The sequence below is a fragment of the Sycon ciliatum genome, chromosome 1, assembly GCF_964019385.1.
Source record: "Sycon ciliatum chromosome 1, ocSycCili1.1, whole genome shotgun sequence".
Lineage (NCBI taxonomy): Eukaryota > Metazoa > Porifera > Calcarea > Leucosolenida > Sycettidae > Sycon > Sycon ciliatum.
The window spans coordinates 9895505-10038757 of NC_088643.1; the positions used below are offsets into that span (position 1 = coordinate 9895505).

The 143253-nt window shown below is 47.7% G+C and overlaps 9 protein-coding genes across 11 annotated transcripts in view; 4 read left to right on the plus strand and 5 right to left on the minus strand.

The window, feature by feature from the left end:
* Positions 1 to 10979: 10979 nt before the first annotated feature.
* On the minus strand, positions 10980 to 13362 carry LOC135809803 (uncharacterized). Its single transcript, XM_065323268.1, has 4 exons — positions 12794 to 13362; positions 12313 to 12548; positions 11516 to 12109; positions 10980 to 11008 (listed from the first exon to the last, which is right to left on the minus strand). The coding sequence occupies exons 1-4, from the start codon at positions 13360 to 13362 to the stop codon at positions 10980 to 10982; spliced, it is 1428 nt and encodes a 475-aa protein (XP_065179340.1).
* Positions 13363 to 21406: 8044 nt separating this feature from the next.
* LOC135809899 (uncharacterized) lies at positions 21407 to 23029 on the plus strand. Its single transcript, XM_065323381.1, has one exon. The coding sequence runs from the start codon at positions 21407 to 21409 to the stop codon at positions 23027 to 23029; it is 1623 nt and encodes a 540-aa protein (XP_065179453.1).
* A 7036-nt stretch (positions 23030 to 30065) lies between these two features.
* On the minus strand, positions 30066 to 31688 carry LOC135810001 (uncharacterized). Its single transcript, XM_065323495.1, has one exon. It carries the CDS (start codon positions 31686 to 31688, stop codon positions 30066 to 30068), a length of 1623 nt encoding a protein of 540 aa, XP_065179567.1.
* A 9012-nt stretch (positions 31689 to 40700) lies between these two features.
* LOC135812558 (uncharacterized) lies at positions 40701 to 44397 on the plus strand. Its single transcript, XM_065325888.1, has 2 exons — positions 40701 to 41287; positions 43329 to 44397. The coding sequence occupies exons 1-2, from the start codon at positions 41057 to 41059 to the stop codon at positions 43620 to 43622; spliced, it is 525 nt and encodes a 174-aa protein (XP_065181960.1). The 5' UTR covers positions 40701 to 41056; the 3' UTR covers positions 43623 to 44397.
* A 1508-nt stretch (positions 44398 to 45905) lies between these two features.
* On the plus strand, positions 45906 to 71811 carry LOC135812569 (protein kinase C iota type-like). The gene is made up of 20 exons (XM_065325899.1): positions 45906 to 46459; positions 48676 to 48797; positions 49537 to 49626; positions 50506 to 50556; positions 51874 to 51959; positions 56333 to 56383; positions 59775 to 59855; positions 60574 to 60667; positions 60973 to 61076; positions 62117 to 62188; positions 64179 to 64276; positions 64838 to 64924; positions 65185 to 65234; positions 65963 to 66048; positions 66428 to 66515; positions 67141 to 67266; positions 69900 to 69979; positions 70429 to 70518; positions 70716 to 70831; positions 71115 to 71811. Exons 1-20 carry the CDS (start codon positions 46416 to 46418, stop codon positions 71200 to 71202), a joined length of 1704 nt encoding a protein of 567 aa, XP_065181971.1. The 5' UTR covers positions 45906 to 46415; the 3' UTR covers positions 71203 to 71811.
* A 1467-nt stretch (positions 71812 to 73278) lies between these two features.
* On the minus strand, positions 73279 to 91058 carry LOC135812582 (small glutamine-rich tetratricopeptide repeat-containing protein alpha-like). Of its 2 annotated transcripts, none has more exons than XM_065325906.1 (11): positions 90181 to 91058; positions 89097 to 89314; positions 86595 to 86627; positions 86144 to 86195; positions 85720 to 85819; positions 84861 to 84965; positions 80319 to 80373; positions 79210 to 79299; positions 78709 to 78736; positions 74893 to 74939; positions 73279 to 74333 (listed from the first exon to the last, which is right to left on the minus strand). In XM_065325906.1, exons 1-11 carry the CDS (start codon positions 90596 to 90598, stop codon positions 74241 to 74243), a joined length of 1239 nt encoding a protein of 412 aa, XP_065181978.1. In that variant the 5' UTR covers positions 90599 to 91058; the 3' UTR covers positions 73279 to 74240. The 2 variants fall into 2 exon arrangements, with proteins under 2 accessions (XP_065181978.1, XP_065181982.1); XM_065325910.1 differs by having other exon boundaries at positions 78698 to 78736.
* Positions 91059 to 104870: 13812 nt separating this feature from the next.
* On the minus strand, positions 104871 to 116387 carry LOC135812602 (mucin-19-like). Its single transcript, XM_065325918.1, has 3 exons — positions 111639 to 116387; positions 110358 to 110755; positions 104871 to 105973 (listed from the first exon to the last, which is right to left on the minus strand). Exons 1-3 carry the CDS (start codon positions 115416 to 115418, stop codon positions 105367 to 105369), a joined length of 4785 nt encoding a protein of 1594 aa, XP_065181990.1. The 5' UTR covers positions 115419 to 116387; the 3' UTR covers positions 104871 to 105366.
* A 7465-nt stretch (positions 116388 to 123852) lies between these two features.
* LOC135812617 (PRKCA-binding protein-like) lies at positions 123853 to 136771 on the minus strand. The gene is made up of 14 exons (XM_065325922.1): positions 136342 to 136771; positions 134779 to 134845; positions 133695 to 133784; positions 133263 to 133316; positions 131359 to 131421; positions 130885 to 130972; positions 130198 to 130243; positions 128813 to 128845; positions 128351 to 128410; positions 128133 to 128183; positions 127663 to 127712; positions 126783 to 126877; positions 125886 to 125989; positions 123853 to 125458 (listed from the first exon to the last, which is right to left on the minus strand). The coding sequence occupies exons 1-14, from the start codon at positions 136567 to 136569 to the stop codon at positions 125180 to 125182; spliced, it is 1308 nt and encodes a 435-aa protein (XP_065181994.1). The 5' UTR covers positions 136570 to 136771; the 3' UTR covers positions 123853 to 125179.
* A 390-nt stretch (positions 136772 to 137161) lies between these two features.
* Positions 137162 to 143253, plus strand: part of LOC135812629 (protein SON-like) — a 12799-nt gene continuing 6707 nt past the window's right edge. For both annotated transcript variants that reach the window (XR_010552888.1, XM_065325931.1), the window contains exons 1-3: positions 137162 to 139290; positions 139983 to 140093; positions 141215 to 141340. Coding sequence is in view for 1 of the 2 variants with exons in the window: in XM_065325931.1 (XP_065182003.1) it covers positions 137230 to 139290; positions 139983 to 140093; positions 141215 to 141340 (2298 nt within the window). In the remaining variant the exon portion in view is untranslated. The remainder of the gene's footprint in view (positions 139291 to 139982; positions 140094 to 141214; positions 141341 to 143253) is intronic.

Sequence of the window (143253 nt, forward strand, 5' to 3'; positions counted from 1 at the left end):
CCACCATTGCCAGTCCATCCCTCTCAGTGCAGTTTGCTGACGATATTGCTCTCACGTTCAGCCACCCTGATTGCCATGAAGTATCGCGAGTTCTAACAACGGCTACAACCGAGATTGCTAACCACCTCCGGGAACGGAATCTAATCCTGAACACTAGCAAAGCCTTTCTCTATCATCATGGCATACATCCGCACTCAACTGTCTTTTGCACTGGTCAATGCCGCAGTCACAGCCCTGAGAGGTCATCGGCACAAAGCGTCAAGAATCAACGGCTGCCCTTCGATCACGTTAGCAGTGGCAGAATGCAGCATGTAATGGTCAATCCTTGACTTAATTTGGTAATCGTTTTAGTACCTCGAACCCTGTGTTGAGTTTGATACGGTTTCTGGTATCTTTGCCGTAGACTACTACGCATACTGCTTCTAGCGGTTTCTTTGGATTTTACTGATTGATTACTAGTACATGTATACTGTATTTATTTATCATGACAAGCACTGACATGATAGCAAAAGCCATGTCCTGCAAATTTCCGGCCAAGACATTACTGTTAAATGCCGTGGAAACCCGCTACCAGCAGTTCCCCATGCGAAGTACCTGGGCATCACGATAGACGAGCACGTTCGATTTGACGAACACGTTAACAATGCTGAGAAGAAGGCCTCGCTGAAGGTGGGAGCACTCTGGAGAGCCCGCCGTTGCCTTACAAGAAAGTCCAGAGAGCAGTACGTGAAATCCGTTGTGATGCCAGATTTGCTCTACGGGTCCGTGGCGTTCTCTGGGTGCCTTCGACAAGACCAGCGGTCCCGCCTTCAGGTCCAGCAAAACCGTGCGGTACGCGCCGTATTCGGCCTGCCACCTTGCACAAGTGCCCAACCTCTGCTTGCTCGTCTGCAGCTGTATGGCATCGAAGAGCTCCACAAGCAAAAGACCCTTATTATGATCTGGCGTTGCTCGAATGGTCCGGCAAGCAATGCACTGCAAGCCCTTCTGGAGCGTCCCAGTACTCGAACAACGCGCGCGCAACGCAGCTTGGGCCTTCGAGTGCCCAAATCTGCCTCCAAAGCCGGCCACGACCGTCCAACCGCTCGCGGGTCCATTTTATGGAACACCCTGCTGTGCGTGGTATTACCCAGTACCACCAGTTCAAACAAGCCTGCCTCCCGTTCTGTCTTGCTAGCAGTAGCACCCACTACTGAACACCACAGGAACCTTTGAACGATTGCGGTACTCCACAGTACCAGTCATATGCTGTTTACTGCCTCCCCGTTTTTTGTATTCTAACGTTAACGTTATTCATTGACTGAGCGTTCTTTGCTTTGTACTACACCCTGCTATCATGTAAGGCTATTTCCTACAATATTTTACTGTTTCCATTCGCTTCCATGTAATTGGGCGACACCGCCCGTTTGGGTCTGCGAATTCGAATAAAAATGTACCTACCTACTTACCTACCTACTGTGGGTACCAGCACGGCTGGAAAAACCGCTCTCAGGCAGTATTAAACATCCTTAGCAAAAGTACGATAACACTAACTTTTACGGTACTCACTTCCAGCCGTGACAAAAGACAATATCGGATAACGGAAAAACGTTACAGAGCTCATAATAACGGGCCGACGTTCCTTATGGTAATTCTGCAAAAATGCAAAAACTCGCATTGTTTTGTAACTGGCGGGAGATAAAAAAGCACGTGCAGATCGAGATGAGAGTCGAGATTGCTTCCTCTTGTGACTTTTAGCTTTTTTGGCGAGTTTTGCCTTTCAGTTGACAATGTCTGCGTCCTCCGCTTCGTGCCTTTCTCCCTCTATCCCATCTGGGAAACAAAGGACCAGTTCCACGGCACTCCTGAGGAAGGAATTCCTCGGCCTCTCCCAGACGTGCTGGAGCTGGAGAACCCTAACAGTCTTCGGTGCTGCGTTTAGGAAAGGTTTTCCAAGTACCTGGGAACAGCGAAAACTCATTTTCGCCGTGCTTTTGCTATTCCAGAGTAAAAGACCTCGCCAAGGTATTCTTTCGCAACGACAGCAAAATAATTCCTGGTTCAAAATTTTGAATTTGCCGCACCTGTTTCCACGAAAATTCATATCGCCATGGTTGTCACGACTACTTCGTCTCAACTATAACGTACATTGTGCTAAGGGAAAAGTCAGCTTGAAGGATCCGAAGTACGGAAAGGTTTGCGTTTACGTTAGCGTTTTTTTAGCTAAGGATATCTATTCTGATTCTCGCACGTTATTTCTGCATTGATAGTCATAGTGATTGATTTTCCGCGCCGAATTTCCGACGCTGCATGCATGTCCGATGCGCGTCAACAGTACTCCACACTTTCCTTTTCCTGCGTTTTCACCTCAGCTAAGCCAGTTTTGTATGTGGAAACCCCCTTTTTATAATAGCAGTTTTGTCTATATTTTTAATCATTCAACTTCTACCTCCACTGATGAGCTATGTGTATTAGCGAAACAGCTGTCTGGAGGAATAATCAACATCGTCTACGGAAGTGTCCTCGCAGTGGTGATGGTTGTGTGAAGGAGGTTCTAGTTGACTAAAGAGTGCAGTGTTATGTTGTAGGTGACTCGACATTTTCTTCAATGGCCGAGAGCTCTGTCGCACCGTGTAATAAAATAATAATAGTATTAATAATAATAAGCTCCGTGAAGCTCCTGTGGGAGTTCAATATCCCAATGGGTACGCAAGTGCGCCACAACCGTCCAGACCTGGTGTTGCGGTCCAGCACACAGGTGCTGCTGATGGATGTCAGCGTTCCCTTGGACCATAATGTGCCTACAAAATCGCCGAAAAAATAACAAAATACGCTCCCCTATGCCAAGAGCTGCGGCGCATCTGCCATGTGGATGATGTCCGCGTTTTGCCCCTGGTTGTTGGGGCGCTTGGTGGACTGACTGGTGCGTCCCTGTCACACTCTGTGTTGGCAGTGGCAGGCACTCTGCGCATTGAAAGGACTCAGCAATGTGCTTTCCTCGGCACGCTGAACATCAATAAGTCGGTTCTTGGCATTCGGCATTAGGCTCCTCATGTTACGGGTAGAGCTAGTCCGTATCAACCTCCAATACTAGTACCGCATTTGCTTTGACATCAATTAATGTGCAGTATGACGGACCTCACAACCTGATTTTTCTCTTGCCATTTGAGTATGCCCGGCTTTCAACTCTTCCTCTATTTCTACAGGTAGCCCTTGGCAGATTATGCCTGCATAATATTTGGCATAATTTTATTTATTTATTTATTTATTCAACATCTTATGGCTTCCGATGGCAGCCAAAACGGGAAGATGTGGGTGATAGCCAACCATGGTAAAAGAAGGAGAAGATTATATACATGAAAAGGAAACAGCCGAAAAGCTATATTAATCTTGGGATTTCGTCAAAATATTATGCTCCGGAATAATATACGGATTCCAACGTGTAAGGTCGGCATAATCTTTCGGTTTAGACAAAAACTATGCTTAGGGGCATAATGCAGCTTTGTCAGAAAGCCTGCAGATGTTTTTTTTGTTTATATACCCCAGTTACGACTCCTTGTCATAGCCCTTGGCGGATTATGCCGGCATAATCTTTGCCATAATCTTGGGATTTCGTCAAAAAATTATGCTCCGGCATAGTATACGGATTCTAACGTGTGAGGTCGGCATAATCTTTCGGTTTAGACAAAAATTATGCTTAGGGCATGGCCGTGTGCGTATGCGTGGTTTCTCAATCCTCTATGTACAGCGTGAATACATAGTGGAACTGAGCTTAATTCAGCATATTTGTTGGCATAATTGTGGTATAATCAAAAGCATAATTTGACAATTGGCCGAGCATAGTCCGCCAATGGCTATCTACAGGTCTATTCCTGTACTGGTATTCCATTTTTGTGATTACACGTTTTATATTCGAATACATCCTGGCCTCCTCCATCGTTCTGCTTATTTCTGTTCGTCTCTCAGTTTCTGCCTCGGCTTTCAATATTATTGCTTTGGTTTTCCCTGTTATGCGACGAGCATAATATGCTCTTTTTTATGCATATTTGGTCGAGGCCTACTCAGTAGCCTGTCAGTGTTGTGCCCTATTATCGCACTTTCTCACCGTGTATCATCTTGTTACAGTCGTGGATAGTTGCTGCATAACTCGTTCTCGTGTGTTTCTTCTCTTTTTTACATTTTGTTACTGGCTCAGTATCCGAGTTTAAATTTTGCGCACCTCATGAGCCGTCACTAACAACACGGCGAAACGTACGTCGTGTGGAACTACTTCGAAGTACTTTATTGTAGTCAACTCGTCCACAATAGAGTCATGCATGAGGAGTACCGTTAGAAATTGGCGTCCGGTTTTGTACAATTCGTTTTCGCAGAGCTTCCCCCTTTCTTTATCTCCGATATTGCTGACCCACCCAAGTTGGGTGGTGTGTTGCTTTGCTGCTTCGAATTGTAGTCGGACCACATTGTCATGTTTTTAACTGGTCTCGTCATCTTCCTGTAACAGACGGAATTCCCTGCTATGTGTTGCGACACTGCGCTCGGGTCCTGGCCCCGTCATTAGGGAGGTTTAGTCCCACGTAATCCGTGGGTACTTTACGTGTGTGTACCACGTGATACTCAGTGACCCACGTACAGACGTTTTCTGAATCACGACATACCGTGTATGGAGGCTCACCCACGTTCCGCTAGAACGTGGGTGAAAATCAGAATTGAGTGCATTTTGCAAGCTGTGAGGGTGCTCAGCTGAAGAAGTTTCCGAAGTACGAAATCAAAATACTGGATGAGCTTCTTAGGCCCGGGTAGCTTCGTCTTTGACCAGGTTTGGGCCTTTCGCTTCATGATTTTGTTTGTTCCGTGTGACTAAACACAACATTGCAACGTGGGTGCCCTTCATCCACTTTACGTGGATCACCCACGTACGCGTTTCCGTTACGTGGGAACTAAACCTCCCTACTGACTATCTTGATGAACGCGTCACTGGCCATGGGAAAGATTCCGATGATGCTGAAATGTGCCCATATTCGCCCATTTTCAAGGCAGGAGACCCCGAAACTGCTAAGAACTACCGCCCTATATCTTTGCTCCCGGTTGTTGCAAAAATCCTGGAAAGGATTGTGCATAAAAGGCTCTGTGTGCTCCTAACCGAACATGACCTCCTTCCTGCTGAGCAATTCGCTTACGGAGCCCACCACTCCACAGAGGACGCAGTCTTGTTGGCTGTGGATCAATTTTACGAAGCCGCAGACCAGCACCTGCATACCGGCGTGGTGCTCATGGATATGAGCAAAGCTTTCGACAAGATCCAACATCAGACCTTGCTCCAGGATCTCTTCGAACTTGGTGTCTCCTCTACGGCACTGGACTGGTTTGCGGCTAACCTAAAAGCACGACGCCAGTGTGTGGTAACTGCCAACGGTACACGCTCAGAGGAAACAGCTTGCAAGTGCGGTGTCCCCCAGGGAAGCGTGCTTGGTCCGATATCATTCGCGATCTACACGAGATGTGTCGCATCAGTAGCTGACCCGGTGCGTACACTAATGTTCGCGGACGACATCATGCTGTACCTGAGCCACGCTAGCGCTCACGCCATCGACATCACCCTTTCCGCACCAGTGTCGGCTGTCGCCCGGCTACTCGATGCCGAAGGGCTTATCATCAACAGCGGAAAGACGCAAGTGCTTGCAATCAAAGCTGGACGGCAGGCACACCTCGACCTCCACATTACTTGCACTGGCACGCCTCTTGCCCAGACCAGTACGGCTCGCTACCTCGGAGTCACTCTGGACGAAAATCTTCGCTGGTCACCGCAAGTTACCTCTATCGTCTGACGCACGGCTATGAAGCTGCGGATCCTCCGCCAGATCCGGCACTGCCTAACAGTGAGGCAGGCGATGCTGTATTACTCTGCCCTTGTCATACCGGATATTCTATATGCGTCGAATGCGTTTCTCCCAGGACTGTCCGCTGAGCAGCGGAACACAGTAGCCAAACTGGATAAACGTTGCATCCGTTACGTGGCCGATGAGCACCCATTGGCCCACACTCTTTCCCTGTACACCAGGCTGGGTGTCTGCCCAGTGCTGGAACGAGGAGAATGCAAGCTCCGACTCCTGACATTTAGAAACCGTTCTGGAATCGTCAGTTAGCTGTTGTCGTCCCGAATTGAATTGCAAGGCCCGCCGACATGCATGACCACTCGAGGTCAATTGGGACGCAACCTTCCACTCCCCTTGGCCCACAGTGCTTCTGGCGCATGCCGACCGCTTCTAGCCAGCTGCCGACTCTGGAATGGCCTGCCCGACTGTATGAAGTCTATAGTATCTGTCCGTGAATTCAAACGCATGCTACGCGTATTTTACTTTGGTTAAATGTAATGGCTTTCGTAACCTGCTGATGAGGCTCGATAGAATCATGCTACGATGACCCGACTTGTAAATTTCAGATCCATTTTTTCTGCTCGTCTTGACCCTGCCTCCCCTCATTGCTACTTCCATTTTCGTATTTTTATTTTCATTTATTTTTCTCTCCATTTCTGACTCTTCTTACTGGTTGTCATCGCTTCCATAATATTGGGCAGAACTGCCCGTTTGCCTTGCGATGTAAAATAAATAAACAACAACAACAACAACAACAACAACAACAACAACAACAACAGTCGGCATTCTTTGTTGCCGCGGGACTTAGCTTGTGCACATTTTCGCTGCGCTCACCTTCCCCTCTTCGGTCCTACGTAACCATGAACTTTTCCAAGTTGGAAGGCTGAACACAAAGTTCAGTGGTATTCCGATGATGTATTCTCTGTTTTGTCGCGTGGTAGGTCTTTCTTGCATCTTGCCGTGTTGGAAGCTTTGTACATACGTAAGTTAGACCCTGAGCTTTGTGTTCAGAAGGAGAATGTGTTGTCTTTGCAGTTGTTCGGCACTGTTCGTCGTGAAGGTGTGAAATAGATCCCATGATCTCTTGATATTCCCTAATTTTCTTGTCACTACGTTTTTGTCAATTATTGGATTTGCATGCTGTTTTCTTGACTCTTCACATCTATTTTTTTCGTGTCACTTCTACACATAATTGGAGTGATGTATCTATGAACTTCTTTTCTTTATAGTTGTAGTCTCTTAGCGTATTTCCATCATTCCCTGTAGTATTTTGAGAAGACGGGAACGAAAACGTTCAATACTGTAATAGGTAGCCGAGTGGTAGGCGCGGTGAAATCAACAATAATTACTTTTATTCTACTTTCAGGTACACACCTGAGATATAATCGTTCGTGAAAGAAGAAGCGGCAAAATAAATAACTTTCTCTCCGGTGCTCACCTAGAGGCTGAATCCTTATTCTTCGAGTTAGCTTTCATTGCTATCCAATCTAATCTAATCTTCATCAAAACAGAAATGCGCAGCCGCTTTTATGCAGCAGCTGCCGTACGCTTACATACGGAGATACACTAAATATACATCAGGCAAAGCTCCGTATTAGTTCCGTACTGCTTCCGTATTGCTCGGGCAGGGATACTACACCCTCCCTTCCTACAGATAATCTTGCCCTCGTGATTTTCCAAAAATTAGTGAGGAGTTACGAACACAGCGTCAACCGGAAGATGGCAAATTATATCGGAAATGATAACGTTTAGAGTAAACAGAAGAAATGAACTGATAACAAATCATAAAGTAGAAGCACACCAGGTTCACACGACCTCACGGGGTCAAAAGGGGAAAGAACTGTCCTCCAAATAGGACCTGAAGCCACAGCACTCTTGCTGCACAACGCTGGCACAACCCGCCAGGAACATCGCAGTTCAAAAACCGAACTGAATACACTATAACTATAAGGGGCGTTGTCACACACATTGTCCCACGTTAGCTGGGTAAGCCGTGGCTCACCATGATCAGACGCCTACCAAACTAAACTGGATTCACACACCCGCATAAAGGAAGACTGAAGAGAACAGGGAGACTGAAGGAAGACCAGGAAAGAAAATGCCATACCTGGAATCAGCGTTAGTAACCACGGCGGCAGCTGGAGCTATGGCGGAGGGCGAACCAGGTTTTATCCTCATCTTGGTGGAGCCGGTCACTCAGAGCGGCTAGCTCGCGTCAGACAAATGACCTTCCTCCTCGTCTTGAATCGTGGTCTTCACATTGTCGATAGCATCGCTTTGCGCGACGTAAAGAGTGATGGTCTAGCCAGGAAGAGTGTTGACGAAAATCTGCATCCCACCACAGAGGCGAAGTACCAAGTGGAGAGTGGGCTCCTGCTTCCGAATGCGTGCCGGCGAAAATCAAACGCTGCTGGTCTTGGGAAATACCCTTCTTGTCTTGAGGAGCAGCCTGCCTGTTGTCGTCCTCATCAGCTTCGCCATCACCACCGGTAGTATACATGTAGGTAGCGGGTCGCTTGGAATCGCCATCGGAGTCTCCAGTGTATGCCATGCGGAGGGAAGGGTGATCCACGCTAGCACCCTGACTGTGCTGCAAGCTAATAAGCAAAGCCAAGCCCAGGAAGGCAAGAAACATGATTCTCATCTTCATTCGTCGCAGGGAGCTGCAGCGGGTTGAGCCATGGGGGTCTGGGGTCGAAACACGTGGTTTTATTTAAAACTACACCGCTGCCACCAATGTAACGGTAGCCGAGTGGTAGGCGCGGTGCAATTGTAGTATCCCTGCCCGACCAATACGGAAGCAGTACGGAAGGTGTGTACCTGAAAGTAGAATAAAAGTAATTCTTGTTAATTGCACCGCGCCTACCATTCGGCTACCCACTACACAATTAACAAGAATTACTTTTATTCTACTTTCAGGTACACACCTGAGATATAATCGTTATTGCAAGAAGAAGCGGCCAAATAAGTAACTTTCTCTCCGGTGCTCACCTAGAGGCTGAATCCTTATTCTTCGAGTTAGCTTTCATTGCTATCCAATCTAATCTAATCTTCATCAAAACAGAAATGCGCAGCCGCTTTTATGCAGCAGCTGCCGTACGCTTACATACGGAGATACACTAAATATACATCAGGCAAAGCTCCGTATTAGTTCCGTACTGCTTCCGTATTGGTCGGGCAGGGATACTACAGTACTACAGTAAAACCTGTAACTAAAGACCAGCGTGACTAGCAACCAGCCTGGTACTACAGTAAAACCTGTAACTAAAGACCACCGTGACTAGCGACCAGCTTGGTGCTACAGTGAAACCTGTAACTAAAGACCAGCGTGACTAGAGACCAGCCTGGTACTACAGTAAAACCTGTAACTAAAGACCAGCGTGACTAGCAACCAGCCTGGTACTACAGTAAAACCTGTAACTAAAGACCAGCGTGACTAGCAACCAGCCTGGTACTACAGTAAAACCTGTAACTAAAAACCAGCGTGACTAGCAACCAGCCTGGTACTACAGTAAAACCTGTAACTAAAGACCAGCGTGACTAGCAACCAGCCTGGAACTACAGTAAAACCTGTAACTAAAGACCAGCGTGACTAGCAACCAGCCTGGTACTACAGTAAAACCTGTAACTAAAGACCAGCGTGACTAGCGACCAGCCTGGTACTACAGTAAAACCTGTAAGTAAAGACCAGCGTGACTAGCAACCAGCCTGGTACTACAGTAAAACCTGTAACTAAAGACCGGCGTGACTAGCAACCAGCCTGGTACTACAGTAAAACCTGTAACTAAAGACCAGCGTGACAAGCGACCAGCCTGGTACTACAGCAAAACCTGTAACTAAAGACCAGCGTGACTAGCAACCAGCCTGGTACTACAGTAAAACCTGTAACTAAAGACCAGCGTGACTAGCAACCAGCCTGGTACTACAGTAAAACCTGTAACTAAAGACCAGCATGACTAGCGACCAGCCTGGTACTACAGTAAAACCTGTAACTAAAGACCAGCGTGACTAGCAACCAGCCTGGTACTACAGTAAAACCTGTAACTAAAGACCAGCGTGACTAGCAACCAGCCTGGTACTACAGTAAAACCTGTAACTAAAGACCAGCGTGACTAGCAACCAGCCTGGTACTACAGTAAAACCTGTAACTAAAGACCAGCGTGACTAGCGACCAGCCTGGTACTACAGTAAAACCTGTAACTAAAGACCAGCGTGACTAGCAACCAGCCTGGTACTACAGTAAAACCTGTAACTAAAGACCAGCGTGACTAGCGACCAGCCTGGTACTACAGTAAAACCTGTAACTAAAGACCAGCGTGACTAGCAACCAGCCTGGTACTACAGTAAAACCTGTGTCGTGTCCGTGTGTTTCTATCTGTATTGTATTCCGTCTGCTCCTACATGTATCTTTGTAAAGTGTTTGCCGTGGCGTCGATGTGTCTCGTCCATGAATAGCGTTGGGAAACCTATCACTATTCATGCTTTGCTGGCTTGCTGCTCGCTCGCTTCGCTCCTTCAGCTTGCACGCTACTATAATTATAGCAGTATATACAGTCTGTTTCAAAAAGATTTACAATCAGGTTTGGGTCCTAAAAAGTATGAAGATAAGAGAAATTTGGACAACAAAGTACATAGAACGGCTTGTTAGGACACGGCAAATTGTTCTGTGAAGGTTTCGGAACAATTGGACCAGCCGTTAAGGAGTTAGAATTTCGGCCAGGTTTCCGGCCTTTTCCAATGGTTTCGACTTTGCCCAGGAAGCCAGTAGCGATTTTTATCAAAAACCCGCGATTTACGTATGTCTGTTTGGCCTCGTGGTTATGCATGCTGTCTGCTGACCATGAAGTTGTAGGTTCAAACCCCAGCCTATCTTCAACTCATAACCTTTTTTTCTATCGTTTTGCTGTCTGTGGACCATGAAGTTGTGGGTTCAAACCCCAGCCTATCTTCAATTTTATTTCTTTTTCTTTTTCCATTGATTTTGTGGCACTATAAAAGCACAGAGAAGTATTGCATTGAGATCCGAGATGTCTTGTTGTGACGCACAATACTATCATAGATATATCATAGATGTAATAAGACCAAAGACCAAAGTACAGTAGAGTGTGACTCAATATAATCTTTCTGTCATAGCCACCCACCCACAATCTTGCTTCCTTGTGCACGAACACGAAACACACGCAAAGACACATACACACGTCTGTGCTCGGTTTCCAGTTGTTTTTAATTTGTTGGAAAGTTAATGGTATAAGAGCATGCATACATTGATACCACAACAATGAGACCTGGCAATAGTAATAAGTTAATAACAATAATGAAATTTGAAATTGCAATAATGAAATGGGGTTGTCATAAAGATCAAAAGAAATCATCATATTGCAGGAAAGAAGTGTAATAAGATGTATGCTGTTTTACGGTATATTCCACTGTCCACACTGATATCCTTTGTAATAAGGGATTGACAGTGAGTAGAGAGAGCGTTCTTCCAGAAGATAGCGGTAATTGGAATGTTGATTAGGAAAATGGCGGGAGTTCCTCACGCAAGGGACCTCGAGACCGCCGGTTGAACTGTGGTGAAAACCCATCACCACTTGGGATGAATACCTGTAAAATCACAAAAACTCAAGCACAGAACAGGAAAAAGAACCACAAAACTTAATTACCTGCATCATCATTAGCATCATCATCATCATCATCGTCGTCATCTTCATGGACAAGGTCTTCGTCGTCATCTCCGTCGTCATCATCACTATCGTCACTATCGTCACTATCACCTAGTTCAATGATGATCTTATCTATCATCTCATCTTGCAAACCGTCATTAACCCATGATTGATCAACAAGTTCGTCACAATGTCGGCAACAATTTGGCCACAATTCAGGTTTCAGACTTGCAAACGCATTGTGAACATGCTCCTGTACGTCACCTATCTTGTACGTTTTGTTGATATTGGCTACATTCCCCTTAAGCCGAGCCCATACTAACTCAATAGGATTGAAAATGCAATGATAAGGAGGAAGGCGAAGGACATCAATCCCTTGCTTTTCAGCTTCCTCATCGCACACATATTTAGGACTAGGCTTATTCAACTTAACTAAATCAAGAAGCTCCTTCTTCACCATGTCCGGAGTCCAATGGATAGCACGCTGGCTCAACCACTCTTGGATCTCCGCTTTCCGCGACGATGTGGTGGGGCACTTGGATGCCTGCGTCTTCCGCGTATGGTACGGTGCATTGTCCATGACAATGACCGCACCTGCAGTAGAACAATGAAGATGGACAAAAAAACACTAATCAAACACCATCACCCTATTATAATATGAAAAGGTTCCAATTCTGAAACACAACCACTATTATGATCAATGGAAATTGCAATCGGCAGTTTTCACTAAAACAATTTGGAAATAAAACGCACATATGTAACAAACAGAACAAAAAAGAAGGGAACAGTTGGCTCACCTGCCGGTAGATGTTGTTGAATTGAAGGCAGTAGCTTCTGCGTCCACCACTCTTCGAAGTGCTTCGCGTTCATCTCATCATGGTAATCATGAGATTTGGTGTTTCCCACAAACACCAACTCACACCCTGGTAGAAAGCCACCTTTCCAACCAGCGTGCAAGATTATGAGACGCTTGCCCTTCCCAGACGGAGCTTCATGGGGTTGCTTGTCACCTCCTGCTGCATCTTTCAGATACCTACAGTAAAGTGTACAACACAAATGTTCTCTCAGTAACATTTTAATACATGTAACTTCTTACAGAACCAGAACAAATTGAGAAAATATCCAATAGTGAAAACATACATGCAACACCTATAAAACGAAACCATCTTCAATAGTTCTCATCACCACTTATATCCAAAGATACATACAGCAATAACAAATTTCACTGTTACGAACACTACATCAGTGCCATGAATTTATAAATTTGGGAAGACTCACCATTTCCTAGAAACAGTATGATGGGCATTGATCCAGGTTTCATCCAGGTAAACAATTGGTCTGCCTTCCCGACGAATTTGCCTGATCCGACGCAGGAAGCGATGACGCCAAGCAACAATATCAGTCCGCTCCATCATTATCTGAGTGTTCCCCTTCGTCTGCACATAGTGAAAGCGAATCGACTTCAGAACTCTCCAGAATGTCGTTCGTGACATTTTTGGAAAGTCTTTGTCTTCCTTGCACAGAGCAAACACTTTGTCCACAGTGGGGTGCTCACGCTTGGAGTAGAATCCATGGACTTTCCCCCGGATGACGCTCCTCGTGAACTCGTCCACAACAACTTTAGGGCGGCCACGAGCTTTACCCTGCTTCGTAGCTTTACCCTGCTTCGTACCAGATACTCGACGAAGATGGTTGACAGCCGCCGTTGTAATTTTGCACGCCATGGCTGTTCGGACGGCCAGCGATTTAGCAGCACCACGATCACGACGACCACCTGACTTCTCCAACTGAAAGAAGGCGTAAACATTGCGAACTATCGACTTCTCTCCCTCTCCAAGGCGAGGCATGGCAGAAGATAATCGACAATGTTTATCAAATAAATCAAACAAGAGAAAGTGCACAACGTGCCTTGCACGTTTTATGCAAACTCGCGTGGCGCGCGGATTTTTCGTACTTGCCGCGCAATATTTCTTCGATTTCAGAACGAGTTTTTCCTGGCAGCTCCTACGGTAAAACCGTAAACTCGGCGAGCGCTCCCCGGGATTGTATTTCTTTTTGAAACGGACTGTAGGTCGATGCTTTGCGTCGATGGGTTGTGGTTGTTCTTGTTGCTTCTCGGTTGCTTGGAACTTGGTCCTAGAGTGTAGCTTTGGTCTTCTTGTGTGGTGAGGGTGAGGAATGGGTATCTGGACTCCTGGTATATTTCCGTAAAGAACCTGGAATCGTAGAATCCTGAGATATGTCTGGCCCACTCCCCGGTCATGACACCTGTAAATTACAGTAAAACCTTTAATTAAAGACCAGCGTGACTAGCGTCCAGCCTGCAACCTGTAAGTAAAGACCAGCGTGACTAGCAACCAGCCTGGTACTACAGTAAAACCTGTAACTAAAGACGAGCGTGACTAGCAACCAGCCTGGTACAGTCGACCTACCCTTATAACGATATTTGCGTCAGACCAAGAAATATTGTTATAAGGGTAATATTGCTATAGGGGTAACTGGTTCGTTTCATACACATACGTCATAATGCATGGATTTTGTTCAATTTTTTTACAGTCTTCATAGCATAACAAACTGACATACATGCACATCATGTACACAGCAAGGTGCCCACTGGTGCCCCCATTGCATTTCGTCATGTCCCAGCGACTTATCAAGTGAAACTTGCCCTACCTGGATAGTGGGCTCTACATCTTCCCTGCTAGATATTGTTATAAAATGGAAAATGTTGATTGGTCAGCCCATTTTATATCGTTATAGGGGTAATATCGTTATAGCAATATTGTTATAAGGGTAGGGCATTGTATACAAAAGTCAATGGAGTGATTTGGTTTGGCAGAAAAATATCGTTATAAGGGTAATATCGTTATAGAGGTTATCGTTATAAGGGTAGGTCGACTGTACTACAGTAAAACCTGTAACTAAAAACCAGCGTGACTAGCAACCAACCTGGTACTACAGTAAAACCTGTACAGTAAAACCTGTAACTAAAGACCAGCGTGACTAGCAACCAGCCTGGTACTACAGTAAAACCTGTAACTAAAGACCAGCGTGACTAGCAACCAGCCTGGTACTACAGTAAAACCTGCAACTAAAGACCAGCGTGACTAGCAACCAGCCTGGTACTACAGTAAAACCTGTAACTAAAGACCAGCGTGACTAGCAACCAGCCTGGTACTACAGTAAAACCTGTAACTAAAGACCAGCGTGACTAGCAACCAGCCTGGTACTACAGTAAAACCTGTAACTAAAGACCAGCGTGACTAGCAACCAGCCTGGTACTACAGTAAAACCTGTAACTAAAGACCAGCGTGACTAGCAACCAGCCTGGTACTACAGTTAAACCTGTAACTAAAGACCAGCGTGACTAGCAACCAGCCTGGTACTACAGTAAAACCTGTAACTAAAGACCAGCGTGACTAGCAACTAGCCTGGTACTACAGTAAAACCTGTAACTAAAGACCAGCGTGACTAGCGACCAGCCTGGTACTACAGTAAAACCTGTAACTAAAGACCAGCGTGACTAGCAACCAGCCTGGTACTACAGTAAAACCTGTAACTAAAGACCAGCGTGACTAGCGACCAGCCTGGTACTACAGTAAAACCTGTAACTAAAGACCAGCGTGACTAGCAACCAGCCTGGTACTTCAGTAAAACCTGTAACTAAAGACCACCGTGACTAGCAACCAGCCTGGTACTGCAGTAAAACCTGTAACTAAAGACCAGCGTGACTAGCGACCAGCCTGGTACTACAGTAAAACCTGTAACTAAAGACCAGCGTGACTAGCAACCAGCCTGGTACTACAGTAAAACCTGTAACAAAAGACCAGCGTGACTAGCAACCAGCTTGGTACTACAGTAAAACCTGTAACTGAAGACCAGCGTGACTAGCAACCAGCCTGGTACTACAGTAAAACCTGTAACTAAAGACCAGCGTGACTAGCGACCAGCGTGGTACTACAGTAAAACCTGTAACTAAAGACCAGCGTGACTAGCAACCAGCCTGGTACTACAGTAAAACCTGTAACTAAAAACCAGCGTGACTAGCAACCAGCCTGGTACTTCAGTAAAACCTGTAACTAAAGACCACCGTGACTAGCAACCAGCCTGGTACTACAGTAAAACCTGTAACTAAAGACCAGCGTGACTAGCAACCAGCCTGGTACTACAGTAAAACCTGTAACTAAAGACCAGCGTGACTAGCAACCAGCCTGGTGCTACAGTAAAACCTGTAGCTAAAGACCAGCGTGACTAGCAACCAGCCTGGTACTACAGTAAAACCTGTAACTAAAGACCAGCGTGACTAGCAACCAGCCTGGTACTACAGTAAAACCTGTAACTAAAGACCAGCGTGACTAGCAACCAGCCTGGTACTACAGTAAAACCTGTAACTAAAGACCAGCGTGACTAGCAACCAGCCTGGTACTACAGTAAAACCTGTAACTAAAGACCAGCGTGACTAGCAACCAGCCTGGTACTACAGTAAAACCTGTAACTAAAGACCAGCGTGACTAGCAACCAGCCTGGTACTACAGTAAAACCTGTAACTAAAGACCAGCGTGACTAGCAACCAGCCTGGTACTACAGTAAAACCTGTAACTAAAGACCAGCGTGACTAGCAACCAGCCTGGTACTACAGTAAAACCTGTAACTAAAGACCAGCGTGACTAGCAACCAGCCTGGTACTACAGTAAAACCTGTAACTAAAGACCAGCGTGACTAGCAACCAGCCTGGTACTACAGTAAAACCTGTAACTAAAGACCAGCGTGACTAGCGACCAGCCTGGTACTACAGTAAAACCTGTAACTAAAGACCAGCGTGACTAGCAACCAGCCTGGTACTACAGTAAAACCTGTAACTAAAGACCAGCGTGACTAGCAACCAGCCTGGTACTTCAGTAAAACCTGTAACTAAAGACCAGCGTGACTAGCAACCAGCCTGGTACTACAGTAAAACCTGTAACTAAAGACCAGCGTGACTAGCAACCAGCCTGGTACTACAGTAAAACCTGTAACTAAAGACCAGCGTGACTAGCAACCAGCCTGGTACTACAGTAAAACCTGTAACTAAAGACCAGCGTGACTAGCAACCAGCCTGGTACTACAGTAAAACCTGTAACTGAAGACCAGCGTGACTAGCAACCAGCCTGGTACTACAGTAAAACCTGTAACTAAAGACCAGCGTGACTAGCAACCAGCCTGGTACTACAGTAAAACCTGTAACTAAAGACCAGCGTGACTAGCAACCAGCCTGGTACTACAGTAAAACCTGTAACTAAAGACCAGCGTGACTAGCAACCAGCCTGGTACTACAGTAAAACCTGTAACTAAAGACCAGCGTCACTAGCAACCAGCCTGGTACTACAAAAAAACCTGTAACTAAAGACCAGCGTGACTAGCAACCAGCCTGGTACTACAGTAAAACCTGTAACTAAAGACCAGCGTGACTAGCAACCAGCCTGGTACTACAGTAAAACCTGTAACTAAAGACCAGCGTGACTAGCAACCAGCCTGGTACTACAGTAAAACCTGTAACTAAAGACCAGCGTGACTAGCAACCAGCCTGGTACTACAGTAAAACCTGTAACTAAAGACCAGCGTGACTAGCGACCAGCCTGGTACTACAGTAAAACCTGTAACTAAAGACCAGCGTGACTAGCGACCGGCCTGGTACTACAGTAAAACCTGTAACTAAAGACCAGCGTGACTAGCAACCAGCCTGGTACTACAGTAAAACCTGTAACTAAAGACCAGCGTGACTAGCAACCAGCCTGGTACTACAGTAAAACCTGTAACTAAAGACCAGCGTGACTAGCAACCAGCCTGGTACTACAGTAAAACCTGTAACTAAAGACCAGCGTGACTAGCAACCAGCCTGGTACTACAGTAAAACCTGTAACTAAAGACCAGCGTGACTAGCAACCAGCCTGGTACTACAGTAAAACCTGTAACTAAAGACCAGCGTGACTAGAGACCAGCCTGGTACTACAGTAAAACCGGGTTTCGGCACCAAGCTGTTAGATAATCACGACCGCCCCAACTCACTCCCGGACACGCACTCACAACAACGTCCACAACGAGTTTTTTGGCGAACAGTGTTCATATAATTATTGGAGAAGAAGCAGAGAATGTGGGAGAGCGAAAAACACAAGTTTGTTCCACGGCCAACTCTAAAAACACTAACTGGAACTGATGTAGTTCTTCGTTGTACGCACTGTACGCATGAGAGCACGCCAGTTGCATGCCAGCGCGCAAGCGAGCAATGAACATGAAACGGACACCAGGAGTAAAAGGATCTGGCGGTGACACAAAGTCAAAGGGAATGTATTACATGTCGGGAGACCATCAATGAGCCACGGTAGCCGGCGGGTGCAACAAGGAATGTAAGATAGAAGTTAGAGCAACGAATACCATGCATACTCTCACAAGCGTGACTAGCAACCAGCCTGGTACTACAGTAAAACCTGTAACTAAAGACAAGCGTGACTAGAGACCAGCCTGGTACTACAGTAAAACCTGTAACCAAAGACCAGCGTGACTAGCAACCAGCCTGGTACTACAGTAAAACCTGTAACTAAAGACCAGCGTGACTAGCAACCAGCCTGGTACTACAGTAAAACCTGTAACTAAAGACCAGCGTGACTAGCAACCAGCCTGGTACTACAGTAAAACCTGTAACTAAAGACCAGCGTGACTAGCAACCAGCCTGGTACTACAGTAAAACCTGTAACTAAAGACCAGCGTGACTAGCAACCAGCCTGGTACTACAGTAAAACCTGTAACTAAAGACCAGCGTGACTAGCAACCAGCCTGGTACTACAGTAAAACCTGTAACTAAAGACCAGCGTGACTAGCAACCAGCCTGGTACTACAGTAAAACCTGTAACTAAAGACCAGCGTGACTAGCGACCAGCCTGGTACTACAGTAAAACCTGTAACTAAAGACCAGCGTGACTAGCAACCAGCCTGGTACTACAGTAAAACCTGTAACTAAAGACCAGCGTGACTAGCAACCAGCCTGGTACTACAGTAAAACCTGTAACTAAAGACCAGCGTGACTAGCAACCAGCCTGGTACTACAGTAAAACCTGTAACTAAAGACCAGCGTGACTAGCAACCAGCCTGGTACTACAGTAAAACCTGTAACTAAAGACCAGCGTGACTAGCAACCAGCCTGGTACTACAGTAAAACCTGTAACTAAAGACCAGCGTGACTAGCAACCAGCCTGGTACTACAGTAAAACCTGTAACTAAAGACCAGCGTGACTAGCAACCAGCCTGGTACTACAGTAAAACCTTTAACTAAAGACCAGCGTGACTAGCAACCAGCCTGGTACTACAGCAAAACCTGTAAATAAAGACCAGCGTGACTAGCAACCAGCCTGGTACTACAGTAAAACCTGTAACTAAAGACCAGCGTGACTAGCAACCAGCCTGGTACTACAGTAAAACCTGTAACTAAAGACCAGCGTGACTAGCAACCAGCCTGGTACTACAGTAAAACCTGTAACTAAAGAAGTAGTAGGGACCAAGCCGGTTCTGGCACAGATAAGTGGTTATGAATGGGTACTTGAACTTTGCGGTTGTTAATTAAGTGGCCACTTGACCTTTTAATTGGATAAGTGGTAATGAAGTGGCCACTTGAGATCTGAAGTGGTTTTGAAGTGGGCCAGGTGTCATATTTAATTGGATTAATGATTAAGTGGTGTTTGAAGTGCCTCTCGGCGTCATAATTGCTTTTAAAGTGGTGGGTGTGGTTGTTGATAAGAGTCACTGTCTGGGAATGTGTTCTGGAACCTTCTAGGTATTCCCAGGCTAATTAGAACTAGCTCTACGGATGTCATAGGGGGGGTATTTTAGGAGGTGTGACTCATTTATAAATTGATATATGATGCAGCGTTTACTGGAAAATGTGATCAGTTAGCATAATGGATATTGAAGAGCAATTTGAAATACTGCGTGCGTACAAGGAGCGTCAACGCGCCGTCGTTGAGCATGACGATGACCCTTGTCCTGATGCCCCTCCTCCTAGTCCAAACATTGACAAATGTTTTCATAATCATCAAGTTGTGAACGAGGGGCACTTTGTGTGTACTGTATGCGGACTTGTTCTTGATAGCGTGCTGTTGCCGGAGGTGAATTTTACGGAGAGATGCATTCTCCCACGGCTATATGCAGCTCGGGAGCGATTGACTGCCGTCGACAGACATCTGGTACGCTTCATGCAGAAGACTGGTGTCCTGCTGAACCTTCACGGTGTGCTGGAACCGTTGCAGTACATGAAGAAGGAGAGTGGCTACAAGAGCCTGAACTATGCCATAGCTCTGACATGCATCTGTGCTGAGCACGACGAGATTTGCCAGAAGCTTCAGCCATATCTTCCAAAGAGCCATGTGGCGTGGGCACGATCCAGCAAGCTAATGAGTTGCAAACCGCAGCAATTTTCGAAAGCCTGGCTCCGCCAACTTCTAATCCGTACAAAACCTCTTACCCCTTTTCAGCTGAAGAAGTTTAAGCAGAATATCCGAGAGTTTAATTCTGAGGAGAAGGAACTGATGCAAAGACTAATCCAATCTTACGGGTGCTGTGAACCTCGTGTGGAATTAATTCCTGCGGAGATGAAATGTGCGCTGTACCGTTTCTCAAGTGCCATGTGTAGGGCGAGGAAGATGATGATGAAGGGTACCGTTGCCGCTGTATAAAACCCCTGACCTCTTAATTTTCCATCATTTCGCAAAGCATCCTTGCCAAGTCACAAGTAATTGTTGTTGTTGTCTTCATCCTTGCTATTACTTTGGTGAAGAAGAAGAAGAAGAAGAAGAAGAAGAAGAAGAAGAAGAAGAAGAAGAAGAAGAAGAAGAAGAAGAAAAACAACAACAACAACAACAACAACAACAAGAAGAAGAAGATCATGAACATGTGGTCTATTTTGAAAGATCATGGTGAGGACGGCCATTGTCCAATGGGTGCGCTGATGCGTTGTGCTGCGCGGTTGGGAATCGCAACCTCGCTGACAAACCTGGTGGAACCTTTCAATGGAGACCATGGATATGACCAAGCAGTTGTTGAAAGTCACCCCATAACCAACTTGATCTGGATTGCTGCCAAGGACATGGCTTGCTGCGGGCGGAAAGAACTACTTGATGTAGTGAAGCTGCTGTTTCCAGTTGATCCAAGCCCTGATGGAAGTACGCCTAGTACTGCTACTGGCAAGTCGGACATTGCTCAACGCCACCTCATGAAGAACCTATCCTGCGTGTTCAAGAAGGTGAAGAGCACCCCTTCCAGTAACAACATTAGTATGATCATCGTGTTGGTTGCAATGCTCATTCTCTTGTGTGAAGAAGTGTCGCTGAGAGGATACGATCATGAGCTGCACTGCACTCTAGTTGAGTTCTTCGATCGAGAACTGCATGCTCTTGACGTGGTGCACTACAAGCGTTGTCAGCAAACTCAGTCAACATTCACGAATTGTGGAATTCCACAAATGCTCACATTGATTACTATTATGTCTATCCTTGCCTCCCTCACTTTGAGCTATATTATTTGACATGTGGACACACACACACACACACACACACACACACACACACACACACACACACTCAAATCATCATCATCATCATAATACATGACGTTATTCATTAAAAACATTTTATTATAATTTATCAATACACTTGGTAAAGAAAACGGAATGAATCATAAATGTTGTAGTTTCTGTACACACCTGTGATGGTATCGTCCATTCTCAGTACGGCTTGATTGGCATGGAGTGGGTTGGAAGTGAATGACAGCGTGCACTTGTTCTTCCTGGGTGTTTGACTGTGTGACATCCAGTAGCGTATCTCCTTTGTCCCGCGCTCTGCAGCATCTGCAGGGTATCCAACTAGAATGTATAACCCAAGCGGCACATGCAGCGACATGGGCGACTACCATGATCTCTACCTGAAGACCGATGTGCACCTTCTTGCAGATGTGTTTGAGAAATTTAGATGCACTGCAATGGCCACGTACGATTTGGACCCGACACACTACTACACCCTGCCTGGATTCGCGTGGGACGCCCTTCTGAAACATACAGGAATCTCGCTCACTCTGCTGGACGACGTGGACATGCATCTGTTCGTCGAGCGCGGTCTTCGTGGCGGTGTTACAATGGCGTCACACCGCCACGCCAGGGCGAACAACAAGTACATGAGCTCACACGACCCTGAGCAGGCGTCAACATATCTTCAATACCTCGACGCGAACAACCTGTACGGCTGGGCCATGTCGCAGCACTTGCCGACATCAAAATTCCAGTGGTGTGCCCCCAGTGACGAACTCCTGCAGAAGATCCTCACCCAGCCAGATGACGCAGACACTGGGTACATGGTGGAGTGTGATCTGTCAGTGCCCACAGAGTTCCACGATCGCCTGAACGACTACCCACCCGCACCGGAGCGTGTAACCATCACCGAGAGTATGATGTCGCCATACCAGCGCGACTTGATTGCAGCAGATCCTGTCTCCGGACTGAGTGCTCCGAAACTGGTCCCGAACCTCATGCCGAAGCAGCGCTACGTAGCACACTACCGTAACCTCAGGCTGTACAGTCGTCTAGGTCTGAGGATCGATGCTGTACACCGCGTGCTCAGTTTCCGCCAAGCTCCGTGGATGAAGCCCTACATCCAGCTGAACACGGAGCTTCGGAAGAAGGCGAAGAACGATTTCGAGAAGGACTTCTTCAAATTAATGAATAACGCTGTGTTTGGGAAGACAATGGAGAATGTGAGAAGAAGGATCTCCATTAGACTGCTGCGTGTGGAAGACGAGGAAGATACCATTCTCACAGCTGTGGCTAAGTCCACCTACGTCCGCCATGTCCTCTTCGACAACGGGCTTGTGGGCGTCGAGAACAGGAAGCTTGCGGTCCACCTCAACAAGCCGGTGTACGTTGGCATGAGCATCCTGGAGCTGAGCAAGGAGCTCATGTACAGATTTTACTATGACGAGCTCCAGCCACGCTACGGAGACCGCATGAGCCTGCTGTACACAGACACGGACTCGCTGGTGCTGCTGTTCCGCACGGAGGACCTCTATGCGGACATGAAGAGTATGGCCGATCAGTACGACACCAGCAACTTTAGCCCCGACAGTCCTCTGTACAGCGAGAGTAATAAGAAGGTTGTAGGTAAATTTAAGGACGAGCTCGGAGGGAAGCTCATGACAGAGTTCGTGGCGCTCAGATCCAAAATGTACGCGTACGATGGCGAGGAGAGTGGTCAGCGTGCAAAGGGCGTCAAGAGAGCGGTGACGAGAAGATTCACGATCGCGGACTACCGTCAGTGTCTGGTCGACAGGACGAGGATGTCACACGCAATGACCACCCTGCGCAGCCATTCGCATCGTATCTTCACCGAGACGATGACCAAGTCGTCTTTGTCGCCGTTCGACAGCAAACGATACATCCGAACGGACGGTGTCAGCACACTTGCACATGGGCACCACCGCATCGCACTGCTGGATGACTGAACAATGATGGTTGTGGTTGACAATCACAATTATTAGTCACACCCTGTACCATATCAATTCCATTTGTCTAATGAGTTACTGATCTTGATCTTGATGATGATGATGATGATGTTGATGTTATTATTTTTCTACATACTACATAATTTTGTTTTCTCCATAACTTAACTAGACTTTTAATATAGCTAAACATAATTGCGTGAAATGCAATTGCACAGTTGATGATGTTTACGATGATGGCAATGTTTGATGTTGATGTTGATGTTGATGATGATAATAAGAATAAGATTGCTCTTGTCGGCAGCTAGAGCTTGCTCAATTGTCCGTTGTCAATCCAGGAGTTGAACTTGTCCGGGTAGCCTTTCCACTTGACCAGAGACTGTCCGGGGCGTTTGCGCAGGACTTTCTCCACGCGGAACTTGGTTTTCCTTGGTTTTCTGCAGTTGATGTTCGTAGAAACTGCCCTGAATAGGCTCGTTCATGAGATCTCGAATGTTGTAGGTGGGTGGTTGGGTGGGTAGAACTCTATTCACGACGAACACCTCTTCAGTCCAATTGGGTGTGTAGCCCTTTTTCGAAATGAGCTTTGCTCACAGCAATTCTCACTTCATCGTTCACAGCATAGCGTCGCCGCGCTGTGCGTGCATCTGGACTTTTGCTGGGGTGATCCTGTACAAACGATGCATTACGCTCCTCGGACGCCTCGGCAGGTTTCATACCAATACTGCGGTACGGTGCTTGCTGGTGTTGTAGTCATGTACAAGTTTGGACTTTGGGTAGCACTTTGATGTAGACATTTTGTTGATTTTGCTGTAAAGTGTTTCAGCGTTCTGTTGAATGGCTCTGCAGCCACCGCCCCTTGCCGTCGTTATGAGTGCTGTACATGCTAATACCGTTGTCAGCAAGCCACTGCTTGACTGTTGCGTTGTAGAACTCTTTACCCTCATCGACCCACAGCTTGCGAGGTGAGCGCTTGCTGCTGGTCACGATGCTGCGAAACGCATCTCTGACAAGTGCGCCCGTCTTGTTCTGGAGCGGTACAACCCACCATGCATAGGGACCGAAAAGATCGATGACGGTCATCAAATGTCGAGTGCCATTGTCATTTTTTTTTTTTTTTTTTTTGCAAACGCCTGCATGTCCACCAGATCTTCACTCCATTATGATAATTATGTCATCCAACTCGTGCACTATCACACGTCTGCGGGGGAAGCGTACACGTCTTGGTCTGTGCATTTCACTGGCTTTAAACGCTCCATCCACACATCATCGTCATCCTCACTAGCACTGACACCACTGTCAGTGCCTGGGGCAGCAGCAGCAGCAGTTGCACCGCTGTCACTCCCAACACCGCCAGTCCCACCACCTGCGGTGCCGTTTGTGATTGAATCACTGTCAACGTCCAGGATCACGGGATCCTTGTGCAACCTATTGTCAGTGAAGTCACAGTTAGTGGCGTGCAAGTACTCGCAAAGTACCTTCAATAGTACCCTGCTCCGAGAACAGTCTCCCTACGAGAACTGCATACCGACCACACACAGCAGTGCATGATAAAATTAAAAATAATAATAATAGAAATATTGACTGGTTATAAAAATGTTATTGAATAAAGTCATGTATTATGATGATGATGATGGCCTGTGTGTGTGTGTGTGTGTGTGTGTGTGTATGTGTGTGTGTGTGTGTATGTGTGTGTGTGTGTGTGTGTGTGTGTGTGTGTGTGTGTGTGTGTGTGTGTGTGTGTGTGTGTGTACATCTCCAATAATATACATGTAGCTCAAAGTGAGACAGGCGAGGATAGACATAATAGTTATCAATGAGAGCATTTGTGGAATTCCAAAATTCGTGAATGTTGACTGGGTTTGCTGACAACGCTTGTAGTGCACCACGTCAATAGCATGCAGTTCTTGATAAAAGAACTCAACTAGAGTGCAGTGCAGTTCATGACCGTATCCTCTCAGCGACACTTCTTCGCACAACAGAATGAGCATTGCAACCAACACGATGATCATACTAATGTTGTTACTGGAAGGGGTGCTCTTCACCTTCTTGAACACGCAGGATAGGTTCTTCATGAGGTAGCGTTGAGCAATGTCAGACTTGTCAGTAGCAGTACTAGGGGCTGTCCCATCAGGGGTTGGATCAATTGGAAACAACAGCTTCACTACATCAAGTAGTTCTTTCCGCCCGCAGGAAGCCATGTCCTTGGCAGCAATCCAGATCAAGTTGGTTATGGGGTGACTTTCAACAACTGCTTGGTCATATCCAGGTCTCCATTGAAAGGTTCCACCATGTTCGTCAGCGAGGTTGCGATTCCTAACCGCGCAGCACACCGCATCAGCGCACCTATTGGACAATGTCCGTACTCATCATGACCTTTCAAAATAGACCACAATCATGTTCATCATCTTCTTCTTCTTCTTCTTCTTCTTCTTCTTCTTCTTCTTCTTCACCAAAGTAATAACAAGGATGAAGACAACAATTACTTGTGACTTGACAATGACTCTTTGAGAAATGATTGAAAATTAAGATGTCAGGTTTTTTTTTTTATACATGTATAACAGAAGCAGCAGCAGCAGCAGCAGGAGCAGGAGCACCCTTCATCCTCCTTCTCCTACACATGGCACTTGAGAAACGGTACAGCACACATTTCAACTCCTGAGGAATTACTTCCACACGAGGTTCATAGCACCCGTAAGATTTGATTAGTCTTTGCATCAGTTCATTTTTTCCTCAGAATTAAACTCTCGGATATTCAGCTTAAACTTCTTCACCTGAAAAGGGGTAAGAGGCTTTGTACGGATTAGAAGTTGGCGGAGCCAGTCTTTCGAAAATTGCTGCGGTTTGCAACTCATTAGCTTGCTGGATCGTGCCCACGACACATGGCTCTTTGGAAGATATGGCTGAAGCTTCTGGCAAATCTCGTCGTGGTCAGCACAGATGCATGTCAGAGCTATGGCATAGTTCAGGCTCTTGTAGCCATTCTCCTTCTTCATGTACTGCAACGGTTCCAGCACACCGTGAAGGTTCAGCAGGACACCGGTCTTTTCCATGAAGCGTACCAGATGTCTATCGACGGCAGTCAATCGCTCCCGAGCGGCATATAACTGAAATACCGCCGCTAAAAGGTACTTTCAACCATATCAGCTCACAGGTCTGGACAATTGGTAAAATGCATTGTTTTTCAGTTGTACCTCCACTACATAACATTACAATTGAAATTGAAGTTAACGTTCGAGAACCTTCGACGGTACGAGCGACGGTACGAGTAATTCATTTCTAAGTCTGCTGCAGTGGTGGCGGGGTTGCTATACCCTAATGGTTTCAAAAACATCCCAGACAGTCAATCTTATTAACACCACACCCACCACTTTAAAAGCACTTATGTCGCCGAGAGGCACTTCAAAACCACTAAGTCATTAACCCAATTAAATGTGACACCTAGGCCACTTAAAACCACTTCACGTTTCAAGTGGTCACTTAATTACCACTTATCCAATTATAAGGTCAAGGGGACTAATTAACAACCGACTCCGTCGACGGAGTCGACTCCGTCGGTTGTTAATTAGTCCCCTTGACCTTATAATTGGATAAGTGGTAATTAAGTGACCACTTGAAACGTGAAGTGGTTTTAAGTGGCCTAGGTGTCACATTTAATTGGGTTAATGACTTAGTGGTTTTGAAGTGCCTCTCGGCGACATAAGTGCTTTTAAAGTGGTGGGTGTGGTGTTAATAAGATTGACTGTCTGGGATGTTTTTGAAACCATTAGGGTATAGCAACCCCGCCACCACTGCAGCAGACTTAGAAATGAATTACTCGTACCGTCGAAGGTTCTCGAACGTTAACTTCAATTTCAATTGTAATGTTATGTAGTGGAGGTACAACTGAAAAACAATGCATTTTACCAATTGTCCAGACCTGTGAGCTGATATGGTTGAAAGTACCTTTTAGCGGCGGTATTTCAGTTATATGCCGCTCGGGAGCGATTGACTGCCGTCGATAGACATCTGGTACGCTTCATGGAAAAGACCGGTGTCCTGCTGAACCTTCACGGTGTGCTGGAACCGTTGCAGTACATGAAGAAGGAGAATGGCTACAAGAGCCTGAACTATGCCATAGCTCTGACATGCATCTGTGCTGACCACGACGAGATTTGCCAGAAGCTTCAGCCATATCTTCCAAAGAGCCATGTGTCGTGGGCACGATCCAGCAAGCTAATGAGTTGCAAACCGCAGCAATTTTCGAAAGACTGGCTCCGCCAACTTCTAATCCGTACAAAGCCTCTTACCCCTTTTCAGGTGAAGAAGTTTAAGCTGAATATCCGAGAGTTTAATTCTGAGGAAAAAATGAACTGATGCAAAGACTAATCAAATCTTACGGGTGCTATGAACCTCGTGTGGAAGTAATTCCTCAGGAGTTGAAATGTGTGCTGTACCGTTTCTCAAGTGCCATGTGTAGGAGAAGGAGGATGAAGGGTGCTCCTGCTCCTGCTGCTGCTGCTGCTGCTTCTGTTATACATGTATAAAAAAAAAACCTGACATCTTAATTTTCAATCATTTCTCAAAGAGTCATTGTCAAGTCACAAGTAATTGTTGTCTTCATCCTTGTTATTACTTTGGTGAAGAAGAAGAAGAAGAAGAAGAAGAAGAAGAAGATGATGAACATGATTGTGGTCTATTTTGAAAGGTCATGATGAGTACGGACATTGTCCAATAGGTGCGCTGATGCGGTGTGCTGCGCGGTTAGGAATCGCAACCTCGCTGACGAACATGGTGGAACCTTTCAATGGAGACCTGGATATGACCAAGCAGTTGTTGAAAGTCACCCCATAACCAACTTGATCTGGATTGCTGCCAAGGACGGGCGGAAAGAACTACTTGATGTAGTGAAGCTGTTGTTTCCAATTGATCCAACCCCTGATGGGACAGCCCCTAGTACTGCTACTGACAAGTCTGACATTGCTCAACGCTACCTCATGAAGAACCTATCCTGCGTGTTCAAGAAGGTGAAGAGCACCCCTTCCAGTAACAACATTAGTATGATCATCGTGTTGGTTGCAATGCTCATTCTGTTGTGCGAAGAAGTGTCGCTGAGAGGATACGGTCATGAACTGCACTGCACTCTAGTTGAGTTCTTTTATCAAGAACTGCATGCTATTGACGTGGTGCACTACAAGCGTTGTCAGCAAACCCAGTCAACATTCACGAATTTTGGAATTCCACAAATGCTCTCATTGATAACTATTATGTCTATCCTCGCCTGTCTCACTTTGAGCTACATGTATATTATTGGAGATGTACACACACACACACACACACACACACACACACACACACACACACACACACACACACATACACACACACACACACATACACACACACACACACACACACACACAGGCCATCATCATCATCATAATACATGACTTTATTCAATAACATTTTTATAACCAGTCAATATTTCTATTATTATTATTTTTAATTTTATCATGCACTGCTGTGTGTGGTCGGTATGCAGTTCTCGTAGGGAGACTGTTCTCGGAGCAGGGTACTATTGAAGGTACTTTGCGAGTACTTGCACGCCACTAACTGTGACTTCACTGACAATAGGTTGCACAAGGATCCCGTGATCCTGGACGTTGACAGTGATTCAATCACAAACGGCACCGCAGGTGGTGGGACTGGCGGTGTTGGGAGTGACAGCGGTGCAACTGCTGCTGCTGCTGCCCCAGGCACTGACAGTGGTGTCAGTGCTAGTGAGGATGACGATGATGTGTGGATGGAGCGTTTAAAGCCAGTGAAATGCACAGACCAAGACGTGTACGCTTCCCCCGCAGACGTGTGATAGTGCACGAGTTGGATGACATAATTATCATAATGGAGTGAAGATCTGGTGGACATGCAGGCGTTTGCAAAAAAAAAAAAAAAAAAAAATGACAATGGCACTCGACATTTGATGACCGTCATCGATCTTTTCGGTCCCTATGCATGGTGGGTTGTACCGCTCCAGAACAAGACGGGCGCACTTGTCAGAGATGCGTTTCGCAGCATCGTGACCAGCAGCAAGCGCTCACCTCGCAAGCTGTGGGTCGATGAGGGTAAAGAGTTCTACAACGCAACAGTCAAGCAGTGGCTTGCTGACAACGGTATTAGCATGTACAGCACTCATAACGACGGCAAGGGGCGGTGGCTGCAGAGCCATTCAACAGAACGCTGAAACACTTTACAGCAAAATCAACAAAATGTCTACATCAAAGTGCTACCCAAAGTCCAAACTTGTACATGACTACAACACCAGCAAGCACCGTACCGCAGTATTGGTATGAAACCTGCCGAGGCGTCCGAGGAGCGTAATGCATCGTTTGTACAGGATCACCCCAGCAAAAGTCCAGATGCACGCACAGCGCGGCGACGCTATGCTGTGAACGATGAAGTGAGAATTGCTGTGAGCAAAGCTCATTTCGAAAAAGGGCTACACACCCAATTGGACTGAAGAGGTGTTCGTCGTGAATAGAGTTCTACCCACCCAACCACCCACCTACAACATTCGAGATCTCATGAACGAGCCTATTCAGGGCAGTTTCTACGAACATCAACTGCAGAAAACCAAGGAAAACCAAGTTCCGCGTGGAGAAAGTCCTGCGCAAACGCCCCGGACAGTCTCTGGTCAAGTGGAAAGGCTACCCGGACAAGTTCAACTCCTGGATTGACAACGGACAATTGAGCAAGCTCTAGCTGCCGACAAGAGCAATCTTATTCTTATTATCATCATCAACATCAACATCAACATCAAACATTGCCATCATCGTAAACATCATCAACTGTGCAATTGCATTTCACGCAATTATGTTTAGCTATATTAAAAGTCTAGTTAAGTTATGGAGAAAACAAAATTATGTAGTATGTAGAAAAATAATAACATCAACATCATCATCATCATCATCAAGATCAAGATCAGTAACTCATTAGACAAATGGAATTGATATGGTACAGGGTGTGACTAATAATTGTGATTGTCAACCACAACCATCATTGTTCAGTCATCCAGCAGTGCGATGCGGTGGTGCCCATGTGCAAGTGTGCTGACACCGTCCGTTCGGATGTATCGTTTGCTGTCGAACGGCGACAAAGACGACTTGGTCATCGTCTCGGTGAAGATACGATGCGAATGGCTGCGCAGGGTGGTCATTGCGTGTGACATCCTCGTCCTGTCGACCAGACACTGACGGTAGTCCGCGATCGTGAATCTTCTCGTCACCGCTCTCTTGACGCCCTTTGCACGCTGACCACTCTCCTCGCCATCGTACGCGTACATTTTGGATCTGAGCGCCACGAACTCTGTCATGAGCTTCCCTCCGAGCTCGTCCTTAAATTTACCTACAACCTTCTTATTACTCTCGCTGTACAGAGGACTGTCGGGGCTAAAGTTGCTGGTGTCGTACTGATCGGCCATACTCTTCATGTCCGCATAGAGGTCCTCCGTGCGGAACAGCAGCACCAGCGAGTCCGTGTCTGTGTACAGCAGGCTCATGCGGTCTCCGTAGCGTGGCTGGAGCTCGTCATAGTAAAATCTGTACATGAGCTCCTTGCTCAGCTCCAGGATGCTCATGCCAACGTACACCGGCTTGTTGAGGTGGACCGCAAGCTTCCTGTTCTCGACGCCCACAAGCCCGTTGTCGAAGAGGACATGGCGGACGTAGGTGGACTTAGCCACAGCTGTGAGAATGGTATCTTCCTCGTCTTCCACACGCAGCAGTCTAATGGAGATCCTTCTTCTCACATTCTCCATTGTCTTCCCAAACACAGCGTTATTCATTAATTTGAAGAAGTCCTTCTCGAAATCGTTCTTCGCCTTCTTCCGAAGCTCCGTGTTCAGCTGGATGTAGGGCTTCATCCACGGAGCTTGGCGGAAACTGAGCACGCGGTGTACAGCATCGATCCTCAGACCTAGACGACTGTACAGCCTGAGGTTACGGTAGTGTGCTACGTAGCGCTGCTTCGGCATGAGGTTCGGGACCAGTTTCGGAGCACTCAGTCCGGAGACAGGATCTGCTGCAATCAAGTCGCGCTGGTATGGCGACATCATACTCTCGGTGATGGTTACACGCTCCGGTGCGGGTGGGTAGTCGTTCAGGCGATCGTGGAACTCTGTGGGCACTGACAGATCACACTCCACCATGTACCCAGTGTCTGCGTCATCTGGCTGGGTGAGGATCTTCTGCAGGAGTTCGTCACTGGGGGCACACCACTGGAATTTTGATGTCGGCAAGTGCTGCGACATGGCCCAGCCGTACAGGTTGTTCGCGTCGAGGTACTGAAGATATGTTGACGCCTGCTCAGGGTCGTGTGAGCTCATGTACTTGTTGTTCGCCCTGGCGTGGCGGTGTGACGCCATTGTAACACCGCCACGAAGACCGCGCTCGACGAACAGATGCATGTCCACGTCGTCCAGCAGAGTGAGCGAGATTCCTGTATGTTTCAGAAGGGCGTCCCACGCGAATCCAGGCAGGGTGTAGTAGTGTGTCGGGTCCAAATCGTACGTGGCCATTGCAGTGCATCTAAATTTCTCAAACACATCTGCAAGAAGGTGCACATCGGTCTTCAGGTAGAGATCATGGTAGTCGCCCATGTCGCTGCATGTGCCGCTTGGGTTATACATTCTAGTTGGATACCCTGCAGATGCTGCAGAGCGCGGGACAAAGGAGATACGCTACTGGATGTCACACAGTCAAACACCCAGGAAGAACAAGTGCACGCTGTCATTCACTTCCAACCCACTCCATGCCAATCAAGCCGTACTGAGAATGGACGATACCATCACAGGTGTGTACAGAAACTACAACATTTATGATTCATTCCGTTTTCTTTACCAAGTGTATTGATAAATTATAATAAAATGTTTTTAATGAATAACGTCATGTATTATGATGATGATGATGATTTGAGTGTGTGTGTGTGTGTGTGTGTGTGTGTGTGTGTGTGTGTGTGTGTCCACATGTCAAATAATATAGCTCAAAGTGAGGGAGGCAAGGATAGACATAATAGTAATCAATGTGAGCATTTGTGGAATTCCACAATTCGTGAATGTTGACTGAGTTTGCTGACAACGCTTGTAGTGCACCACGTCAAGAGCATGCAGTTCTCGATCGAAGAACTCAACTAGAGTGCAGTGCAGCTCATGATCGTATCCTCTCAGCGACACTTCTTCACACAAGAGAATGAGCATTGCAACCAACACGATGATCATACTAATGTTGTTACTGGAAGGGGTGCTCTTCACCTTCTTGAACACGCAGGATAGGTTCTTCATGAGGTGGCGTTGAGCAATGTCCGACTTGCCAGTAGCAGTACTAGGCGTACTTCCATCAGGGCTTGGATCAACTGGAAACAGCAGCTTCACTACATCAAGTAGTTCTTTCCGCCCGCAGCAAGCCATGTCCTTGGCAGCAATCCAGATCAAGTTGGTTATGGGGTGACTTTCAACAACTGCTTGGTCATATCCATGGTCTCCATTGAAAGGTTCCACCAGGTTTGTCAGCGAGGTTGCGATTCCCAACCGCGCAGCACAACGCATCAGCGCACCCATTGGACAATGGCCGTCCTCACCATGATCTTTCAAAATAGACCACATGTTCATGATCTTCTTCTTCTTGTTGTTGTTGTTGTTGTTGTTGTTGTTTTTTCTTCTTCTTCTTCTTCTTCTTCTTCTTCTTCTTCTTCTTCTTCTTCTTCACCAAAGTAATAGCAAGGATGAAGACAACAACAACAATTACTTGTGACTTGGCAAGGATGCTTTGCGAAATGATGGAAAATTAAGAGGTCAGGGGTTTTATACAGCGGCAACGGTACCCTTCATCATCATCTTCCTCGCCCTACACATGGCACTTGAGAAACGGTACAGCGCACATTTCATCTCCGCAGGAATTAATTCCACACGAGGTTCACAGCACCCGTAAGATTGGATTAGTCTTTGCATCAGTTCCTTCTCCTCAGAATTAAACTCTCGGATATTCTGCTTAAACTTCTTCAGCTGAAAAGGGGTAAGAGGTTTTGTACGGATTAGAAGTTGGCGGAGCCAGGCTTTCGAAAATTGCTGCGGTTTGCAACTCATTAGCTTGCTGGATCGTGCCCACACCACATGGCTCTTTGGAAGATATGGCTGAAGCTTCTGGCAAATCTCGTCGTGCTCAGCACAGATGCATGTCAGAGCTATGGCATAGTTCAGGCTCTTGTAGCCACTCTCCTTCTTCATGTACTGCAACGGTTCCAGCACACCGTGAAGGTTCAGCAGGACACCAGTCTTCTGCATGAAGCGTACCAGATGTCTGTCGACGGCAGTCAATCGCTCCCGAGCTGCATATAGCCGTGGGAGAATGCATCTCTCCGTAAAATTCACCTCCGGCAACAGCACGCTATCAAGAACAAGTCCGCATACAGTACACACAAAGTGCCCCTCGTTCACAACTTGATGATTATGAAAACATTTGTCAATGTTTGGACTAGGAGGAGGGGCATCAGGACAAGGGTCATCGTCATGCTCAACGACGGCGCGTTGACGCTCCTTGTACGCACGCAGTATTTCAAATTGCTCTTCAATATCCATTATGCTAACTGATCACATTTTCCAGTAAACGCTGCATCATATATCAATTTATAAATGAGTCACACCTCCTAAAATACCCCCCCTATGACATCCGTAGAGCTAGTTCTAATTAGCCTGGGAATACCTAGAAGGTTCCAGAACACATTCCCAGACAGTGACTCTTATCAACAACCACACCCACCACTTTAAAAGCAATTATGACGCCGAGAGGCACTTCAAACACCACTTAATCATTAATCCAATTAAATATGACACCTGGCCCACTTCAAAACCACTTCAGATCTCAAGTGGCCACTTCATTACCACTTATCCAATTAAAAGGTCAAGTGGCCACTTAATTAACAACCGCAAAGTTCAAGTACCCATTCATAACCACTTATCTGTGCCAGAACCGGCTTGGTCCCTACTACTAAGATACAGTAAAAACCTGTCAAGGCGACCGCCTGTTCCAGAAGACCACTGCAACCAGGACCAAGGGATGCTATTTCCAGTCAAATGACCCTGGATAAGGAGACCACCTGGTAACAGAAACCATATTTTGAAGGTCCCTTGAGCGGTCGTCTTAGACAGGTTTCATTGTACGTGGGTTTGAGTGCATGCTGTCAGAGTGTGATGGAGGCAAGTTGCGTAATGAACGCAGCGCGCCGCGCACTGACCCATAACCACAGTTGCTTACTCTTGTTTATGCACTCTTGCCCATATGGTGCAGTGGTATGTGCAGTCGATTTCCTATCGAGAGGTTGCGGGTTTGATTCCCGACGATTGTGGTCACACACGTCTTTATTCTCTTTCAGGGGAAGTATGGTCCAGAATCAAAATCTCACTACTCGTAGTCTTCAGGGCGCTGAGCTGAATCGTCTTGGTCCGAGGAAGCTGAGACGCTCCCCGAGTTCCTCCTTTATTCCTAATCGAACTCGCCACTTCCACCGAAACTGGGTGACTGCGCCGTACTACTACACTTGTAGATGAGGATTTATATGCAAAATGTCACTAAAAAGCCATTTTGTTGTTATAAAAGCACGGATGAACGAGATTGACCCATAGAATTGTTTGTTTGTCTTATCTGTGTGTGAAACTGTATGCCGTGTTTGGAACGACTCGTGCGGTCAGTGTGACGAAAGATGTTATGGCCACCCTCTCCACTAGTAACCTTATCTACTTGTTTTATTGCCGGCAATGTGAAAGTCGGTATGTAGGCAGAACCAGTCAGCAACTGGGCGCGCACGTATTCGTCAACATGTACCGTGGAATCTGGTCCCGTTGCATGCACGTGATTCTCGTGTTTCTGTGGTGTAGCGGACTAAAGAATAGCTATTTTGCTATTTTGTATAATAGAATTCCCATTCCGTTTTTGCTTTAGTATAGCCCTGAGGTCGACTCACTTATTTATTTTCTTCCCTTCCTCTCTCCGTATTTCTGCCCTCCCCCCCCCCCCCCCCCTCTCTCTCTCTCATTCCCTCTGTCGTCCACATGTATCAAAGGAGGCGAAACCGCCTGTTTGTGGTGCGACGTTTAAACACTTTTAAGACAACAACAACCTCGAGGATGGCCTACCCCACTATGCGCCACAAGACTTCCTCGGTGCCTATTGGCCTGACTCCAGGGCATTGATTTTGTCGAGTGGAATCAGCCTTCATGCGGTGTAGGCATCAGATTCTAGTGACGCTGGGTCTACGTATGTAGTACTAGTAGCGAGACGACGAGCACACTTGGCAATAGTGTTGCACAGTTGGTCCGATGTGCCGGCAAGAGGCAGCATCCACCCCGGAGGGACCGGCAGCTCCTTGGGTGTGCAGGGCGGCCTTGCGTAGTGCATCTCGGTTGAGTGACTCAAACTCAAAGCGTGCAGGGTGGGGACTCGGGGGAGGCACGGGTGCCTGGCCCTGAAGCAATGCTTCCACATGAGGAGGCTGCCCCTCCGGGTGCTTGGCCTTGGCTTGAGCAAGTTGAGGAGATCCCGAACGGTGCTTCCATTGACGGAGTCATCCAGGACTGAGGTCGAGCACTCCTCCGCGTGTGTTTACCGCCATATTGCCGGGTGTGTCTTTACCACCATATTTATCAATCATAAGTACAGCTACAGTGGTGCCTTCAACTTCTTTCTTCACGTTGCTTATTTTTATAGTGATACATGTACATGCACATAACAGTTATGGAAATGCGGGCACTGTCAACTAGTAATAGTCTATGCAGCTAGCATGCTCATTTGTCAAAACGCCATGCTGGAAGTATTTCCTTGCCTTTCATGTGTCGATCGAAATATAAAAATAAAAATCGATCGTATGGCATAATTATAGTGATGCATCGTATAATAATATCACGGAAATCAAAAGGGTACGCTATAGCCGATACAGACTATAAACTAATCAGGCAACACTCCGTATTATTATACTAGTACTACTGACTGTACATCTACATGACATTGTACTTTTCGTAGCATGATTGTAGATCTACTCATGCAGTCATGTTTTTATTTGACATTTTATCTTTCTTTACGGAGTTGTTGCTGTTCATTTTGCTACTCTTTCTTTTTCCCTCCCCTTACTTTTATTTATCGCCGTGGTTGGCAATCACCCACTCTCTTTAACATTGGCCGGTGTTTCCACCGAGTCTTGAGATGTTGTAATAAATATAAAATATGATACTATAGTACCGTACTGCGAAGCTACATATCAGATAGTCCCCTCGCCGTCGGCAATGGAGATGTTCACTTCAAGGTCCATCAAGGTGTGTGCCAGTGAGAAGTTTTTTCTTTCTCTTCGGTCCTCGCGACTGTTATCATGTCGCTTTGATACCGATGCTCCTAGGGTTGCTGGAAAGTAGGCGAAGTCAACAAAGCGTGCAGAGCTGATATGAGGTGCAGACGGCAGTTCGGCAGTCTGTCCGGGTGACGGTTATAATCTCGTTCGGTGAATCAAGCGCACCGTTAGAGTCTTGCGCCGTAGCCTAGCTTAGCTTGGCTTGGAACACCGCTCAGTGAAGAGAATCTACGAGTGCAGATGACTCGTGCTGGGGCAGAGAGCGCAGAGAGCTGAACCGCGGGTGCCGCCAGTCGCGTCCTGCAAGAGTAAATTAATTTGTCCGAACTAGTACCTGGGCAGCCCTTCCATAGGAATCGGCATTGTCTTTAGCTACACATATTATCAAGAACCCGTAACCAAAAGACTGCAGACTAAAATAATGTGACGGAAAGCAAGGTTTACAGATGGCAGGCAATCCATACAAATCGAAGGAGTTTGTCTCCAGAATTCACGTGTGGTTACAAGATGTTGACCCTGTGGAACTTCGTCGCCTAGTTCAAGAAAAAGGACTAATCAACTTTCACCAACTGGAGTGTTTGAGGAAGGTAAAGGACACGGCGGAACACAATTCAAAATTGATTGCAATGCTTTGTGCTGGAGAAACTGAATCGTACCTAGTCTTGTGTTCAGTGATCCGCGAAATGGGCTTCACGAACCGGTACCAGGAGATGCTTCGCATTGTGCCAAATGCAAGCTGCAGCAGCAGATCTCCTGCCGGATGAGGAACAAAGGTCTTCGGCAGGACAACCATGTGCACCGGCAATGGAATGCGCTACACCGGCAGTGGACATCAATTCACCGCTGACCGCAGCAGCAGGGTCCACCCTAGCAGAAGCAGCAGCAGTGACAGCAGCAGCAGAAGCAGTGGCAGCAGCAGCGGCAGCAGTGACAGCAGCAGCATCAGCAGTAGAAGCAGTAGCAAACGCAGTAGCAGTAGCTTCATCGGCAATTGTATTTACCCCTGAAGCGTCACTCCAGCCAAGGCTGTCAATAGCAATGGCAATGTCAGAACAGGTGCGTGGAGCAGCAGCAGAACCAGAGCAGGGAGCAACAGCAACTGTATTGCAGCAGAGTGCAGAGCAACCAGCATCAATCCACCTTGGAAGCACGGCACAGCTGGCCGCAGCTGCAGAAGTAAGACTTGCTTTGTCACAAGCCAGGAGCGCCCTACCTAGTACCAACGTGGGTAGAGTAGCCACTGAGGAAATGTCCAGGCATATTGGCTATAAGTCTGCTCCAAGTATGGCTCATACCAGTCCAGAACAGACCGAAGATGATGATATAGCTCATGCTAGTCCAGAATGGACAGAAGATGATCTGCGGAATGCTCGAGTAATGGTGTTTACGGACAGCAATCTGCAGGCATGTGTAGGCGGCAACTGCAATGACATTATCTTGCACAGTTTACTCGCGCAGCACTTTAATGAGACTAATGTCAGGATCCAGTCGGAGAGGAGAAGAGGTGGTCCTGCACTCCCACGTGTTCAAGGAATAACTGGAGAAATGATACGCACCTTGATCACAATCGTCATCACAGGAATACCTGATGACTACACCCAACACAGGATCAGAAGGGAAGTGATTGGAAATCTGGAGGCCCTGACCTACTCCAGGGATCGAATTCAGGGCATTTTCTCCGGTGATTGGGACTAGGTCGTACTGTTGCTACCAACGAGGACGCTGGGTCATCTACTCTACCTTGCAGCGCGCTATCCTGGACCGCTGCGAGGCCTGGACATACTGTTGGAACGTTCTCCGTTTGTTAGTGTTCGTCTTCATTTTACCTGTATATTACTCAGTATGTCGTAATTGGACACTGCTCGAATATATAGTTTTTTTACCTTATCCATGTCACTATTTGCAACCGTGACGTGGCTCCTCTGCTTCAGTTTTCGTTCTAGCTCTCTGACAGGGGCAGCAACCACCTGTCTGGTGGGTGCCAGCATCCCCCGGCAGTTTCCATCATGATTAGGAACGTGGAACTCTAGAATACATTCTTGTTCTTCGATACCGGTAAGTAGAAATCTGCCTTTTAGTTCTTCGCTGTTTGAATTATTTATTTGTGCTGTTTTTTTCTTTTCTTGTTTTCTTGCATGCGGCACTCGCTTTTGACCTTTTAGCATGTCTGCGTGTGTACTGATAACATCATGCATTATCCTATGTCATTTCTTTGCTTTTAAACTTTGCTCGCGTGCTGTTTTCTTTGCCAGTCAAGCGTGGGGACGCTACGGTGTCATCCTCTTTGGCTGCGCGTCCGGTACAGGGCCGGGTCCGTGCGTCCCCAGCTCTCCGTTTTCTGTTCTTTTTTGATTATAGGTTCTTCAATGGAGTTTTAGAGAACGTTTTTTGTAATACAGTCTTCGTAATGGATCGATGCCTCCGATGGTTGTTTCTGATGTAAGTGTGGGTTTGCGAGGGAACCGGTGAAATGTACTTCAGTATACTTCAAATTATCGATAATCATCGAACATTCATTCATTCATCATTGTGTTATTTTCTGTTATCAATGGCCATGTATACATAAAAAATAAAAATAGATTCGACGGGGTTCGCGTACCGGGCAGGACAAGAACAAGGAGTCGTACAACTCCCTGTATACATTATGTATATTAATATTTGTAGAAAGGAAAAGGACAAGAAAGGAAAAGGACATAATGGATACGAGTTAAAGAGTAAGGCTCTCCACCATCGTAACTACCTAGATACTGTATATTATACCGTCAGAAAGTGCAACAACTAGGCACATAACTGACAGAGTACTGAGTCATTCGACGACCTGACACCTAGCTTCAACACATATCCGCAGCGCTAACCAACAGCCTTCCAACTCCGAATGTTCAAGGTTAAGGAGTTTTGTGCCTAGTTGTTTCTGACTGTATGTACCTAGTAGTACCAAGTAACAGTGGTGGACAGTTACTCTTAAAAAAAAAGTAACTCTTTTCCTTTCTACATTTATTATTGGCTCAACATCCGAGTTTTATACAAGAAGTATAAATAATAATATTTTCTTCAGTTTGGAGTGGAATAAAGAATCATAATAACACATTTCGCTTTAATAGTACTAGTACTACTAGTAGAACACTAAACAATAAAGTAATTCAGTGTACATGATGTATGCATGCTCATAATTACACAAACATGTGTGTGTGTGTGTGTGTGTGTGTGTGTGTGTGTGTGTGTGTGTGTGTGTGTGAGTGTGTGTGTGTGTGTGCGTGTGTGTATGTATGTATGTATGTGTGTATGTGTGTATGTGTGTGTGTGTGTGCCAGTGCGTGTGTGATGTGTGTGCGCGAAAAAATAATTAAAAGACCAAAAAGTAGGGATCACTGGCCAGAGAAAGCCACTTCATAGCTGTGTGGTGTAGACCAGGCTGCATGGTGGCGGTCAATTCTTCAGCCTTGCAAGCTGTTGCAATCCCAGCACAAGTTGCTATGGCTTCTGTTGTAGCATCGCTATCATCGCCTCCGGCGATGGGCGTCCAATGGTCAAATGGTGTGTACATACATGTATAATGTGTGTGTGTGTGTGTGCTACCACTGTACTTTGTACTACAGTGACTGTACATGTATATGATATAAGGTACTAGTTCAAGTTGCCATATTGTTTTCCTTTTTACTTCTATTAATTTAATTTTTTATTTTGTTGTTCTCGGCGACGGCGTGCCAAAGTCTCATTGCAGCGTGAATCATTCATGCACACTTTACATCTTTCAAAGCATTCGTCTAGGGATTGAGTTGAATCTTTCACACAACCTTGTTACATCTGCCTTGAGTTTCTTTGGATTAGACTTTTCAAATCAGTTTCATTTTCATTTCATCATCGAGTGCCATCCCTTGTATCTTTGGTGTCCTTCCTTCTTTCCATGTCGTATTGTTTGAATAAACCCGTTTTGACACTAGTACTAGTACTGTACAGTCAAATAGTACATTTAGATTGTAGTATCCTTTATGCAGGCTACGTAGCGCTACTACCACTTACATCGTATCAGACATACCACCTCGTACTCGGAGGAGCTCCGGAGTCGTAGGGACAACTCTCCGTGCTCCCTACAACAGTACAAGTACATGATTGTACAGACAGTAGATCTACATGATCACTGTTTTTTATGTACATGACATGACCATGATGACTGGATCCCCGATCTCACATCTGATGTGATAATACTCAGGAACAATGGAAAGTCAGTTCAGCTCATCATTCGCCAGGCACGTGCTCCGGAAGAAGCTAGCGAGGTAAGCCCGCCTTGCGGAATGGTTTGACAACTACTTACTTGTACTGTATTTGCCTTTCTCCGACCTGTATTAGCTTTCGAATGAAGATCAACCTTGGCTTGAGTTGAACTCGTTTGCTGTTGGCTTTTCAAAACTGTAGTATCATAGAAAGGCACTGACAACCGGCTCCAGAGGCGTTGGCTTCGTCGTTAGCGGACCGCAGTGCACTGTCGACAATCGCGGTCGCTAGGAAGGAGGGTGCGTAAAATAAGCAGGCTGATACCGCGTACAGCATTACGGTGGAGTGAGGGCTGATTTTATCATTTTAGTCTCTGGTCTCTACGTCTTTGCCCATTGCAACCAGAAAAGACGACGCTCCGCCCAGACTGGGAGCGTCCACCAAACTAGCAAAATGGCTGCCAAATACTTCCCTCTCCCGCCATCTGGTGGGATGTCATCCATGGCTAAGCAGAAGCAGCGAGCGCCGAAGACGGCGGAGTCGCTGCTGGAGTACGAAGATTACTTGGTCATCTGCTGCCCGAAGTGCTTCGGATTTCCCTCCGCCGCGTCCACCTGCTGTCGTCCGCAGCTATCCGCTACAGGCAGCGATCCAACGGCCACCCCAGGCACGACTTCGTTGGTGGTGAGTTTAGCATACACGGGATTTAGCTCTGCTACCTCAGACCAAAAACGCATGATAACTAACAATCAGGCCTATGCCAATAGCTTGCCTTTGTTTGTCATGTGGCGTTTGAATCGGAGTAAGGCCTTTTGTATGTACATGTACATGTATGTATGTATGTATGTATGTATGTATGTATGTATGTACATAGCAGACTCAGCGGAGGAACGGATTTTGATTTTATGTATGTATGTATGTACATGTATGTATGTATTCCTTTATTTGAATTCGCAAGTACACACGGGTTATAAAGCGGGATTCACAGAAGCTTTTTTGCGATGCGACACGCGATGCGACGGACGCGTGCGATGCGAACTCGCGAAATACCATTCACAGAAGAAGTCAGTGATGCGACAACATTTTGCTGATTTGGCTACGTCACCATGATATTCGCGCGGTTTGATACAACTTGTACAAATTTATAGGCAACTCTTGAACCTTTGTACAACTTTGCTGTAGAAAAGGTCAAAATCGTACGCCAAATCGCTTGTCGCATCGCATCGCATCGTAAAAGTTGAGCCAAGCTCAACTTCTGCGATGGCCTGCGATGGCCCTGTTGCGGCAGTTGCGTGGGGTCCGCGATGGTTGCGATTTGGGGATTTCCCGGTTTCGCGGCTGTCGCATCGCGTGTCGCATCGCAAAAAAGCTTCTGTGAATCCCGCTTAAGCCCTATTGCATGGAAGCGAATGTGAGAATGGAATGAAAGAAGAGCCTGAGGGGTGGGGGAGGAGAACGGTCAATCCTCGTCACACGTGATTGCAACACTAGAAAATCAGCTGTGCGCACTGAGTAGCATATAGTCTATACATGTAAATCACGTCGACATAATTATAATGTAATCGGTCGGGAGTTTGAGGCGCCGATTCGAATGGCCTTGGTCCGAGGAGGCTGCGCTGCATCGTTTGTTTGACATTCTGAAATGAGCACGAGCGCACATTTGATGCTATCTGGTAATGGCATCAAAGCTTGCAACCAGGTAGCTACACATTTTGAGTGCCGCTGAAAATGCTCAATATTTGCCGGACCGCACTCGACTGGGAAATGGTCCGCTGCAGCGTCTTTGAACCCAGACCATTAATTTTTGTCTCGGTACTTGTGTGACCATGGCATGTTTCCTATCAGACTTCATCACTGCTTAGTCCGGTCTTCAGCCTTTTCAGAGCTGGGCTTTTCACATACAGTAAAACATGTTAATAATTCGGTATCTCAACAGTACAATGTACAACTTGGGAAGATCCGAAAGACAATATACATGTACATCAACATAATAATTATGTTGATGTACATGTATATTGTCATTCAGATCTTCCCAAGTTGTACATTGTACTGTTGAGATACCGAATTTAAATAAATCAATACAATACAATACAGTAAAAACTCCCCTAATCCGGGCAGGGCGGGACCGAGTAACAACTCCCCTAATCCGGGCAGGGCGGGACCGAGTAACACTGGAGAGTACATGTACATGTATAAGCTACACCCCTTTTTTTGGGTGATTTTTGAGTGTTCAAAGTGTGTCGTATACTCTGGAAAGTACGGTAGTTGTCACTTGGTTTGATCATGATGAACCTGAATAGCTACAGTGCTGTCGGGTGACCAAGACCTGGGCGATCAGCGCTGTAGCCCTGTAGGCTGTTCTTATTTTTATGCGCCGACGTACAGTCTATGCACAATCGAGTCACCATGTACATGTACATGATTGTTGCCTGATGATAGTAATACGTGAAACTCAGAGTTGTGACAAAGCTTCCAAACTCTCTCTCTCTCTCTCTCTCTCTCTCTCTCTCTCTCTCTCTCTCTCTCTCTCTCTCTCTCTCTCTCTCTCTCTCTCTCTCTCTCTCTCTCTCTCTCTCTCTCTCTCTCTCTCTCTCTCTCTCTCTCTCTCTCTCTCTCTCTCTCTCTCTCTCTCTCTCTGCTTGGCGAAGTCCTAGCCTGCTTGCTCTTCGGCGCCCAGCAGTACTTTTTAAAAGTTATGTGGTTTGTACTTTGCTGCACACTGCAGAAACAGACGCAGGCGGATAGCAGCACTGCCGACCAAGGCAGCAGCACGGAGTCGACCAGTTCTATACCAGCGCCGAGTCGGCATGACGGCGATACCAACGATGTCGCCGCCAGGACCTCGGCCGCGGCTGACGCCAGCATGCTAAGCACGAGCACGGAGAGCAGTCGGAACCTTGCGCTGCTCTCGTGCTCGTTACCGCCGCGTCGAGACACTCAGTTCAGCATCGTGCACGAGGAGATTGACGACTTTGAGTACGACGAAGGTAATCGCTTCATCAGAGACAGAGATCTATAGCCTGGTTCACAACCCAGTGCATAGCCTGGTTCATTACCCGGTTCATACTGTGACCTGGTTCATCACCTGGTTCATATCCCGGTTCATAACCTGGCATAACCCGGTTTATACTCTGGTTCATAACCCGGTTCATAGCCTGGTTCATAACCTGGTTCATACATACGACTTGCCACTGATGATGACAATTTCTGTGCCACGTCAGCTTCAGAAATCTTGATAATGTTCAAAGTCTGCAGGAATCTCAATCTTCAATGTTGTCCAAATAGGTGCCGTACTATCGGTAGATGCAAACTCAAGTGCCACTACAATTTATAGATGCGCACACCAGCGTGTGGATTTAGCTTACTTTTGCTGCCAACCTTGTCATGCAGAACAGCCACTTTGGCGGCGCTATTCAGAGAGAGTGAGATAGCAACGCATCTCGTATTTCCGACGGTCCGAAGTTGTCGGTACAACCTAGCATGTAACAGTTACATGATTGTATATGTTACATGCGGCCTGCTGACCATTGCTCATACATGATACTTACAGACGAGTACCATGAACGGTTGGTTGCTCCAACCAGGAACACACGCTTCTTGTCGAACTTCTAAGACGAGTACCAGTGCTTGAAACAGTATGATAGTGTATCTTAGTAGTAAGGTGTTTCATGGCCCAGTATTGTACGCGTATGTACATGTAGATCATGCTGAAACTGAGCGCAGTGCTAAGTTCTGCTATCCTTGAGTTGCATTGTACAGCTGGTCATTGCAATTGTTCCAAACGGTGGACTCAATGCGCATCCGATCTGTTGCTGCGAAGCCCCGCCTGTGCACGTTGCGTTGCGTGCACCTCGGCACAGTCAGTGCTGCATGGTTTATGTCGGGGGGGGGGGGGGGGGGGTTCACTGCATAGAACTGCATGGTTTATGTCAGGGGGGGGGGGGGGGTCACTGCATAGAACTGCATGGTTTATGTCAGGGGGGGGGGGGGGGGTCACTGCATAGAACTGCAGTGTACATGTAGTATAGACTAGCACTCTAGCATTGATGCTTTGAGCTGCTTTGTCGTTCACGACTGAATCACTAGACTTCATCGGGATCTCTGAGCTCCGCTGAGGAGACCAAACAAGGTAACTGGTTGAAACAGCTAGCTGTCCGGAGATTGCGTACTTTTACTGTGATGTACATGTACATGTACATTGTATATCATGAGAACAAATCCCAATACGATACAAATGATCAAGGGTTACTCGTGCTATGAGTACCAGCAAGAGTACAAAGTCATGTGGCTCCTGCTATTCCAACACATTCTTTATATCCCGTATACTAAGAGAAAACGGTATGTTGCATGTACCGGTGTATCCAAGGTGCTTATCATGATATCACTGTAGTCGCAACACCAATATGGCAGACCTCTTCTTCAATAATGCATACAACCAAGAAGGGGTTATGTACTCTTGATACAACCAATGCTAATTCACAGTACATGACTACATGACATGTCATGTACTTTTATCTACATCATACATATACATGACTGTAGTGTAGATCTTCAGTCCTGATCATGGGCTGATTTTTTGATGACATCTTGTGTTGAAAGCCTGGCGGCATGGCGCTGCAACAGTGCAAGCTCTTCAACTACAGTTCAAGTCACTAATACTAAGTACTAAGTGGATGCTGGGCCGGCGCTGCAAACACTGCTTTTCCACTTTGGCCCGGGTGGTGAATAAAACTAGCACAGTGTAAATGACCGTGGGCATTGTAGCCTGTAAATTGTAATGCTTATTCTTCATTTCTTGTGAATGAATGAACACTCTCCAAGTCCAATGAGCCAAGGCAAGAGCTAGAGGGATGTTCAATGGACAATGGCTGCCACCCACATAATCATTGTCATTGATATACGTTATCACATACACCCAGGATCGGGGCACGAGTCGAGGCCGCCTTGCCGGGTCATGAGGAGTGTGGGGGGGGGGGGGGGGCGGGGGCGGGTGGCATAGCCATAGGTGGGCCTTGAATCTTGATGATAGAGTGCAGTGAGCCAGATCTACACCATACATGATCACTGCATGCAGACTGCAGTGACCAGGTACTAGGTGTAGGCTGTACTGTCTGTGCCACCACCACTGCACCGACGCACCATGTAGATCTTCCAGGCCACCGACCCGTGCACTATGCCATTGCACATGATTGATGTAACTGACACTGACCCGCTACAATCCTACATGACTGAATGTTTTGTGTTGACCGACTCAGCGACTGGCAACAGTGACATGTGTTACTCGACTGGCAAAATGTGATGCACATAATGTGTGGACAGAATTATTTTTGAACATCAGACGGCGTTCGCGTGGTGGTTTGGAGTTGTCGTGTCTTGTTCGGCGTTCACAGACTATCTGCTATGGTATTGCATCTCGCATAGGGTCCCGAGAGCTAGGGAGCCTGCTGCGCGCGTGTGGCAATATTTTCTCCAGAGACAGCGCTGAAGCCGTCGATGGAACAGACATCGCTGCTGCAAGATAAATTTGGACGGAGAGCTAAACAATTCTCACAGTACGAAATACCCTTGTGCTAAGTCGAGTAGTGTCCGGACAATCTAAACCATCTTGACCACAGGCGTTGGTGCTTCCGCTCTTCAGCGTTGGACGACGCTATCTCTGCCGTCACTGGTCTCGACGTGAGACACAAGTGCGCTCTGCGTCAGCTGCCCTAGTCCAGGTAGCTCGCTAGCTGAGCAAAGCAGTTTCTGCGAGAGTGCTCGTTCTGATCTCTGTCCTGGCGGGGTAGTGGACAGTGGAACTGTTGCTGGCGGGATGGCGTTGGAAGGGTATGTCACCGTGCAGGTGATTTTCAATGGGTGAGTCTTGCAGTACATAATTATGTGCATGTACCATGATGCAGCACAGACTCAGTACGAGGTCACCAGTCACTGATCACGCTGTTTGATCCAAGCACTCTTATCAATATCAGCTGAGAGCATGAGAACATAGGAAAAACAGAACAGAAAACAGTGCTTGAAGGGTTCTAGTGCATGCACACAAGTGAACGCTGAAGTCATTCTGAAAGGTTCGCCACGTTGACTTGTTTGCATTCTAACAAAAACATCTGAATCATCGGGCATGAAGTAAACTCAATACACGTCGCTATTGTTAATATAAAAAAATAAAATAATCATCCCAGAAGAAAAGTGCCATTGTGAATGCCATCCAGGACTGACATGCAGAACACAATACACGGTGTGTGTGTGTGTGTGTGTGTGTGTGTGTGTGTGTGTGTGTGTGTGTGATGTGTGCGTGCGTGCGCGCGTGTGTGTGTGTGTGAGCGCTTGTGTAACGTGCGCACACACGGAGAAATGCAGTCCACTAGACTGAGTCTGCACCGGTTGCTAGTGCAAGTTAGTCTCTAATAGAAAATCAGGCTTGGTTTTGGTAGTTGGCGCACACTAGCACTCATGGGCACCATGTGTACGCATCAGCTTCAGAGTTTGAAGTACAGTTGTGCTCGGTGAGATGCGACGCAAAGTGCAAAATCGGAAAACCTGTCAAGGCGACCACTCGGATACTGTAAGACATGTTATTATAACGAGTCGCAAATTTAACGATTGTCCAAAATTCATAGGTTAACGAGAAGATATGTTAACGATCTTGCAGTATTCTGCCATATCCACACACAGCATATATGAAGCAGTACGGCCTCAACGGATCTTATTATAACGAAGAAATGTCATCCGTTAAAACGTTAGATTTGCTTCCTCGTTATATATACATGTCTTACAGTAAGGCAACCACCTGCCTCAGAAGACCACTGTAACCAGGACCAAGGGACGCTATTTGCAGCCAAACGACCCTGGATAAGGAGACCACCTGGTAACAGAGACCACATTGTGCAGGTCCCTTGTGCGGTCGTCTTATACAGGTTTCACTCTATTTGGCGCCGTTACACTGGTATGCGTGACATGCCCGTGTGTTTATGTCGCGCATACCAGTGTAACGGTGTAACATACACCATAGAGAGCAGCACAATGCAACACGCTACAGTTGCAATCACTGAAATCAGCCCCGAATTGCGAAGCTGAAGCTGGCGGGGCTGAACATATCTGCTAGCCTTCTCTCCCTTCTTTTCACCTCCCGTGAAAAATTGACGCTATCCGCAGCACGAGTCACTAACTAAAAGTCACTTTAGTGTCACACTAATGTCACACTATGCTACCTGCCTGGATATCAGTTTATAGCCAGATGATGCACAGACTATCAGTTGCCTGAGGATTGCCTTAGCTTTTGCTATGTGTATGAAACGCAGCGTTACAACAATGGGTTTGCCGGTTGTCTCTGTTCTATTCTGCCTTTAAGTGTTAGCCAACACATACATGTACAGGTCGTCCCTCGTTAATACATAATCTCTGGGACTTGAGAAATGTTATGTATTAACGGGGTTTATGTACTAAACGACAGTGTACATAACTTGCTTATGTACCTGAATTTTTCTATGTACTAAACGACAGTGTACATAACTTGCTTATGTACCTGAATTTTTCACTTTTTTTCAACTGTTCTGAGTGTTTCTTGCTACCATGACTAGGGAGCGAGATATTCTTGATTCCCTCGATATAACATAAAAATTATGTTATAACGGTCACAGTCAGCGAAGATTCTACAGTTGTACGTGATACATGTCCAGCCGCGCCTGTACAGTCACTCGGAAAACACAGAGCCTTGTCGGTTTGTGATTTGCGCTCTGATTTCTGAGCTACTTGCGTCCACAAGTAGAAACTAGAACACGATGTGCCTCCACTCGAAGGCCAAAAGACCAACAAATTATGTACTATTGAGGTAGGTGGCATGCGGGTACGGAGAAATGTTATGTACTAACGGGGTTTATGTACTAACGAATTATGTACTAACCGACAAAATTTGTACGGAAGTGACCACGTTTCGTCCGGGACTTGAGATTTCTTATGTACTAACGGGGTTTATGTACTAACCGGACTCGTATTAACGGGGGACGACCTGTATACGGGCAGTACATGTACATAATATCTTTTGTTGCATTTTGTTGGTGCGTGCATGGGCGCAGGAAAGAGCATATGATGGCAGTCAATCCGATAACATCGTTTGATGAGTTCACGCGCGATGTCCGCACCATGTGTCGACTGGACAAGGACAAGGACATGACAGTGAAGTGGGTCGACGAGGAAGGTAATTCTAACGGGAGCATTCACGATGCATGTGAAAGGTGACCTGCCTAGCGTTGTAGCGCCGGATCTGAACACATAATAGATACTTCAGTATACTTCAGTATAATATTATTGTTGCCGCTGGTTCAATTTTTGTGGTGCGTGCCTTTGTTTATGTGTGTGTGTGTGTGTGTGTGTGTGTGTTTGTGCGTGTGTGTTTGTGTGTGTGTGGTTGTGTGTGTGTGTGTGTTTGTGTGTATGTGTTTATGTGTGCGTGTGTGTGTGTGTGTGTGTGTGTGTGTGTGTGTGTGTGCGCGCGCACGCATGTGAACAAGCGAGCGAAAGAGAGAGAGAGAGAGAGAGAGAGAGAGAGAGAGAGAGAGAGAGAGAGAGAGAGAGAGAGAGAGAGAGAGAGAGAGAGAGAGAGGGAGGGAGAGAGAGAGAGGGGGGGGGGGAGGAGGGGAGCGGGAGAGAGAGAGAGAGAGAGAGAGAGAGAGAGAGAGAGAGAGAGAGAGAGAGAGAGAGAGAGAGAGAGAGAGAGAGAGAGAGAGAGAAAGACAGACAGACAGACAGAGAGCCGGTGTTCCACCACAATGGAATAGCATGTTTGACGTCTAGGTGTATGAGGTGGAATCCATCACACATTACGGTAATTGCTTTTGTATTATGTTCGTTTACTAACATCATGGCAACTAACATCATGGCAATTCTCTTTGTCCATATCACCATTGTGTCTGTTGACGTTCACACCAAACTTACAGGTGACCCATGCACCGTGGAATCTCAGTCGGAACTTGAGGAGTTGATCCGTCTCTACTTTTCTCACAATGTCATCGAGATCAACATGTTTGGTAAGCCTCGTGTTGGCTAGAACAATACTAAATTTTGCAGGCGTGTGCACATGAGTACTACCGTAAAAGTCCGTAAATAAGTACCTGCCCGAAATAAATACCCCTTCATTCTTTTGGCTCTGCCTGTTGAAGTCAAGTCAAGCCCGATAAACATACTGCCCGAAACAAGTACCGGTACGATGCGCACATGCAGCACGTAGCATGTACATCAACATGAAAACGACTTCTCCACTACACACAAGTCAGGTCCGAAAGTTAATTCATGCTCGAAAGTCAGCCGGTACCCGTCCGAAAGTTAGTACGGGTGTGGCCACTAAATTCGAAAGTAAATTACTTTTACGGTAGTACTGTGGTCGGTGTGTATGTATGTGTGTGTGTGTGTGTGTGTGCACGTGAGTGTGTGTGTGTGTGTGTGTGTGTGTGCGCGCACGTGAGTGTGTGTGTGCACATGTGTGTGCATGTGTGTATGTGCAGCGCATGTGCACATGTATGTGGATGTATGTGTGTATGCCCATACTTATACTAGTGTTAGGTACCTCCTCCCGTACGTGCTACAACCTTTTACAAGCCGGCCTGTATGCACCCTCGTACTCACCTTTTGCTTCCTTTTGTTCCGTTGGCCTGTCGTTTCCATCTACCCTTGCCCGTTGTCCGTTGTGTCTGGAGAGTATGACTCCTGTTCGTATCCAACGCTAGCATGCAGGCATACATGCATGCGTTCTCTGTCGAGTACTCTAGCACCCCAGAATGTGCAGACCCAGCAGTGGCTTCCTGGTCATGCACCGGCTTCAGCAGCAATACCAATCTGTCGACCCTACATGAATATAATCCACCACATGTCCTGTGTTTTATGTGTGTATGCGTACATCCACTATGCAGTATTTGATACAGTGCCGACAGCTCCAGGAATGGCCTGCGATGGAGAGCACCGTAAGTAGCCATATTGCCTGGGGTTCCTCTAAAGTGACAAGAGCACAGTAAAACCTGTGACTAACGACCACCCCTTGCCCTTGGGGCCAGAGAAAGCGGTCTTTAGTGGCAGGTGGTCCTTCGTTAGAGGTTTGCACCGCACAACTATATTGTGAATGTGAGACCGTCCGTGCCTGGTAAAGTGGTCTGTAGTACCAGGCTGGTCGCTAGTCACGGTGGTCTGTAGTACCAGGCTGGTCGCTAGTCATCACGGTGGTCTTTAGTTACTGGTTTTACTGTATTAACTATATTGGCTAGGGTTTCTCTACAGCTACAATGGCATTCCATGATCCATGATCTTGCCTGGGCGCCGCGGGACTGGGGGGGGGGGGGGGGGGGGGGGGGGGCATATCTGGGATTCATGCGAAACTCTAAAATACACTACAGACACGGTGGACATGGCTCGTCTGTACCTTTCATACACACGCACACGCGCACACACATAACACACACACAACACACAATAGGATCCCTTGGCTCTGACCTTATAATACATGTACGTCCGGATAAGGGAGGTCCAGATAAGACATTCTACATTTTATGGATTTTATAACATCATCAGTTGAGATGCGTTGGCAAAGTCGCGGACTTGCTGCACAGCGTTTCACTTGCACAAGCGACTCACGTTGCATACACAGCACCCATAAGCGAATCCACTGACTCGCGCTGTGTACTTGGTGCCCATGAGTGGTTCCTGGCTAACTCACCCAGCGAAATCATTTGCATAACCTCTAGACTGTCGGCGAGTGAAACCCCACCTCGTTAAATACCAGCGCTCGGGGCAGTGCAGTGAATGTGTGGCCTGGGTTTATTCTTCTGGCTGGATTTCACTGGTCACCTCTGTATACAGCACCATAGTTCATACTGCACAAGTCGGTACTCGACCATAAGTGAACAGTGGAGCTGTAGTTCAATAATTATTGTCCCCCGGTAATCATTCTCCCCCCCCCCCCCCCTCCCTCTCTCCCTCCCTGTCACTACCAGCACTTTCATGCACTGGCGTGGTCTCGAAGGCCATCCTCTTCTTTTCAGTTTCGGCAGGCTCGAATGTGTGTGCGTGTGTGTATGTGTGTGCGTGCGCACATGCGCGCGCACCTATACGTGCACGAGCACGTGTAAATGCACGTGCATATGCGTGCAGCTGTTTCACAAAAAAGAGCTTCTCATGGTCCAGGTACATGTAGTGACGGCACTTGTTCTGTTTGCCATGATTTCAATCAGACTCTTGTTGGGCTGGGTATTTACCAAACTGGCTTGTTCCCTGTTTTTGCTCATCAGGTGTTGCATACGGTCGTCGCGGTGCCAGACGCTGGAAGAAGCTGCATCGTGTCAATGGACATGCGTTCGCAGCAAAGCGTACCTATGTAAGTGTGTGTGTGTGTGTGGGGGGGGGGGGGGGGTTGCATGCACGCGTGTGGGTGTATGTGTTACAGACTCAGTTTTGTGCATTGTGCAACGATCGGGTATGGGGACCTGATTTATTTTAAAATTGGATCTGGCTGTGCCTAATACCGTATTTTCCCCATTAAATGTACAGTACTTTTATTTTTCAAAGGTGGTCAGACCTGTACTAGTATTGGAGACGTGTACTTTTATTGTTTCTGGAAAGATTGATTGCCTGGGTTGGGTGGCAAACAACTCGTGATAATGATGCTGTAAGGCTGTAAGTACATTATCCATATAAAACCGCTCTGTGAGCGGTTCTGAAAAACCTTTACTGGTACTGCCCCGTCGTAAAAGTAAGAAATTAGAACTGGCCCATTGTCCCCCCAAATGCGAACTGATCCACCTAAATCGCGAATGACGGGACCCGAACGCACCAGTAGCACGAGGTCGGGAGGGCACAGGACAGCAATTATCATAGGGTAACACCACCTACCGCTAGAAAAGTACATGGCCTATAGTCCGGACCAACGTCCTCATCTGCATTTACAGGTGGAACCTCGTGCTACTGGTGCGTTCGGGTCCCGTCATTCGCGATTTAGGTGGATCAGTTCGCATTTGGGGGGACAATGGGCCAGTTCTAATTTCTTACTTTTACGACGGGGCAGTACCAGTAAAGGTTTTTCAGAACCGCTCACAGAGCGGTTTTATATGGATAATTTCAGTTCTTTTTCCGTTCCGTTCCCCACCCCAACCCCGAAGGTAAACATGATGACCACGCGCGCGATGTACTGTATGTACCCATGAGATTGCAATAACACACTGATACATAACAGCCCTCCCCGCCTCGCTACCCCGCACACAGATACACAAACATGCGTATGCACACGGCACACACACGTGGCCACGCACATGCACACGACACAAACAGGAAATTCTTCATATATAATGCCATGCAGAGCAGTGGCCACCGTACTTGAGGAAGTCAGTTGTGAAACAAAAATAATTCAACTACAGCGTGTAGACAAGCTGACGGCCAAAGCACAACATAGCAAACATGACATTTGCCCAAGGATTGCAGTTTGCAGACCATGCCACGGAAGCAGCGAATACAGAATGTAATATCATACAAAGTGACAAGGCAAATCCTTTTCAATGCATAACATGCAGGTGTACGTTAGACGCATGGACAACATCTGACCGTGTCGCCAGCATACAATGTCATCACATGTTTACCCCACAAGTTACACACATGCACAGTAGAAGCACATTGAAAGCAATGGAAAAGTACGATGTGGTTGCTGAAGCATCTTCACACTTCAAATTCAGACTTCAATGTGGTCGTCACGGGATGATATACCTGCAAGATACAAGTGATGAAGAAAGAAAGCAGAAGGTCGTGAGGTAGGCTATGAGTAGCCCTTTCCCAAAGATGCCATAGTTTTTCGCAACTTATGCTTTTCGCAACCGTGCCAAAACAAGTGCTAGTTGCTGAAATCGCATCCATATTTTCAGAAAAAGCTCAAAAGTTGCCAATATCGCAACTCAAAATTGGAGAGTTCTTGTGCAAAACCTACAAAACAGGGAGCAGAAATGCAGCGATGCTGCGACAGCAAACTCGTACACCCCTTCCTGCTGTGAACCACCACTTTACACATTGCCAGTAGCCTGTTGCATGTATCCTACATGTACATGTACATCATTACAGTGCACGGAAAAGGGAATGCACATAATTATCATAACTACCGTTGATCTACTGTTTCTCAGAAATGAGCCTGAAGGCAGGCGAGAAATGAGCGAGCACGAGTATGTGTTTGTCCAACAATGCAACATGTAGTCGGTGACTTGACCTTTTGACCCCATGCCATGGGCCAATTGCGCCAAGGTTGCGGAGAAGTTGCGAAATAGTTCCGGAAAATGAAGAAAGTTGCGAAAGTTGCGATTTCTTCCTAAACAACGAAAAGTTTCGAAAAAAAGTGGCCAGCATCTTTGGGAAAGGGCTAGCTATGAGACACCACAAACGGGTCACCTACATGTATGTTCAGGGCTAGTGCACTCACACGCAGAATTGTCATAATCGAGCATTTCCCAAACTGAGAAGTGCAATGAAATCCACTTGCATGCACAGGAGCAGTTTTGCAATATTATGATGCGCAATTCGACACGATCTGCGATGCTGCGTGCGATGTGCCCTGCTGTCATGATGGTGACAGTCACCGCGGTATGTTTTGTCAACGTCGCCCGTGAACTCTTCTGTCAAGTCCAAAGTGCTCACATACTTGGCAATGTCTTTGCAGTGATTAACTTTTATCCTAGTTATGTCACGGGTAACTTTAATGAAGTACCCGCAGACCGTGTCGATCCGCACATCGTCCAGTCTCTCATGTACTTGGCCTGCTTTGTCTGTGTATCCATTTCATGTGCGATCCACAAAATCGACTAGACAGTGGGTGCAATACGCTCTCTATCTGAAGACGTTCTTCTGGCGACATCTCGCCACGTACTTGGCCTGCTTTGTCTGTGTATCCATTTAAATGTGCGATCAACAAAATCTCAATGCACTACAGACTAGACAGTGGGTGCAATACGCTCTCTATCTGAAGACGTGAACCATTAATTTTTTTGGAAAAGTTATACGTACACCTGAAACGTAATGAAGTACAGGAATAGAGAGAGTGACCACAATACGCTCTCGACCTGATATAGTGATAACGTGTTAGAAGGTAACAGGTCTACAGTCCCACCGTACCCTTCCGACACGACTGTAGACCATTACATTTTTTTGACCTGATAACGTGAGTACAAGACACTCTCCACCTGATAACGTGTTAGTAGAAGGTAACTGGCAACATATCAATGGGTTGCCTTACCGTGGTCTAGAGGAGACGTCTTCCCAGCAATATTTTCCCTCGTACGCATTCAGTCGCCGGCGCGACAGCGTTTACTGGGCCGTTCCAGTTGCGGAAGACATTCGATTCATCGGGCCAATTCAGCAACAGGGCGTGGACACACAGGGGGCAGAGGAGAGACATTGTTAGTGGACTAGAAATATGCAGTGGCGGGCAAGTGCCGCATGGATGTCAAGTTGTCATGCACAATTCAGCTATTACTTACGGTCCAGCTAGTCCTGCCATTGCTCGCTCGCCCTGGTTCCTCCTCGTTCGTCTTCCTGCACGTCTGCACTTCTCCTTCCCCACCATTGGCTTTGCGGTACGGGGGTGCCGGAAGGAATTCCCACCATGTATCCATGTACATGAAGTCCCACCATGTCTCCATGTACATGTCCACGGCCAAGTCAGCAGTTTGTATAGTACCGGAAGGAGTTCCCACGATTTCTCCAAAGGCCTAGAGCGGACGTCTTTGCAGCAATTCTTTTCGCCCTGCGCATTCAGTTCGCCGACGATGTCTCCAAAGGCCTGGAGCTCCGGAGGGGACGTCTTTGCAGCTTTTCACCCTGCACAATCACTCCGCCGACACGACAGCGTTTACGGGGCCGTTCCAGGTGCAAAAGGTTCACGTCAGCAGTTCTCAACTATTTCGCGTACGGGATAGTCGCCGCGACAGCGTTTAAGGGGTCGTTCCAGGTGCAAAAGGCATCCATCAATGGCACTTTGCAGTACGGGGTACGGAAAGGGGCCTCCTCGTTCGACTTCGTCGACTTCTGCAGTTCTCCTTCCCGTCAGCTGGTCAGGGGTACCGAAAGGGGCCTCCTCGCAGTTGTCCTTGCCATCAGGTCCACGTCATGCAGTTCTCAACTATTTCGCGTACGGGATAGTCGTCTTTGTCGTACGCGACATCGGCGTTTACCGAGTTGTCATTGGCACAAAGCAGACCGTTGACGGGGTCACGTGTCAAAAAAGTGTCAACAACGTGTCGACCACGTGTATAGCGGTACACTCAGCGGTACACTAATTCTCGTGCCATTCTCGTGTCACAAAACAGGAACATCGAGTACCAGTATGGAAAGGCTTCAGACAGGAAGCCTTTCCAATCCAGCCATGGTAAGAATCAGTGTACAAAGACACAAAGATGATGAAAGGGTAAGAAGAACGAAGTAATGTGGACCCTTGGTACCAGTACCCCAATAATACTCATCACATCATTCCGGCATGTACTATTACCAAGAGTACATGAAAACCTATTCATTAGTACTCTTGCGATTATTAGAGACGTGTCCTTTTATATGTTTGATCCACACTCAACACGTACTACAATTGGAGACGTTCTAGTATTGGAGACGTGTACGTTTAATGGGGAAAATACGGTATGTTGAATGCTTTTGGTGATTGCTGTGCGTGTGTGTGTGTGTGTGTGTGCGTTTGTGTTTTCGCATGTGTGTATGTTCATGTTACAGACTCAGTTTTGTGCATTGTGCAACGATCGGATATGGGGACTTGGCAGACAGGTCAGTGCGATTCTAGAAATCATCCTCATTTTTGGATTTCATTTTAAAGTTTTAAAGGGGAAGTTCATCCTAAAATGAAAACTTCACTGCCTGTAGCAAAAAATGCACTGATTCCAATGGTGAAGGTCCAAGGTTGATCGGAGCAGCCGTTCCTGAGTTATACCAGCTTAAAATTTGCACTTAATTTGGTGACATCATGATAAACTTGCCCAGACTAGGCCGGATTTATGACGTCTAGGCTTTTCCGCATTGTGTTTTGCGTAACAGTTTTTGCATCTTGGGGGATAACAACGAATCCCCGGTGTGAAAATTGTGTCGGCTAGAGCAAGGAGTAGTATCTTCTGTAAACAGCATCAAGACACTTACTTCCTCGTATGCCTTCCAGCACAGCGCTGCTTCACCGGCTTCAAGCCTGTATGTAGCTTGTACAGACGGCTTGCCAAACTCAACAGTGACAGCAAGCTGAGTCTGAATCCTGGCCCTCGCTTCTAAGATCCGCGATGGACTGCTGCAGGCGCCTCTGCGTCACACTGTTGTCTTCCACGTCATTGATGAATTTCACCATATCGCCAAAAGGGCTATGCCTCTGCTGCATCACCTCACACTTGCTCCACCGGCGGGTTTGGCTGTAGGAGCACTTGCTAACGCATGTCTGCGCTTTCCACTGTAGACGGCTTTTGGGGCTATGGGAAAATAGGGTGATCGAATCCATACGAAGCCGTTCAGGGCATCACCTTCGATTGCACGCCCCGAGTTGTCCAAGGTGTGGGAAAAGCAGCCAACATCCATCACCTGGGGATAAAGTGGCTTGATTGTCTTCACTGCTACATCATTTACAGAATCCCTGGTGATGCAGAGTAGCAACAAGATGAGGCGAGGCGATCTGAAATGTTACTGCCAGGGTGAGAAGTCGATGCGCAATCTGCTCCCCCCCCCCCCCCCGTCGTAGTCTCCGCAGCAAGCTTCAGTAAGATCAAACCCTGGTGTATCGTAAAGTTGGCTCCAATGCACCGTGCAGCGATAGCCATCGCCTCGCAAACAAGCGTGGTCCCATCTAACACAATGGAAATATGCTTGTGCTCAGTCCTGTCTGTCAAGAAGGCCTTCACCTCAGCCACTTCCTTATCTCTGATCCGATAGGGATCCGATCACTGAGATGTTGGCTTCCAGTCAAGCGCAAGCCATGTTGCTCAAGAACAGACCGCAAGTGTTCCATCTTGTTCAGAGGAATGCCACGACTCATGAAGGTTTTCAGACAATAGTAATATTATCTCAAGGTGGATCTGTGCCACTTAGCCAGCGGTGTGTGTAGTCAACACACTGTACTAGACATGGCAAGCAATCGACTTTGAACACCACGGTACCTCATCAGGAAGGGTGGGTTGTCGGGGGTTATTCCCGGACGATAGGCCCTTCTGATTACTCAGTCGGTAGAGCATGAGCCTCTTAATCTCAGGGTCGTGGGTTCGAGCCCCACGTTGGGCGCCAATTGTCGTCGGGGGGGGGGGGGGGGGGTATTCCCGGACGATAGGCCCTTCCGATTACTCTCACATAATCTCGAATGCACCACAAACAGAGGACTGATTATTTTGGTCTCACTCCAAAGAGAGTCTCAAGAAGAAGCAAGGAATCGAACAACCAGAATGCGTACAAATGCACGCATGCGCAACCTGCGCAGTCCGCGCAGGCACGGACAACAGGTGGAGCCCTTTGACTTTGTGTGTTCAAGAAGAGAGTCTCAAGAAGAAGCAAGGAATCGAACAACCAGAATGCGTACAAATGCACGCATGCGCAACCTGCGCAGTCCGCACAGGCACGGACAACAGGTGGAGCCCTTTGACTTCGTGTGTTCAATCATTCAATGTACGCATGTCCATCAATCAATGTTTGAGCACGCTTTGCACTTTGCTCACTCCTTGTCTTCTTTACGAGCTTGTGTCTTGTTGAAGACCTGATGTGCTTCAGGAGAACAATGTTGACCGTCGATACTTCGCCTTGGCATGTTTCGCAGAACACTTTGCCGTTTTGTACACTCAATTCTTCCTTGGGGAATTGCTGAACTCATACAGCGGGCCCACAACTCTTTGGTGCTTTCCCGAGTGTTGGAAACTTATAAACATCTCTTGTTTTGGAGCCAGAGTTCAGTTGGATTTTCTTCTTTTTGTTCAAATCATATGGAGCAGGGGGGGGGGGGGGGGGGGGGGAGACAATCCCAAATTGAGTGCTCACCAGTGGAGCTCTCATGTTCACTACCGCAATCCTCACTGCTACTACCACTAACCGCTTCCAAAAGTGATGGGTCATCACTCGAATGTTTGCATGCCGCGAAAACAAACCTCAATAAAGGATGTGAAAATTGGAAAGGAACCCTTCAAGCAGTGAGTCCTCATACGACTCGTATCTATACCGGTATTTTGACGACTCCCTGCCTTCAACGTTTCAGTCCAGAATCAAGAATTTGAAGAATCCCACATGCTTGGAACCAGGGAGTCGTCTAAATAGTACCGACTCCCTGCTTTGAATGCTGTTGCCAGCCACTTCGTTGCCATGGCAACGGGTGAATAATTTTCACACTTGGGTGATTTTTGAATCTTTTTCGATTTTTTTTAAGGGTGCGTTCCTTTAGTCCTCTCGGAAAAGTTCGAGAAATGTTCTTATAATTATTCTCTCTGATTTTTAGGAGACTCTCTCTCTCTCTCTCTCTCTCTCTCTCCCTCTCTCTCTCTCTCTCTCTCTCTCTCTCTCTCTCTCTCTCTCTCTCTCTCTCTCGCGCGCGCGAGCGCGCCCGCGCGCGTTCTAGGGTCGGCGCATGCAAACTCCTGCTAAAGCCACGGGTTGATGATGAGTGTACGACTTTCCCTTTTCGCATACGCACGGTGCGCACTACTTCCATGTCACTCAAGAGTGCGGCCCCGTTGGCGCTTTACATGTGTAAAAGATCTCCGAATTCTTCGAGACTTGTTTCTAAAATTTTCCAGTTTCTTCGACTTTATTTCAGGATAAATTTCTCCGAGAAGTTAGAGAAAATAAGAACGCACCCAAAGTCTATCCGTTTTTGAGAAAAACATCATTCCAAAAAATCGATTTTTACATCCACGTCTTTTTTTCCTGAATAATGTGGAAAAGCCTAGTGACATCACCATGGTGTGGTATGATGTAATGTCAGTATTATCCACCCTGGGTGTACTGTGGTTAGTGGTGAGCATGTGATAATGCATGGTGAAGTCTTTGTACACACTGATACAGGTCTTGTATGGTGTGTGTGTGTTTTGTGCAAGTGTGATGTAAATACTGTCCCGGGTCAAGTTTGTTTCAGCCAGTTCAGCATTCAGGTGATGTTGCGGGCTGTGTGCACTACCCGCTGTTGTCTTGTTCCGTTGTCGTTCTGCAGGGTTACAAGTGTATGAACTGCAAGCTGGTGGTTCACAAGAAATGCTACAAGTTTGTGCACAACATTTGCGAAGGGCATGCGGTAAGCTTCTGGCATCCGACGTGCAGTGCTGCTCAACGAAATCCAGTCACGTCACTCAAGTTTGCGCCTTGCTTCATTTCGCAGCCCAGTTTTTCGCAGCTCTAGGGCTGCCCAACGCCCGGCGCGTACTTGAGTGACGCGACTGGATTTCATTGAGCAGCACTGTATGTGCTGGTGTGTATCTCAGTGTTAGGAGAGCAGCGCCATCGGGCAGATAACACAGGTAGATACAGTTACGCACACGGCTATGTGTACGACATGAATACACACAATTTCTCTCTCTCTCTCTCTCTCTCTCTCTCTCTCTCTCTTTCACACACACTCACACTCCTTGAACCTTGAACTTGCCCATTGCCGTAGGCAATGATAGCGAAAGGACTAACTTGGCGGCAACCAGCAGAAAGGTTCGTGGCACTTGAGATCTCCAGGGCGGCACGTCTTCCCGCATGCACAGCGATCACACGCACACACACACGCACACACACACACACACACACACACACACACACACACACACACACACACACACATCTGCACACACATTTGCACACTATATCCTAGAGCTGCATCAGCTTGCGGCTGTCGCGCAGCTTTGCATCGTAGTGTGTAAAGCATAATGATTACGAATACCATTCACTACCTGTCACACATCATTAAAACGTTCATAACCTCACACATGTGTTGTTTGCTTCTGGTCACTGATGGTTCTTTGCCTCAGCCATACCTACATGGTCATCAGAGTGACAGTGATGAGGAGAACTCGCGCAAGGAGGCTGCTGCTAAGCCATCCAGTGCCAGCAAGAGATCTAATGGTATGTTGTGGTGCCTTGGTGTCGTGTGCAATGAAGTGTACGGTCTGAGTGCAGGTGATGCTGGCTACTGAGAGAGACAGGGAGAGAGAGGGGGGGGGGGAGTGGGAGGCCACTGTTGGATGACAGCTATACCCGTTTCAATATCTCACATATGTGCTGAGAATTGGGCACACTGGTGAAGCACTGTAATCACATCACATTACTCTATTGGCGTCTGTATGTTATGTGGGCTGGAAATGTGCCTGTGTGCACGTGCGTGCGTGTGCTTGCTACCTGTGTGTGCCACCCGTGCATTGGTGCTGCAGATGGACCTGCACCGTCACCCATGGAGAACAGCTCGGTGATCTCGCTGGCTGACTTTGACATCGTCCGAGTCATTGGCCGCGGCAGCTATGCCAAAGTGTTGCTGGTGAGTGCACGCACTTCCGCAGCTAGCCATGTGGTGTATATCGGACTTGTTTAATTAAGGTCCGGGTTTCAGTGAATACGTTCCGCTCAATCACTCTTGGATCTATTTGAAATCACTGCTCAAACTTCTCCTGTTGAAGATTGAGTGTGGCATAAGTAACCTAGATCTAAATGTATGTTATGTAGTGTTATTAGTGACTTTACTCCCTCGCACCCAGACGCTGATTTTTTGGAAACAATTTTCTATACTTCCGATGGGAGAATCCGACATGGCAGTGCATTTCGGCGTGGCCAGGTCAAATTGTAGAATATCGCATCGAGTGAATTGCTTTATCTGAGAGAGGAGATGTTCGTGCCCTTGAGACCCCACGTCTCGTTTCCATACGACAAAATTTAGGAGCTCTGCGCTCAGCGCTTTTTCAGGGTATGAATTTCGGGTTGTTCTGGTCGGGTCGCAGCGTCGCGGACTATTCCATCGTCTTCAGCGTCGAAAAACTACTGGCCATGTGAAATTACAAGGCGGTGAGACGCTTTCGTCTTCCTCTACGAGCGAATTTGTTCTGCGCCAGCATACCAAAGTATGCAATTTCGTACGCGCAGTTCAAGTGACGAGGCATGTGCAGTGTACACTGTACTGCATGCACTGACTGTGCGGTCGTTCTCAATTCTCCCATCACTCCCATTCATTTCTGTTTCCAGCAAAAGTCCAACTTGGCGCACTTCAAATCACTATTACTCAAGAATGGCTGGGCCGATTTGAATAATACTTGCAGATTTCCGATGTACTACGCCTGGGAGAATCGAATGAGACCAAAATCGAAGCAATCGGAGCAAGTTTTGGAAATTGGGTGTAGTCACTAGTGTTATCTTTGCTGGCAATTTGCACAACATTCTCCTTTCTATGTTTAATATGTAGTGTATTTTTTTCTTGAACTATTTTTCTTGCGGACTAAGGAAATGCTACACCGGAAGAGAATCCCGATGCTCATGTAGTTCTCTCTCTGTGTTTGACTGTGTCTGCATTTCCTGTCGCTAATCCAGGTCGAGCTGAAGTCAACGAATCGTCTGTACGCCATGAAGACAATTAAAAAGGAGCTGATCACCGATGATGAGGTATGTCCTCCGTATCATGATGGAAAGCAGACTGTATCCAACTGTTGGAAGAATTTCACCATGGTACTACAGCACAGACCCATGCCTGTTTAAGACGAACGCTCAATGGGCGTTCAAAATGTGGCCACTGTAACCAGGTGGTCTTCACATCCAGGGTCATTTGACTAGAAATAGCATGCCTGGGTCCTGGTTGCAGTGGTCTTCCGGGACAGGTGGTCACCTCCGAAGGGTTGCCTTGACAGGTTTGACTGTAAGCTACAAGTACATGTAGTGCTTGGTAAGGTCAATCTTACCAAGCATTGCTAAGGTGGTCACAGCCTATCAAAGCAGTTAGCCTCTAACTTGCACAGGTGCTCTGAGTCTCTGAATGCAAGTGACCAGTCTTGTTGCTGTTGCAGTAATCACGTAGCACTGCAGGTGTTGATACTGTAGTGCAAGTACACACACTTGTATGTGTGTGTGTGTGTGTGTGTGTGTGTGTGTGTGTGCGTGCGTGCGTGTCAGCGGCGGATCCAGAGTTCAGCTGAGGGGAGGGCGCGGGTAATATTGATGACAGGGAACTAGGGGTCAAACGGGTGTACCTTTAACTAACGAACGGGTAATTTTCTTAACGGGCGGGTTAACGGGTACCCTTTAGCAGCCATGTTTTAATTTTTGCGCAATTTCCATATAAACCATGATAGTAATTTATCTGTTCTCAGGTTGCATTTTGATATCACATTGTGATTCGCCAATTGATTTGAGTCTGATAGTTGCAGAGATAGATCTACTAGGTGCGAAAATGCAACAACAATGCAGGCATGCAGCTTGAAGTTGTAAATAATTGACTCCCGCCTGGAATGCACAATTCCAGCAGTGTTGTTTTGTACTGACCTGATCACCGAAATCCAAACGGGTACCCTTTTACTAACGGTACCTGGGATTAACGGGCGGGTACCCGGGTACCCGGAACACCCCTTTGACCCCTACAGGGAACCCATGCGGTACATGTATTTTGTACACATTACGACATAGCGGCTATTTTACGTCATAGGCTTAGCGGTTATGTAGAATTACTATTTTAGCACATGCACTCACTCCCACTTTTTCAACCACTTCATTGAGGACTCTGGCTGTAGTAGAACATAGCCGTACTACATTGAATTGTGTAAAGATAGTGCTTCAAAGCTCAAGACATGTGAGATCGAGAACAATAATGGCAAAATAATAAGATATACGATTACTTGAATGGCCATGTCCAGCAGTAAGAATAGAGCGGAAATACATTAGCAAGAAAACAATCGTAGTGTGAGCATTGGGTTCGGTTTCAGCATCGTCGTCAGAATCTACTTCGAATTCCATGTGGGGAAGATAGGAGTCTGAGCAGACCTCGATCTCAGGATCTTCGCTGTGGTCCGAATTCTCCTCCAAAGACGGATCGCTCGACTGAGCAGCTGACGAAGCGCAAGTTCGCTTCGCGAAAAATCCGTGGAGAGTTTGTTGGCTCCCTGGCCGCTTGGGCGGGCGGTGCGCCATCCCCTTCACCGACTTAGCTATACAAGTTCGTCAACTGAACACTAATTTCAAAACTAAAAGTCAACCAAAGTCTAAGAGAACAACTATTCCGTGTTCAGAAGAACTTTCTTATCTGACACTAGAAGCTACTTGTCACAGCATGTGCAAACACTTGCGCAACTGCCCACGTGCATGCACTAAAACAATCGAAATATTTGAGGGGAGGGCGCGCGCCCACTGCGCCCTCCCCTAGATCCGCCTCTGCGCGCGCGCGCGCGCGCGTGTGTGTATGTGTGTGTGTGTGTGTGTGTGTGTGTGTGTGTGTGTGTGTGCGTATGTGTGTGTATGTGTGTACGTATGTGTGTGTGTGTGTATGTGTGTGTGTATGTGTGTGTGTGTGTGTGTGTGTGTGTGTATGTGTGTGTGTATGTGTGTGTGTGTGTGCTCGTACTACTTGTACTGTAAACGTGTGTGTACTTTTTGCTCTGTGCTGTAGGATATCGACTGGGTTCAGACTGAAAAGCACGTGTTTGAGCAGTCGAGCAACCATCCCTTCCTCGTCGGCCTGCATTCCTGCTTCCAGACTGCTAGTCGGTGAGTCTCACTAGGAACTACTAGTAAGCCGGCCTATGATAGTCATTGGTGGTGGGAATAAACTTAGTACAGTAAAAGTCCTCTAATCTGGACACATCCATCTGCCGGGCACCTTTTCTGATGATTCTAGAGTCACGAAAAGTGGCTTTTAATCGAAAAACGTCCCCAACAACAGTTGATTAGCGCAAATAGCTGGTCCTATCTCGACTTGAAGCGACGAATCACTCTAGTTACATATTAGTGTTCTCTGTCAAGCATCGATTTAAAAATGTTTGTATATTGGGGTGTATCTGTGGGTGTGTGTGGTACGTTTGTGCATGTGCATATCCTCCTTACACGTCCGGATGAGGCCTTGCTACCCGGAGCAGTTCAAATCACCTATTGCTCATCACTTCTTTTACGGATTTGGTATTATGGAAAGTTTGGAAACCCCCCTGGATAGGCGAAAGCCTTTGGGGAATCCCATTATAAATTTCAAAAATTGCAACAAATTACAAATGGCTGTCTGCAGTAATGAGTACGTTGTTCTTGTTGTGTGCACTCATGTGTATATACGGGCAGGTTGTTCTTTGTGATTGAGTATGTCAACGGTGGCGACCTCATGTTCCACATGCAACGGCAACGGCGACTACCTGAGGACCATGCAAGGTGAGAATACTCGAGACACACACGTCACTACATTCAATTACCTGGCGTTGCCACACTGAATATTGGATCTTTATGGCTTTCTAGTAAATGGCTGTCACATCCCGGTCACATTTTTCATGCTAGTTCTGCACTGGTAACGTATTGCCGGTGCAGCCGATACAGTTATCTGGTGATGCAGTTGTGTGTTGGTAATGTGCTGCGTGCTGTGCGTGCGTGTGTTTCAACTTGGTCAATTGCGTCACGGTTGCGTGCATTTGCAGGTTCTACGCTGCTGAAATCTCCCTGGCGCTCAACTACCTGCACGAGAAAGGCAAGTGACGCATGTGCACCGGTTGCCACGGTGACATTCGATACTGCGCACAGTGTAGCCGGTTACCATGGCTACAGTACTGCCGGGCACCGGAGAACGAAGCGCCGAAGAACGGCCAGGCTAGAATTTCATCAAGCACAGCATACCAATGTTTACACGGTGACTCAACTGTGTATAGACTGTAATACATGAAACATAAGAACGGTCTAGGCTAGGAGGCTGGGAGGCTAGGAGGCTGATCCTCCAGTTCTTCGGCGGCTGACAGTGCTGTACAATGCTCTACTGCATGCTGGACACGGAAACTTTCAGTTCAACGGTTTTTGTGCAGAAGTTTCACATTTATGACGTGGTTGTGCAGTGCAACCCAATGGACTACAGGGGACTGACTCTGGTTCAGAACACATTCCGCAGTTTGCATGTCTGACCTCCTCCCCCCCCCCCCCCCCCCACGACCCGGAGACAGCTCCTGAGGGGTGGTGCGGCCCCAGGTTGGCTACAGGGCCGACCAACTTCCCGTACTCAATGGTAAAGCCGCAATAATGGCTATAGGTCTCCGGCAAAACCAGTGGACCTGGCCCTGCCCCCCCCCCCCCTGCACACATGTTGTAAAATGCATTGCTCGTGGCCCTCAGAAGTTGAAACGTAGTTCAAGTATAGTTATCAACCTCAGTTCGAAGTAATTCCTCTTGATAATGTCCGTTTTGTTGTTGTTGATCTTGCCGATTTAGGTATTATTTATCGCGATCTGAAGCTGGACAATGTTTTACTGGATTCCGAGGGCCACGTCAAGCTGACTGACTATGGCATGTGTAAAGTATGTGCGGCAATGGTTACATGTCCTCCTGCTGCTGCTGTTGCTGATACTGTTGCTGTTGTGTCTGCTGCTGTTGCTGTTGCCGCTGCTGGTGCTGCTGCGACTAATCCTGTTGCTGCTTCTGCTGCTGCCCTATTGCACTTACTTGCAACGGTATTTGATCATTTCAAGACCTGTGTGTATGCACTGTGCGCTGTACTCCCCTCGGGTTGTATTCATCAGCCTTGCAAGCTGTTGAATGGTGTAATCCTAGCACAAGTTAGTTGCTACGTCTAACATAGCTTGTTCGCTATCATCGCTTCTGCGATGGACATGGGTAAGTCAGTGTACGTAAGTAAGTCTGTGTGTGTGACATGGTTTTCATGTTGCTTTCCAACAGGAGGGGCTGCGTCCCGGTGATACCACCAGCACGTTCTGCGGAACACCAAACTACATCGCACCGGAAATCCTGCGCGGAGAAGAGTACGGTAAGCACTGTGTTCGTGGCATTACGTCATTGTTGTCAAATCACGTGCAGTCAATCTTGTGAATAACGACCCTTACATACACAATGACCCTTGGTCATGCATGAGAAAAGTGTCGTAACTTGCGAGTTGTCAATGTTCACGACTTTACGTTATTCATGAGGTTCAAAGTATGCAGTCACGTGGTCACTAGTTCTGAAGATTTTGTTGTTGTTGTTGTTGTTGTTGTTGTTGTTGTTGTTGTTGCTGTTGCTGTTGTTGTTGTTGTTGTTGTTGTTGTTGTTGTTGTTGTTGTTGTTGTTGTTGTTGTTGAGGTTGACCGTACCGTTCGAAGGGCCTTTGCGCGAGCTTGCTTTCACTGCTTTCATAGCGGGGAAAACGAATATTTGCGACGCACACAGCGTTGTGTAGTGCCTCCGCTGTCGCTGTGCTCGCATTTTGGCTCACCTGCCAAGCGGAGAACAGAAGAAGTGAGAAGACAGGAACAACATAGATTTTTTATGGTGCACTGGACCCTGGCTTTGCCGGTTTTCCTTCCCCACTTAGTGACATGGTCCGCCATCTGGCAAAGCTCAACGGTTGGAGAGGATTTATTTATCTTCTCGTTCTGACATGATTTCACCTGCAGATTGGAGTGTAGACTGGTGGGCACTGGGCGTGCTGATGTTTGAAATGCTTGCCGGCCGCTCGCCGTTTGACGTCGTTTCCGGCAACGATCACGGGGAGCAGAGTACGGAGGACTACCTCTTCCAAGGTAAGCCATGTATCTGTTACACAGCCATGTACACAACTAGCTCTTCCACGTCAGGCGAAATTACTGGTCAGTCGGCGACACACATTTTTCACAAAAAATTGCGTTTCACCTGCTGGGAGAGTATGCATGTACTGGAGTCTCATCCTGAGCACGTTTTTTTCTTATTTTTTCAGCTCCAGTATAGCTGTATTTTCATTGCAAAGCCGTCCTCGATTGTTGTGTTCGTTGTTCAAACGAAGTGAACATTCAATCATGAAGGCAGAGGACATAGGAGCCTGATTGGAGTTTCTCGTGGCATAGGACGGCCACACAGAGACACTTTGGGATTTTCTGAATATAAAACACCGTACGCACGATGCTGAGATCAATTTGTGCGATATCAAATTGTTTGTGATCTACCACATCGAGCAGAACGGGATCCAAACACAAGCTTACCGACGGTTAGGCTGCCGACCTGACTGGGCAAATGATCCCTGGCTTCACCAGGCGCCAGAAGTCGGACACCATGTCCTTTGCCGCAACGTCCATCTCCAAAAAGAACTCCATCTTCGTCGTGAAAAGGCATGAAATACTCAATATTCAACCGAGATTCGCGGTCTCACCCTTTCTCAGATCGAATCATTTTTTGTTGTAGCAGTTGCAGGGCAGATCTCCGCCACTACTTCAACAGAAGATGGCTCCAAAGCATGCCTGGAACAAGCCATATCGAGGTTGCAAGCCACCCCTCTCAGCACTTTTTTTGAAGAAATTCGAAATTTCAATGGTGGAAGATATACTATGAAGAGAATTTCAAAAAGTGTTTTTCGCGGAGCGATCGCTCAACCTACGTCATTCAAACTTTGCAGGATGGTTCAGACGTACATGCTAGGCATGGAACCACAGAAGATGATATCATAGCTGACACACGGAGTCACACACACAGCAGATTCGTGTGCACAGATACGAAATTAGTGGACGTTGTCATCTTCTTCCCGCTGATCTCAAATGTACTATGACGTGCTATTTCGCCTGACGAGGGTACGCTATCCAATGCCTTGTACACAACTACCTCTTCCAGGGTGCGCTATCCAATGCCATGTACACAACTAGCTCTTCCAGGGTACGCTATCCAATGCCATGTACACAACTACCTCTTCCAGGGTACGCTATCCAATGCCATGTACACAACTAGCTCTTCCAGGGTGCGCTATCCAATGCCATGTACACAACTAGCTCTTCCAGGGTACGTTATCCAATGCCATGTACACAACTACCTCTTCCAGGGTACGCTATCCAATGCCATGTACACAACTACCTCTTCCAGGGTACGCTATCCAATGCCATGTACACAACTACCTCTTCCAGGGTACGCTATCCAATGCCATGTACACAACTAACGTACCTCTTCCAGGGTACGCTATCCAATGCCATGTACACAACTAGCTCTTCCAGGGTGCGCTATCCAATGCCATGTACACAACTACCTCTTCCAGGGTGCACTATCCAATGCCATGTACACAATCTCCAGACAGATTGCTTTTTCAACCTTGTTAGGTCTGGTCTGGGGAGCTCAGAGTCACAGGCCGAACTGATCGCAACGACGCCCAGTGAACAATATATCCAAAATGCCATGCACGCGCACATATAGCCTATAGGAATTGCATTGTCTTCACAATTGGTTGCCGCCAATGCAGGGGTGGTGGAGCTAGTGGGGTCAATTAGGCCATGCCGGGACCAACTGTTTGCCTACTAACACATGTTCACTGCGGAGTAGGTCATATCTGTCCCCTAGCCACATCGTACACAAGGCACGGTAGAGTATGGTATGCCTGGAGCAATCAAAAAATGCTTCCGCCGGTCCTGCTATGTGTACCATGTAGTGTAGATGCTTTACGTAGCGGTCCAATTGTGGGACACTGTTGCAGTGTTCAATGCGTGAAACTCAGCGGCATCTTAGCCAGCCTCCTCCAGCACTTTGCACGGTGTAAGGATAGTGCTGCGTTGGATTCAGTTACAGCTGACTTGCTGTAATGCTGCATTTTTGTCTACGTAAAGTCATTGGTTAGTATTTAACAGTATGGCACTGGATTTTTCTGCTATTTCACATGTGTGTTTGCTTACATTATTGTGTGTGTGTGTGTGTGTGTGTGTGTGTGTGTGTGTGTGTGTGTGTGTGTGTGCGCACGTGTGTCCCATATGGTGCAGTGGTGTGTGCAGTCGATTTCCAATCGAGAGGTTGCGGGTTCAATTCCCAACGATTATGGTCGCACACGTCTTTCTTCTCTTTCTCGGACTCTTCCTGACTTTTCTTTCATTCTCCTGGGTAGTTACCAACAGCCAGTGTATGCCGGAGTATGTGGTGTGGTGTGTGTGTAGAAAAAAAAGAAGAAAAAAAGAAGAAAAAAATGTAAAAATGAAAAATAGGGATTTACTGGCCAGAAAAAGTCACTTCCAGCTGTGTGGTGGATACCAGGCTAAAAATAGTGACGGTCAATTCATCAGCCTTGCAAGCTGTTGAATGGTGTAATCCCAGCACAAGTTGCTATGTCTAACTTAGCTGTTCGCTATCATCGCTTCCGCGATGGGCAGGTCTGAGGTGTGTGTGTGTGTGTGTGTGTGTGTGTGTGTGCATTATGGTGTGTGTATGTTAACAGTGATCTTGGAGAAGACTATTCGAATTCCCAGGAACATCTCGGTGAGGGCTGGCAACGTCTTGAAGTCCTTCCTGGAAAAGGTTGGTAGCCAGCTGACTGTTTAAGCCTGTGTGAAAGTCACTTTAATAGTGTGCAGGTGTTCCTGTCTCTCAGGTTTGAGGGAGCTGAGAAGGGAGACCTCACGGGATGTTCAGAGGTTTCAATGGAGTCATGAATTATGGCACTGCCTCTGTACATTGCAGAATGCCTGGCTGCCTGCATCCGGCAAGAAAACACGTGCAAAACACTTACTTTTCAAACTGGTACTCTGAACACTGGCTGGTGTTTACAGTCAACTTTGCGTATAACGACACTCGGCGGGGCATAAGAAAAGTGTCCTTATTCGCGAAGTGTCGTTATATGTATACACGGTTTGAATGGACTTTGCTCTGGGTATGCGGATTCTGTCATTATTCGCGAATTGTCATTATATCCGCAGTCGTTAGTAGCGAAGTTGACTGTATATGATTGTATTCCTTTGCGCATGCAGAATCCAAAGGAACGCTTGGGCTGCAACCCTACGACTGGCTACAGCGACATAACCAGTCACATCTTCTTCAGAAACGTCGACTGGGAATTGGTGAGTAGCTTTGCTAACTAAGCCTGAACTCTTCTATATCTGTTGCTGGCTGGACTCTGCTGGCTGGGAAGATGCTTGCAGTTTTTAAGGCGAGTCGCAGTTGGTGCCTGTAAACACTTGTGAAATGGTTGTCAGTTCTGTTGAAGTCTCGTAAGTGACCCACTGACAATACTGTTCTCTGTTGCCAATGTGCGCAGATGGAGAATCGCCAGTTTCCACCTCCGTACAAGCCCCCGCTAACAGATGAGCGCGACCTTGCCAACTTTGACCCTCAGTTCACAACGGAGCCACTGGAGTTCACGCCGGATGACCCGTACGTAACGAGACTATCATGCTAATGCCTGTCCTAGACTAAAAACCAATTTAAAAACAACTTAAAAACAATTTAAACTCGGATACTGAGCCAGTAGTAATAAATGTGAAAAAGAGAAGAAACACGTGAGAACGAGTTTTGTGTCATGTGCTTCTTCTCTTTTTCACATTAAAAACAATTAATTATTTCCATAGCACTACTTATTAAACCAAACGTTATACTTTGTACCGTAAACTCACTGTACATGGATTGTGTTTCATGGCGTGGTTCTGTGTGATTGCAGGAAAACACTGGCCAGCATTGATCAATCCGAGTTTGAAGGGTTCGAGTACGTCAACCCGCTGCTCATGTCCAAGGCCGACGACGTCTGAGCAGGTTGTGAGCGGCTGGCGTTCTTGAATTTCCGGTGTGAGCAGATTGTGAGCTTTGCTGGATTTCTGGACGTCTGAGCAGGTTGTGAGCGGCTGGCGTTCTTGAATTTCTTCACGATCGAGAAAGGCAAACGGAGCTCAGTGAGTTTTCGCGGCACCGCGCTGGTTGCGCGCGTGTCGTCGGCTTGCGCTGTTGAATGCACGAAACTACCCCGGACTAGCTAGCTGTGTATGTGTTCAGTTTTGTGTCCATCTCGACGTACCCTGCTGCTGCGAGTTGGTCTGAATTCTAAAACGATGCTTCAAACTTGCCTCCGTTCTTTTTCATGGTATGATTAATTTACTGGACCAGACTTTCTGACATAAATAGACCCATACTGCTCTATGCGCGCTTCTTCTGCCTTTGTACTTTATTCCTGACGCGTAGACACAGAATTATGATTGTTGTAGACGTGCTCTGCATTTTGAATTGGCGTATTACGTGTACTATTTGCATGCCGAAAATATATTGATAGTTACTTTTTATTTGTGCGTACACTATATACATGCGGCATGCTTGTGAACTGCAATGCGTGAACATGATGTAGACGAAGCCCGTCTTCAGTTGAATGCCTTGGCGCAGTTGTCATCTCCACTCTCTGCATGGCAAGGGAGCACTGTGATAGAAAAGCAAGTTTTTTTTAATGCAGTGCAGAGTGTGTCTGAGGGGTCATGGAATTGGGCATTCATACCGTACTTCTCCAAATAATTGACCCCGGTCTTATTCCATTTTCCGCGAGAGTGCGATGGGTTCTATGAGGTATTTTGTTATCTATAGTAGTGCTGAGTTGGGTAGCATTTTTTGGGTATCTGGTTTGGGTAGTTTTCCACGGGTAGCACGGGTACCCGGTCGGGTAATGTTTCCATGGTAACACCACAATGCACCCCTTCCCTTACACACTGGGTAGACTAGGCCTCAACCAAATATGCTAAAAAAAGAGCATAATTATTATGCTCGTCGCATATCAGGGAAAACGTCCATAATAATGCCAAAGGCTTAGCAAGATATGCAAAAAGATATGCCAAAATATGCTCGACATAAGCAGAAAGTGTACATCATTTCAGTAAAATTACAACCTTGGAATATTCATTGGCTTCACGGCTATCATGCTTATGGTGCAAATCAAAACACATGCGGAATAGTATGGCCCCCAGCAACCATAGCGATAGTGTTCATCCATGTGGAAATGTAGCAAACGCCTCAACCATTCCAAATTCATCCATAAAAGGCATTTCTGAACGCATTTTGTCCATAATATGAATGTTTTGTCCTCATTTTCTTCAAAATATTTGAATTATAAGCTGGCTTCATTCCAATATTTCCTTTGCCGCTCAATATGCCATTATATGAACTGTCTCACAAAATATGCGGAGATATGCGCAAGCATATTTGGTCGAGGCCTCGGGTAGACATGCGGAGTATTACTTGAATTTGTACACGTGCACTGTACATGATGTCATCTGCGACTTCGGGTTTTCGGGTACTATTCTGTACCCGTCGGGTACCCGGGGTCCTCACGGGTACCCGACTACGCCCCCCTAATCTATGGCCTAGGGGTACATTATGAACACATGTACTCTTTCTTGTACAGCAGGTCCACTAAGTAATAGGTGCACAGCTATTAGCAAGAGTGCATAAACAAGAGTATGCAACTGTGGTTATGGGTCAGTGCGCGGCGCGCTGCCTTCATTACGTAACTTGCCTTCATCACGCTCGGAAAGCATGCATTCAAACTCACAATTTCTCGTACGAGCCCATCTGTTTTTGCTCGATTCGTTCAAGTACCTACACGATCTCTAAATTCTGGCGCGTGAACTCCAGTTCTGTACGAAATTTCATTTCAAACCAGAGGAAAAGTGCGATGTTTGATTTTCCACAGTGCGCGGACTGCAGCTGAATGATGACGGCAGCGCGCCGCGCATCTGGCCCATAGAAGAGAGATCACAGTTGCATACTCTTGTTTATGGACGCTTGCTATTAGGTTTTATGATTTTTTATCCCCAGTAGGGAATTGAAAAAGGCGACAGAGAACAGAGTCAGAAAGTCACACATTGCCAGTATCGGATGACATGAGGGTATAACAATGCCATTCATCTGCTGCATTATTATAATCTCCTTCATAATGTGCCATATACCTGGATAAACTCCACAATTAATTAATGACTTTGTGCTTTTGATCAAACGAGGATAGTGATGAGAAAGAGTGTAGCATACGTGGATAAGGGGGATTGATTTTTTTGCGAGTCGGCGGAACCGCTTATGGGGGCTTTGTATCCAGTGCGAGTCGGCTGGTGCATCACTGCGCTGCGACGTCACCAAAGCATCTCAACTGACGGCATAACCTCTACACATTAGATCTATGCATGCTAATTACTGTGCTGCTTTGAAGTACAGCACTGCGGAACTACAACTATCATGATTGCGGCCTGGCAGAAGTTAGTATGGCATGCCCACCAGTAGCATGCTTTATCATACAACCTGCCATGCAGCAGCAGCGTTGCTAGAAATGCGAACAGCGCAGACTGCATATTGGCAATACCGTATGTCGGTGGCTCTGCTGGATCTGTACCAGGCTTCAGTGCCAGTGTACTAGTATGAAAAAAGCTTCAAAAAAGCAATATCTCTGATAGCAGACAATGCATGGTGATGCACAATTACAGGCGTCCATGGTATTAACAGGCTTGTTTGGCGTCCATGATATCTGCAGGTTGCATATTTTATGGCATCGATGAAAGGGAAATGTGTGCGGGATGATGCATCTGTGATGTCCAGTCCAACATCATCATGGAATTACGGGCGCTCATGGTATAAACAGGTTTGCTTGGCGTCCATGATATCAGCAGTTTGCATATTTTATGGCATCGATATAAGGGAAATGTGTGTGGGATGCATCTGTGATGTCATGTGTGCGGGATGCATCTGTGATGTCGAGTTCGACATCATCATGCGCATGAACCATGCAGCGTAGCTCAGTGTGCTACGTTCGGTACATGTACAGTCAGGGCTTATCACCCCCGCTCGTCTGGACACCGGATGAAACGGACGCTAAAAGCTCCATGGCCAACTTTGCTCCTTCAGACGGCGTGTGCTCCTGTATGGTGTTATGAAAAAGAATTGCACAAGTTCGCGTCCAGGGCGGGTCAAGAACTTTTGTAATGAAAAGAATGGAACAAATACGGCTTAGAATGCCTCTTGTCTTCAACATGACGTTACAGTGTTGCCAACTGCCCATCATTTTCTGTTTGTTTTACTTAAAATTGAAGCCTTTAAATTGTCGTTCCGCAGTACGGATTGACCTGAGCTATCCCGCAAAAATGGAAACTTATTCTGTTGCACGGAACTCGAGAAATCAGTGGTCGCGAGTCGTGTCCAAATACTCTGCCAGCAAAGTTGAGTGCAACCAAGCCTATGTCAATGTTTGTCAACTCCACAGAGATGCATAGCACTCATGCAGGTTGCCCCCTTTGGCGTTCCAGGAAAAATGTAATGTGAGTTGTGTTGGAAATACAATGTCAGCTGCAGCTACATGCCTGGGGAGTTTTTAGACCACTAAATGGAGTACGCAAATCCTAAAAAAAAACTCTGCAAAATGATAGCACTGGGCCGGTGGCCATACGTCAAAGACCAGCCATCATGCATGAAGGACTCACCTCACTTAATTCAGACTTTGCAATGGACATTATTCCAGACAAGGTGACTGCGAACGCAAAACAAACAGTGATGATCATGAGTCAAAATATTGAAGGACAACTGAACAAGTCGTTGATTGACCACTTTCCTTGTGTCACTGAATAAAATTTTTTTTCGACCAAGACTGGTCCAAAATAGCAAAGTTCGGGGCCATCCGGCAGTATCAATAATTTTCACCGAAAGAAAAAGGTTTACGTATGACGGGCCTCCCCCAACCAACTACACCCGGCAAGTACGAAAAAACATTGACTTGACAGCTAGACTGGATTCAGTAATGTTTCAGCTACTGTACTTGGAAGTATAACAATGCAAGCATTTCAGAGGACCGAGGTAGCCAACGCTCAGCTGCTGAACGATGGACTTCCTCACTGCCAGCCCGGCTAGTATTGGAACAGGTGAGAAAAGAGGGCGGCTACAGTACAGTGTCTCATGACCAGGGACGTCGGACACGCTACGGTCACTATGGCCAGTAGTATCAAGAGTACATAACCCCCCAGAGTGTGCAACGCCTGATCCAGCTCTGCATTGGGTCTTGGTCGAGCGTAATTGGATCTTTGCGCCATTATACCCCCACATCTGAGGATCCGCGGGTACTCTCGGATGAAAAACAATGGTGCCCTGCCTCGAGACCGGCCTTGCGCTGGTGTGGAGTGTACGCGGCATGACATCAGAAGATCCGATTCCGCTCGACCAAGACCCTATGCAGAGCTGGATCGGCGTTGCACACTCTGGGGGGGGGGGGGTATGTACTCTTGGTAGTATTGACCGTACCACACCTTGTCCCAGGTACCCCGCAATTAAATAAAATACACTGATCTGGGCTCTAAGGGGCGTTCGTTTTTGACGTACAGGTTTGGGTAGAAACTACTTCTTTTGGTAGAGGTGTTCGTTTTTTGAAGAAAAAAAAACTACTCAAAAGGGTAGATTCTACTTTCCTCTACCGGCTCTACCGGCTCTACCAGGAAAAAGTCAGTAGAATCCGGATTTCCAGGAAGATAAAGGATTTGTACACAACTCCATACAAAAAAGAAGCCGATGATTTCACGTACACATCGTGTAAACTACTAAATCCGGTAGAACAGCGTTCGTGCACTTACCCCTACCATCATATAATTATCTTAACATTGGCTGGTGTTTCGAGTCTTGAGATGTTGTAATAAATATAAATATAATATACCTCTATCGGTAGAGTGACTCTACTCTACTCTACCAGGTAGCTAAAAACGAACGCAGCCCAAATTTCGGGAAATGTTCAGAGGAGACACCGCAACCCCACGAGTAAACTGTACTTCAGATGGCTGACCTTACCACACTTTCTGCTACCACCAGCTGCTTCGTTCATTCTCTATCATCTACCAGAAGTAGTCACTGATGAATTCTGGAGAAAAATGTTTCTGTCAAAACGAATCAGTGTCCGTTGGCTGTCGATTGGTTGTGTTTCTATCAATAATTGCTATTTTGTCTCCAACTATAAAGATATTAAAAAAACTATTGAATATGTCAGTCAGCCACAGTATTTATTATTCTACTGCCCAGATGATTGGGTCCCCGAAAAGATCGAGTGTCAGTTTGCAGTGATCCTGAAGCACGCTGACATAGTACAGTGTCTTCTAACACACGGTGTCTCACCGTACCAGAGTTCCATTCTGCATGGAGAGGATTTAAAGTCGACATGCCGCTCCTCTTACAGTGCTTGTAGAGGTGATGCCGCAACGGGTGAAGCCCTGTGCCTGAACCCCAAGTATCCTCCACCGATCATTGAGATATGCCGGGTACAGCAAGACGGTCATGAGGAATGTGCACAGCGAATGATGCCCTACAGTCGCTGGGATGCAGCATGCAGCCAGTCACGCATTGCATCCTTACCGCAGAAAGTATCCAGCACATTACGAACATCCCTGCTGGATATGCCTTGCTTCACAGATGCTGAACGGGTCTGCAAGCAGGTTTGTTGCCTTGGAGTGTGTTCGCGAAATACTGTACTTACCGTACACATACTCGGACAACGGCAGTTGAACTTTGCATGCTTTACCTGAACTTTGCGTCCTTCCTCCTGATATTCGGTTGAGAGAACTTCTTTATTTGCAGGTTTATGCATCAATGCCTCTCACAAGAGATTTATGATACTCATGGTGACGTGATGGTAGTCGATGGTAGTCGATGGACCCCTGGCCCCAGATCCTTGATCTGGAGCTTTGCCAGCTCTTCGTCACGCGTTTGCTAACAAAAGCCCACACCAAACCTCTTGACGATCCGACTTTTCTTCGACCATTGATTCCATGTTCTTCCCTCGCGGGTTGTGTTCCTTTTTTCTCGCACTTTTTCCTTCCCACTTCATTCCACTTCTCACTGTATTGTATTTGCTTCGCGTGTTGCCCTAAAATCGTACTGATCTGCAGTTTTCATAACCCACGAGATGTGGTGGCCTTGCAGCGCCGATTCTCTTGACCATAGCACTGTGGAATACACGGTCTCGACAAAGTCTTTGGAAGCGTGTCTGGATATCAGGGCGCGGGGCTTCTGGATCCGGGAGCAAGATGCCTTTTTTGACGTCCGGGTAGCACACCCGAAGACAAGCCTGCTGTTGTGTACAGATGTCCTGCGTCAACTGAAGACCCATGAACAGGTAAGAAGAGGGACTATTGTGGTCGTGTTAACACAGTGGAGAGAGGATCATTCACGCCATTAGTTATTTTACAGCAGGCATGTGTGTAGCAGAGTAATCTCGTTTTTGAAGAATTCGATATCCGCTCATTACTGAACTGAATTCGGGTTTGCAGTATTCTGTTGCTGTGTTTGCTCCATTGGTGTATCACTTGTGTACGTGGTTCGCGGGCATCATATAAGCACCGGCGTGACAGTTTCTAAAGCGGCGGTGGTGGTTCAGGCTTTGACATTACTTCAGCACTTCCATTCTATTCTCTTAGCGCCATGACTCTCCTCTCAGCTATCATCCACAAGGTCGTCACAGCCGGGACGGCCGGGGTGGCTGAGGCCGCCCCACTTTTGCGACATTTTGTTTCGTTGTGCATACTGCAACAAAGCGCGATGATCGCATACGCAAACATGGCAAATAGTGAAGAATGCTTGTCCCCGATCGTAACGTCTTCTTGGTTTGTTGCAGAATTAAAAAGTCTTTCAAGTATTGTTAGGTACATACACTGAAATGGCACCAAATGCCCTGAAATGCTTGCAGTTGGCTTCAGTTTTTGAAAGTTTTCCCCGGGGAGGACCCCCATCCCCGACCCCCTTCGCACCTTCCATGGCCGCCCCACCTCCAAAGTCAGTGCGACGGGCCTGATCTAATTCTCCTATTGGGACCCTAGCTCTCCTCTTAACTCTTACTTTCCTCTTGCCTCTCTAACTCTCAGTCTTCTCCGACCAAAGGCTTTTGACTCTCTAGTCCTCCACCCCCCCCCCCCCCCCCACTCTCCCTCCACCTTTCTTTTTCAGCTGCCCTGCAACCTAATCCATTTCTAGGGATAATCATGTGATACGAACTTAGAAGTTGCGACTTGCAGGTTAGCCGAGTGGAAGGTGCAACGTGCTCCTCGTGTGCTCCGGATGGCAGTCGTGGGTCAGTCAAGTGTCAAGTTCGGCAAGAAGCGTGTGTTCCTAGTTGGAACAATCAACTTCAATCATGTGATAGACATGAAAAAAGCCAAAAAAAGATGGTTGTGTTCATCTGCAGGTGAGCCACATTTCAGAACCCTCAACCCATCACCCTGGCAGATGCCATAACACTTGATACTATTCTCCACTAACCTGAAACTCACCGAATGCTTTCGCCAGTAGTGACGGATCCTAGCGGCAGGGAATACATATACCAAACAGAGGCACATCAATGAGATTTGGTGGACGACTTCAGTTTGCAGCGTGCACTAAGACGTGGAGTCAGCAGAGGAACAGGCCTGTCACATGATTCAGAATTCCTGATTGCATTCACAGCCAAAACCGGTGCAAGGAATCTCTTCCAGGGTCCAATGATATAACGGTCCACGTAGGTTACGGCTCTACGATAATATGGTACCAACCATCTCTATTCAGGGATCTGTTCTGCGCAAGTGCGGTTTTCGAACTTCTGTGGCCGTGGCTTTGTTGCTCTCCCCTCGGTGTACCCGGGTCAGGTTCAGTGCAGTGCATCCGGCAAACTATTGCTTGCTTTCTGGCTCCGCCGATACTTCACAATGTGTTGTGCAACTCTCCGGCACACGTGAATGTAAATTTGCAATTACTGCAATGCTTCATGCACAACATGCACAACATATCACCGCTACCTTCTCATTGTTTTCAGCATCCTCCTGGTCCTTGCGGATACTCTCCAAGTTCTCCTTGTGGGACGCCTCCTCTGGATCGAGCTCAGCTGCCTGTGACGGTCACAGGGAGGAGTAGAAAGCACTCAATTGCATCTCTTATGCTATAGAAGGGGGCGTAACGAATGTTCGGCTTTTCGGATGTGATCCATTTAACGGTACTCTAAGATTGGAATAAAACTTGGATGTCGAGCCAATAGTAATAGTTATGTAAAGAGAAAGGGACCTATCAGTTACTAGGTATGACTAACAGTCGTTACCTTGGTTACCTTGGTGGACTGCTAGTCATAACTACAGCATGTTACAAGGCGAGGAGGCATAGTGCTCCTGATTACAACCATAACCCGGTTGGCAGAGTCCCGGTCTTATGCGTCCTCGCTTTGTAACATGCTGTCACAATCGAAAAAACATGTTAACTACCAAGCAAGGCTTCTTTATATACAGTCATAACTAGTAACTTATAGGTCCTTTTCTATTTACATAAGATTCGAATGTTGGGATAATTTCAAATTTGAAGGGTTCGAACTATTGGTTTATGAACGTGTTTTAACATGTTCCTCTAAACCAATAGTTCAAACCTTCCCACATGGCAAAATTACATTTGTAGTGCTGAAGTTAGAATGATCAGAAGTGGCGGCAGTATCCGGGCAATGGTCGGGGGGGGGGGGGGGGGGAGGAGATAATCATTACATCTTGCAGAATAAGGATGGCTTTGCAAGGCGCACATTGACCACTCGAAGTGCATCACTGGCTTATGCCGTTATGGAGATTAGCAGTTGTTCATCGAATTGGCCCTCCAGCAAAATGCTCCTTTCTGAAATGACAGGTTCCTACATCATTTCATTTTTGGAAAGAAACAAATGTACCCTTAATCCTATGTAAAGTGATACAGATTCACTTCTCAGTGATGTTGTCCTGGGCATTTGTTTGGAATCAAACAAGTTGCGAAATGACAAGGAAGATGCGTATGTTTTCTAAAAATGCCTGTAGGTGCAATGAAGGGATTTCCCCTTGTACACTGAGCTTCAGATTCAAGGTCTTGTAATAAGTATGTGATCGTCATGCTGGCTTACCAGTTCAAAGCAACGCTGCGCAAGCTCAATATGGCACAGTCGACCATAGGCACACCTGTGGAGGAAAAGAAACATTTGTATTAGCAAATGTGAACGTCTCTTAGAGGATGTCTGGTTTGCGATCCACTTTTGTATCCCATACGGCCACCATCTTTGTCGGGATGGCGGGTTGAACTTCCGTCACTACGGCTCTCCTTCTGGAGGGTATTCGTTCCTCAGACAATGTCTAAGCCGGGTTTTTGACACATGACTAGTGATAGCCTGAGATCTGGGCTTATTTTCACTGGAGAGATGAAAGAGCTGGAGCGCTGTAGTGCCGTGTGGGCACATTCAATATTCGTTCGCTTGCGGAGTAAAATCAAAAAGCAACAAATAATTCAAGACTTCGATGCCTACCACCTGGATGTCCTCGGCCTGACTGAAACATGGATTGAAGGCAACGGCATTGTTGTGTTGGACAATGTCCACACATTGTGTCGTTCTGGAGGCACTTCGTCCTCAGCAGCTGGAGTAGGAATTTTCATGGTGCGGAAATCGGATGTGTCCATCGTCACGAATGCGCGGTCGTATGGAGGCTTCATCACTCGATCTGACCATCATCCTGTAATAGCTGATGTTCGCCTATCTTTCAAGAAGTCGAACAATGCTCCTGAAGCCGACCATCGATGAATCATAATGTAGCGTCACCACCACCACCACCGTCATCGCAGGGAGAAATTCTAAACTCTATGAAACAGTTGTGCGACAACTGTACATGGTGCCAGACGTACATCTTTTGGCATTCAACCTCGGCGTGCTAAGCCAACTCGGAGCACAAATCCAACTAGTATTGGGGGAAATTATACAGAACTTGACTTTGGTCAGGGTGATGAACTCTTTTCTAAGGTACAGTACCAGGCAGGCACAGTGGGTTGGTCAAAGACCATGATTGAGATACGAGAGGTACCTGGTTCAAGTCCTGCCTGGGAGCGGTTTTTCCAGCCGTGCTGCTACCCACAGTCAACTGGGAACTTGTGGCCAGGCACAAGGGGTACATGGATGCAGCTAATGGGGTCGTTCTCGGCACTTGTGCGAGTGGTTGTGAGACTTATCCACTCACCCCCACCGTTAGGCGCTGCATCTGCCGCTAGGGTTCACCGGGTGTTAGCGGCCGTTGTGAGTTCCCTTCGGGAACGGACACGATAATTTACTTTTATTATTTTTTAAGGTACAGTACTGGCGGGTGCCGATGAACCGGGGGGGGGGGGGGGGGGGTGGTTGGGGTGGGGGGTGGCAACCTTGCAGCTTAGGCCGTTCATGTACAGCAGCCCATGCGCAGTGGAGTCAATACGTAAGTCGGTATGCTGTGTTTGGTAGAATTCTAGCCTGTTTTGTTCTTGGACTACATTCTTTGGCGCCCAATACTGTAGTATTTTATTACATTCTGCAAATCTATTGTATTTGGTCAGTGTACTTGTACCTGGTGAGTGACAGCCATCACGGCAGATCACTGACCCTGAAGCAGGCCACTAGCATTGTAACAGGTTACTGACCAGGGGCGTCGGACACGTTACGGTCACTGCGGTATTGACCGTACCACTCTTTGCCCCAGGCACCCCGTGAATCAATAAAATGCATTGATTTGGGCTCTACATTTCGAAACATCGTCAGTGGAGCCACCCTAACCCCACAAGTAAATAATTGTACTTCAGTTAGCTGACCTCACCACCCTAAAGTACCTTCCGACATCCCTGCTGACACTGCAACAGGTCACTGGCACTGTAACAGGTCACTGACACCGTAACAGGTCACTGGCACTGTAACAGGTCACTGACACTGTAACAGGTCACTGGCACTGTAACAGGTCGCTGGCACTGTAACAGGTTACTGACACTGTAGCAGGTCACTGACACTGTAGCAGGTCACTGGCACTGCAACAGATCTCTGACACTGCAACAGGTCACTGGCACTGTAACAGGTCACTGACACTGTAACAGATCACTGACACTGTAACAGGTCACTGGCACTGTAACAGGTCACTGACACTGCAACAGATCACTGACACTGTAACAGGTCACTGGTACTGTAACAGGTCACTGACACTGTAACAGGTCACTGGCACTGTAACAGGTTACTGACACTGTAGCAGGTCACTGGCACTGTAACAGGTCACTAACACTTTAACAGATATGTTAGGTACCTCCTCCCGTACCTTTTCTAGCTGGCCTGCATGCACTTGCGTACTCACCTTTTGGCTCCTTTTGTTCCGTTGGCCTGGGTAGCTACTTGCGCGCCCATATTTGCCATAGCTACCGAGGCCCTTTATCTTGCCGTTCAGACTTGCTCTCTTTCTCACTCGTCAATAATCACCATGTAGTCGTTTCGTTCGTCTTGGCCTCTTGTCCCGTCTCTAATAAATGTCGTTCCACCAACCTACCTGTTCCCGTTGTAATGTCTGGATAATGTGTCGTCAGTCGTCCCTTTTCGTATTCAACAGATCATTAAAACACTGTAGCAGGTCACTAGCATTGTAACAGGTCACTGACCAGGGGTGTCAGACACGTTACAGTCACCGCGGTATTAACCATACCGCTCTTTGCCACAGGCACCCCATGAATCAACAAAATGACTTGGGCTCTAAATTTCGAAAATTTTCAGTGGAGCCACCCCAACCCCACAAGTTAATTCTGTTAGCTGACCTCACCACCCCAAAGTACTTTCCGACATCCTTGCTGACACTGTAACAGGTCACTGGCACTGTAACAGGTCACTGACACTGACACTGTAACAGATCACTTACACCGTAACAGGTCACTGGCACCGTAACAGGTCACTGGCACTGTAACAGATCACTGGCACTGTAACAGATCACTGACACTGCAACAGGTCACTGACACTGTAACGGGTCACTGACACTGTAACAGGTCACTTGCACTGTAACAGGTCACTGACACTGCAACAGGTCACTGACACTGTAACAGGTCACTGACACTGTAACAGGGTACTGACACTGTAACAGGTCACTGGCACTGTAACAGGTCACTGACACTGCAACAGGTCACTGGCACTGTAACAGGTCACTGGCACTGTAACAGGTCACTGACACTGTAACAGGTCACTGACACTGTAACAGGTCACTGACACAGTAACAGGTCACTGACACAGTAACAGGTCATTGACACGGTAACAGGTCACTGACACTGTAACAGGGCACTGGCTGGAACATTGCGCTTTGCCTAGAGGGTTACTCCTAGTTCACATGACAAGATGGATTGATCCACAAGCGCATGCATAACACCAGGAGTACATAAACCCCAAGAGTGTAGAACTCCACTATCAGTGCTCTCTCGACCAAACTCCCCTTCTGGTCAAGCGCTTTGCAACACATTCTTGCCTGCTTTTAGCTTTACGCCCATGTTTCTGTAGCTGTGCTGGAACTGCTCTATTTCGCCTTCAAGTCAAGCACTTTGCAACACATTCTTGCTTGCTTTTAGCTTTACGCCCATGTTTCTGTAGCTGTGCTGGAACTGCTCTATTTCGCCGCCACTATTTACCATTAGCCATCTCCCCCCCCCCCCCCCCCCCTACTCCACCACCCAACACAGTGGGTCCATTGTTATTAGGCATCTGCCTGTTTTGGTTTCTCCACTATAAATAAAAGAATACTACTACTACGAACCCACACAAACCACCCCACTACAGTCAATTCATAAAAAAGATGGGCCCTGGCTCTGTCGAGCTCCCGTATTTGGCGATTTTTCGTGATTTTATCGTACACATTGCAATGCTGCAAAATTTGAAATTTGAAAAAGGGTCCAAAAAGGGGTACCTGAATTGGGGTTTGAACCGCACAGTGCACTGTTGCGGGTGGGGTCAAATGGCCTGGATTTTTTAATAATATTAAAAAATCCATTATTTTGATTGACTTTTTCCCAATTCAGTGCTTTTGGGGTAAAACCTGGCCGAAATGCTATTCTTGCTAGGGCTTGTTTTTTGGAGAAATTGACTTCAGAAACAGAATGGACCACTTGCGATTTGTACAGATCCACGAAATCCCGTAGACCCGGAAGGTGTTGAATGTGCAGGACCCTATTGTGTTTTCTGCTATTTCCACTAAGAAATGGGGTCTGAAGACATTTCATACGAAAACCTTTTTCTGACAAAGATCTAGCTAGTCATTAGTTCTAACCAAAGTGAAGAAGCTGGAAAAGCGATTGCTGGTCATTGAATTATGATGCGAAAATTGGTCAAATGCGCATGCATAGCACACATTCAACACCCTTCCGGGTCTACGGGATTCTACGGGATTTCGTGGATCTGTACAAATGGCAAGTGGTCCATTGGAAGAGGATTCCATAAGGGGATTGCAGAAAAAACTTCTAAGAAAGCTCAAAGTTTGACCCATTTATTGCCAAAAGCTAGAAGTCCATCTTTTCATGAATGGACTGTACATATGCGCACACGTATCTGGACAAATGCAAACATGTGCACGTACACATGCGCGTACACACATACACACACACATACATACACAACACCAACTATGTGCCTGAGCGCACTCACCCAAGACGAGCAATTGCAGTTGTGTACCGGGGATCCAGGGTTAGCGCCATGGCGCAATCGGACACTGCTTGCCAGGGATGCCCAAGCTTTGTGTAGGCTGCCGCTCTGCAACAATACACAACAGACAACATTGAGCAGGCGGTTTCCAACCGACTTCCCTTGATCGACACTCTGATTCGACAGTGCCTGCAGGGATATGTGCATCTAAATGTCCCGCAACTGCAGCAACTGGTGTAAACAATGCTGAAATTGACATGGGAAAAATTTCCCAGCCTGTGAAATGGTTGTTCTCAAAATAAATTTATTGACACCATCAAAAGCAATTGTAATGTTAGCCGGCAAAAATCATCAAGCTAGCTAGGAAGGTAACGGCCCAGGACTATTCAGAGTTCGTCACAGGTGGAAGATCTCCAAATCAAAGTTAAGAAAAAAACTCCCTCGAAATGGCCGCACATGCTCCTGTCTAAGTCTAAGTGCTGGCAACTACATCAGAAGATATTCTAGCCATGGCATATATCAGTTATAATGAGAACTGTTGGTCTTTTTTCAGCTTCACCTGGCTATAAAGTGCAAAATTCCATGCTTCACTTCTGCTCTTTCCATGGGCTGTTGGCGTGGAGTTTCATATCGAGTATGCCTTAGGGGTCGTCGCAAACATTTTTGTCGTCTCTCAAACAAACATTATTCTCTTCGTACTTGGACCCTTCCCGCCCTCCGAAACCAGCAATGAACGTAGCTTGCTGTGCTGGATGACGAAAAACCGCATGTACGTACATGTCTATGCATATGTATAGTGTCGGTCGACTTGCAATTTCGGCTCGCACCCTCCCCCCCCCCCCCCCTCCCCAACTAGTCTCACCTGTTACAGTATATGGCTGGGTTGGCAGGATCCAGGGCTTCAGCCTTTGAGTAGGTTGCCACTGCATCCTCAAATAGTCCATTCAGCAGCATGCTGTTTCCTGCAGCACGGACAGCACACCACAATCATCATGATTGCCATCAATGCCAAACACTGTGATTTCACTGCCATATGTCACAGTCAGCGGCGGATCCAGCGATCTCTACAGGGGTTCCAGTAAAAAATTAAGAGCCGATGTACATGGACACGCATATGGTGGCAGCAGTAATTTAGGGGGTTCCCCGCGGCGGAACCCCTGCCTGGAACCCCTCCTGGATCCGCCCTTGCGTGACAGTGCAGACCAGGTACAACCCAGCACATGTACAACATACATCAGGTCATTGCTTGGGGGTAATACGACTCTGGTACTGCACCGGCGGCTTACCTTTCTCTTTCAGCCTCAGTGCATCATTCCTGGAACTTGAATTTGAAGTAATCTGCGCATGCCCACAAACACATGCACACGCACAGTCGCGCGCACACACACACACACACACACACACACACACACACACACACACACACACACACACACACACATACACACACAGTGTGACTGGGTACTCAGGTTACAATTTTGGATCAAACACAATTATGGAATCAGCGACGGCACCGGCACACAGTAATGTTCCGATTAGGTTGTGGCCAGGCGGAATTACATATACAATGCGCATATTTACGCTGCGCGGAACACAAGCCAGAAGTAAAAGCTATTCTTAGTTACATGCAGTGCAAACAAAACTCCTTGCAGGTGTGCACTGGGTTTGTGAATAACGTTGAATGTACTCCAAAAGCTAGTCTGGTGCCTATGTGTCAAAGTACAGGAAAGTAGTCACCTTGGCTTGTCGGAGCTTTTCCATCCATACTTCCTGCATCGACAACACAAAACAATGTTGTAACTATCACAACGGTACTCAGTCGTAACGTAGTAGGAAGTGGCCCACGGAGTTACAAAGGACGACATCAACATCAATGAACCATCATGAACCAATGGATATATCCGACCTACGGACAGTTGACTTGTCCATACAAGCTGTCCGTTTGCCCTCTGCTTATTTGCAGCAATCCAGTATGCACTGTACGTGAAGAGAAAGCCGGTGACCTAATTCTACATTACACCTGAAACCTGGCAGGTCCGTGGCACCGAAATTTTGATGCACCTAAAATTACATGTTTTACAGTGTGCGTAGTATTATCCAGTATGCAGTGTACATTATCGGATGTGGCATGGTCCCAGAAAAATGATCCTGGCCATCGTTAACTAGCATTGTGTCTCATTGGTGCTCTTATTATCTGCACTCAAGCTATGGTACAACGGTGTTCGAATGGGCACCTACAGACTACAGTGGTGGGGAATGGTATCCCAACCGGGCCTTTCTTTGAAGTTTTTTTATTTATTTTTTATTCTTATTTTACTAGGGAATTCCCAACAGGCGTCATCGCCTTCTTACAGGGAACCCTAAGGTGAAGTGATTTGTGAACTTCTCCAAAGGAGTTTCCTTGGAGGCAAAAAGCTACATGGTTTTCACAAGTAAACTCTCCACAGGACTATTTGTTTTTGATTTTAGTAGGTTCAAAGCTTGAAGATGTGGAGCGGATGCAACATGAACTTCCTCTCCAGTACCGCGCCATGCTCGTCTATTTGTGTCACATCACATGATTTGAATTGATTTCCTTCCTGCCGAGTACGAGGTCCACAGAGCGATATTGCACGGGCCAACCGCAGTGACAGCAGTGATTACAAATGCAATCTAGAGTGTGCACGCGCTGCATGTAACTATCCAGAAAGCCGCATGTCGACATGAATGTGGCTCCGGTGGAAACTTTCATTCACAGGGCTGGATTTCACAGGCCATCACCGTACATACTCCACATGTGTACCGTCCGAGTGCGTTAAGTGTAGACCGTGTGTGGTATGGAGCATCTTACTTGAATTGTGTGATGTACGTCTAATTGTATCGTTGGGGTTTCTTTGCATACACCCATAAGAGATGTTCTGCATGCACTTTCAAGCTACCGTAAAAGCCCCTGCATACGCCCATCCTCTGTGTACACGCCCAGTCAGGGGAAGTCAACACTTTTGTTTCAAAATAGCGCCCATGCACATGTATACGCCCAGGTATGCTGGCAACACCAGTACATGTACAGGTCTGATACGCAATACTTACTGCTATCTCTATTCCAAGTATACGCCCGGTTCCAAAATAACGCCCGTGCCCTTGCAAACGCCCAGGAAATCGAGGCTGCTATTCTATACGCCTGGGGGCCTATACACGGGCTTTTACGGTACCTCGGCTGACCCCCAGTTTTGACTGTTAAAGCACCGTGTACAGAATACAGTAAAACATGTAATTACCGTGACTAACGACCACCCCTTGGGGCCAGAGAAAGCGGTCTTTAGTGGCAGGTGGTCTGTAGTTAGAGGTTTGCACCGCACAACCATTATAATGAATGTGAGACCGTCCGTCCGTGCCTGGCGAAGTGGCCTGTAGTACCAGGCTGGTCGCTAGTCACGGTGGTCTTCCTGCTGTAGTTAAACTGTGGGTATGTAATACAATATTTGCCTGCACCTTTGTGGGTTCATACATGCCTTAAAAATAGCCGGCTGGCATGGTAAAATAACATTTTCATATTTACAATGGATATTTAGTACTTCAGAAGTATTTACCTCGGATCGGATGGTTCTTCACTTTCTGCGGCATCAGATTTTGTGGATTGAACAATAAAGATGACTACACCCAGTCACGGTGGTCTTTAGTGACAGGGTTTACTTTACATCATGTGCGTATGGTACACGTACTATGGCCATGTGGCTTTGGGCTCAGATTTTACATGTATATATACGTGTACAGTACTTTGCTTGAAAGCTAGATAAAATCACGGCCAGTCGAGGTGCATGGATACTGGCAGGTCGTACCGAAATTTCACTGCACCATAAACCAGTCTGCAGTCGACTAGGTTAGATTGGTGAAGTGGCCGCCCACCAATGCAAACATCTTCGCTTGATGCGCTCCTCAACACATCCCGGGTGGTGCGGCCAAGAATTCAGCTAACTTTACTTTAGCTGTTGCACACCAGTTTCTAGAGTGGCCCTCTCTCACAGGAATGCACAGTAGCCGTGTACAGGGCGGCTCTCTTACCCACCTTTGGCTAGAACCCTGCCTACACATCTACACCCCTCACTTCCTAGTTCATACAAGGCAGACTACACAAACGGAACTTTTTCCGCTCTCTGCCATCGGCAAAATTTAGCCCTCTACCGACAGTGGATGAACCCCACACGGTCTATGGCAGATAAAGATGTTATCGTGTGAGATCTATAACCAGGCATCTCTTACCTGCAGGGTGAACGGCGTGGAGAGGTCCTGCCTCGTATCCGGTGTTTCAGCAGCGGCAGCTGCTTCATCGTCGTCATCATCACCGTCACCTCCGGCGGCGGTGGTGGCCGCGGTGGACTCATGGTGATCTTTCTCCGCGGCTGTCGCCTGCTCAGCGCTGTCGTCCTCATCCTGGCTGTCTTCCAAGCCGTACATGTCCTTGAGGCATTGCTCTATCACTGGCATACACACAATCCACACAATCCGCACCAGATCACCAGATTACCATCACAGGCAGCAATAGCAACAGCAACTGGCATGAACTACAGTGCCGCTCAATGAAATCCAGTCGCATCACTCGAGTTAGTTTGCGCCCTTGCACCATTTCGCAGCCCAGTCAGTGTTCGCAGGTCTAGTAGAAGTGCGCAATGCCCGGCGCGCACTTGAGTGACGCGACTGGATTTCAGTGAGTAGCACTGTCTGTATACATGCCCCTGTGCAGCATGTACTGTAGCGGACATGGAAATCCAGTCGATGGGTTGTTTCTAACTTGTTGGTATGCCCTCAACGCGTACAGAACGCTGCGTGCAGTGCACAAGTCATGTTGATCCGATGCGACCAGGGCGCTGCAGCGCACAATGCATGTGTGTACCGCTTATGCACGGCTGCATGGCCAGTGCCCTGGGGCCCCTAGACGTGCGACCGGATTTCCATGTCCACAACAGTAGCAGCAGTTACAACAGTGAAGAATCCGACAAACATGTAGACTCTCTACGTCTTTGCCGACTTTCTGCTCTGCTAAGCCGGCACAGCAATGGTGGTTCTCCTTGCGGGGCCGTCTATTCGGACAAACCCACCTGTGCCATGGCCAAGAAATTAATTACTTGACCCAGATGGTATTCAGCTGCGCGGTGGACACAAATCCTCACGTCCACTCCAGGTCAAACGCGCCAACTACTGGCGCAGATTACGTGTTCCTCAGCCGTTTCTCCGAGCTCCTTTACCTCTAGCTCGGACTATGCGAGGAAATACTAGTTTACGCAATACATCAACCTACGTACACGACCAGCTACACATGTACAATGTTGACCGTGTGACTTCTTACCCTCCGCTTGGGCTTGTGCCTCCTCTTTGAGGTGAGGAGCGTCTTCCTTCAGCTGCTGCAGAAAAGCGTGCGCCAAGTGACGAGAGCCGGCCCTCAATGGCCTCAGGTCGGGCGGCTCTCCCTCTTCTTCGCTTTCTTCGTCCGTGTACGGGCCTTCGCTGTCTGACTCGTTGTCGGATTCGCTGGCCTTGTACCCATCATCTTGCTCCTCGTCGTCCTGGTCCGCTACAACAGGTCCGCCATTACTGGTTGTCGCCGCTGCCCTGGAAACTGACGCATCGCGCCCAATCATGGACGTGGTAGCGCCGCCGGTTGGCTGTTCGACGTCCGACACAGCCCAGTCCGTGCAGTCGCTGGATGAGACGCCGGTATCGCACGCGCAGCTACTGCTGCTGCCGCTGCCGGACGAGAATGCCATGCCGGCCCCGTCTCCGCTTTACTTGCTTGTGTCGCGTCAGCTGGTAACTCAGTGGTCAACGCCAACGGTACGGGCCTACTGCTTGAAACACGGACCAGCACTTGGTGTAGTGGCGCAAGAATAATGATGATACTGAGAGTGAGAGGAACGGACAAACTATTGCCTTGGAGGATCGGATGACAACGACCTCACGCTCAGGCTTTGCACAAAAGATTGCACAGACTATTTTCTACAGCGTCGGTTGGAAGCGATGCTCGACAGCAAACCATTCTCGTGTCTCACTGTGGTGGAGAAGTAAGGACGAAGTGAACCTTGCCACAGCTTGTTTACCTAGTGTTGTGCAAGTCTATTCCGCTCTTCTGGGATATCTCGCTCCAGTACGGGAGCCTTTATCACGAGCTTCAGGGTGAGAGTTTTCTGATTCTAGCGTCGACGTCACAACAGAACTGTTAGCTAGCCGGGGAGTGCTGATGGGACACCCCTGCCCTGGACATGGCCTTTATTAGCCATTAATCATTACGCTGGGCAAACCAACAGCTGGATGGACTTATGCTTGCCCAGCCATGGGCCAATGGCTGACAAAACGTGTAGCCGTAGGGTGCATGCATGGTGAGTGACACCACGGAAGGAAGGAACTGCGACCTTTGGTAAACAGCTAGGGATTTCCATGGATCGTAAGTAGGCACGTTCCATGACCACCCGAATTTCTTATATCGCCGCACACGTCCACCCTCATCTTCTACGCATGGGATCATTTCTGTAGTTCTAAATTTATCGCTTCAATCATCTGTAAGTGTAAGTGTAAGCAGCATCGTTAGTTAGTTTGCAAATGTTACAGCTTTCCGTTGGGAGATGGACGACTTGAGCACCGCGGTTGGCGCGTCTGAAACAGCGTCACCTGCATGACTGTATGTCAAGTGCTCTTGACATAAGGCCATGGTAAAAATTATCCGTTCCTGGCCTGAATATTATGAACATGTGACCATATATGGCCATGTACATAATTTGTGACCCTATCTTTGGAAATAAAAAAAATTGTGGGAAATAAAATTAAAAAATCGCTCGCTCGCACCGATTTTCACAGGCTCATGACCTGAGAATCAACTTTATTTTTTACCATGGCCTAACATACTATCTTTACGTCGTATCCACACTGCCTGTAGGCTGTACGACTACAGTAGCCCACGAGCCATCTGCAGCACTTGCAGTGTGTGTGTGTGCGTGTGTGTGTGTGTGTGTGTGTGTGTGTGTGTGTGTGTGTGTGTGTGCCAGCTAGTTCGGTTGGTGGGTACACTTATGCCTGATTGTGTTGGATCTGTTGCCAACGGGCTCGGCTACTTGAAGGTGTAATGTTGTACCTGCCACCTTTGTTGGTTCCAGGGTTCATATACTTTCTGTTTGAAGTATACATACCTGTTAACCATGGACTGCTTCTGGCTAGATTAAAGGGGAAGTTAAGGCAAAAATTAAAATTTCACCAGTTGTAGTCTTCGGGGTGCTGAGTCGAATGGTCTTGGTCCGAGAAAGCTGAGACGCTCCCTTCCTACTTGAATCCCAATCGAACTCGCGCACTTCCACCGAAACTGGGTGACTGCGCCCTACGAGATGGGGATTTGTATGCAAAATGTCACTAAAAGCGCCATTTCGTTCTTATAAAAGCACGGATGACCGCGATTGGCCCATATGTTGTAGTCTTTTGGACGCTGAGTCCACTGGTTTCGGTCCGAAAAGGCTGCGATGCAGCGTTCGCCCCTAATTCCCAATCGAACATGGTTGAACAAGCGGTCACGTGCTCCTGCGTACACCAGTCAGCTGGTCACCGTGCCTGCAGGGTACAACTTACAGCCTGTTTTGACCTTTTTTGGGTGCAGTCCTGTCACTCGAGTTGAACCTTGGTGTGAAAGTTGTCGCCTGCTGGCGTGGTGACCAGGTGATTTTGGCACCCAGGAGCACGTGACCGCTTCTTCAACCATGTTCGATTGGGAATAAAGGAGGAACGCTGCATCGCAGCCTTTTCGGACCAAAACCAGTCGACTCAGCGTCCAAAAGACTACAACATATGGGCCAATCGCGGTCATCCGTGCTTTTATAAGAACGAAATGGCGCTTTTAGTGACATTTTGCGTACAAATCCCCATCTCGTAGGGCGCAGTCACCCAGTTTCGGTGGAAGTGCGCGAGTTCGATTGGGATTCAAGTAGGAAGGGAGCGTCTCAGCTTTCTCGGACCAAGACCATTCGACTCAGCACCCCGAAGACTACAACTGGTGAAATTTTAATTTTTGCCTTAACTTCCCCTTTAACTCTTGTGTAATCAACGGTGCTAGTGAAGCTTATATCAGATCCACTCTGATTTAGCCACCCACACTAGTTGCAAGTATTACCTTCACTGGGGGCAGGGGTAACTGTAACTGCAGTTGGATCCCGGGACGGATACCCTGATGCCGTCAATCCTTTTTCTGCACCTTGTCCTCACCCACTTGCTGAGGTGTGGTGAGCCCATAAGTGGGATCATTTTCAAGTCCACCCAGAGTTTTGGGGATTTCAGGGGATGTCGGTCGTTGGGCGGTTCAATAGCCAATTGAGTCATTTTTCCAAGATTCCTCTTGAGTCTCTCTCCCCTCTCCCGGGGAGACCCACGTGACCAGTTTTGGCAGTGAGCAACAAGTACAAGTGTGTGTGTGTGTGTGTGTGTGTGTGTGTGTGTGTGTGTGTGCATGTGAGTACAGTCATCGGTTCACACCGAGGCCGGCTCGATCTTCGTTTTCGGATAGACCATGGCTTCCCGCTGTATTGTCATGTCCTCCCCTTGGTTCTGTCTTCCCATTCCGTTCTCTGCCGGACCATGTGGGCTGTGCACTTTAGTAATAAAAAATGGACATGGTAGTAGCAGGAAAAGCTTTCACGACTCCTTGGTGTAGGCCATGGTCGAATGTCTGTAGTGTATATCGACTTCATGGCACGGTGTGGCCTTGTTAGCTAATTAGCCTATACATGTAGTAGTGTTGGGGGCCGCAGTCTCTCTCGGAGGCAAATGCACTCGGGTCTCACTCTCAGTGAACACACTGATAATTATCATCACTAATGATTTTTTTTAGTACTGAACTAAACTGAATACTGAATTGAACTACATTGTAACTTTGACTGAAGTGAACGGTGATAGCAGCTTTTATAGGGTGAGCCGGAAACTGTTAGTGTAAGTGAGCTAGCCTATGGCCAGGGGATACGCAGAGCAGCAGAAGAAAGGTCACACGGAGACGTGTGCTGGGGCAGCAGAACGGGTCATTGCACAAGGAATGCCATTTGGTTATACGGAGAAGAAGAAAACGCTGAATAGAGATGCAGGCAGTGGGCGTGAAAGGGGTTGTTGCGAAACCACAAGTTCTCGAGAGTGAAAGGCCTTCTCGCCTGTGACATTGTGTTCGTTTCAATGCAGTTGTATCCCGACTCCGCCGTACCGCTGAGGTTTACGACGTGGTATACGCTGCAGGCGCTATGTGCGGTTTGCTGTGTGCGCTGTAGTTGTATGTTGTATGTATAATATGCTTTTCTCATACATGTACATGTATACGCTGTCATTTTCACGCTATCTACCTGGTGGTTTTAGTGTTTGTTCATTCATTGTTAATTAGTAGATCGAAGTCAATATACTGTGGAAAAGAAAAGAGTGGTCCTCGTGCCGTGTGGTCGTTCGATCCTGACAATTTCGAGAATCTCAGAGGGTTCAAAACATATGGCGACCACGCCAGGATACGAAGCGAGCATGGCACAGGAACTATGGATCATTGAAGCCCGTTTTATTGCCAATGGAATTCTGTTAGGATTGGAAGGAGATGAGTTGAGGGAACATGTGAAGAAGAGGCTCCGACAGTGCGAGGAGTTTGAAGAGCGCAGTGCTAGACGGCAAGAGGGTGCGCTCCGCACAGAGTTTAACGAAAAGCTCAAGAAGATGAACGAACGCATCGCCATCAGTACATATGAGGAAGCAAAGCGAGATTTGCTTGCCTCGCTCAGAAGGACGCCGGACAAGGCATGGAAGACTTTGCTTACAGACAAGCAGCGGTCAGAGGAGTATGTGAAGCCAGTGGGAGGATCAGATCCAAGGCCCACTGCGTTGGTGCAGTGCATGGCGACATCGGTCGGAGACGCTCAGAAGCAGCTGGAGTCTCCGCCGAAGGACGTAGAGGCGCAAGACGTAGAGGCGTAGAGGCGCAAGACGTAGAGGCGCAAGACGTAGAGGCGCAAGACGTAGAGGCGCAAGACGTAGAGGCGCAAGACGTAGAGGCACAAGACGTAGAGGCGCAAGACGTAGAGGCGCAAGACGTGGAGGCCCAAGACGTAGAGGCGCAAGACGTAGAGGCGCAAGACCTAGAGGCGCAAGACGTGGAAGCGCAAGGCGTAGAAGCTAAGGAAATGAGAAGGGCGATACTGGTTAGCAAGGAAGAAGTGAGCGGCGAGACTGTGTGAAACACGGAAATCGGATGTATGTTATCGGGTCCAGCGTCCGCCCCACGAGGCAGTGGTCCAGTGACCGTGTCGTGTGTGACATCCCACAGCGGCAAGCTTCGCGTGTTGCTGGACTCGGGTGCCAAGGCGTCATTTGTGACTGCAGCATCGGTGTCCGCAATCGATGCAGAGCACGTTGGAGTTGAGAATGTTGAGGTGAAGCCGTTCGGTGCGGAATCAACCCAACAGCGGATGGACAAATTCGCTATCACGATTCTGGGTAGCTCCGCAGTCATTCCGGTATGTGCTCTCGTGAAGCCAACGTTAGAGCTTGATCTGAAGTGCGCCAGTCCGCAGACCATTGCTCAGTTGGCAGAAATGGTGAGCACTCGTAATATTCCACCATGGCCACACAGCAGTGGATGACTCGTTCTGGGCGTGTAGTCAGAGCCCCGGTCGTTTTTGACTTATGAGTTGTTGTACGGCGGTGAGAAGCCCTTTGGTAGGGAGAATGTTGCGAAACCACAAGTTCTCGAGAGTGAAAGGCCTTCTCGCCTGTGACATTGTGTTCGTTTCAATGCAGTTGTATCCCGACTCCGCCGTACCGCTGAGGTTTACGACGTGGTATACGCTACAGGCGCTATGTGCGGTTTGCTGTGTGCGCTGTAGTTGTATGTTGTATGTATATGCTTTTCTCATACATGTACACACTGTCATTTTCACGCTATAACTACCTGGTGGTTTTAATGTTTGTTCATTCATTGTTAATTAGTCGATCGAAGTCAATATACTGTGGAAAAGAAAAGAGTGGTCCTCGTGCTGTGTGGTCGTTCGATCCTGACAATTTCGAGAACCAGAGGGTTCACACCACGGGGGTACTGGGGAAGATAGCTGTTGGGAAAGAGGATAAATAGGTGGTGGGTTGCAAGTGAAAGTAAGGAATTGGAAAAGGTCAGACATGCATGACTATGAGGGAGCATGAAAACTTCATTGAAAAGGACAGCTGTAAGCATTTAGCAAACATGAATGCACTTACAGTAACACTTTCAAGTACAATCATTTTGTTAGTATTGGGTTATATAATACCAAGTATAATCATGTACAGCAAGTAGGTGATTCGCGCTGTTACGACTGTAGCTGTGTAAAAGATGTTGAGTCACCAGCGTGCCAAAGCTTCACCTCCCCTTTCACACTGTACCCCATCGTAACCCCATTCCTCCGCAATGTGTTGGCTACCTTACTTGCTAGACTGATTTTATTATGATGTGGACAGATTCACAACTTCCATGGGCCATCGTGGAAATAAAGCTGTGTGGACCGTGGCTAGCGCCAGACGTTACTGAAGTAACGTCTTCTGCATAGCTACGGGAATAAAGAATGATAACCATCCACGGTTGCCAGGGCCCCGGTCTTGCGACCATTTGAACCGTATGGGCGTTAGCCCTGGTTCTGACCCTCATTAAACTAGGGAGTTGTTTGAGTCTTCTTACACGCCTGACAGTACAATACTAAAGCCAGTAAAGGTGAATAACAAAACAAAACAGGAAAACTCAAACAACTCCCTAGTATAATGTGGGTCAGAACCAGGGCTAACACCCAATACCGTAGGATGATACGGTTCAAATGGTCGCAAGATGGTTGTAGCAGGGAGTCGTATAAATAAAAGGGTGTTATACGGCTCCCTGATTGTTGGGGCACTGACTGTTTCGGAGCACAGTACTCCCCCGCCTTGTAACATGCATACTGTCAACCAACAATACAATCATCATTGACATTGTACTGGTAAAGTAACAATATTTTACCAAGAGTGTAATAACAACCATGATACTCCCCCCCCCCCCCCCCCTAGGCCTGGGCGGATAATGCTAGCATTATAAGTAGCATTATAGTGTGCGATTTGCAACGAGCATTATGCTAGCATTATAACACCACATTTCCACAAAAGTGGCATTATACTCAAATGGCCTTACTTTTGCGAAAACCAGGCTTAGTTAGGGTGAAATCATTTTTTTGAGAAAAATGATGTTTTGTAAAAAGGTTGCGTCGCGTGGACGCTCGAGTGCAGTGAAGTGGAACCAAAGAGAACCTCGCTTGTTTGAAGAAGTAGCAGTCATGGCAGGAAGGGTTTCAGCAGTCAGGGAAATCAAAGGGCTTCCGGTAGAATATTCCCTGCTACTCCTCTAGTCACAACGAAGAGTTTTTGAGCTGATCGAACGGATTCCATCTCCTACACTCAGGGATGGCGAAATTTCTGCGCCAGCTGCTGCTTGGGGAAAATGGTGAAGAAATCGTCTCCAGTTAGAGTCGTGATGGCGATAGTGAGGAGGACCTGGACGACATCGATCCAGCCAATCGAAGTACGGAGATACTAGCTGTTTCTGGGCCTCACACAAAGGGAACACGCGCAGCAGAGCTCATACGTTTGCAGCAAGTTCACCAGGAAAAAGGCTTGAAGCGCAGTGTGAAAACTGTTTTGCATTGAAGTCCTTGGCGATGAAGTGCTACTGAATGCCAGGCGAATGAGCGAGCAGCTCGAGAGGCCTCCACTCGAGACTTTCCTCGCTGGACAGCTAGCTGCAAGGGATTGTATGGAGCAATAGCAGCATACAATTAGCATTATGATCATGATTATCTAGTATTTTCCATGCCGTCTACGTAGAACTACGAAACGTGCACAATACTGCCCAAACCAAGCCATTTTCCATACTTACTGCTGGTGAATTGCTGGCATTACAGAGGAACAGCGGCATTATAAGTAGCATTATGATACAGTTTTTCTGGCATTGCCATTAGCATTATCCCGCAAAATAACTAGCATTATCCGCCCAGGCCTACCCCCCCCCCCCCCCCCATAGAGTGAGTGGTTCTTGTACTTCAAGTATCATGACGTAGATCTACTATGTCCGTGGGCCGAGCCCCGAGAAGTGAATTTCTGTGCACATGTCTGGTATAGCAACTTTTTATGATTTCATCTGAAAGACCTTGTCATGAACTACGTTTTGGTCCATGTTGGCATCTGTGGGCGTGGTCGGTTCTTGAGATATAGGCGTTTGAAATTTCAATATTGTTCCCATGGCAACTGCCTAGCAACTGCATAGTAACAGGCAGTTTTCTTTGTCAATACGCATTGTAAAACACGCAGAAGTGCACCAGTGGCATTTCAGCGGTGTTCATACACCTGAAGAGCCATATCAGGTATGTAAAATCCAATCCATGACAGTTTCCTATGCCATTATTATAATTATACTGTATACAACACCCATAGTGTACAATAATACATTGCCAGTGCCAGTCCAGCCTGTGTTTCCTGATGAAGCTACAACGCCTCCAAGGCACCCAGCAGCTACAAAAGTAATGGTCTATGTTTCCACTGCACACTTGCGTATGGCCAAACACACAGTACAAGAGCCTTTGGGTAATCCCTTTGAATAAATAAATAAATAATTATATTAAGCTGAATACTCAATCTGCCGACAGTCACTGTTTCGGGGTTTGTCCCCTCATCAGCGCAGCACAGAGTTACAAGGCCGAGCCCGAAGCAATGGAGAATAAATTCTCCAAAGCCAAATTTATATCACGCCCGAACGTACCTCCGCCAGAGTACTCAAACTACCTGGTAAGCTGAATATACATGTAGCATGTAGAAGCTGCGTGAAGCGTCGTTTAAAGGGGAAGTATACCCTAAAATCAATTTTTCACCAGTTGTAGTCTTCGGGTTGAACAAGTGGTCACGTGCTCCTGCGTACACCAGTCACCTGGTCACCGTGCCTGCAGGGTACAACTTACTAGCCTGTTTGACCTTTTTTGGGTGCAGTCCTGTCACTCGAGTTGAACCTTGGTGTGAAAGTTGTCGCCTGCTGGCGCGGTGACCAGGTGATTTGGGCAACCAGGACCACGTGACCGCTTCTTCCACCATGTTCGATTGGGAATAAAGGAGGAACGCTGCATCGCAGCCTTTTCGGACCAAAACCAGTCGACTCAGCGTCCAAAAGACTACAACATATGGGCCAATCGCGGTCATCCGTGCTTTTATAAGAACGAAATGGCGCTTTTAGTGACATTTTGCATACAAATCCCCATCTAGTAGGGCGCAGTCACCCAGTTTCGGTGGAAGTGCGCGAGTTCGATTGGGATTCAAGTAGGAAGGGAGCGTCTCAGCTTTCTCGGACCAAGACCATTCGACTCAGCACCCCGAAGACTACAACTGGTGAAAATTTGATTTTAGGGTATACTTCCCCTTTAAAGGGGAAGTATACCCTAAAATCAAATTTTCACCAGTTGTAGTCTTCTGGGTGCTGAGTCGAATGGTCTTGGTCCGAGGAAGCTGAGACGCTCCCTTCCTACTTGAATCCCAATCGAACTCGCGCACTTCCACCGAAACTGGGTGACTGCGCCCTACTAGATGGGGATTTGTATGCAAAATGTCACTAAAAGCGCCATTTCGTTCTTATAAAAGCACGGATGACCGCGATTGGCCCATATGTTGTAGTCTTTTGGACGCTGAGTCGACTGGTTTTGGTCCGAAAAGGCTGCGATGCAGCGTTCCTCCTTTATTCCCAATCGAACATGGTTGAACAAGCGGTCACGTGCTCGTGGGTGCCCAAATCACCTGGTCACCGCGCCAGCAGGCGACAACTTTCACACCAAGGTTCAACTCGAGTTCAACTCGTGTGACAGGAGTGCACCCAAAAAAGGTCAAACAGGCTAGTAAGTTGTACCCTGCAGGTACAATGACCAGGTGACTGGTGTACGCAGGAGCACGTGACCGCTTGTTCAACCATGTTTGATTGGGAATAAAGGAGGAACGCTGCATCGCAGCCTTTTCGGACCAAAACCAGTCGACTCAGCGTCCAAAAGACTACAACATATGGGCCAATCGCGGTCATCCGTGCTTTTATAAGAACGAAATGGCGCTTTTAGTGACATTTTGCATACAAATCCCCATCTCGTAGGGCGCAGTCACCCAGTTTCGGTGGAAGTGCGCGAGTTCGATTGGGAATAAAGGAGGAAGGGAGCGTCTCAGCTTCCTCGGACCAAGACCATTCGACTCAGCACCCCGAAGACTACAACTGGTGAAAATTTGATTTTAGGGTATACTTCCCCTTTAAAGGGGAAGTATACCCTAAAATTTGATTTTAGATTGGGAATAAAGGAGGAACGCTGCATCGCAGCCTTTTCGGACTAAAACCAGTCGACTCAGCGTCCAAAAGACTACAACATATGGGCCAATCGCGGTCATCCGTGCTTTTATAAGAACGAAATGGCGCTTTTAGTGACATTTTGCATACAAATCCCCATCTAGTAGGGCGCAGTCACCCAGTTTCGGTGGAAGTGCGCGAGTTCGATTGGGATTCAAGTAGGAAGGGAGCGTCTCAGCTTCCTCGGACCAAGACCAATCGACTCAGCAACCCGAAGACTACAACTGGTGAAAAATTGATTTTAGGGTATACTTCCCCTTTAACATTAAATTTTTGAATGAATAAAATAATAAATGAACATGACATTATTTTATATTCTAGATTTGTCTATGACCAGAACATACAATGCAGACATATTGTGATGAAGACGGATAAGGCACTCAAATGCAATGAGGATGTTCCGCGTTTGACTGAAGTGTTTACTGCTGCTAGCGTTCATCGCCAGACTACTCTGCGTCCGGCACGTTTCCATCTATGGCAACGTCGGGGCGATTTGTACATGAGGACGAACAAGTGCAGACATCCGTGCATGACACCTTCTCCTTGTACTACTGTACTACTACATGTACTAGTACACTAGCACTGTCTGTAGTAATAATACTGTGATTTGGAAGTACAGTCATGTGTTACTGTGTACGTCGTCGCGGGCGCGTTACCTGGTTACGGTCACAGGCTCACAGGCAGAAACGTGTTCCGGTAGACCGTAGTGTCAGAGTACTACATCATACACGTACATGAAGTATAAATCAAGTGACGTGTAGCAAGTGGTGAACTGTTCATATTTCGCTGCTGTCGACAGAAGCCTGAGAAGGACAGGTTCTCGCCATGGACTACCATCGGCATCGTGGATACCTCGAGGAAGACATAGAATTACTTCTAGAGATTGATCAAGTCAGCCAACCTGAGAATGAAATAACGCTGGATATCTGTATCGCTACTGGAGAAAATTCGGAAAGCGGTTGCAAGGATTTCTCGGAAATACTGGTCTTTCTGCGAAAGTTGGTGAGCAATGAAAACGTAGCGTCCGTCGAGCATGTCCTGCAAATTTTGAATAATTCTAAGAGGAGGGGTGGACTTGGAGAGACCGCTACCGAACCTTGGACTTCCTCAGCCTGCCCTGGAGGTGATACAACTCCTAACAGAGTGAAGTTCTGCGCAAATATTGGAGGCAAGCGTCGCATAGATAATGTGGATCCCGAACACAAAAGCAGCAGTGGCGTTCCCTGTCAGCGAGCGTTGCCCCAAGTCTCTCCGTCACCAAATCAGACGGAAAGAGTAATTTACGCTCCACCAGATATTCAAGAACTTGTGAATATGGAGTGCGGTGACGAACACAACTTCAGGTCAACATTGCTGTACTGTGCCATCTTTACTGGTAATGAGGAGATGGTACGATGCCTGTTGAAATGGGGAGCTGATGCAACGCTGGCTTTGCACCATGTTGGAGGTCGGCAATCACACCATAGGCAGCGTTGGAAGCGTACCCCAATTTGTGTTGCAGCATGTTTGAAACACGCTGGTATAGTGAGGTGTCTTCTAACGTACGGTGCATCACCTTATCATGGTGGCAGTCGATATAGAAAAGGCCTTGGTTTCGCATTCTTCTCAACGTACACTGGATGCAGAGATGATACTACAACTTGTGAAGCTCTGTGCATGAATCCCAAGTACCCTCCACCGATCATGGAAATATGCCGGGTACAGCAAAGCGGTAATGAGGAAGGTGCAATGCGAATGATGCCGTACTGTCGCTGGGATGCAGCATGCTGCAATTCCTCCATTGCATCTTTACTGCAGAAAGTATCCGGCCAATTACGAAGATCCCTGCTGGACATGCCTTGCTTCACAGATGCTGAACGGATATGCAAACAGTTTTGTTGTTCGCTGATAATGAGAAATGTTTGCTTAGCCAAGCACTTCAAGGACCCATCCTTGATGAACCCTACCGAACTCACTGGTATGGTAAGACATCTCCTGCAAGAGGGTGCAGAGCCTGCTTGTTTGTCCGTCTCCAACGCTGATGCACTGTGCATGGCATGGTGTAGAGTGGAGAATGCTGAGGCAGAAATGCGTGGTACACCTCCTGTCCGATTCGAGACCACAATGTCTGATCCTTTCCTCTATTGGAGTAGGGCATTATATTATGGATATCCCCTAATAGATCATGTTCTCGCATCATGTGTCAACGAGGAGACGAGACAGCGTGTTGGTGAAATGCTCCCTCCGGGCAATAGGCATTATGGATATGGTATACCAGCCGTTGTTGACAGGCTTTTGTTATCAAGAACAACCGCTGATCCCCTTGTGCAGCTGCTGGTGAAACACGGCGGTCTACCTGGTATATCAACGGTGGATGAGATTCCATTTGTTGATGGAAATCTTCACGATGGTCCGTCTTGCCAGTGTGATGTGGAGCTAACAGCTGTGCAGCGGAACGTGAGCTTGTTCGACGTTCTTGCCCCAAAGCCGAAGCCCAAATCGCTGGCACGTTTGTGTCGCGCTGCTATCATTGAAGCATGTCACGGTTATGGTGTGGTCAAGGCGATTCAAAGTCTTCAACTTCCTCCTAGTCTGGTTAGCTTTCTTTCGTTCGAATGAGGTGTTATACACTCCGTGTCCCTCATGATTCTGCAAGACGCCGGAATCAGGTATGAACATTGTGTGCTGTTGGTGCATGTGCGTGTTGCTGTTGTGTGGAAAAGGAACTTCTTCTTGAGGACTTGCAAATACATTCTTCATGATAATGCAATCACGTTATCCATTGTGTGAGTTTGAAGATCGCATAGGGGTGTCCCTAGACACCGTTATCACACACTAGTATCACCTGAAGCATGGCCAGTGTTATTGCTAGCAAATCTGTTGGGCGGACGTTGAGGTTTGTTTATCTCACGTTCTGCAGCAAATAGGTAAAACATTGTTTCATTGATGTTTGCTACCTCAGTTCCATATTTCTCCACTGATAGCAGAACCTGAAAATTGCAGTTCTTCAATTAAATTGGAATAGTAGCTATCACCACTTTCTCTAGAATTTGTTCGTGACATCTCGATAAAACCTTCGTAACATGACGCTTCAGCTGATTCTGTTTATTGCCATCCTTGAACTTTTGTCACCTCGCCGCCTGTTCTAATAGTAGTACTTGAAGTAGTTTCGTTTTTTCTACTCGATTGCATAACCTGTGCCCACAATTTCCAGGTTACAAGTAATTCATTTGCAATAAGAGCCCATCATTTGCTTCGATTCTCCTTAGGGCTTTAATAGTAGTAGTACTCAGTTCTGTTGAGTAATAATTATGGCGGTGCTGTATGTTTCGGGGTAAACAAGTTAATCCTATGAACCCGAACATCTAAAAAGGATGCTGCATGAAAGTAGGCAGCCGCGAGATGCGTATCTCGCGCATGCTCTTGCATGGCTACGTAATGCATTACATCATAATACAACACTGTACAGTCATGGTACATGTGATCACTGCCACATGCATGATGCACAGCCATGCACTGCAGCACACACACTGGCACTGAAACCCAAGCACACTGACATATCGCATATCACTGAACTGTACTAAGTCTTGCTGCGTAATCAAGTGAATCATTAAAAAAATCCCGACGGCACTCTGATGAATGCAAGGTACTAAACATGTGCATAACCCAATCAGGGAATCAAAGCCTGAGACTGGCCTCTGTCCTTGTTCTTCTTCCCGTGACAGTCAATTTGCACATTGAACATGACCGGGAAATATCCATGTGCTCTGAACCAAACTTCCAGACCAATTATTTTGAACAAAAGCTGCCGTGACGAAATGCAACGTGCATGTAGTCGTAGAGTACTGCATGTGTGCATGCGCCTGCACTTCGATCACGAATACCGATATGCAGGAATTTACGGGCTGCTTCTGCCGGATGCTGTAAAGCAAAATTCACTGACTAGAATAATGACTGTGTGTGAGGACATCAACATAATAGTACCAGTGCTGCTCCACGAAATCCAGTCGCGTCACTCGAGCACGCGCCGGGCGCCGGGCAGCCCTACACACCGGACTGAGAACTGATGCCAATGACATGATGGTGTAAGCCGGCGCAAACGTGAGTCACATGACTGGATTTCATTGAGCAGCACAGTACTTCTAGAGTATCACTGTTTTCTTCCAAGCATCTCCCCTTGTTCTGGCTTCCACCTGCCCGCGTACTACTACTAGTAGTTTCCCCCTTATAGAAAGCCTGACCCAGCATGGTGACACACTTCCTGCCAGGTGTGCCCCGTTCAGGAATGCCCGCACACATATTGGCTACGAACCGTTGCACAGTTACAAACAGGGGACACTGGATGGTGTCGAACACAGTACACATCCGGTGCAAGCACATCAATGCACGTGTGTGTGACTGTGTGTGTGACTGTGTGTGTGTGTGTGTGTGTGTGTGTGTGTGTGCGGGTGTGTGTGTGTGTGCACAAATGGGGCAGCAAACAAAACCTTCGACACGAGGCGCAAACAGCACCCACCCACTAAACGAGCGGAGGACCACAAAAGGAACATTGTGCACACACTGAAGCTGACTCGATCCTGCTATACTGACATGCACACCCCATTGCATCAATACTGCACAGCCACTCCCATCCAACACTACCCGCCACCAGATAACGAAGTGACAAACATTTTTTGTCATAATTTCACAAATAGCTCTAGCACCGGCATTAAGGCGGCGGAATCCACCGGCGTGATGAATTCATGACATAAACAGATTGTCCGAAAGGGGACTGACAGGGAGAGACCCAGTGGTTTTTTAGAAAATAGCTGTCTGCGAAAATAGGTTAAAGCGCAAATACAGGCCGGGCTGAATTTCCAATAGCTTGGCAATATTTCAATCTTTTTTTTTTTAAGAATTTAATTTTTTCTGGTGCACTTGGTAAGTTGGTGAGTTCAAGGCTGTATGCTATGCATCAGCTGTGTCTAGAAATAGAATGACCATCTCCGGGGCGAAATTCCGAAAGGTAAAACTTAACGGCCGCAGCCAACAGATGTGGCATGTAGCAATCACATTGACAAGTACAGTACATCACTCACGGCACAACACCTCACCACACTGGCAGGCGAGCGCCGTAGAACAACCACAGGACAAAGATCTATGCCGTGGCTACGTTCCGATGAAGAAGGTTTCCTGCACGATGAGCAGCTCGTCCATGGTAACAGTGCTCAGGAAGAGGCACTGTAGATAGTCTTCTAGGGAGATCTTGAAGCGGCACAGCTTCAGCGTGAGCGCACCGAGACGCTCGCTTCTCTGCATGTCCAGCCAGGCGCAGAGCCGGTCCCGGTCCAACGGCGCCGCCTGGTTCGTCCAGCCGGGCACCTCCGCCTCGGTCGGTCCCCACAGCGTACACTGGAAAGCCCGCAGCGCTTCCTTCACCGTTGCCCGTTCGGAGAGCTTGGGCATGCACAGGCGCCTGCACACGCGCTGGAAGACGGCCAGCACGGAGATGTCGATGACGCTGCGCATCAGCATGCCCAAAGAGTAGGCGTCGCATCCCGAATAGTCCAGCTCCTCGGCGCGAAGGTGCAGGCGGATCTCCGGCGGCAGTATGTCCGTTCGGCGTGGCGTGACAACGGTCTGCTGTGCGGAGCGCTTGAACACGAGCTTCTTGGCCTGGTCTGAACCGCCCTGGCCGGAATTGGGCGAGGATGGCAGTGAGAGAGCATGGCCGAAGCTGGTGAGCAGCACGCGGTCACCATTGCGGATTGGCGACCTGATACAACAGGGAGAACAAAGAAAGAAACACACCTACTATAATCACCTATTGTATACGTGCATTAATCAGCTTTCATAAGCACAATCATGTTGCATCCTGCCGTCGACACAAAGTGAACCTTAAGTCAAAAGATGGTTGATAAATATGGTGGTAAAGACACACCTGGCAATATGGCGGTAAACACACGCCTGCTCACACACGCTCTCTAAGCGGCAAGGTTCTAGCACAGAGCTCTCCTTCTCACCACCACCACCATCAGTTCGCGCCTGGCGTATTTCCATATTTATCAACCATAAGTACAGCTGCAGTGGTGTCTTCAACTTCATTCTCCCGAGTCCAGCTCCGTATGAAGACATCCAAGAAGAAGATTGCCTGATGAGTCCAGCGGGGACGAAACGTACGTCGCAATTGAGCTATGTCGCTGCTGTGTCATCTTCTATGTGCCATGCGCTACTTGATGTACCAGCCTGCTATGTCGGATACCGCTAACCATGCATCGACTAGGCGCCAGGCGCGAACTGATGGTGGTGGTGGTGAGAAGGAGAGCTCTGTGCTAGAACCTTGCAGCTTAGAGAGCGTGTGTGGGCAGGCGTGTGTTTACCGCCATATTGCCAGGTGTGTCTTTACCACCATATTTATCAACCATAAGTACAGCTGCAGTGGTGTCTTCAACTTCATTCTTAAGTCTAAAGAGCTGCATCAATATCCAAGCTGCTGTACGCAGAACATTTTGCATTGTTCCATTTGGAGTTGCTTAAGCAAAATTAAGGGGATGGCAAAGGAAATTGAGAGGAGATCATCGCTCTTACAATCCAATGTTAAAAAGCTCTTTGTGTTTGTATAAAATAACGAGAGTGATTGAAAGCCCATGAGCTCTCGCTATGCTTTTTTTTAGGTATGTACCTCCTCCCGTACATTCTGCAACCTTTTCCAGCTGGCTTGTAATGCTGTATGCACCCCGTACGCACTGACCTTTTGTTCCATTGGCCTGGGTAGCTTTATGTGACTCATCATTGGCGCCCGACTTTTCGCTCGAACCCACAACCCTGTGAGTTCAACCCACGACCCTCAATTCATCGTCCCGTTCGTCCTCAGCAACCGCCGTTCGTCTAGTTATCAATAATCCTCGTCTCGTCTACCGTATTTCCCCGATTATAAGTCGCACTTGATTATAAGTCGCAGCCCATTCTCACGTCCGAACCAAATCGTCTCAATGCATTCACATAAGTAAGAAGTCACACTCGATTGTAAGTCGCACCCCCTTCTTTGCCCTTGACGTTTAGTGTCAAAAGGTGCGACTTACAATCGGGGAAATACGGCATGTCAACCTCGTCTCGTTTAACCATGCAGGTCAGCTGTTTTCTTTGTTTCTCCCTTTCTTTTTCATGTGTCCTTCTTCGTCCATTTTTTGTGTTTTTTTTTGCGATTATTTTATTGTGGTGTGCATGCATGTACACGTGTGTCCAATCATGTAATCTTAGTGGTCTGATCATGGTGATCCACACTCTATTATTCATGTTGGCGGGCCGGATTAGAAGTGTAACCATGCTGCTGTAGCCGTGCCACGCAGTATGCAATGCTCCTTGTCAAGTCTAGGTGTTTCAGTTGTACTTCGAAGCACCATTTTTTTTGAAGGGGTGTCTGGCCCGCCGTTGTTGGGAACTACATTTGTATTGTTTACGCTATCTTGGATGATGCGCGTACCTACTTTTTTAAAAGTACAGGAATAAGATAATTGGTGTGCCTGTTGGTATAACACTTTTATGTGATCCGTGCATTGTGTGTGTGTGTGTGTGTGTTTTCTCTTCATCCTCAATCATTTTTTTCTCTATCTTCTCATCGTCTTATTATTGTCCGCAAGGTCGCGGTTCTTGTTTTTTGCGCAGGGGAGGTATGTTAGGTACCTCCTGCCGCACATTCTACAACCTTTTTCCAGCTGGCCTGTAATGACGCACTCATCTTTCGTTCTGTTGGCCTGGGTAGGTACTTGCGCGCCAATATTTGCCATAGCTCCCCAGGCCCTTTATCTTGCATTCTCTCTCTCTCTCTCTCTCTCTCTCTCTCTCTCTCTCTCTCTCTCTCTCTCTCTCTCTCTCTCTCTCTCTCTCTCTCTTCCATAATGTAGTCGTTTAATCGTTGGTCTTTTTCTCCGTCTATAAGGTCTTCCCACTACTAGTACCTGTCATAAGTCGTTCCTTTGTGTGTGTGGGATGATTCCTTTTGTGACTCTACATTTTGTTTATACCTAAGTCACTAGGTGTGCTATTCGAACTGATAGAAACATCATCTCTGCAATACAAAAACATGCATCCGATAATCGTGTTGCAAAGACGTTTCTATCAGTTTGAATAACACACATGGGGCGAGAGATCGCTTTGTTTTGGTGAGCTCAACACAACCAGCACAGTGCTTGTCTCCTCTCCCTTATTAGTACAGTGGAGATTGGATATAACGACACTCCTTCGGGAGAGAACAAAATGTCACTATATTCGATCTGTCACTAAACCTGATCTTCACAAAGGACTTACTAAACGACTTGGGCAACGAAATTGTGTCGCTAAACTCAATCTGTCGTTATAGTCGTCGTAATATCCGATCTCCATTGTACCTAATGTGTGTATATGCACAGCGTTTGTAACTGTTTGCAAGCTTCCCATTTGCAACAAGAAGCAAACCTTTGTAAATTCGACTCCGGAAAGGCACCTGCAGTATGCGCAGTAGCAACATATATGGCAGTCTAGTAGTCAGAAATCGATATACAGTGAAACCTTGTTAGGAAGAACACTGATAAGACAAATGTTTGTTAAGAAGAACTAGTATTCGTAACTCCATTGGATAAATCACGGTGTATTCAGTGGGTATAACATACGGATAAGAAGAACTCCCGATAAAGCGAACAAATATCATCGATCCCTTGGTGTTGGTCCTAAAGAGGTTTGACTATACTTATTATTGGGTTGCAGGCCTGTACGACCTTTACGAATATTTTTTAAATGTGCTTATGAACAATCGTTGGTTTCCAGTGCATTTACAGTACTGTAAGACCGGATATTTTAACACCAATTAAAGTTAGCGATCCCCGGATTTTTGTTGGTTTATACTTTATAGCATGATGAAATGCTTACGAATTCTGTCTGTCAAAATCGGCAAATGACTGCAGATGCCCATACCATTTTGCACCTAACGACGTCAAATTTTAACGATTTTTCAAATTTGTTAAAACGTTAGAATTAAATGCTTGTTGACATTAGTGGTCTTACAGTACTGTAAGACCAGTAATGTTAACGAACATTTAATTCTCACGTTTTAAAGGGGAAGTTAAGCCTAAAATCAATTTTCACCAGTTCGAGTCTTCGGGGTGCTGAGTCGAATGGTCTTGGTCCGAGGACGCTGAGACGCTCCCTTCCTCCTTTATTCCCAGTCGAACTCATGCACTTCCACCGAAACTGGGTGACTGCGCCCTACTAGATGGGGATTTGTATAAAAAATGTCACTAAAAGCGCCATTTCGTTCTTATAAAAGCACGGATGATCGCGATTGGCCCATATGTTGTAGGCTTTTGGACGCTGAGTCGTCTGGTTTTGGTCCGAAAAGGCTGCGATATAGCGTCCGTCCCTTATTCCCAATCGAACATGGCTGAACAAGCGGTCACGTCACAGTGTTCGTGCGTACACCAGTCACCTGGTCACCGTGCCTGCAGGCTACAACTTACAGCACGTTTGAGCGAGTTTCTGTCACTCGAGTTGAACCTTTGAACCTTTGAGTTGAACCTTGGTGTGAAAATTGTCGCCTGCTGACGCGGTGACCAGGTGACTGGTGTACGCAGGAGCACGTGACGGCCATGTTCGATTGAATAAGGGCCGAACGCTGCATCGCAGCCTTTTCGGACCAAAACCAGTCGACTCAGCGGCCAAAAGACTACAACAAATGGGCCAATCACAGTCATCCGTGCTTTTATAAGAACGAAATGGCGCTTTTAGTGACATTTTGCATACAAATCCCCATCTAGTAGGGCGCAGTCACCCAGTTTCGGTGGAAGTGCGCGAGTTCGATTGGGAATAAAGGCGGAAGGGAGCGTCTCAGCTTCCTCGGATCAAGACCATTCGAATCAGCACCCCGAAGACTCGAACTGGTGAAATTTTGATTTTAGGCTTAACTTCCCCTTTAACGAATTAGAAAAATGGGTTAACATTTGAAGTCGTAATGTGCAAAATGGTATGTACATGTACATTCTCCAGTTTTGAGACAGAATTAGTCAGAATTTCACCTCGCTAACTCACAAAAATCGGGAGATCGCTAACTTTAATTGACGTTAAAATATCTGGTCCTACCGTACTTGCAGTTACGTTCCAAACACAATTACTTGAAGAGTACGACTTACATCTTGTCGTTGACTGGTCCGATCATGATGGACGGCGCCACGACGTTGCGGTGGACGATGCCGTTGACGGCGAGATGCTGCAGCGCCGAGCAGATCTGCACGAACACGAATGCCGTCTGACTGATCACCTCCTGCGCCGGCATGTCCTGATCGGTCAGAGACGAGAAGAACACCTCCGCGTCGGTGTAGTCCGCCGTCGACTCCGTCATGTACGACGAGCACTCGGTGGCCGGTGAAATGCCCAGTTCCAGCATCTCGTGCACCAGCTCCGGCACCGTCTCGGTGAACTTCGCCTGCGTGCGTATGACGTTGAAGTGCGGCGGTATGCTCTCTCGCACTGCGCAGTCGCGCGTGTACAGCAGGCCGTCTTCGTCGTTGCCAGTCAGCAGTGGCTCCAGCTGCGGAAAGACACAACACCGGCGCCACAGCAAACAAAACATGAACGGATCGTATACATTTAAACGGCGGTGGAGAAGTTTGTATGTACAGTAAAACCTGTGAAGGCAACCACTCGGATAAAGTGACCACCTGTTCAAGAAGACCACTACAACCAGGACTAAGGGATGCTATTCTCAGTCAAATAACCCTGAATAAGGAGGCCACCTGGTGACTGGCAAAGACTACGTTTGGAGGATCTCTTGAGCGGTCGCCTTAGACAGGTTTCACTATAATACTTCAGAACAGCCTGTGCTTGGTCACATGCCCTGCTGTCTGTTCACCAACCGCACACATCCGGTACCGATCATAAATGTAGTGAGCTCACTGACTAAGATGTGTACCTCGCCATCTCACGGTATTCGTTATTCTATTCTCTCACAGTCTGATATACTCAGAGCAGTCCAGTGGTGCTACTAAACACTACAAGACTCAAGAGCCATGCAAGTTTACAAATTAGGCTCCCCCACAGCCTTTGTTAGCAGTCCCAAGGCCTAGCCAACAGCACGCACATGTGCACAGACTGCATACATGCAGTTACTTTTGCAACATGAAGGATGGGGCTACATGATTGTTGCAAGCACCTAAAAAACCCAAGCATCTTACACATACAAGCACACACACACACAACACATAACACACATACAATGCAAAAACACACGACGCAAACGCACACACCACGCGAACACACACACACACACACACACACAAACACACAGATGCACTCTTTTATTTCGACTGCGCAAGCAGCCCAACTTCTGCTGTTAAAATCAAAATCGCCAGTGCCACCACGTGTGCAAGTATTATAGTAGGTCTCAGTCACCTATGCCACCATACAACTCTCACCTGCGCTGTCATAGGTATCTTGCCGTCTCGGCTCTTGAACAGCACGTGTATGCTGCACGTTCCGTGCGGCCCATCGTCCTCGCAGCCCAGCACCTCGATGTGCGACCAGTTCTTGGGAACACTGCTGGACTTGAAGCGCTCCTCGCACACGCACCGGCCCAGTCGTTTCACCACACTGCCGAGGCTACGGTGCACAGATCTGGTCAGACCATGATAGTCACTTCTCATCAACGACAGCTCTCTTTCCAGTTCTTGTTCGATGGACGGGGGAACCGGAGCGGACGGTGGGAAGTGCTGGCCGGGTGTTGAGGCCTTTTGCGCGGGGCTCTTCTGAACAGGCCCGTTTGTGGCAGGCAGCTGAGAATTCGTCCCTTTCACCGATTTGGTTCTGGGTAGGACTGTGGGCGCGCCAGGAGATGCTGGGTCGGGCTGGCGCGGCGGCAGAGCAGGTGCATCTCCGGCTGGTTTGCTGGCAGGTCGCGAAGGCTTTGGCGGCAGCGGCAGCACATTGCTGTGCATCGGCGGTGGCAGCGAGTCGCCGATACCCGCCAGCGACGCGTCGATGAGACAGCGAAGAGACTGCGTGGACGACACAGACTCGCCGCTCTGACTCCCGGTCGTGTTGTTGCTACTAGTTCTGTCTATCGTCGTACACGGTGACTCTAGGCTGGACCCGGTGTTATCTCCTGATGCGTCCGCCGGTAAGATAAGGTTCCTGCGGTTGCGCCGGAAGCTGCTCGCCGTACGCAATGGCTTTCGAGGCGGAGTGGACTTGGTCATCTCCGGACTTGTATCGCTGTGCGGTTCCGTGTCATCACAAGTGTAGTCACCCGGTGTTGGCGTCCGGCATGTTTCGTCCTCGGGCGAGTCCATGACCGAAGGAGCACGCGACGGATCTCTGCTTGTGCCAGGCGAGTGCTCGTCATCGGACGTGTCAAATTGCGATACGGAATTCTTACGGCCGGGTCGCCGCTGACGGATCATCGACATCGTGCGCTCGTGAGTCTTTCGCAGGTTTTTCCAGACCTTGCTGCCAATCTTCGGCGAGAGCTTGCCCACCGAGCTGCCTGCATCGGTAACCGACTTCATGAGTGTTTCCAGTGCCGCCGGCGCCGTGCCACTGCCGGTGATCTTTCGCTGCGGCGGCGGAGTGCAGATGCTACGCCTTCGCTCGCCGCGCGGAGATGCATCCTGCTCCTCGGCGGGTCTGGTTCCCGGCGGCGGTGGAGGTGGGATGCGGTGCGGCTTGCCGGATATCGTGTGTCGCTTTGTCCGCTCCATGGTATTCCTACGTACAAGCTGAGGACTGACGTCATCGGCGGCGGATGGCTTTCTCAGCACAACCGACACATTGCCATCCACCCTAACCTCCGTAGGGGAGTAACCGCCGTCCGCAGTAGCCCTGCCCGCTGGCGGCGGTGGAGGGGGAACACTGGGTCGAGACACTGAACTCCGTGACTTGGATCTTGCCGGCGGCTGCGGGCGCGGCTGCTGCACGGACACCACTGCCTCGCTGACACAACGCTGCATCGCACTGCCACCGCCAGTACTGTTGCTGCTGCCGGTGGTCGCAGTGTGCAGGGATGCCGACGAGACGGGACGCGGTACGTTGTAGTCGGACATCTTGCGTGGCGACTTGTACTCACCTGTGCTGCCACTGCCATCTGCTTCGTCCATCTCTGACGGGCTGAACGGTCGGATATCGCCGGGCACGGAGTATATCGACTCGGTCTCTGCTTTAGCCAAGCTGCCAGCATCGGTGCTGGTGTTTCCGTCAGCCCCACCTTTCACTGACACCCTGGCTGCTTCGGTGTAATTGTGCACCGGTGGAACGCTGGGCTGTGTGTCCTGCCGCTGCTGACCTTTCAGCAGTGTGCTGTCGGCACCTGCTCTCCGAGATGCAACAGCGTTCGGCCGCTTCTGACCAGATATGATGGCGTCCAGGTCTGTCGATGTGCCCGACATCATCTTATCGAGATCGCTGGACGACGGCGAGAGAGGAGAGCGTGATTTTGCCTGCGGCTTGGAACCGGCTGCTACACCGGTGCCGGCCGTGCCGTTCTCTTTTCCGGCATTTTTACCGGAGGCTGCCGTTTTCGTCGGCGTCCAGATGTCCTCGTACGCTGTGCGTGCGGGAGAAGCGGCGGGCGTAGTTTTCTCCGTCTTGCTGGCATGTGCCCGCAGCAGGTCGGGAGACGCGCTGTAGCTCAGCTTGCTTCTACTGGGTTTGGCCGGAGCTAGTTTCTTTTCTAGACTGTCATCACTTCCAACAAGCTGGGCTGTGATCTCTGTGCTGCTTTCTCTGCTTGCTTCAGCTTTCCTGCCTGTTGATGCAGAGCCAGCAGCAGCAGCAGCAGCAGCAGGAGACTCTCTACTCCCTTGGTGACCATTCACAACTGCAGTGCTGCTCATGCTGGCAGGCTGGCTAGCGTTGCTGCTGCTGCTGGCTGACGACGGTGATGAGGCCAAAGATGACGCTGACACAGTGCTAGTACCTTGGTCTCCGCGAGCCGTTGCAGTGCCTGTGCTACTATTACTACTACCACTGCTGGTGGCGATGCTGTTGCTGCCACTGTTCGGTGATCGTGTTGCTACATTTCTACCAGTAACACGAGCTCCAGATTTTTTGTCTTGTGCTGCTGCTGGCGAGCTACTGGAAGTATTTTCAGCTCGCTTGCCGGTCTCTACAGTTCCTCTGCTGCTGTGATTGCTGCCACTCGCTGCTGCCTTTGCAGTCACACTAGCGTTAGACGCAGCACTAGTTGAGGACACCAGCGTTCGGTCATCTGTAGATCTTCCAGCACTTCCGATTTTCAACACTCCTACTCCTACACTTTCCCCTGCTGAAGCGGTGCCCACGGTCGTCATCGATTCGACTCGACTGCTGCCAGTTACCTGCGGTGGTCGCATTGCGCCAGGTGACGCTGCTTGAACTACAGTGCTAGTAGTGGGTTCGTGCCTTCCTCGACCGTCGGCGCAGGAACGATCGACGGCTGCCGAACGAACGGGTGACGCTAATATGCTGCTGTCATCGCTAGTGGGAGTCGAAGCAGAGGTGGGGGACTTTCTTCTGGACGTTACTGCTGGTTTTGGTGGTGGAGGCTTTGGTCCAGCAGCATCCCCGATTACTCCTGTGTCGTGCTGTTTCGATACAACCCTGCCGCTAGAGGGCTTTGATGGAACAGCAGTTCTGGCAGGATTTACTCGCAGGCTAGCCGCTCCGGGTTTACGAGCCGTCGGCGGCTTTGCTGGCGGAGGCTTCGAAGAGTCCATTGAGGTGGTTGTCGATTGGCTGCTGGACTCACCGTTGGTTCTGGCTCGTGTCAGCACAGTTGGAGGTGATGAACTACTTGTACTTGTAGGTGGTGTCCTGGCAGGAACAGAAGAGCCAGCACTGCTGCGCAGTGTCGCTGGTGAGCTGGCCGCTGTCTCTTTTGTCTCGTCGCATTCTACTTCGCTGCCGCCCTGAGCAGGCTTCCGCAGTGCGGAGGGTGATGACTTGGACAGATCCGTTGATGAACGCGTGCTGGATACAGAACTGTTGCTGCGCTCTAGGCCAATGGAAGCAGCGCTGATGCTACTGCCGGAGGAGTAACGATTTGAGTGACGATTGGGCAGCGTCGCTGACGTTCGCTTCACCTCCCAACTTTCCGATCTGGACATGGTGCCTCGACCTTCGCGCTGGGTCGTCCCAAAGTTCGAATGGGAGCTCTTCGCCTGGAAGCAGTTGGCACATGTATTTTTTCTCCATTTGCTCTCCTTGTACTCGCATCCGTCCATTGAGCTGCTGCTGCTGCTGCTGCTTGCGCTGCTGTTTGCTTACTACCTAGCCTGTGCCCACAGCAAAAGCGTCAGTAAACAAACTGGATAAAGTCACAACAGGTCGTGGCGGCGGGCGTGCAGTGTCGCGCAGTGTCGTGCTGCAGTGCTGGCAGTGCTGCGCCTACGCTCGTTTGATACCTCAAGACACCTTCTCATCCGGACAGGCAGAGCGTGTACGAAGCCGATTGGAAGGGGCAAACTGCTCGGTTCCAGCAGAACCCGTTCACAGACTTCATCGGCGTGTCGAGCACGCAGAGTGAGTACGAGATACTGCGTTCGAGCGCGCACAGCAGCTAGCAAATGGCAGGAAAGATTTCTTGGTTTATCTGTGCATCTGCATGTAAGCTCCCCGCAAACTGAACGCCGCGGCTTGTGCTACAACATAACTCTGCGATTAGCTAACACCACCCTCACTAGGATGCGTTCTAGAGCGTGCAGGACAGCTGCGCGGGCCTGTAGCCTTGAGTGGCTGGCTGATTTAGGGTCTCAAAGCAAGACGCTCCGACTATAATCACCGCGTCAGCAAAGACAACGCGGGCAAGAAATCACATCGAATGAAGCCCCGACAGTCATGCCTTGCTTCCTGCACTGGTGGTACGGTGCCAGGCTAGCTCTAGCTCTGTGAAGATTCTCGAGTCCGGACGAAATACTGACTCAGTGACGGACGGCTGCCGGCCTGCAGAAACAGCGCTGAGCCCTGGCCTAGCACTAGTAGCAGGGTTCTACTTGTCCGCTAGGGTGCAACTGTTACCGTAAGAATCAACACATCCACTGCACTGGGTGTTTGGTAGGTCGAAAAAATCCGTCTTTGACAGGTCGCCGATTGTAGATCTGCGGATAGTGCAGTGATAGGTGAGGTTGTTGAAGTCAAAATGAAGATTCGCAAAACACGATCAGCTGTTCGACTGCGGGTGTGCGTGTGCGTATGCTACTAGCCTGCCTACAACAGTACAAGTACAGTAGTCATTAGATCTAGACTACGGGCATATAACAGTCTTTAGGAGTCTTTGAAGTGCAGGATTGACGCTGGCGTCTTTGGCGACGAGCGATCGGTGTCCGCGAAATGCCTGCATTTGAGCTTCCGACGTTCCGTACCCGTACTAGACTGCTATGCCTCACAACCTGGGCACAAGCCGCGTCGATCAAGCGCATATGCAAAAAAAAGGCTGCCTGTCAACATGGCTATATGGTCAACGCACGACCAGAGTGCATGCATGGTCAACTCGATCGCAGACATTGTTGTTCGTGTCACGCGAGTCTTCTTGATTGCTGCATGGTACGGGGACGTCCCGTTTACTTCGCAAATGGAGGTGCGGTCGAAAATAGAAAGAGAAGTGGAGTTCTCATTCATGGTTGTGGCTTCACAGTGATTCACTGAGTGATGTGACTACTTGTAGGTGGTTCGTGTCATGAAAGGAGCATTGAGCATTGTTCTGATCGCCAGAGCTACACAGTGTACACGTGTGAGTCGTGTACCAACCAACTTTGTGTGTCAGCTACGTAGATCTACACAGTCGAGTCATGATCGTAGTTTTCACCGCAGCTCGCCGCTCTGCTGCGTCAAACCGAGTCTGAGTGCAGTTATGGATAACCACGATAACACAATGCACACAGAAAAAATAGGATTGATTTGTGTTGGAAGAATGATTGAGCTTGTTATGTAACATGTAGCCGTTTTAACGGTTATTGTATTCAGAAAGTCTGCAAGCTGCCCACCCGGTCATGGTCAGTCATCAACAGATCATAGCTGAGCGCCACCGACCCGTTTCTGATTTGCATCAAGATACTGATTCAGCGAACGATTGTGCATTGGCAACCGGCAGTGGCTGACTCCACTGAACGGACATCGACCGTCCCTCCACTAAACGCCTGCCGTTCCTTCCCGCGGCGCTAATGCCGCTGAGAAATGAAGTAAAACTGACCAACGAGCAATTAGCGGTAAGAACCAGGCCTCGTAGTCGTTACACATGTAATACAGAAGTACAGGACTGAGCTAATTTAGTAATTAAATTAGACGGTAAAGCATGGTGAAGTTTCTAGTTTTAGTCATTGCTTCGAATACAGTGAAACTAACTATTATAATTTAATAGTAATCATGTGACTTCAGTATCGTACATCCAATGCAATGGCCATACAAATCTGTACTACTATTACTACTACTACTACTAGTACGAGAACATAGAGAAATCCGCAGATTGAGTACTACATGTAGTAGTAATAATTTTATAAATTGTAGCCTATGTACTGTACTATGCGGACCTGACAAGTGAGTCAGTGCAGGGGAGAGGGGATAAGTCTCTCAAACAAACGGGCGTGTAAAGCCCCTCTCCCCTGCACTCACTTGTGAGGTCTGCATTCAACTCAGAGGATATACCGGTACTGTCCAGGGGCGTCGGAAGGTAATTTAGTGTGGTACGGTCAGCCATCTGAAGTACAATTTACTCGTGGGGAGGGGTGGCTGAGCCTAAAAATTGGAAAATTAGAGCCCAAATCAGTGCATTTTATTGATTCACAGGGTACTTGGGTCGAATAGTGGTACGGTCAATACCGTAGTGACCGTACCGTGTGCGACGCCCCTGCTGCACATGTATGGGCGAAGTGGTGGCCCGCCGATGCGAACGTCTTTGCTTGGTGTGTTCCAAAACACTTCAGGGAATCCGGGTGACTTTTACTTTCCTTTTTGATTTTACTGTACTATCCAAGGGCATGGTCAAATGACTGGTATCAAGTGTGAATGTAGATAAGGGGCATCAAAATAGTAACTTCATGTAGTCTATGCATGGCCATGGTGTGTTTTAAGTTAACGTTATCAATAACAAGAGCTCTTTCAAGTTTCTGACTTTTCACTGTACTAGAAATGCCCCCCCCCCCCTTGTGGACTGCCGTAGATGTACACTGTTCACTGCCATGCCATGATGCAGCCTTTTAAAATTGTTGTGAAGTGGTGTCATTAGTTGTGAGTCCAATGCACATGTCTGTGCATTTGTAGTGCACATTTCCTGTCGCCGGTCTGCCAACCACTACATGTATAGTATAGTAACTACTATTAGTACTAAGTCTCACTTGGCCTGAAAGCACTACATGTATGGTATAGTGACTACTAAGTCTCACTTGGCCTGAAAGCACTACATGATTGTCCAGCAGCAGTACAATCTGTATTCACTCAAGTGAGACGGTGGCTGGGAGCAGAAGTAAACAAAGTTATGTTGACTTGCCACTGCCAGTGGTTGAGTTTGACTGTAATGAAACGTCATGTACATGTACATGCGCATGACTGTATTGATGCTGGTGCCCTGGCCTTGGAGGATGTGCTGGACTTAACTGTAATTATGTGTGGGTAGATCTCATCCATGAATCATAAAATAAAATAGTAACTGGGTCATAAATACTAGTAGTGGCTTGGTGAGAAACATGAAACATGGTTGTGATGGACAGTGCGGAGGTAGACTGCACAGTGCGGAGGTAGACTGCACAGTGCGGAGGTAGACTGCACAGTGTACTGGTGAATAACTCCTCCGTAGGTGATGTGCCGGCAGAATCTGGCTCTTTTTTTCTGGCATGTTCCAACTGCCATGCATGTTTGGCACATGGATAAAGAGGAGGAGCAGAACTCCGAGGAATTGCCTAACATAAGTGCTGTATGACTCTGGCTCTGTCAATTTCAATGCTTTTCTAGCCGTATCTGCCACTTTTCTTGACCAAGGCTGGGGGGGGGGGGGGGGTAGTGTCTTCGTTATGGGTGGTACTAAAAACACCAATGTCTAATGATTGAGCACAACCACATCATGTACATTGCACATTGTGCATGTCACTGTGCATGTCACTAGACTCACTATGCATGACATCACACACATGTACAGGCATGTACATGTACATGATTGTCAATGACATCACATACATGTACAGTCATGTACATGTATTCCCAGATGAACTAAGGTTCATCTGGGAATACATGTACATGACTGTACATGTATTCCCAGATGAACCTTTAGTGTCTTAGACTAACTAACAATACTTCAGAATCAGAACTTACTTACTTTAGAATGTTCAGTTGGGAGAGTTGGCAGAACAATGCACCAGCCTGTTGATCAATCGTGCATGATAGGAAGTAACTGCCAACAGACGAGTTCCTGCCTGTTTACATGCCAGGCATTGTATGTGACAGGAACTGGGTGTACAGTCAGCGGTCAAGCTGAAGGTGGGAGAGCCTAGTAGTAGTACACATGGCAACACGTGTAGTACATTCACACCGTTCAGTGGCGAACAGATGTCCACCACCAGGCAGGCTGCGCACAAACTACAAAACAGCAGAGACTGAACCTTTAATACCGTTCACACTCACTCAGACGAAGACAGTTTGGGGAATGTCATCACACAGGAAAACAACACATCACTTTACAACACATTGTACAGGTGTATGCAGCTGAGAGAACCTGTATTTAGCGAGCACTGCAGTAAGGTCACTGGTGTCCTTGGTGAGAGGCAGCTCCTCTCAGGTACCCAACAGCCGAGCATGTTTACCATGGGATTTAAAGCCCTATTCTCAAGATCTTGCAACACTATACTACAGTCACTTGACCCCGGATATCCATGTGTGTGTGTGTGTGTGTGTGTCTGTGTGTGTGTGTTTGTGTGTGTGTGTGTGTGTGTGTTTGTGTGTGTGTGTGTGTGTGTGTGTGTGTGTGTGTTTCTTAGGCTTTTAGTGCTTACCCCCACTGTTAGGCGCTACGTGCTTGAAGTACATGTATGCCGCTGGGTTATTCCGGGTACTGGCGGTCGTTGTGAGTTACTTTGGGAAGGGAAACGAATAAAATGGTTCAGCTTTTTAAAGTACAGATTTTATGACCCTTCACCATAATTATACTCATTTGAACCTGGGGAGAGAGACCACCTGTCTGTCAGTGAGTATACGTGTACAATGATTAGCAAAGTCTAACCCTGGTCTAGGCATGCTGGTAGGTGAATGAAACACTCTCACTAGCTACCCCTCCCTGCTACATTGTATCACTATGCTTGGGGTGATGACGGCTGATTTCATCACTCCCATCCCATAGTACTGCACTGTACAGCTTGGGAGAGATAATAGAGAGATAATTGCATTACTCGGCATAAGCAGCTGCTACCAGTACCCACTGGCCTAACACATTTAGATGTCTGAGATGTATGGAGTTGTATCGTTAGGCCAGTTAGGGATTGATGGCCCAGTTGATTTTCCTGTTACAGGATGTACAACGTCACGTAGCGCTTGATGGTTACACGATCCTGTTATGGTCTTCTATGCTAGATCATGAGTCTTTCCAGCACAAGGTGCCCGGCCTTTTGATAATTTTGATTATCAGAAGGCCTGCCATTGTAGAAATCGTGTGTGATGTCACCAGGGAGTCGTAAAATACCGGTATTTTACAACTCCCTGGATGTCACTGATTCTGATCATGTGATTAATTTTGTGATGCTTGTAGTCATGTACCCACCAGGGAGTCGTAAAATACCGGTATTTTACGACTCCCTGGTACGTACCCACGTTGTGTCACTTACTAGTATACTACGTACTGTACTAAAAAAAAGTTACTTCAAGTATTAATTTAGAATGTGTGAAAATACCCAGTGCGTGACACTGCAATCCACCAATCCAAGCTCTGCAAACACGCCAGATGATGACATGCTTGAGATAAGCAGAAAGATGTGCCCAATGGGCCATGGCTCACTGCCTGACATAATCCTATGTGCGTGAGCACAAGTGCCATTGGCAATACAAGTGAGGAATAATGACTGAGTCATGTACATGTAGAAGTACAATCCTGAAAATCACTGGTGTGTGTGTGTGTGTGTGTGTGTTGTGTGGTGTGTTTAAGGGGGGGGGGGGGGGGGGGGGGGACAGAGTTTTGGTGCATGCATGGTCTACCGGGCACAATCAAAATTCAGTTTATCACCAGAACTGATCAAGTAACGTTAGCCATGCATGCAGTAGCGTGCATGAGCTGCCATGGTTCAGTGCCCTAGTATTGTATAGTGTAGTGGTGGGTAGACCTGGAGCGAAATAATTATGGTCTCAGTGACCGCCTATGGACTAGGAGGAGGCTACATGTATGGTAGATCCACGGCCCTACACAGCGGGTGATCTTTCACACCAGGGTGCCCGCTGCACCAATACATCAGAAGTAATAGTTTGTTAATCAGCATGTAGTGGCCTCCCGGATCCCTGATTAGATCCAGCAGAATCCAGGTCACATGATCACTGAGCCCAGTGTATGCAATGTAGAGATGCAGTGGGTGACTACTACTGCAAATGTGCCCAATCTTTTTTTCCCTGCTGCCCCGCCTCACTGATGACAGTGCAGTGGAGCACTGTCTGTGCTATCTTCATGATCCTGGGTACTGCTGCTGCAGTCAGGCGCCGTATGTCAATGTCACAGCCACAGTCATGCATACATGAGCAGCAGAGCAAGGGATTATTATCACTATCAGCATCACCACTCAAACTCAGATAATTGCATCAGAGCTACACACTGAGTGTGTACATGTACCAGTATCAGCTACAAAACATGATCAAGAAGGTAAACTGACTGGTTGCAAGCAGGCCAGCTACATGACTGTGCATAACACTGTAGGTCCCAATAACACAATACATGTAACAGTACTCCGTTAATACCTGTATTGCCTTCAACTACATGTACATGACTATTACTTTAAAGTGTGTGTTCCTAGCTGGCATAGTGTTGCACATCAAGTATCACTATCTATCACATGAACGGTACTTAGAGAGGGGGGGGGGTAAGAGTGCTTACTGGTATGAAGACCTCACTGAAAAGTAAAAATAATCATGGGTACGCACTTACTTAGCACATGCACTGGCACAACCATGGTGGCTGAGTTTACCCTCAGCCCTGCTGGGTCCTGGCCCCATGATCATTGCCAGGTCTGAGGGCAGTAACGTTACTGCAGTATTGTACTCTCACTGTGACCAGGGACAGGGGAAATAAATAAATCAAATAATTGGTTTTAGTAGGTGCTTGGCAGTCCTGTAATGGTCACGCATTTACATACTCACGGTCTCAATTGCTGACAAGTGCCTTTGTGCCACTCCCAGCATGGAGCAGGTGACAAAAGACCTGTTTTAGGGAGCCAGCCTTGCCAGCACAGCAATATTCACCATTCGTTGACTTGCCCCAGCCTCTAAGTTTTCCTGTGGATCCTGGTGAAGTGGGTCTTTCTTACACCATCAACTATGTGACAAGTACACCCACCACATGCACAGACACATGCAGCTGCTCCAGTAACCAGACCCACTACTGCAGGCAGAAGCAACACTGGCTGAGCAGATCATCTATTTCCTGTGACAGCATGATGAAGACTGTCACACACGTACACCAGAATAATTAATTGACAATGCCAAAAGCACTTCAAGTAGATGGTGTCCTCCATGATCCAAGGCAAGAGATTAGTCACAGCTCTGGCACAGCTGAGCAGAGATTCACCAGCACAGTGACTAATCCTATTGTGTGCCGGCATGACTGGAGCACAATGCTGTGGGTTAAGTGCTGACATTTATTATTGTTCCGTCACCACCCAGTCAGTGGTGTAATGCCTATCCAAGTGCTAGGGATGGTGCCAAATCTGCTTCAGTGACAGTAGCTACATGCACAATTGCACATTGAAATCGACTTCCAAGTATATGTATGTAAACCAGGGAGTCGCAATAATTATACTGATATTTTACGTCTCCCTGATGGTTACCTAGAAACTACACATCAGCCTGGGACCAGGTGTAATACTTTATTGTGTGTCTTTGCACAAAGCTCACCCCCCCCCCCCCCCCCCCTCCACACACACTTCCTCAAGTTCATGAGAAAGGCAAGGACCGTGAAAATTAATGATAGAGAGTGGTGCATGTAGGGGCCACACAGAGTCAATAAGAATTGAATACGTATGAGCACTTCACCTTGCCTTAGAAGAGCCCAGCTTAGCCTCCAGCTCCAAGGACACCCAGCATAAACTGCGCATGAAGAGGCCAGACATGCTGCAGTGCTCGGCGAGGCTGATTACCGGGATGCACCAGGACTGCACCAACAGTCTGCATTGCTGCACCTGAACTGGAGTGGAATTCTCTGGAAAAGCAGACTCAATGACAGGAAGAACAACACACGCATGCATGACACCGCCGACGTGCTCCCAGTCAGAGATTCTCAAACACTGTTCGTTTTATGACTCCGCGTCTATAGCCTAGGAACACAGCTAGACAGAGCCAGTCCAGTTCTCCGGAAGAGCAGGTCAATGGCGCAGGCAGGCAAAGCAACACGCGACGCTTCCAGTTGATGACAAAGGCACACAGACAGACACACAGACGGACAGCACGTGCCACGTGACTGGAACACCACAACAATCACAGTACGCATTGATGGAGCGTCTCATATTCCCTTCCAAAAAGAAACATATAATTTTAAATTGCCAGAATAGACAATGAATGAGTGGAAAGGGATTTTAAGGTTCATGAGAAAACCAAAGTCGCCAGCTAGCACACACCTCACACATATCTCGTGAGTTGGCTGTCCCACACTCAACAGCATGAAAATGGAAATAAAGGACGTGGGTATCATGGCGGATTGCCATGAATAAAATTTCCCTAAAAAAAGTAACGTTAGTTGTAGGCAAGACTCCGTTCAGTCTCTGCCTAACTGGCGGAAAATATAACACACAAAGGTGAGTAAAAGAGCAATGCTGCGATGAAACGTGAGAGCACCAGAGAATAAAATCCACAGGATGATAATAAGAACAGGTCGGGAGCGCCGACTTATGCTTGCGGTGTTAGCCAAAATCGGAAAGTCCGCTCTCTGGAGATTCCCGCCCGGGTTCAGGCACATAAAAACCAAAGCGGAGGCGAGTTTTCTGTCTGAGGTGAGCCGGGCGCCAACTAAAATAATGGACAATGATAAAAGAAAAGTGCAGTGGAGCTGAGGCCGAGCTTTGCACAGGATAAAACCAGAATATGACTGAAGGATGGGCGATAATGATGACGATGATTGGGGTCATGCTCACGATGAAGACTTTGAAGAGCGCTAAAATAATAAGCATCGCCGCAGTACATGTCCTATGACGGGAAATAATGTACCTCTACCAGCGAAGGCTGGTGGCGGTCTCAAGACGGTGTGCCATGGCGTGTACACAAAGCGAAACTAGATTGCGAGTAGCAGCACTGAAGGCTGCATGCTCGCCGAAAAGCGCATGTTTTACGGGATGTGTACGTCACGGTAGCACACCGAGCTATGCATAATGTCGTGGAGAACGTTGGCCGGCACAACCAGAACAATACTATCTAACTAGGGAGTTGCCATGGTGACCTACATAGTTGATACTACTACTAGTACTAGTGTGTGATAATAATGTTGCCTATGAATAACTGCGTGAAAACGCGACATTAAAGAATAATGGCGTGAATGTGTAACCTATGCGTGGGTGCACTGTTGCTCAGACCATGTGCGTTATTGCATGTCCTTGGTCTGTGGCATGCGTGCCCGGGCCTAAACGAAACCGGTATTTGATGGGGAGCATATTGCTATTAAAATACTCTCCATCTGTGTGCGTACGTGTGTGTGTGTGTGCGTGTGTGTGTGTGTGTGTGTGTGTGTGTGTGTGTGAGAGAGAGAGAGAGTTGCATTTGCAAATATCAAACTGGTTGTCTCTGTTTCTCGTCTTGTTGTTGCACTACAGGTATACTGTACCTACTACTCAAGCTGCAGTAACACGGAATCGGCGTCGCCTGCCCGTCGTGGCAAGTCCTCACCTCTACCGCTGTCCGTGCGCTCAACGAACTCCCTGCCGGCATTGCTGAGCGAGGAGCCACCGGCCAGGCTGCTGCCAGATTCCGACACACCGCCGGGCATGTAGTGACTCGCTGCCGACGATGAGCAGCCAGCGTCGTCGTCGTGTCCGCTGTCGGTGTCGTAGAGAGCCGCCGCCATGCGCTGTGCGGCCGACTTGAACACACCGCGGTCCAGATCCAGCTGAAGATTGCACAGCACAGCACAGAATGTTGCACAAACAAATCCAGATGCCCTCAGGGTTTAAAGAAAACTAAAATCACAGACATCACACCCAAGGCAGGATAAAAGCGACCCTTCCACCTCTGTGGTCTACTCACACCCAAACTGGAGACTCTTCGGAACCATGAATGCACTCGTCACCATCGGAGACAACTAAATATGGGGGTGGCTACTAGGAATCCCTGGATCTGGTGTTGGTATTCAGGGGTAGAGCACGGACGGTACTCACTGGAACTAGTCCACTTGCCCGTTCTAGTATTTGTGCATGCATGGGCACTCAGTTATGCATCACATACTCACACACACAGACACACACACACACGCACAGACACAGACACAGACACACACACACACACTGAGAACGAATACACGTCAGGGGAGCTCTCACCTCGATGGGAAAGACGTCCAGGCCTTTGTGATAGATCAGGCACCGCTGCGAGCAGTGCTCCATGGCCGAAATGAAACGCTCCAGCTGAAAGCTGATGTCTTGGACTGGCAACACAAGACGCAAAACAGATGGCAGCAGTCACAGCATCAAGCGACACATCGGAATGCAAGCATGTACACTGTACACCAGTGCATGGCAGCCACAGCGGCCTTGCCGTCTCAGGCAAGGACGATCACAAAATCAAGCTACGTATTTTCCGGAGAATAAGCCACACCCAAATTTTTTTGTCACGAAATACAGACATCTTCCCTATTTATCACCGTTAATTTGATCATCGTAGCATAAGCTGCACCGACTTTTTTTCAGTGAATCACTAGTGTTTAAAGTGCGGCTTCTACTTAGAAAATACAGTCAGACCTCGTTTTTCCGGTCCTCGTTTATCCGGATCCCTCGCCATCCGGACGAAAAAAGCTGGTTACATATTTACAGCATACGTGATGCATCCAACATAAACGGTGTTCGGTTATCCGGTTCCCTCGCCTATCCGGATATTTTGTTGGAAAACGGACGTGTGCGGTTAAGCGAGGTCGGACTGTACAGTACTTCAAAGTACATTTGCGTGACATATCTATTCAGCATAGCGACATGGAAAGAGTTATAATTATTTGAAACAGTGATTTGAGCGCTCCACACATTAACTCTATTATCTGAAAACCGCAGAGCACGTGTAATCGAGATCTTCTACTGTTGTTAGTTCGAAGAATGCATGCGCATTCACACCAGCAACAAAACTCCTCGCATTTTCACGTGCAATGTGGTGCATGATCCCTCCTATCACCCCCCCCCCCCCACACACACACACTCCCTCTCCTCTACAGAGGTGCAGGCCAGACTCACTTCTCTTGTTCTCCAGCAGTTGCAGCTTCTCGCTGACACTCTTTCTCAGCGCAGCAAACTGGGTCCGTGCTATGTGTCTGCAGCGCAGCGTCAGCCTGCAGGAAGAGCAGGCAGAGCAGGGAGAGAAAGAGAAAGTACCAAGCATCTCCCGTTAATTAAACGTACCAAAAAATACCTTCCTCGTGAAACCACTTAGAAGTGAAAACACCTTCCTCGTGAAACCACTGAACTAGCATTTAGAAGTGAAAATACCTTCCTCGTGAAACCACTGGACTAGCATTTAGAAGTGTTCCACGGAGCATAGTGTATGAGCCCCGGAACTGTTGCCCCAAAAGAAATCGCACACTTGAGGCACTAGTAGTAACATTGAAAGCTTGTAGAGAAAAAGTCAAAAATCATCTATTTTGAATGGTTTGTAGACTCCAACGAAACTATTTACACATCAATCATTTCTCTCTCTCTCTCCTCCTCTCTCTCTCTCTCTCTCTCTCTCTCTCTCTCTCTCTCTCTCTCTCTCTCTCTCTCTCTCTCTCTCTCTCTCTCTCTCTCTCTCTCTGTCTGTCTCTGTCTCTCTCTCTCTCTCCCCCTCTCTCTTGAACAAAGGAGCAGGGTATCATAGGATGGCAGGCATTGATCAAGACGTCCATAAGATGACGAGGGCTGCCACTCTGATAGGACATGCAACCCAACGGATACACTGCATCCAGAAAACATGACCAGCCACTTGAACACATCACTGGCTGAAGAACGAAAATAAGAGCCCAGCTTTTTTCTCCTCAGAAAAGAACATCCGGTCTGGACACGAGGTCGCTACATTCTTTGAAGTGTAAGCTAACTGCAGTTTTTCCAAGCAGTAACAGTGACGGAGCGAGAAACTAACCGGTACTCCATGTTGCCGGTGTAAACACGATACAGGGGCTCGTGCATAGCCTGCAAGGGCATAGGAACGCACACACATACATTGGTACAGAAACATGCGTATGCAGACACATACAAACACAGGAACACACACACACACACACACACACAGACACATACATGGGTACACAAACGTGCACATACAGACACGTATACAGACACAGGAACACACACACACACACATTCTTGTGCAACGAGCCCTACTCACAGTAGCATACTGGTAAAGCAATCAGCCGTGGTCAACGCCGTGCATGCCAAGCAATTGCAACAAAGCTACATGTACTTCAGTAGTGGGTTAAGATTCACTATGCCTGGTATTAGAGACCGTAGATAGTGGTGCAGACATAAAGAAATGTAACTGCTAGAAATTTCTATTGGAGACAGTGCAATGGGGGGGGGGGGGGGGCAGAACACTGACAGGCACAGACTTACATAGTATGTGGCTTCCTCGTCATCCATTTCTTTTGCTTTTAAGCAATACGACTGCATACGGCACGTACGGGTACACACACACACACACACACACACACAAGCACAGCAAAAATAGAAGCAAGAATGAGCGACAATACCGACTGCTGGCCTGGGAAATCAAATCAAACATCCGAGAGAGAAGAAGTAACGTTACGTGCCGACATCACCATCATACTTACTAAATACTCAAATTTGATATTGGCATATTTCTTCACCGTCAACCTTGTGTCTGGTATAGCCTGTGTAACAAGAGAGAAGAAAGCGAGTAAAAAATCACGGGGGAAATTCCCATTTTCAACTTCAATGATGCCCCCCCCCCCCCCACAAAGCAGAGTTCGAGGACAAAAATGACCCGAGTTTGCCATTGGTTGGTACACTTGTTGTGTGCCTGTGTGTGTGCGCGCGCGCGTGTGTGTGTGCACATGTGTTCGTGTGTGTTTGTGTATGCACGCGGGGGTGCAAAAGCCGCTTCAATCAGTTGTGTGGAGGAGACCAGGCTAAATTTAGTGTTTGTCAATTCATCAGCCTTGCAAGCTGTTGAATGGTGTAATGATTACACCCAGCAGAAATGTATCAGGGCACCATGGCTCGGCCCATAGCGAACATAAACCAGTGATGGTGTAGCAGGTAGCCGTGCGTACCTTGGTGAGAAACGTGTGCATATCGGATAGTAGCTGTGGACAAACACAGAAGCACACAGGCACACAAAGACAGACAGACAGACAGACAGACAGACAGACAGACAGACAGACACACACACACATAAGATCCAGCACAACGACAAGATCACTAGCCGCTAGTGATGCAACAAATGGTGTTTTCTTCAAACGAATATTCTCTCGAATGTTGCTTTGACGAACTAACAAATACTATTATGCTTCTGATGTGCGTAATCACTTCACTCAATTAGACTCAGCACTCATGTTGCATACAGAGCACGTCAAAGTGTCGTATCCATGCTATCGACAGGTGGCCTTTTAAGTCTCCACATGACTAGATTGCCTAACCCACTTTATTCTATGTTTTCACCCAAGGCCTGGCGCCTCCTTATTTCGTACACCTGGTTGGAACTTTAGCTGGCACTCACTCTTTCAGGGGAAGCCGCAAGGGAAACTTCCACTGACCGGCATACGGTGTAGTGATGCCGGTCAGCTAGAGAGACCCCCCAGGCCCTCAGCCCGCCCCCAAGGATTGACAGCAGAGCAGACCAGGGCGTTAGACGCCATAAGACATCTTATGACTGCTACGCCAAGGGAGACAACTACTGTTGTTTCTGCGGGGGACAGGAAACCGGAGGTCCTGGTAGAAGAACCTGTGTGTAACGACTATCAGCTGCCCAATCCTTGTGTTTTGTCTTGTTCGGATGAATATGCGAGTGACCGTTTGGATATGCTGGTGCCTGGAGCGGTGAATGGATGTCCAGTGGACGCTCTAATTGATACAGGATCCGCCGCTACCTTGTTGTCAGAGGATTCTGTCGACTGCCTGACTAAAGAGCTGGACAAGGAAACCTCTGACCAAGGCCCGAAACTAATTGGAGCAAATGGACAACCATTAGAAGCCGTGGCGTCAGCTGTAATTCAATTGGAACTCGGGGATGCAACTTGTTGGCACCGGGTAAGAATTGTTATGGGGCTGCCGCGTGACTGTATTGTTGGCGGGCACGTATTATCCCATTTCTTCGTTTGGCATGTGGAAAAAAAGAGCAGATTTGATCTAAGAACAAGCTTCACAGTTCCCAGAATATAATTTTTACCCTATCATTCTCAAGAGTGCTCAGGAGATCAAGCCTCATTCAAGTTTGGAGCTAAATAACACAACGATAAAGTGTGAATTTTTAGAATTTTCGAATTGCTGCCTGTACTTGAATATTCTTTCTGGTGCCGGTATTCTAGAGTACTCGAATAATTCGAAAATTTCTTGCATCACTACTAGCCGCACACCGTACATATACGTCAGCGTGGCACTACAGTCTACAACCATCGTGTACCGGCATCAGTAAATTATCGATGCACGATGAACTCACCGGTTTGGCTTCCTGAACAAATTCCAGTCCAGTCTTGCTAAATTGCCTAAACAGAGAGGCGAAACCAGTCAGAAAAGATGTATTGGTATTGGTAAGGTGTATTGGCACCACAGAAGTACAGGATCGTGGCATTGTTCTAGGAAGTTACTTGTTTTTCATTTTTATCGCAGGACCAAACGAGCAGAGATGCTGAATAACAAGGCAGCGGGTTCACCCCCGCGCTCACCACCCCACTTAGCACAGCATAAACCACCACACATAACCAGCAGCCCAGACGTCCCGAAACACCCCGCCACGTGCACACACAGTTCTACAATCCAGCCTATGAAGATGAACACAGTGCCAGCGTTGGAGAGATTTCACAACATGAAAACTCGCCGTAACACGCGTGTAACGTTACTTGCTGAAAGCACGCCATTTCATGTCACTCCCATTTCGGAGCAAGAAAGAAATCGGCCCGGACGCAAAAGGAAATTTCCTGTGTCACACACTCTCTCCGCCAGGGATTGGCCATCAACTGAACCATACTATCTTTCCGGGAATTTCTACAAAACAACTTTTCATGACAGGTAACAAATTATATTTGCGGCTGATGCCACAGACATTTCCGGGAGCTTTCGCTATGCTGAATGTCTTTAGTACTACGATACGCAAGAGGACAATAGCACATTCCTTGGTATAACCTACCGGTGGGATTCGCCGACCAGAGTGAATGCCTTGCTTGCATTGGGCTGTACTTCGTGCACCGCAAGCTCAGCAAAAATATCACCAATCTCTGCAGAATAGGAATGAAGATAAGCAAAAAAACGTAACTTTTGGGAATATATTTAGAATATAGGAACACCAGAAAGAGAAAGACGTAGACTGAGAGAGAGAGAGAGAGAGAGAGAGAGAGAGAGAGAGAGAGAGAGAGAGAGAGAGAGAGAGAGAGAGAGAGAGAGAGAGAGAGAGACGAACTACTTGTACAAGTACAAAAGGGAACGTGCAAGACAGAATTCACGCAAGCCCAACATTATTTACACACGCCGTCAGAGCGTGCATGAGCTGGTCCACAGCTTCTGCGCATGTACATAAACAATACACTCTAGATGAACATACGCATTACTAGTGACCCCCTGGGCGCACTCAATACACGCGCTACAAACAGATGCACATACTGACCTCGGTTGAGTGTGGCTTGCTCCTTGTACACAACTAGCGCACCGTGAATTCGCTTGGCGAGCTCTGTAAAAGCCGCAGACAAAGAAGGTGATAGCACCACAAGTCACAACTTATATCCTTCTTGCGTCAAGTTCAAGCGCACTGGTCACAAACGGACTACGAGTACATTGTATTTTATTGCGAGCACTGCAGTCTGCACACCCCGTGAGTGGGTATACTAAGTTATTAACTATGGGTACAGTACTGCCGGGCGCCGAAGAACAGAGCGCCGAAGAACGGTGCGCCGAAGAACGGAGCGCCGAAGAACGGTGCGCCGAAGAACGGAGCGCCGAAGAACGGAGCGCCGAAGAACGGAGCGCCGAAGAACGGAGCGCCGAAGAACGGAGCGCCGAAGAACGACCAGGCTAGAATTTCACCAAGCACAGCATACAAATCAAAACCAATGTATACACGGCGACTCAACTGTGCATGGACTGCAATACATGAAAATAAGAACAGTCTAGGCTAGGAGGCTGACCCTCTAGTTCTTCGGCGACCGACATCAGTGCCGTAGGGTTGTCCATGAACATACCTACACATGCCTGCATGTGCCTTCCACCTAGTAGTCTCATGTATAGGCCATGTGCGTGTATGCCAGCGAGGTACACAAACATACTGTATAAGTAGAAATATTCGTCTGGAATTTAATTTCGTCTTTTTCGTCCAAGGAGCTTTTCGACTAAATTAAATGCCGGACTAATGTCGATTTGTCCAGCTTTTCAATACACTCTTATGATCCATGGGCGAAATTTTCCACCGGACGAACTCCCTTTCTTTGGAGTGGGACGAAATTATTGACCGACGAAATGTTCTGCCTGTACAGTATCAGAAACTAGCATAATTATGTAGTTCAAACTAGCGCATGCACGCACACACACGTGCGCGCGCACACGCACACACACACACACCATTTGACCATTGGACGCCCATCGCCAGAGACGACGATAGCGATGCTACAGCAGAAGCCATAGCAACTTGTGCTGGGATTGCACCATTCAACAGCTTGCAAGACTGAAGAATTGGCCGCCACTATTCAGCCTGGTCTACACCACACAGCTATGAAGTGGCTTTTTCTGGCCAGTGAATCCCTACTTTTGGTCTTTTTTATTTTTTTCCCGCACACACATCACACCACATACTCCGGCATGCACTGGCTGTTGGTAACCACCCAGGAGAATGAAAGAAAAGTCAGGAAGAGGCTGAGAAAGAGAAGAAAGACGTGTGTGACCATAATCGTCGGGAATCGAACCCGCAACCTATCGATTGGAAATCGCTACACATACCACTGCACCATATGGGACACACACACACACACACACACACACACACACACACACACACACACTTGTACTTGTTGCTCACTGCCAAAACTGGTCACGTGGGTCTCCCCGGGAGAGGGGAGAGAGACTCCAAAGGAATCTTGGAAAGATGACTCAACTGGCTATTGAACCGCCCAACGGCCGACACCCCCTGAAATCCCCAAAACTCTGGGTGGACTTGAAAATGATCCCACTTATGGGCTCACCACACCTCAGTAAGTGGGTGAGGACAAGGTGCAGACACACACACACACACACACACACACACACACACACACACACACACACACACACACACACCTTGACCTTGCCCATGTTATTTCTCCAGTCCACCACAGAATGGCTGATGGCGTTTCAGGTCGCCGCTTCAGACCACACACACACACACACACACACACACACACGCACACACACGCGCACACACACACACGCGCACACACACATACACACACGCCACAGCCCCGGGTGCTTGATAGCACCGCCATTCGGTCATTGGTCAGCCTGTCCCTTTCACGCACATACATCTGCACCGCGGCCACCACTTACCTTGGTATGCTTTGGTGTTCTTTTCCAAATGCTGTAACTTCTGAATCATGTCATCTGTCAGCAAGCACACAACAACACAGCCAAGCAGATGGACACTGTACTGCACGAGTCATGACCACGCACACCATGCACAGTGAAACTACACTAAAACATACTTTGAAGTACGGTGTTTTCCAGAATATACGAACCACCCAGATGTTTTTGTCACGAACATACAGACATCCACCCTGTTTATCATGGTTAATTTGACCGTTGTATTTGTAGTATAAGCCTCGCCGACTTTTTCGGGCGAATTGCTGGTGTTCAAAGTGCGGTTTATACTCTGTAAACTATGGCAGCTCTCAAGGGATGTAGAGCAGCATCAGCAACAAACTCTGAAGGCTACGGAGGAAGTGAGGCACTGCCGGCGACAAGGAAAAGAACTGCCCTTACCGTTGACAAGAATGGCGCGGCTCAAGCCCAGAGTGTCCGCAGTCTGCTGCGACATGGACTCCACTACTCGATGCTTGATATTCTTCAATGCTGTATATGCACAAAAGCACGCAAACGAGCATCCACACACACATCCACATGCGCACAAACACCCACACAGGCAAAATTTACATTTTTGTTGAGCGTACATATGCAGCACATTTTCTAGGATTGGTGCTTCACGCTTCTTGCAACGGTACGAAATACAGGTGCACGGTGTTGTACTGTTGTACCCAGCGCGGTTTTGCGACTAGCTGGTCAGGAGAGAAACAACATTGTGAATGGCCAGCGGTCCTTAGCGCTTGTTGTTCGCACCTCCATGGGGTATACTGGCTCATGCTGTTGCGTGAAGTGACTGAAACCCGGTACACCAGCTATATTTCAACTATTGACATTTTCTCTCCAACACAAACCTGTTCTTGACCCTCCACCAAAAACGAAAGTTCTTAGTTTCGTGACCATCAATGAATACTGCAAAACATGTAATTTTAGGTGCATTAAAATTTCGGTGCCAGGGACCTGCCAGGTTTCAGGTGTAATGTAGATAGGTGACCAGCGTTCCGTTCACATACAGTGCATACTCTAGTGCCTTTTAGGTGAAATTTAAATTATTTAGGTGCCTGGTTTCTCTACCGAAATCACCGAAATTAAAGTTACACAGACAATTACATGTTTTACAGTGTCCCCTTACTCAATATGGCACCAATAATAATAATAATAATATAATAATATTCGCGGGATCCGCGTTTAGCATCACTTGAATGTTCAGAAACACACAAGGTATAGTCTTCGCTTCCTTTTCACCTTAGTGAACTGCGCCGACACCCAAGGTCAACTGGGTACTCACAGCTCGGAGTGAGGATAACAAGGATGCAGTTTACAGGGTTATGGGCCGTTACATGCCCGATTGGTTGAGAGATTCACCTCCTCTCCCCTGACTCACTTGTGAGGTCTGCATTCGCCACTAAGGTGAAAAGGCACCAATAATAGCAACTTTTAAACAAGGCAAAAAGAGAGGACGCCACACGGTCAAGAGCACACTTACCAATGTCCAGTGATTTGTACTCTTTCGGGTCCGTCTGCAGCTTTCGGATTTCCAGGTGGACCGGTGACTGTGGAGAAGAATTGAAAAAGAATCGCAAGCCACATCGGACTGCTTAGCCTATACTATAGTGTAGTGGTGCAGACCTATGATGAAAACAAACTTGCTCAGTCTGTTCACGGGAGTCCGACTCGGTGGGCGCCAGCAATTTTACGGTTCAGGGGAAAACTGGTCACGCGACCACCTGCTTTCAGCAGCCACCTGCTTTCAGCAGCTACCTACTTTTAGCAGCCACCTGATCTGTATGACCATTAATGCATCGTAGAGTGGTTTCACTTTTGCTTATCCTGAATTCCTTATAAGGCACCCTTTGAAACACGGACGCAATTTTGGACCCAACTCGACTCCAGACCAGGGAAATGGCGGTACCGTAAAGTACCGCCCCGGCAGAGCGCCCCACCATCTCGTCCTTTCGTGGTCGTCTTGCGGAGGTGGTTTCCTGTCTGTAGGTTATATACGACACGGACCTTGTACACACATTGCACACTGTGCAGTCAATCCGTACCCAGTTTACCTTTGAACGGATGCGAGCTCCACATAAAAAACATGCTAAGTGTGACCTTAGTACACTAAGTTTCCCATACTGTACAAACTTACAAAGCACTCTGCCATATGATGTTCTTCCCTTGGCTGTAAAATTAAGGTGGGGCGCTCTGGCGAGACGGGGCGCTCTCGCGGTACTTTACGTTAATAGGGCATTCACACTACGGTCACCCGATCACACGTTTCACTCGACTGGCTGCCGTTCATGTAAAAACATGTCCACACTGTACACTTCACTCACGTCTCAAGTACTCATTTTGACGAAGGATTCTCATCATTACTATGGCAACGGGCAGAGGCTCTCAGCTTGTTCGAAAAAGTTCAAACTCAAAGATCAGGAAAGAAGCAAGCTTGATGGAACGAGGAAAATAATTGCTTCATGGTTGAAGTTCTTATCTCATGGTGTAGATGTACCATCGAAATGTCGCGTCTGCTTTTCAACTGGAGGACATTGTCAAATATCTTGAACGTTGCTAATTGCCGGAGACTGAATGTGAGCCATCGTCAGGATTGTAACCAAGATGTAAGGTGGACCGGCGTTTCTCGGTGTTGACAATGTAGGCGACGTGATGTAATGTCCGGGGCCTCTAACTGCGCAAGTACGGCCTGCGTGATAAAGGTGCATACAGTGAAGCCAGCCTACAAGCCGACTGCCCAAGGGACCTTGCAACTGGGGTCTCCGGGTACAGGTGGCCTTCTTATCCAGGGTCATTTCCCTGGAAATAACACCCCTTTGTCCTAGTTGTAGTGGTCCTCTGAGGTACTAGTAAGTGGTCGCCTTATCAGAGTGGTCGCCTTGACAGGTTTTACTCTACATGTACGCGTACCTGTTTTATTCACAGCTAAAATGATTGGCTCTTGCAGCAGTACAGTTTAACGTCCTGATAAAACTGGCTAATGGGGAATTCGGGGTAAATGTACTTCAATCAATACTTCATGCATAGTTCTTAGGATTGCACTTACTCCCATCGACTTGATTTTCTTCGCAATTTGCGTTTTGGTCATACCAGTGACGGGTTTCCCATTCACACTGAGGAGTTCATCACCGGGCTCAAGCTGGCCGCTCTTTTGCGCTGGCGTGTTATCGAAGACTTGGACGATGTACACCACTGGACAAAGTGGAGGTCCGCCACCAATGGTGATGCCCACGAGTCCATTTTCTCCTTTGTCAATTCTGACGGAAATCGACATTCTAGTAGCTCCAGCTCAGACCAGGGATTCTTCAGCACTTTCTGGCAAACCAAAGCACGAGTTTATATGATTAGTTGCGTGGAAGGTGAGATCGACGGCTGAAATGGTAGCATTCTGAAAATTTGGACCAACAGATAATAATATTATTGCTTCTCGAAGTTATGTTCAAGAGCTAGCTAGCTACAACAGAATGATCATTAATTTTTCGAAAATCAGCTCGAGAAAACCAGACGATGACGATGATGCATGACGTCGCCCAAACTCACATGAACTGATGGAAAGGCCAAACTACAACTCTCTCGTCCGCGTCCGCGCTAGCGACTAGCGTCCGTAGATCTACGTAGAATCTACGTACCGGTACGACTCGTACCCCGTCGACGCGTCGTTTCGGTCAGATCAGATCACGCACGTGGCGCACGTGCACTTCTTGTGTACTGTGCGCTAGCGCGCTGTGCAATGCATGCATATGTGTAGAACCACATGTGACATACAGACAGTGTACGAACCGGTACGCGGTAGTTTCTAAATAATAATATTTTCTGCACCGCAAAAACAAAACAAAACAAAAACATTCTTTTTTCAATTTTTTTAATTTTTCAATGAGGTCGAGAGTTGAATACTGCACTGATGAGAATAGTAACACAAATGCAGTAAACAAAGATGGAAAAAAGAGATGATGAGCAGAGAGACGACGCCATTGCCAGTAGAAAGAGGAAACACCGCAGAGATAAGTCCCCAGGTGAGGAGAAAGAGGAGAAAAATGACGACGAGAGAGTGAGGCGTCATCACAAGAAAAAACACCACAAGAGGAGACACGACCCTGAGAAGACTGCGTCAGACGGAGAGGACTCTCTCAGTCGTCGGCGGAAGAAGAAGAGACGGCATCACCACAGGAGACAGAGACAGCTAGATTCTTCAGAAGAGCGAGCTGGGGAGCGAAGCGTTGGAAACAGCAGCCACGAAGAAGTTGAGAATAATACTGGTGATGAGGATGACAATAATGATGTCGTGCCTGTTGTAGACACCGAGGCGTGTGCTGTGGATCCACACGCGGTAGAAGTTAAAAGTGATGACACATACACGGTAAAAGAGCCGCAGGAGGCTGTAGACCCAACACAGCCAGAGCCGGAAACCGCAAAAAGTGTTGGTGGTGATGAAAGAGCGGAGCTGGCCTCTAACGATGCAGCGGGTCCAGCTCGTAAGATGGCAGGATTCTTGCCGGCTAGGCTGTCATTGCCAAAGGCAGTGGTCGAGCCCATCTCACAGGAGACGGACGACGTGTGGAACGATTGCGTCACCGGCGTCAGCCTCAGCGACCTGGAAAAGCCGGCAGAGGACGGCACACGGACGCAGGGCGCGGACACGAGCAGCAGTCCCACGGAAGTGACGCGTTCCGTCGGCGCTTGCACGCCGGATTGCAACAGCGCGTCGCCCGTGCACGCCAGCAGTTGCCAGGGGAATCACCACCACCCGCGCTACCACGAGCACGGTGACGAAAGCGGCAAGGCGTCCAGCAGTCGCCATCGCCACAGACCCCGTACCCGGTCGTGTTCGTGCGAGAGCTGGTCGGCTTCGCCGTCGCCCAAGTCTCGCAGCAGTAGAGGCCGACGCGGTGATCGCCGCTCTAGATCTCCGCGCCATCGCGGCCGACGGAGACACGCTCCCGCAGCAGCAGCAACAGCAGCAGCGGAAACTGACGCTCCCGGTGCCAGTCCGCAGCGGGGTAGCCATCGAGTGTCGTCGTACCGCTCCGGTCATCGGTCCTCGCCGCCACGACAACGTACTTCTAGGTCCTCGAAATCCTATCGTTCCCGCTCGCCTTCGTACCGCCGGCGATCATCGAGATATCGCAGCAGCTCGCGTACCAGACACACCAGAGATAGGTCTCAGTCCCCTCGCCGATACCGATCCCGTTCGCCGCGCCGGAACAGATCCAGATCACCGAGGAGATACCGCTTGCGGACGCCTCGTAGAAGTAGATCCATCTCGCCGCGGCGATACAGATCTCGGTCTCCACGACGACGGCCGGAAAGATCCAGGTCACGATCGCCGAGGCACTCTTCACCTAGGTCTCCACGAAGATATCGCTCTCAGTTCTCCAGGAGTCCGCCGGGTAGAAGCCGTTTTTTGGCCCGGTACGGACGTGACTCGCCACCAGCATCACCGAGCCAAGGTAGCTCTAAGGTGCAGAGTCCGGAAAGGCAGGTGTTTGCAACGAATACGGACAGTGCCCTTGTAGCAACCAGCCAGCAACAGGACAGTGCAAGTAGCGGTGTGGTCGGCCAGGTTGTACTGCCGACCGGCCTGGCTCGCTTTACCAACCTCTGCTCCAAGATCAGCAGTAAGAGAAGCGACGATGAGCATAGCTCTGACGGTGAGACGTCTCGGCCTGTCCGTCATCCGTTCGCGCTGCCCAGTGTCAGCAGCCTTGCCAAGGCCAAAGCCGGGGCCTTGAACCGCTCTACAGACACGCAACTAGCAATTACAGCCGGCAACTCCACGCAGACCGGATCATCGTCGTCGTCGTTGCCGTCCGGCTTCGTCAACATCAGCGAGATCGTGGCTCAGGTGAGGGCTCGGAACCCGGTCGTTCTTAAACAGTCGTTCCCCGTGTCGACCGGCGTGAAGCACGTGCAAGCTGAGGAGTCACCGGCTACCGACAGTGTTCAGGTTGATCCCAGTGCGCCGAGTGGACGGCCGGCCGCACCGCTTCCACCCGTGGTGAGTCGTGCAATCTGTCTGTAAATTTAATTTTGAAGTTAGGGGTCGTCCATAAATATCGAACTTCTTCGCGAAACAGAATATCTTCGTTATGGGGTGGGAGGGGGTTGGCCAATTTCGTTCCAGAAAACATTGATACATGTACATGGAAGTAGGAGCAGTGACACGCGTGCGACTTTTGTTGTATAATTAATAATTATGCATGTATATGTATATGCATGTATATGTTAACTGGTATAATGTCAAGATTTTTTACGTTCTGAGGGGCAGGGAGGAAGGGGTTGAGTTGAAACGAAATTAATTTGCTTCATGATAAAAAATATCGATATCTACCGACGGCCCCTTATGAGCTTGTAGCTGCAGCACACATTGCTATGGTACACACGGTTTCAGAAAGCCAGTGCCCACGGGCCCAGATTTGACGAATGCACTACAGTTTGTGTGTGCCGGCAACAACCTACAACCAGCATAACCCCCCCCCCCCCCCCACGGGCCCAGATTTGACGAATGCACTATAGTTTGTGTGTGCCGGCAACAACCTACCACCAGCATTAGTTTGAAGAACTCTGCATTGAAATCCACTGTATGAGATGCACTTTTTGTGTTGGTAGCCCCACTCTGTAATGAATTCTTCAATGCTTTGGTTCTAATGCTCTGGCTCCTGTATGATTGCTACAATGGTGTGTGTACAGCCCCAGCTGGATACCAGGCTAGTGATTCGCCACGGTGAGCTGCAGAAGCGCCTGGAACTCAACCCGCACGACTTCGGCGCCATTTCGGAACTGGCGAGAATCAAGGCAGAGGTATGTGACACCTACGTTTGGTCAGGAGTGTTCACTCTCGCCCATTAGTTTCGCTTGGGGGGAGCGTTTTATTGCTTGCCTTGAAACAATATGGCTTGCATACGAATCAATCAGACTGACCTGGAGTTGAAAAAATGCTCATTTTATAAAATTTATCATATAAACTATGGTGGACATTCCAGCAGACTTGAATTGGAGCTGGCGAGGTACTAGTAGTGTGTATCATTTCTGTTCAACATTACTTCAGTGGTATGATTGCAAGTCAACAGGCGAAGGCACCGTTGCAGCCTGTCAAGGCGACTGCTAGCTGTAGTGTCTCTCGTCAGGCTTAATTAACAGCGGCACAGCTGTACGTCTGCTTGCCTATGCTGGTGCTATCTTTTAACTGCACTCTATGACACCATCGATTAAAGGCTAAGGGTACTCATCCAGGGCTCGCCACGTTTGGCCGAGGAGAGTGAGAAATCTCTTGTGTCCTTGTCCTTTGGTGCCATGGGCCTGGGCAAGGCTAGCTTTCAAAGGCATGTAGCTCCCAACCATGCGTTTCTTGCTCGTGTTGGGTTATTTATTTGAGCTGCTTATCAGGCTTGCAGCAATGGAACCATGGCTGTGTACTGTGTTGCGGACTGCTTTTATTGACAAACATTTCAATTTATCGATTTAACAATCTTGAATCATGTGCGAGAAACTCGCCTACACTCAAAAGTTACCTACACTAAAGTATGCACTGCATTGCGCACATAATCCAGGATTATGTCAACGTTTGGTCTTGTGAAGCTGCGTGAGGCGTCCTTTAGAATTTTGAACTTGTCACCGGCATGTGCGAAAGCGATGCACATGTATGTAATATGTACAGTCATGTGCCGGTTTTGACTGCCAGACTTCGTGATCATTTCACCTCGCTGACCATCAAAAATCCGGAGATTGTTAATATTTTTAAAATGACATCGAGATACGTGGTCTTTCAGTATGCAGCCCTTCGTTGTCCCTTTTGGGATTGTGTGTTAGTTCAAGATGCGTTGATCTTGTTGCGCATTGCATTGTTCACTTTCCTCTTGCATACCATTGCATCTGCTGATGATCGTCATTGTTGCGATTGTTCTCCTCATTGCTGCCTGTAGCTGTCCCAGTTTGCCGTCGCTGCCACGCGGCATAGGGAACAACAGATGGAGAAAGGCCACCTGCAGCCCCTGCAGCCGCTGCCAAAGTCGCAGCTCGAGGCCGGAACGCCAGCCTGGGCCAGGAAGGTAAGCTGAGAAGTGAGCCGCTGAGCTGCTGGATGATTACCACTGGTCAGTTTGACTCAGCCTGGCTTTAATTTCTAGAACTTGAAACTTATAGCTGGCTCTACCGCTCCACACTGCTCTTCTTTTGGTCAGTCCCCTCCCCCCCTTACACATCACCACTATAGGAGTGTCGCAACTTATCATTAGCTTGAGAGTTTACTTAGTATAGGAAAACGGTTTCAGAGCAGACCGCTCTTTTCCATTCACTCTGCAATATCGAACTCTATTGTCAATCAGTTATTATTATTAAGTACTGCCGTGTTCAAGTCGGTGGATCGATTAGGTCCACCCACAGGTTTGCTCGTGCCGGATAGATTAAAGTAAGGGGATAATGATTTGATGATGTTGAGCTACGTGATAAAAGAATACTTTTTTTGAAGTAGTTTCCAAAAAGATACACTCGGTGTGACAAGGGTGAAGACTGCTCGCAAGGCAGTGTCAAGCAGTTAGTACGTTTCGGCAAACTGCCCTCATCAGGTATACAATGATATGCAAGCTTGCGAAGGAGCAGTTATATGTTACTACTACAAGTATGCTGTGCTACATCGAACCCGCTGTGACGTATTCTGACCATAAAACCTAAAAGTGTGATGCCCTAAACAACAACAAACAAAAACGTGCAAAATTGAATTATCAATGTGGTGATAACTTCACGCAAGTCAGAAGTGCTTTCACACGTGCGAGCTTGCGCGTGCACAACGCAGTGTCAAATGTCACCCAAGTGCACACTGTAATATGTTCGTAGTTAAGATGTGAGTAACACTGAGCTGCCATGCTCAAAGAAATCCCCAGCCAGCATTGGTGTTGATTTGAGGTCCCAAGGTCCTTATCTCCACAGCTTCTCGCAACTTTCTGCTCGCTCGGTCACCTTCTCTTGCTAATACCGACATGTCCGCAAATACAGCGTCCCCCAGCGCTAGTCGCTTCCGGGCATGCTTGGTGCGCATGTGCTCACCCCACGGTTTGTCACGGGTACGGCGGCGTGCTTCTCCATTATGCTCAATCAGTCTAGTTTCCAAAGATCTCTCAGTCTCCCCAACATAATTTTCTGTGCACCACTTGCATCGCAGATGGTAGAGAACATTCTTTTGCATGCATGCTTGCTCTCCTCCGGACTTACAAGTCAAACACGGACCTAGTGGACGGCCTCGTCTCCTGCCTTGAGTAATATTTGGCTCCTTGACACATGTGGGTGGTGACTGTGCAGAGTGACACAGTTGGCGACGGAGACCGCCTGAAGGTTCATAAACAACCCTCACCGGTAATTTATACCTCCGAATGGCTTTACTGACCTCATGATGGATTTGATCAGACTAGAGTGGCAGTTTAACCCTTTAACCGTCAGACCATACATTTGTGGGTCGAATTCGACCCATCATTTGAAATACTCGCACTGGATTGATTTTTTACCCACGATAGAAAATTTACTATCGATTCGGTCGCGAATTTTCCAGGCTTTCTGTTGCAGAAATCCGCGTTGAGCTACGATGTAGTGGAGCAGAGTTATCAAGCGCTGAGTACTGCACGCTTGTCACTTCCGCTGCGCTGGGCGCGCGGCTGACGTCGTCACGGGATTTCCCCGTTTCTTCACGCGCTCTGTGACTTTTGCTCGCGACCAACGTATTCCTCACGAAATGCTCGATCTCTCAAAAAAATTTGAACACTCTACGATGAAGGAGACGGCCATGGCGGAGTTTTGAACTTGTCATTTGCATGCCTGGCGTTGAGACGACGTCGCTGCGTTCCAGCGCTGGTTGTGTGACTGCTGAGGCGAAGAATGTGGTATCATCGTGCTGGTCTCGTCCAGAGCTTTCCAACGAGCCCAAGATTATAAAAATCGAGTGAGTACAACTACAGTTATGACCTGGCAAAGT

What these genes read in the sequence shown, in the direction of transcription:
- LOC135809803 (XM_065323268.1), bottom strand. Translation starts at nt 13,362, where the DNA reads ATGCCTCGCCTTGGAGAGGGAGAGAAGTCGATAGTTCGCAATGTTTAC. An exon ending in CATACTGTTTCTAGGAAATG is followed by an intron (nt 12,549 to 12,793) that starts GTGAGTCTTCCC and finishes ACTTTACTGTAG; the next exon opens with GTATCTGAAAGATGCAGCAG. An exon ending in TCAACAACATCTACCGGCAG is followed by an intron (nt 12,110 to 12,312) that starts GTGAGCCAACTG and finishes GTTCTACTGCAG; the next exon opens with GTGCGGTCATTGTCATGGAC.
- LOC135809899 (XM_065323381.1), top strand. Translation starts at nt 21,407, where the DNA reads ATGTATAACCCAAGCGGCACATGCAGCGACATGGGCGACTACCATGAT.
- LOC135810001 (XM_065323495.1), bottom strand. Translation starts at nt 31,688, where the DNA reads ATGTATAACCCAAGCGGCACATGCAGCGACATGGGCGACTACCATGAT.
- LOC135812558 (XM_065325888.1), top strand. Translation starts at nt 41,057, where the DNA reads ATGGCTGCCAAATACTTCCCTCTCCCGCCATCTGGTGGGATGTCATCC. An exon ending in CAGGCACGACTTCGTTGGTG is followed by an intron (nt 41,288 to 43,328) that starts GTGAGTTTAGCA and finishes TGCACACTGCAG; the next exon opens with AAACAGACGCAGGCGGATAG.
- LOC135812569 (XM_065325899.1), top strand. Translation starts at nt 46,416, where the DNA reads ATGGCGTTGGAAGGGTATGTCACCGTGCAGGTGATTTTCAATGG. An exon ending in GGCCTGCGATGGAGAGCACC is followed by an intron (nt 50,557 to 51,873) that starts GTAAGTAGCCAT and finishes TTTGCTCATCAG; the next exon opens with GTGTTGCATACGGTCGTCGC. An exon ending in CTGACTATGGCATGTGTAAA is followed by an intron (nt 66,049 to 66,427) that starts GTATGTGCGGCA and finishes GCTTTCCAACAG; the next exon opens with GAGGGGCTGCGTCCCGGTGA.
- LOC135812582 (XM_065325906.1), bottom strand. Translation starts at nt 90,598, where the DNA reads ATGGCATTCTCGTCCGGCAGCGGCAGCAGCAGTAGCTGCGCGTGCGAT. An exon ending in ACTGAGGCTGAAAGAGAAAG is followed by an intron (nt 85,820 to 86,143) that starts GTAAGCCGCCGG and finishes TCCGTGCTGCAG; the next exon opens with GAAACAGCATGCTGCTGAAT. An exon ending in CCAGCCATATACTGTAACAG is followed by an intron (nt 84,966 to 85,719) that starts GTGAGACTAGTT and finishes GTATTGTTGCAG; the next exon opens with AGCGGCAGCCTACACAAAGC.
- LOC135812602 (XM_065325918.1), bottom strand. Translation starts at nt 115,418, where the DNA reads ATGGACGGATGCGAGTACAAGGAGAGCAAATGGAGAAAAAATACATGT. An exon ending in AGATACCTATGACAGCGCAG is followed by an intron (nt 110,756 to 111,638) that starts GTGAGAGTTGTA and finishes GTCTTTCCGCAG; the next exon opens with CTGGAGCCACTGCTGACTGG. An exon ending in GGACCAGTCAACGACAAGAT is followed by an intron (nt 105,974 to 110,357) that starts GTAAGTCGTACT and finishes CTGTTGTATCAG; the next exon opens with GTCGCCAATCCGCAATGGTG.
- LOC135812617 (XM_065325922.1), bottom strand. Translation starts at nt 136,569, where the DNA reads ATGTCGATTTCCGTCAGAATTGACAAAGGAGAAAATGGACTCGTGGGC. An exon ending in TTGTTCAGGAAGCCAAACCG is followed by an intron (nt 128,846 to 130,197) that starts GTGAGTTCATCG and finishes GTTTGTCCACAG; the next exon opens with CTACTATCCGATATGCACAC. An exon ending in ATATCAAATTTGAGTATTTA is followed by an intron (nt 128,184 to 128,350) that starts GTAAGTATGATG and finishes TGCCGTATGCAG; the next exon opens with TCGTATTGCTTAAAAGCAAA.